This window comes from Corticium candelabrum, chromosome 14 (genome assembly GCF_963422355.1).
Source record: "Corticium candelabrum chromosome 14, ooCorCand1.1, whole genome shotgun sequence".
In the NCBI taxonomy this organism is placed as follows: domain Eukaryota; kingdom Metazoa; phylum Porifera; class Homoscleromorpha; order Homosclerophorida; family Plakinidae; genus Corticium; species Corticium candelabrum.
In genome coordinates, this window is record NC_085098.1 from 3,243,043 (window position 1) to 3,385,634 (window position 142,592).

The 142,592-nt window shown below is 40.8% G+C and overlaps 13 protein-coding genes and 1 long non-coding RNA gene across 19 annotated transcripts in view; 8 read left to right on the forward strand and 6 right to left on the reverse strand.

Moving 5' to 3' along the window:
• Positions 1-25,951, reverse strand: part of LOC134189483 (dynein axonemal heavy chain 6-like) — a 29,029-nt gene extending 3,078 nt beyond the window's left edge. Inside the window, exons 1-39 of one of the 2 annotated variants that reach the window (XM_062657764.1) lie at positions 25,906-25,951; positions 24,367-24,428; positions 23,277-23,381; positions 23,097-23,215; positions 22,969-23,043; positions 22,282-22,372; positions 21,675-22,211; positions 21,468-21,613; positions 21,335-21,403; positions 20,937-21,123; positions 20,803-20,873; positions 19,703-20,554; positions 18,572-18,765; positions 18,433-18,518; positions 18,316-18,378; positions 16,275-17,405; positions 16,078-16,206; positions 15,785-15,861; positions 15,498-15,717; positions 15,275-15,445; positions 15,053-15,220; positions 14,893-14,982; positions 13,110-13,307; positions 12,535-12,696; positions 12,097-12,467; positions 11,929-12,037; positions 11,739-11,864; positions 9,171-9,265; positions 8,947-9,106; positions 7,049-7,180; positions 6,747-6,983; positions 5,007-5,954; positions 3,952-4,909; positions 3,684-3,894; positions 3,533-3,632; positions 1,617-1,835; positions 350-544; positions 82-278; positions 1-23 (exon numbers count right to left, since the gene is read on the reverse strand). The exon at positions 1-23 is cut by the window's left edge and continues 603 nt beyond it. In XM_062657764.1, coding sequence (XP_062513748.1) covers positions 1-23; positions 82-278; positions 350-544; positions 1,617-1,835; positions 3,533-3,632; positions 3,684-3,894; positions 3,952-4,909; positions 5,007-5,954; positions 6,747-6,983; positions 7,049-7,180; positions 8,947-9,106; positions 9,171-9,265; positions 11,739-11,864; positions 11,929-12,037; positions 12,097-12,467; positions 12,535-12,696; positions 13,110-13,307; positions 14,893-14,982; positions 15,053-15,220; positions 15,275-15,445; positions 15,498-15,717; positions 15,785-15,861; positions 16,078-16,206; positions 16,275-17,405; positions 18,316-18,378; positions 18,433-18,518; positions 18,572-18,765; positions 19,703-20,554; positions 20,803-20,873; positions 20,937-21,123; positions 21,335-21,403; positions 21,468-21,613; positions 21,675-22,211; positions 22,282-22,372; positions 22,969-23,043; positions 23,097-23,215; positions 23,277-23,381; positions 24,367-24,428; positions 25,906-25,951 — 9,130 coding nt within the window. Of the gene's footprint in view, positions 24-81; positions 279-349; positions 545-1,616; positions 1,836-3,532; positions 3,633-3,683; positions 3,895-3,951; positions 4,910-5,006; positions 5,955-6,746; positions 6,984-7,048; positions 7,181-8,946; positions 9,107-9,170; positions 9,266-11,738; positions 11,865-11,928; positions 12,038-12,096; positions 12,468-12,534; positions 12,697-13,109; positions 13,308-14,892; positions 14,983-15,052; positions 15,221-15,274; positions 15,446-15,497; positions 15,718-15,784; positions 15,862-16,077; positions 16,207-16,274; positions 17,406-18,315; positions 18,379-18,432; positions 18,519-18,571; positions 18,766-19,702; positions 20,555-20,802; positions 20,874-20,936; positions 21,124-21,334; positions 21,404-21,467; positions 21,614-21,674; positions 22,212-22,281; positions 22,373-22,968; positions 23,044-23,096; positions 23,216-23,276; positions 23,382-24,366; positions 24,429-25,467; positions 25,514-25,905 lie in introns of those variants that run through there. The other variant, XM_062657765.1, reaches the window with a different exon arrangement.
• Positions 25,952-43,395: 17,444 nt separating this feature from the next.
• Positions 43,396-65,008, forward strand: LOC134190270 (leucine--tRNA ligase, cytoplasmic-like). 2 transcript variants are annotated; one of them, XM_062658723.1, is made up of 36 exons: positions 43,396-43,512; positions 45,187-45,288; positions 45,358-45,377; positions 47,295-47,382; positions 47,448-47,528; positions 48,178-48,273; positions 48,325-48,416; positions 48,472-48,660; positions 49,342-49,405; positions 49,462-49,529; positions 49,667-49,763; positions 49,823-49,951; positions 50,014-50,101; positions 54,130-54,206; positions 54,262-54,315; positions 54,375-54,515; positions 54,970-55,047; positions 55,883-55,968; positions 56,030-56,095; positions 56,805-56,887; positions 56,948-57,083; positions 57,794-57,883; positions 57,939-58,067; positions 58,124-58,175; positions 61,111-61,174; positions 61,234-61,346; positions 61,401-61,471; positions 61,525-61,615; positions 61,677-61,754; positions 61,812-61,880; positions 62,296-62,436; positions 62,499-62,588; positions 63,105-63,317; positions 63,376-63,480; positions 63,540-63,672; positions 64,517-65,008. In XM_062658723.1, exons 1-36 carry the CDS (start codon positions 43,405-43,407, stop codon positions 64,741-64,743), a joined length of 3,609 nt encoding a protein of 1,202 aa, XP_062514707.1. In that variant the 5' UTR covers positions 43,396-43,404; the 3' UTR covers positions 64,744-65,008. The 2 variants fall into 2 exon arrangements, with proteins under 2 accessions (XP_062514707.1, XP_062514708.1); XM_062658724.1 differs by lacking the exons at positions 43,396-43,512; positions 47,295-47,382; positions 47,448-47,528 and adding an exon at positions 44,437-44,482.
• On the forward strand, positions 58,441-60,073 carry LOC134189951 (N-lysine methyltransferase SETD6-like). The gene has a single exon (XM_062658350.1). It carries the CDS (start codon positions 58,747-58,749, stop codon positions 60,040-60,042), a length of 1,296 nt encoding a protein of 431 aa, XP_062514334.1. The 5' UTR covers positions 58,441-58,746; the 3' UTR covers positions 60,043-60,073.
• Positions 65,009-66,596: 1,588 nt separating the features above from the next.
• On the forward strand, positions 66,597-67,610 carry LOC134190058 (ubiquinone/menaquinone biosynthesis C-methyltransferase UbiE-like). Its single transcript, XM_062658475.1, has one exon. The coding sequence runs from the start codon at positions 66,643-66,645 to the stop codon at positions 67,477-67,479; it is 837 nt and encodes a 278-aa protein (XP_062514459.1). The 5' UTR covers positions 66,597-66,642; the 3' UTR covers positions 67,480-67,610.
• A 195-nt stretch (positions 67,611-67,805) lies between these two features.
• Positions 67,806-72,412, reverse strand: LOC134189636 (HHIP-like protein 2). The gene is made up of 8 exons (XM_062657978.1): positions 71,232-72,412; positions 70,778-70,956; positions 70,034-70,177; positions 69,845-69,974; positions 69,366-69,508; positions 68,770-68,851; positions 68,472-68,692; positions 67,806-68,350 (listed from the first exon to the last, which is right to left on the reverse strand). Exons 1-8 carry the CDS (start codon positions 72,308-72,310, stop codon positions 68,067-68,069), a joined length of 2,262 nt encoding a protein of 753 aa, XP_062513962.1. The 5' UTR covers positions 72,311-72,412; the 3' UTR covers positions 67,806-68,066.
• Positions 72,413-74,042: 1,630 nt separating this feature from the next.
• LOC134189637 (NADH dehydrogenase [ubiquinone] 1 alpha subcomplex subunit 5-like) lies at positions 74,043-75,213 on the reverse strand. 2 transcript variants are annotated; one of them, XM_062657980.1, is made up of 5 exons: positions 75,165-75,213; positions 75,067-75,111; positions 74,878-74,994; positions 74,331-74,396; positions 74,043-74,263 (listed from the first exon to the last, which is right to left on the reverse strand). In XM_062657980.1, exons 1-5 carry the CDS (start codon positions 75,207-75,209, stop codon positions 74,252-74,254), a joined length of 285 nt encoding a protein of 94 aa, XP_062513964.1. In that variant the 5' UTR covers positions 75,210-75,213; the 3' UTR covers positions 74,043-74,251. The 2 variants fall into 2 exon arrangements, with proteins under 2 accessions (XP_062513964.1, XP_062513963.1); XM_062657979.1 differs by having other exon boundaries at positions 74,043-74,267.
• A 39-nt stretch (positions 75,214-75,252) lies between these two features.
• On the forward strand, positions 75,253-79,725 carry LOC134189781 (uncharacterized). Its single transcript, XR_009971537.1, has 3 exons — positions 75,253-75,454; positions 78,166-78,845; positions 78,930-79,725. It is a non-coding gene; the product is annotated as an uncharacterized LOC134189781 (long non-coding RNA).
• Positions 79,726-81,923: 2,198 nt separating this feature from the next.
• Positions 81,924-90,265, forward strand: LOC134189787 (neogenin-like). Of its 3 annotated transcripts, XM_062658167.1 has the most exons (4): positions 81,924-82,383; positions 89,741-89,894; positions 89,973-90,079; positions 90,151-90,265. In XM_062658167.1, exons 2-4 carry the CDS (start codon positions 89,741-89,743, stop codon positions 90,250-90,252), a joined length of 363 nt encoding a protein of 120 aa, XP_062514151.1. In that variant the 5' UTR covers positions 81,924-82,383; the 3' UTR covers positions 90,253-90,265. The 3 variants fall into 3 exon arrangements, with proteins under 3 accessions (XP_062514151.1, XP_062514150.1, XP_062514149.1); XM_062658166.1 differs by lacking the exons at positions 89,741-89,894; positions 89,973-90,079; positions 90,151-90,265 and adding exons at positions 82,444-82,611; positions 82,666-83,828; XM_062658165.1 differs by lacking the exons at positions 89,741-89,894; positions 89,973-90,079; positions 90,151-90,265 and adding an exon at positions 82,444-83,783.
• A 3,329-nt stretch (positions 90,266-93,594) lies between these two features.
• On the forward strand, positions 93,595-95,275 carry LOC134189782 (uncharacterized). Its single transcript, XM_062658158.1, has one exon. It carries the CDS (start codon positions 93,630-93,632, stop codon positions 95,031-95,033), a length of 1,404 nt encoding a protein of 467 aa, XP_062514142.1. The 5' UTR covers positions 93,595-93,629; the 3' UTR covers positions 95,034-95,275.
• A 1,446-nt stretch (positions 95,276-96,721) lies between these two features.
• Positions 96,722-99,008, reverse strand: LOC134190286 (uncharacterized). Its single transcript, XM_062658740.1, has 5 exons — positions 98,837-99,008; positions 98,308-98,388; positions 97,543-98,151; positions 97,439-97,491; positions 96,722-97,273 (listed from the first exon to the last, which is right to left on the reverse strand). The coding sequence occupies exons 1-5, from the start codon at positions 99,006-99,008 to the stop codon at positions 96,722-96,724; spliced, it is 1,467 nt and encodes a 488-aa protein (XP_062514724.1).
• Positions 99,009-104,272: 5,264 nt separating this feature from the next.
• On the reverse strand, positions 104,273-105,224 carry LOC134190209 (uncharacterized). Its single transcript, XM_062658647.1, has one exon. The coding sequence runs from the start codon at positions 105,185-105,187 to the stop codon at positions 104,414-104,416; it is 774 nt and encodes a 257-aa protein (XP_062514631.1). The 5' UTR covers positions 105,188-105,224; the 3' UTR covers positions 104,273-104,413.
• A 7,722-nt stretch (positions 105,225-112,946) lies between these two features.
• LOC134189923 (uncharacterized) lies at positions 112,947-114,648 on the forward strand. Its single transcript, XM_062658322.1, has one exon. The coding sequence runs from the start codon at positions 112,969-112,971 to the stop codon at positions 114,340-114,342; it is 1,374 nt and encodes a 457-aa protein (XP_062514306.1). The 5' UTR covers positions 112,947-112,968; the 3' UTR covers positions 114,343-114,648.
• Positions 114,649-124,204: 9,556 nt separating this feature from the next.
• On the forward strand, positions 124,205-125,989 carry LOC134189828 (uncharacterized). The gene has a single exon (XM_062658223.1). It carries the CDS (start codon positions 124,225-124,227, stop codon positions 125,629-125,631), a length of 1,407 nt encoding a protein of 468 aa, XP_062514207.1. The 5' UTR covers positions 124,205-124,224; the 3' UTR covers positions 125,632-125,989.
• Positions 125,990-136,129: 10,140 nt separating this feature from the next.
• LOC134190118 (uncharacterized) lies at positions 136,130-141,392 on the reverse strand. Its single transcript, XM_062658541.1, has 6 exons — positions 141,228-141,392; positions 137,380-137,473; positions 137,116-137,313; positions 136,905-137,060; positions 136,721-136,845; positions 136,130-136,666 (listed from the first exon to the last, which is right to left on the reverse strand). The coding sequence occupies exons 1-4, from the start codon at positions 141,318-141,320 to the stop codon at positions 136,954-136,956; spliced, it is 492 nt and encodes a 163-aa protein (XP_062514525.1). The 5' UTR covers positions 141,321-141,392; the 3' UTR covers positions 136,130-136,666; positions 136,721-136,845; positions 136,905-136,953.
• Positions 141,393-142,592: the final 1,200 nt, after the last annotated feature.

Here is a 142,592-nt window from a genome sequence, read left to right on the forward strand (position 1 = left end):
GCAAGGCGACATCTAATTTAGACCTGTCGGCATAAACAACAGTGACAACAAACACAAACGTATGTGACAATCGCTGCATACTGTGCTGTCATGGAGACGACGTTTGGTTGCATGGAAAGAATGACATCAAACAGACTTCGACTCAGTCTGTCAGCGTATATCGAGTTGGCCAATGGATGCATGCCACACACTTCGGGTCTGTCTAGCAAGGGAAAGGTTTTTCTGGCATGCTCCTCTAGTCTAACCAAACTATCAATGTCACTGATAGTCGGATAGTCCTAAACAGATAGTCACGTGACTATCAACTCAACAACACAAATACCAATTAATGTATGCTAACACGGCCAACCTCACAGTTCATGTAGCAACTGGCACTCAATGTTTCACTTGCGTAAAAGCAATTGAGAAGACAACGTAGTGTTCTTCTATCCCAATCGTCAGTTACTCTTCCACCATACACTACATCTCCTGTGATGTGACGTAGAGCTTTCCATGGTGTTGACTCAGAAGTGCAAACAAGATCAGTCAATACTTGAACAGCAACCTACCAATCATAAGACTCTAACATCATACATATCAATAATATTAAATATTAACACAATTCAACAGTCAAGAAATGTCAACACATGATAGAAAATTAGTAAAACCATTGAATTTTTCATATCACAGGGACACTGTCAAGGATATGCATCAGTGATAATGCTACTTGGTTGATTGTGCTCTTGCACATTCATAATTCAATTGTTGCTACTTCTTATGCAACAAAGGTCATGAAGCATGTTCAATAATGTTGGACATTCTTTATCCTTGAAACTGACAATAGATACAAACTTATAAGTTGAAGGTGTCTTGAGGTAAATTCAAGTACAGTAGTTATAATAAGAGTACAGAGGCAAGCTTTCTATAACTACGTGTAGAAAAGTGTAATATAATCAGTTTTGTTGACAGACTTCAGCACCGTAAACACTATATTGGAAGCCGCTAATGTCAGTATGTATCGCCAACTTTAAGGTGTCTAACGAAACTATAAAATTACCACACATTTTGACATCCAAAAGTGAACCTTCAATCCATTTAATTAATTATCATGTCTCGTTTTCCATAGAAATGACTCTCAGCTACCAGCAAACCCGTTACTTCTATAATGATACTGCAGTAGTATAATAGTCGCAAACATTTGCCATATTTATAGTAGTCAATGAAACTGCTCTCAGAGTTCTAAACTTAGATGCAAACAAAAAGCAGTCCTCTGCAGAAAGGAACCACAATGCAATCAATTACAAAACATCACAACAGTTCCAGTTAAAGTCTTAAATTATACTGCTCGAGACCCATTCCAATATAATCGCATATCATCCTGTATGCACTTTCATACATACATTAAAGTTTCTGTACAGTACCTCTTTACCTCTATGGTTGTCAGTGGGCAACTAGAGAAAGCACTTAGTCATCAATAAATAGGTTTGTTGTATTGAGCTTCATGACAACTGTACGTCACACACACACACACTAAAGGCAGTGACGTCTTGTCAAGCTACCGTAAATAATTACGTCAGAAGGTATTATAATCACCAATAGAAAGTGATCACTATGATACATACGATAGAAAGTCTCACCTCAAGGTCTGCTGTGCTAAACACGTACGGAACATTCCATCCAATGGAGCCATACTTCTTACGATCAGACAGCGCTGCGTGGAAGAAGCACAGACTGAACAAAAGATGAGCAAATGAGGTTTTGGATTGTTCTGGAATCCATCTAACATTGCCTGATTGCAACAGCACCAGACTCTGTTCAATGTTAATCCGTATGCCTTGTGGTTGTTCAACTGTAATCTAGAAAAGGACAACGTTAACCAAATAATAGATCTATGTCACTCAATCTGTCTGTCTGTCTGCCTGCCTGCCTGCCTGTCTGTCTGTCTGTCTGTCTGTCTGTCTGTCATATATTCCATTACAATGAAATTTCCATCAAACTATAAAAGCAAACCTAAAGTCCACTTGATCTATTCACAAACTCTGACAACCTGACGAATACGGATGCCGTTCCTTCAAAACTTTCTCAAAAATTATTTCAGGGCCAAATAGATGACGTAGTTTATGCTTCTTTGAAAAACAACAGCAGCATAAGAGATCTTGCTCATATCAATACCATCTCGTCCACTCACGCTGGAGCCTGGCTCAGGACTGTTCCCAATGGAAAACTTGGGATGGCATTTTCGAAACGTGAGTTCATCACATCAATAAAAATCTGGCTGGGATTACCAATATTTCCACCACATCCAAATGCCCAAAGATGTGTGTGTGGTCATATCATTGATCAGTTTGGGGACCACGCCTTGAGCTGTGGAAGTGGCCCCTTGCGAACAAAACGACATGACAGTTTGAGAGATATTGTCTGGCACGCCCTCCACACCGACAATAGTGGAGTAAAGAAGGAACAGAGAATAGGTGGCCAAGATCTTCATCGGCCAGGTGACATTTATCATCCTGACTTTACCAATGGAAAACCTGCTTTCTCTGACATAACTGTTAGAAATTCCCTCCAACCCAGCTACATCGTTGCCGCTGCAACCAGTGCAGGTGCTGCCGCATTGGCGGGTAAAATGGAAAAGATGCCTACCATGATGATATCGTCGCTGCTGCTGGTGGAGAGTTCTTCCCTCTGGCTTTGGAAACCCTAGGTTATTGGACACCTTCAAGCTTGAAGACTCTAAAGATTATCGCATCAAAGACTACCACCTGTAACACAACACCCCTTTCTCAAGCCTTCCAGAACCTCATTGAACAATTATCTGTGAAACTCTGGTTATTTAATGCTCGTTTAGTGCACGGTTGCATGCAACTGCATTCTTCTAGTGATGCTCTTTGGGACTTGCTCACTTAGTGTATTACCAATTTATTAATTTAAAAAATACATACATACATACACACACACACACACACACACACACACACTAAAGTCCACTACATAATAATTACTACATAATACATTAGCCCCTTATGGAAGGATAAAACTTAAAAGAAGCTACTTAATTAAGTTAATTAATTAACTACAAGTTGTCTGTCTGTCTGTCTGTCAATCCATCATCATTTATCAAAATGCAAAATCTAAATACAGCAGGAGTTCTATCACTAAATTCCACAGTTCAAAATACATGATTTCGATACAGTGAATGCTACTCTGAATTTGTCTGTCATAAATGTCCTCATCAACTTTGGCTCGTATACTATGTGACAACTTGTTCTAATGACTTGGAAATTGCAGTGTTGCCTTTCACACATTTACACATTTATATAAGTTTATTTATGTATGTTTATACATTTTTACCTCAAAACGAGATCATCGAAACGAATGACATCAATGCCATTTCATTAATAAATCTATCTCTCCTAAAGTGAATTACCATTAACAGTATCAACGACCTCAAAGTCATTTATAATCCTAACTGTATAGAGAACTCTTGAAAACATTGTGACCTGTTGCTATTTACATTCACATACATACCCTACCATAATCAGTGTTTCCATACCTTGTTTCCGACCTGAAGTACTGAAGATGGAAATGTTTCTGTTGGCAAAGAACTAAGCCACAACCTGAAGTTTGAGTGTACAGCTCCATCAGATGCCAAGCTACAAAACCTAGTTAGTTTACAAGCAATCTGAAGGCATCAACAACACAACCTGTCAACAATTTGTTCCAAAGATGGCATCCAAGATGGAGCTAAGTGGCAGTTCTGTAAGAACACCCAGCCAGTGCCACTTGCTGCAACATGGTGAATCAGATCTTTTATTGTTTGGCGTTGACCACAACCCAACGAGACTAAATGTAAGTACTTTGAATCCCCAAACTTAGTCTGAGAAAGACTGAGCAGTTGCGATGTAGGATCACAACCTAAACAGCACAAAGTAGCACACACAGATGGGTGACAAACACTATTGACATTCTCACCTGGCGACAATATAAAGATTATTGGCTGGTTGGGGTTTGTGTGTTTTGCTATATCACTGATGTTTGTCACTGATGTAGATATATACTCTTCTCCAAGTTCTTCAAGAATGAAATCTCTTACACTGTCATAGAGTGCATCCTGTCGTAACGTCTTGGTAAGAAGAAGACGCTGAAAACTTGTTAGAGGCTGCAGAGGCCAATCACAGCCAGATTCATCAAAGGCATTGGAAAGAAATTTATAGGGATGCAAGCAGTCAAAAAATTCCATCCACAACTGTTGATTGGCAACAAGGTGATCACATAAACCAATGAAAGCTGATAGTGCAAAGCCAAGTTGTTGAAACGTACACCAATTCGCATCTGATAGCCAAGAAAGATCCTCTGGCTTAGAGAGCATTTCATAAACTGGCTGACTGTCAGAACGTTGTTCAGAAGCTGAATATGAGAGAGGAAACAATGATTTCAGTGGTGAATGTGGAGAAACACGATTTGTGCTAGACGAAGATGTCAGTTGCTGTACTGTGCCTTTAATCCCCACTCCATACATATCACCACTAAGGAACACAGCCCATTCATCAACAGAGATTGATGAAGCTGGTTTGGACTCAGTAGTACTTGTTGCATGCCGCATTATGCTTGTAGCAGTGAGAAAAGCAAATGCAAGACGATGCTCAAAGAACAGAACTTGAGTAGTGTGGTGGTAAACAGCTTGGGTTAAGACATTGATGAGCCTAGTAAGGTAACTGCTTGAAACAGATTCTTCCGAAAACACACTGTTGAATTGTTGGTCAGATGAGAAAGATGCTTCTGAGGGTGAGTTGTTGGATTCTTCGCCAATATTATCTCTGATACAACAAGAGCAGAGATTCTTGAACCAACTAACAGAAAATTGGTACATAACATTGATTTCAGAAAGGTTCCTTATCACAAAATATAGAACAGCTCCTCTTGATGCAACCTAACCAACCAACATTTGAATGATTAGACAGTTTGAAACCACATCATAGTTCACATAAACACACAAATTCTAACAAAACACAAACACTCTAACCAACCGGAAGGTACTGGTTTCTTGCTGCCATTAATTTCAACTGTGTTTCTTCCCTCTCAGTCACTCTTGTAGCCAGCTCTGCAGCTAGTTGTTTTGAGTTCTGTAGCGTGTCTGCTAGCTCCCGTTCATCCAAAATGTTTGTCTCAGCTGTTTGTAAAATTTTAAGTATTTTCGTCTCAAGTTTATACAGATGAATCCTATCCTGTGTCAGACTGGATGTAAGCTGTGATTGTTCTCTCTCAAGTGCTGGCTTCACTATCTGTACAACCTCAGACAGAAGCTGCTCCTCCAGACCTTCAAAGGTAATTACAAAATTGACAACTGCCACCTTGTTGAACAGCTCTGGTGAGAAATGAAAACTGGCATGCTTTGAAAACAAGTACAGACGAAAGTTTGGATTATAATCAATCTCCTTGTCGCCCAGCATAAGAAATATCTGACCTGACCTTCTAACCAAATTACGCAACAAGAATGGTTCAAGAGCCACATCAATGTCATTAGTTACTTGTTCCATAAGCACAGGTTTCCCTGTTTGGACTGAGCTCTCTAGCACTCTCATGTAATTTGGTTCTGCAGTGTTCAGCACAATCAGACCTGACTTTGATTCAATGGCACGTAACCATTTCATTGCCTGCCCTTCAGGGTCAACAATAAGTGGCCATTTGTGGTGCGTAGTAATCAAAATTGCATTTTCTAATGAAGTGGCATCTTGTGGTAAGCCATTCGAACACCAGTTTTGAATGTGTCTGTCACTTGCCATAGCACCAGAGAACGTGTAAAGAGGAGATGTACGCAAGTCGTGGCAAGACTCTTGCCATGACTTAATCATTGACTGTCTGTATGATGCCGTGTATGGACCATAGTAGTTGAGGCATGCAGCTGACAAAATACAATCTCCAACAATTACATCTAACTTGTTGTTTATCTCAATCAAGGCATTAAACCAGCGTTCCTGTGACCAAAAAAGAGCATAAGAAAATTCCACAACACACTAATTAGTAGGGTACTACAACACACCAGTACAGTCTCGTCATTGCTTTATAGCTGTACTGTAAACAGAAAGACAACACATCACTATGTAGCTACACAGTGAACAGACTATACTAATACTGATGAACTACTACAAAGTACACGCTTTGTTGCCTATTACTCAATTCAGACCTCACAGCCGAAACACAGAACACCTACTACACAAGTATTTGAAATGTGAAAGCCATGCACCTCTGTTAAGGTGCAAGAAAATATAATATAATATAATATATATTTACAACTTGTCAATTCTCTAGACATGTGTATGTATCTGTTATTTAGCAATAAAATATTGTACTGTACTTGTAGAATCATGCACATTTTGCAGAAATATGTGTTGCTTCAAATTCGTTTCTATTTTTTTCCAAACATTGAATCTCGTCTTTTAGTAAATCTCAAATAGAAAACATGCTCAACTAGAATGTCAAGTGTGCACCCAGTGTACCATGAAAGATTGTAGTACTTGGCACATGCTGAAACATAATATGCTAAGCTTTATACCAAAGTCATTTCTGCAGAAAGGGATTGTATACCACGGTACACCATGATGTGCACACACAGCACGTTTAATACCGTACTCTCAAATAATCGTATCTACAATAACGACATTACTTTCGTGTTTCATTAATTTATTGTTAGTCACACTCTTCAACCAATGGACCGTCTCTCTGTTTGCAAGGAGTGAAGACAAAATAGTCAACAATAACTTCCTTACCTGTTCCCCAACCAGAGCTTCCATAAGCACTGTTGCTCTCTCTATGTGTCGCTTGTTTTGCATGCATTTCTCTTGTAACTCGTCTCGTTCCAGAATACTCTCTTCAGTCTGCTGTGTCAGCTCAACCAGTTGTGCTTCAACTTTGCACAAGAACTGTTGCTTCTCCTTTAGCTTTGCTTTAACCTCACTAAACTCTTTCTCAGCAGCATCACACTCTGCACGTTTCTCTTTCACCCTCTACCACAAGCAACCATTACAATTGTTATAGATGCAAACAGTCATCTCAACAAAAACTCTATCACCTTCTGAGAGTCTCCATATCGTTCTAAAGCCATAACCCAATTGTAAAGAGGCCTACAGGCTACTGATGCATGTTCGATACTGTGCTCCTCAAAACCCATTATCATAGCTTGTCCACTAAGTGATGACAGTACCTGATAACAGAGCACAAATGAGAGCACACAAGAACCTAACATACAGTGCCAGCAATAAGTAACCTAACATTTTTATCGTATCGTATCGTATTGCGTATGGCATCGTAGCCTATTGCGTATCGTATGGTATGATATCATATTGCGTATGGTATTGCGTGTCGTATCGTATCGTATGCGTATCGCTGTCAGCTTACTTATTGCCAGTACTGTAGCTGTAGATCAATCAAACAACCATTAGCACCATACATTTGTCTGTGTGTGTGTGTGTGTGTGTGTGTGTGTGTGTGTGTGTGTGTGTGTGTGTGTGTGTGTGTGTGTGTGTGTGTGTGTGTGTGTGTGTGTGTGTAGCTGTATATGCATAATTTGTGTACATGTACTGTGTATACTCTAATAGTCTATTATTGTATTACTGAACAGTTCAACATACACTACATTTTACATTCCATCATCACATCATCTAAGTCATATTTAACAGATGGTAGCTAGAGAATTAACAAGCAATTGTCAGCAAACAATATCAATGACTACAGTAAATCATTCAAGTGCTAGTTGTACAGATCAAACAATCACAATACGACCAGATGACCATGGTTACAAACTTTAAGCCCAAAGGCTTAATGAACCAGAGGGTTCAATTAACCACAATAGATCATAATGATGTCATCATATGAGTTTGGTTAAAGGCAACAGCAACACTATATTTACCAATGCATAAAAATTCCCATAACTATTCACCTATACATGTATTGAATCTTACACAATCCTATAGATTTCTAGCAAAATACAGTGCACACAATTATTCCTTAAACAATATTGTCCCATCTGCAATGCACACTCATTATTTAACTGTTTACTCCTTTACACAAAAACTTGTCAAACAAAATTTACAGTTTCACAAAAACCTAGCTCCAGTTAATTGGGATGAAAATGTGTGCTAATTTCTCAATGTTTGATGTGGTGGTAGTAAATATGAATGCTACAAGTCATTGTTTGCTTAACCCAAAGGTCTCATGAAAATAGTGTAACCAATGCAGTGCGTTAGAGCTGCACCACCTTCGTGCATGATGTTAGAGAAAATTTGCAGGCTGTTTGGAATAAAGCTGAAACATCTGGAAAGCTGGCCAGATCAGTTTCTCATCGCTGCTATTGATGGTCTGGACCATTGAGCCTAAGCCTCACTTTGCTAGACTTCTCCACTTCCATTTGTGAAGCGGTTTGTAAACAAAACAGTGCACAAAAAGTTGATTGAACTGAGTTGAACTGAACTGGAGAGGTCAATTAAACCCACCAAACCTGTGAACCTAAAGGCATGAAATTACATCTCAACAATCAAGTTTCGTATGTATAACTCTGACCATTATGAAATTGAAATCTGAGACAATCATTTTATAAAGTGTGTAATACTACAATGATGTCAATAGTGACTGTGATTGATAAGCATAGCACCACAACATGTCATTCTACTCTTTTCACCTACTGCTGTCACATAATGCATGCAAGCAAAATTTTCACAAAGATTGTTAGGTGACTATTGCTTTAGTTGTACCTAAAGATTAACTTTGAGTGCCATCAAATGGAAATTTTTATGTATCAGTGTAAAAGTAGTATCCAATAATCATATTTCAACTCTTAGTAACAGAATACATGCAGCCACACACAAAAGACAATCTAACAAGCAGTTGCAACTTTACATCAAACAGTATGGAACTTAGATATGTTGCAATTCAAAAAGCAATACTAAAAAGTGTATTTAATAAGCACCCCACCTGCTCTGGAAGTTCCTCAAAATCAACCTCTATTAGCTGTTCAAGAAACTTTGAATCACCAAGCAGTCGTCTAGCTGTTGGCCAGTCAGGATTTTCTTGTAGAATGATACACACGCATCTCATAACAGACCTGACCAGGCCTGGAGGAGTACTGTATCCCCTGCAAGAAACAACATTACTGTGCATACATATATCTGCATGAATAACACTGTAAATTTTCTTACTTTAGTTCTGCAAGATCACTCTTATCAATGGTATCTAGGTTAGTTGCAGTCTCCTTCACTCGAGATAAATATTCGTCCAAAGTTTTCTTAGCCTTCTGCTCATTAAAAACAACACAAGCAAATGACAAGTAAGCAACTACATGTAACCTATTATATACATAGTAATCCAACCCCTCCCATCTCACAGTTCATGCACACACAGTAGAAAAAGCACTTAAAAAGACTAGTCCAATGCATCAGTCATTTGATTCTTGCAGGCACAGCCTTGTCCTTGTGACCGTGTTCAACCAACCACATCATACAAGTGGCAAAGTCCCAGATTAAAGTAGATGCAGTAGTGCCGCATGTGAATAACATTGTAAAAAACAAATTTGCCATCCCTTGTTTAGCATGCAAAGCCTGTTAATTCTCCTTAGACTTCTTACGACAACTTTATACTGGAGGAGAGCTAGTTTCGATTTAGCCAAAACATATAATTCCTTGCTGTAATATGTCGGTAAAAAGTAAGCCTTAGCTAGAATTGAACGTGGTGTAATGTAATGATGACAATCTGTAAAGACTAACACACGCTATCTGTAGCCACAACACTAGGCCTTCCTCTGCTTTCAATGGTTCTTCCACACTAGCCTAGCAACATGGTTGTACGTATCACCAATCCTTGTCACCAGGCCTTCCTCCGCTGACAATGACAAGGTCATGTGATACAATCCTGTTGCTAGGCTTGTGTGAAAGGACCAGATCGAGGAAGACCTAACGTTGAGACTATGCTATCTGTGTCACATTCCCAAAGAGTGAGAGCTGATGCAATAAATAAATAATTATTGAAATGACATCGTTTGCCCTACTAGACTCACAGTACAGTATAGTACAACCAGAAATATTTGCTAACCAACCGTCAATATGACGTCATCAAATATAATGACGTCAATTAATGACATCATCAAATGTTTGATGTTGACATATTCGGTAATGACACCACACTATCACTTTATTAGAGTCAGAATGGCAGCATGTATATAGTTACTGCATGATTGGTAGACTATTCAATATAATTGCCACTCAGATGTTGTTGAATAAACGTCACTGAACTTAATAAACATAACACAGACAGACAGACGGGTAATACAGTAGATTGTTACAATGACAAATTGCCTTAATTAATTCAAACTGGAATTGTGAGCTGACCTAAAAGAGTGAGGATGTACAAAACATGAAATTGAAGATAAACAGCAATTAGTAGAGCACCTCAGCTGCAACCACAGTCTCATTAGCACCTCTTGTGTGAAAGGTCAACAGGACTTCACCTCAAACACAGACCATGCACTCCCTAATATTACCAGATGTCTGACATGAGAATATGTGTTGTTCTGTAGCAACTTTGGGATGATCAAGACCGTTAATGTTGTGATGGATCTTGTAGGAAAACTTCCCACACTCTGTTTGCTAAGGCTTTCCAAATTCTGTTCCCAACAGTCAATAAATGCTGTTTTCCCGCTCCAAATGTCCCTTCCCTCTCCCAACCGTCATTTGACGGTACTGACGGTACTGGCGAGAACACAGACCTCAGTACATGAACAATCGAATAATTAAGTTGAAACGACTCTGACTAACAAATTTATTAATTAAGTCCATGTCTAAGACAACAGTATAATATACCCCAGCGGCCAAATCAAAACTCCGCCCAGTATTCTCTCTAGTCATCAGAGAAGTAAACATGCTCATAGTTACCCAACCACAATACATTTGAACCAAAGTTTGATTGCATGCTACACAAGAAACATCCACTTATGCATCCACAACAATCTACTACACAAGTCTTCTAAATAGGCGCGCGCGCGTGTGTGTGTGTGTGTGTGTGTGTGTGTGTGTGTGTGTGTGTGTGTGTGTGTGTGTGTGTGCATGCACGCGCGCATGTGGGTGCATCCATATGCTAGGCATGATGCAATATACAATGGCTTTGCCCAAGCAAAAAAGGAATTGATAAAGTAATGAAGAATGACCTGATATGCATCCTGTAATGTTAGTGCATTGCCATGTATACAGGATGCGGGACTTTTGAAAACATCACCGTGTCTGAAATCATTCATTCAACTACCAAAGCACATACTTTAGAATAAAGTCAGACGGCCATAGTTGCAGTACAGTAGGTACAGATATACTACAACGGTATACCAATGTTTCCTTGAGAACACAGAGTGCTTCCACTTGTCCAAACTATGGAAAATGCTTGCATTATGGCTAGTATTAAACCAACAAAAATTGTTGCCAAAATATAAGCAGTAAAAACGAGATTCTCTAGACAGTGCTAACATAGTACATCAACTACAATTGCAAAGTATCACCAAAAATTTTCATCAATTATTTTACTGCACCAGCACATAATAGTTTGACGGCACAAGTGATAATGGCATAAAACTCTTTTCTCTCTCATTAAAAACAATTGTGTTAGAACAACCGACAATTTCAGACCATAGATATACAATTGCTGCTATTTTGTAATTGGCTATGACAGCGAAGTCCAGTAACAACCCTGGTTATCACACAACTGAGAGATGAGTATCGACTAACCTCAAAAGAAATTTCATGGCCTTGCATTTCTACAGCCAATCGTGCTTCTTCTGTCTTTACATCAGTCCGACCTAAATCTAGACGAGCTTGCTCTTGTTGCAGCTGTGCCAGCAACTGATTAGCAGCCTGCAACAATGAAAAATCTTACAAGACTCGTGCAAACAATTCAGCATATAATTCTATGCAGTACCACAGACTTCTGCTCGATAATTGGTTTCATTGCCTCAAGCTCTTGCTGCATTCTAGCAATCATGGCTGAAGCTTCTGAAAGCTGATCAAGACCAGTATTCATTTGCAACCTAAAGACAAACATATTGCTATCTGATTGTCTTTAATTATCTGTGAACAGCAAACAAACTTCTTCTTCATCAGCTCATTTTGCTTCTCTTTCAGAACTACCACAAACACCTTCAAAAAACTGATAAAATTTGCAGATGTAGCATAACACTGTCGATTTTCGTTCTCTCTAAACAACTGGCTTGTTTCTTTAACGTTGTTGTGAATTTTGACACATGCCGCTGGCACTTTGCTGGAGAGTTTCTGAAAGTGAGGCATTCTGACATCACTAAATGTTGCTTCTGCTACAGCTTGAAGAGCATCCGAAGACCATTCACAAAACCATTCCATTGTACAGTAACGAAGAAGAGCGGGAAAAAGATGAAAGCGATGTGCAAACTGAGGATGTGATGGACTGAGTGACAAGAATACATGTATGTTCTTGGAAGCAGTCTATTATAACAATGAACAACAAATAGAATATAACCTATCTGTTAATGATTGGTTGTAGATCTCTTACAGCAATGAAATAGGAGTACAAACTAGTTCTCTGAACATGAACTCCATGCGCTGCAGCAAGTGGCTGAATTGCTGTTAAGACAGGCTCCAACTCATCTGACTCAAACAAGTCACAAATCTCTCCAGTACTGAGAAGAGCAGATATGTCTTCAAGAACTGCTTTCTAGAAACACCAAACACCAAATATTGCATGCAACATTACATAGATACACATACGATAATGGTAAAGACAGAAGCATGCCACCAGCTAGCAGCACTCCTACTGCCACGTAATGCGGTTACAGGAGGATCAACTTGTGAGGTCAACTGCAGTACGTGTTCTAAAATGATATCCCCACAACCACTATTCATACAAATACAGCCAGTGGCAGTTATCATACCAAGTCAAAACTAACAGGCACACGCAAGTGCATGAACAGGCGTGCACACACACACACACACACACACACACACACACACACACACACACACACGCACGTACACACACACTCACATACACACGTGCACACATACACAATCAGGCATGTATACAAACGTAGCAACATGTTTCAGCATATAAGTTTAAGAACAACATACCTCAATAATATGTGCATCTGTCAACAGCAATACTGTTGGCTTATTCTTAGTTCCTGCTTCTATGTAGAGCCGTTTCATATCTCCTCTAAATTCTGTGTGTGTGTAGTTTCGTGTTTGAGTGACAGCAAAATATTCGAATCCAGAAATAAAGCATGCCAATTGAGCCACAGTCTGCCGTCCAACACCACCAACACCAACCTGACAATATACAAAGTAAACAATTACTTTATAATTATCAACTGTTGTATAGACTCTACATTTCCACGTACGTATAGTTACGTATATGTGTATTCCATGATCACATTTGATTATATCAGTTGAATTTTCATGCAGTTTCAAGAAATTAACTTATCAAGTTGAGCAAGACTGTGCAAATTGCTGCCAAATTGGTTAGGTATCCCTATATCTATAAAAGTGTGATCTGTCTGTCTGTCTGTCTGTAACATCAATCACGCTAAAACTGCTGGGCCAATCGCCACGAAACAGTGCATGAAGACTGCGTTCCACAACACAATGCAAACGCACGCTTCAGTATTTAGACGGTCCCCTGTCGATGAGTCAACCCTCAAGTGAAATCTCGCAACGATGTGACCGTGGTGCAACTTCGAATTATGACACATACGATACCCATGCACATGCCACAACAGACGGTCAATTTCCCATCGATTGAAATGATCTGCGTAAACGGTAAACTGCAAGCTGATAACGTGAATGACTCCAAATTTCTGTATACACGCACTTTGAGGGCTCTCTTACAACATGATATTGCATTCAATTAGCCTAGATGTGATGTCATTTTACACGCTTACGCCAACCTTTCCAAAGTTGTTACTTCCACACTTCATAATGAACAGTTACTGTTCTGCTTCTGCACAAGCTATATAAAGGAGAGCTGTGTGTGTGTGTGTGTGTGTGTGTGTGTGTGTGTGTGTGTGTGTGTGTGTGTGTGTGTGTGTGTGTGTGTGTGTATGTGTGTGTGTGTAATTATATCCGGGTCATTTGCTAATTACATGGTCAGATGCACCGGGAACAAATTATTCAGGAGTGTGTTTTGTCTGCCCAATAACTGAATTGTATAATGGGAATTTCTGTTACTTACTTTTCCCGGGCAAAGAACGAGCTAATGAGCTAGTACTCAATAATACTCACTATGATTGTTCTACGGTTCTACGGTAACTTGCAGAATAGACAACCACTTAAAATTTTGTAACAGACTAATTGTTTAATTTAACTAATCAATTATAATATTTATTAGTTACTCTAAAATTTGGTTTGGAGAGATAAAAGGACAATCTGCAAGTTCCTCTAGAGTAACAAACATAGCCATATTCTTCACAGGTCATGTGACTGTTATTGAAGTCACCCTTGACTAATCATGACTTTCATATTAATTATACAGAATGCCACAAAATCACTTAAATAATTACCAAATAAAATCATAGCCAATTTAAATCACTTACACACAACGCACACTTTGGTACCTATACTGACTACACACACACACACACACACACACACACACACACACACACACACACACACACACACACACACACACCACACACACACACACACACACACACACACCACACACACACCACACACACACACACACACACACACACACACACACACACACACACACACACACACACACACACAAACACACACAGACACACACACACACACACACACACACACACACACACACACACACACACACACACACACACACCAAGCATACACATGCACATGCTCTTGCACATGTTAACAAAACAGTTACCATTATCAAATGTCCTCTTGGCTGCCGCAGAATGCGTTTAGCTCTCACTACATGCTTTACAGTCTCTTCAAAAAACACTACTGTCTTCATCTAATTAACAAACGACCCAAGTTATGTGTACTACATAAACCTCTACAAAAATCTACAATTGATTGATCACCTGGCCAGCAAAAAAACTCATACGAGCTTGACAACTTTCCAAAGCCTTAACAAGCTTTCCTTTGTCTCTAACAAGGCAATAGGTCTGTTCATTTATGGGAACACTCGGATCACCAAAGTCAGTGTAAAGGCAGTCTGAAGATCTCAATTCTTCAACTGCCTTAGTTGTCTACATTTCAGATGAAAAAAGCAAATTCAACAACACAAATGAAGAAAGCCACACCTTTAGATGTATTCTAGTTGCATCAGCAAGACTTTTGAAAAATATAGTTTTGTCAGCAGGACAGGAGAGCCGGTCAGCGAACACACGTTCAGCTTCATAACACAACAATTGTACAAATTCATCTTCTGTACCAACAGTGGCAGAAGTGGCTTGTTGTAGACCTTGTACAACCTAAAAAATATTTTCTAGTATGTCGTGGTACACTTCATTGCTGTGCAAAAACCTTTGACAAATCTGCCATATTAAACAGACAAAATGGCTTAGTTGGAGATGGCTTAAGAGATGTCACAAGGTACTGATAGGTGCATATAAGAGTATTGATGATGAAAAACAGGCCACACTTTACTTCAGTTACGAAGCGTTCTCGTTCCAAAAATGAACCCAAAATGACTTGAAACATTTGCTTCATGGTCATGCTCCCAGGGTGACAAACATTTAGCACACTGTAATAAGAAATTGAAACTCAGACAAATACACAAGATAGAAAAGGAGATAAAGAATAACATAAACCTGAATTGTCGAAGAAACCTTGGACTAATGTTCTGTACTGGACCACAAGTTCCAATAAAGTTCATATTAGAGATGTTCTAAATAAACAGTACATACTGAACAACACTGTAGTGACTTGACAGTAAAAAGTATGTCATCCAGACAAAAACAGCAGAGAACAAAGCAAGTAAATTAGCCAGGAAACAAGCCAACACAAAACAAGCAAAGCTGTAAGCATACTTTTTGTATACGTTGTAATCTGAATTAGACATCGATGACTATAAAGGAAGACTACCATTTCAAATGTAAATTACCTTCCATTTCAACTTATTAACGTCAAACATCTTCCCAGTATCCAGAAGTTGTCGCAAAACTTCAAGAGGCGGCTGTGCATTAAAATTATCCGACTGAACAACATTCAGATCATCAAGGAACACAACAGTCTATTGTATTGTAAAAGCCAAGACTCATTAATATAAACTACAACAATCATACTTGAATATGCTTTTACCTGACAACCTTCTGGACTACCAAACACATTTTTCCCCAGGTTCAACATGCAGCCCTCCAGCTGTTTCTGCAGTTGTCTTGCTGTCATGAAAGGAGACATATGAATACTTTTGCTTTCAACTTTAAACTGTGTTTCATCATGTGACCGAGGCAGTAAACCCGCAACACCTAGCAATCCTCCCATCACGCTGGACACAACAAATGAGCTGCCTTCTTGAAACAGGCGAAGAGCGTGAGCAACAAGAGATGATTTACCAACACCAATGTCCCCAGACAAAATTACAGGCTGCTTACAAAGAATTAAAAGATTGAGAAGAAAAGCAAAGCGCATGGCATCAACTGTAGGAACAAAGGCCTGTGCTCCGCTTGTCTCGCTCATTGGGTTAAACTCAGTTAGCAAATTGTGCTTCACCAATTGCTGTTTCATATTGCTGTCTCCAAAAGACAGACTCTTTTCAATAATAGAGTAAGGCTTGGGCAACAAGTCACGCCATTGAACAAAATTCCCTGTGTCCATATCAACATAGTAAGAAAACACAGAGTGCAATGTGGATGGAAATCTAATGCCAACTGGTATGTCATTTCTAAATATGTCACGTACAAGCACATCAAATGCTGCTCTGGGTCCTCCTCCCAGCAATCCCTGATATGTAAGACCAACTGCAGATTCTGCAGACTTGCCCTCCAAAAAGTTCATCAAGCCGTCGTTGTCCTCTCCATAACCACCATCAGTCAACGTGCCCCCAAAAGACCATGTGAAAGCAAACAAAAACAGTTTACTAAGCAGCATAGGAAAATCCTGTGGACTGATGTAGCTTCTCCGTTGAATGGCACCTCCATCAAACATCTGATTTGCATCTGATTTGAAAAATAAATTGTAGTTAAATGTTGGCATTCTGTCAACATCTGGCTGCTGCTGCTGTTGCTGTTCTTCTGCAAAAGTAGCAGCAAAGCCCTTGTTAGATGCCATATAAGACAAGATTGAGCCAAGTAATTTGCAAAGAGTTGTTATAACTCCAAGACTGCAAGTTGGAAGGACTTGCTCGGATTGATGTTTGTGGAGAAAGTCTAAACCCTTATCAATGCTGTGATCAAATAAACCCCAGAGATGCTCACGAGCACTGGCTGGTAACTGTAATGTACACAAAAAATATACTTGAAGTTCAGGCAAATAAACTTTCTATACCAATAATAATACCAGACATACAAGTTACATACAACATTCCATTGCACTGACCTTATACTTGTATATAATACAGTATATACAATGTTATCTTTCTTTGTGAGTGCGATGGTATTGTGCCAAGTAGTATAGGAAAAAGTCCCAAAATAAAGTGCACAAATCGCATGTGTCAGACGTGCCCAAGTTTGAAATAGTTGGCGCTGCCAAAAACGTACTTGGTGCTGTGCATACTTTGACTCGAGGGACACTCCCATGCATACTGGTAAAGTACAGTATATATGACTGCTATGTAAAGTGTATGTATGACAGCCGCAGTCTGCTTCTCACAACCAAGGTCATCAAGACCTACTTTTGCTTTAGTCTCGCGTAGCCAGACCCTTTCTGCCATGTCATACTTCTAGGGGTATGACACGGCGCAAAGGGTCTGGCTACGCGAGACTACTCTTGCTTGGCCAGTAGAAGTCAATTGTTCTTTGCTGTGACATATTGCCATCACTGCGCATGATAGTTGGTAATGGGCATGCCAAAGCATGACTACAATCTTGGCGCTGCTCTGGTGCTGCAAACTTTTGCTTGATATAGCACAAGATGGGCACCCTAGTGTAGCAATAGAACAGTTTGCCACTGTAGTTTAGATCACTTAATGACTGAATTCCTTGAATACTGCATAACTCTTGTCATTCTTTTTCCTTCATACGGTGCTTCATTTCTTTACTATTGCTATACGTGATGTGTCACAATGTAAATTGTCTACATGTAATTATCTCAAAATGAGCTGCCACTCCCCTCGGGAAATAACAATGACATCCTTGCCTTGCCCCATTATAGCCACCGATTAATTATTTGCTCTATGCCATACCTGATTTGGAAGCGAATTCATCCAACTCTCAACGTAAGGTTTCCAACCAAGATCTGCAGGATCCTATGCAACACAATAAAATCAAACACCACATCCAAACAAGCACTTGCAGCATACCATATAAACCATGCCACAGCGGCTGACTGTAGCTGGAGATGCATTGACTAAACTGTCAACTTCAAAAACAATCCTTAATCCAGGACCTAAAACAGTTATGTCTTATAAATGAGAAAACAAATTCTGCAAAAAACAAGACCAATTGGAATTCTTTCTCCATTGGCAAGACAAAACACATGACTGTCATCCAATGCGGTGTTAAGATTCTCAACCCATGAAGTATCCACGGGGCCATCTAAGACGAGCCAGAACCACCCATATGGAGCAACGTCACGATCAGCGGCTACAAATGAAGCGACCTCTTCAGACAGTAATTCTCCAGACTCAACCAGTCTAGCACAATGCCGACATCATAAACAATCAGACAAAAACACACAAATAGGTGTAAACAGAAAACAAATTGAAATAGAGAAGAAACACGAAAACAGGAACAACCATCTTGACCAATAAACAAACAAAAGCACACACAAGCAAACTGCAGACTGTCATGACCATAACAGACAAACAATTGTTTATTCCTCCTTTACAAAGCCACATCCACGGCTCCTACCTACATAGATTTCTCTATGTTACTAAATACAGCCACAAGACACTGTATATATGATTAACAAATGAAAATGCACAAATCAATCTGTAGTAGTAGTCGTCAAACAGTGGACTGCCTTGCCAGTCAATGCTGTCTCTTTTGCACCTACAGCAATAAGAGCATCCAATAGATACTCATAAGAGATAGTGAAGCAAATTCCTAAACGAAAAACTTTCCACAATAAATATGACTTCAGATACATTACTGAGACTAGCCACCTCCAAAAACATAAAATCCTTCTTAATTAAATGGTGTTCATCTTCATCATCCATCCACTAGATCGGCATTTGGTAAACAGAACAATGGTCTCCTTGTTTTGTTTGGCAGCTATAACAGGTTCTACATTAAAGGAATCTTCAATGTAAAAATCACAGCTTTGTCTGTGGTATTAACGATGTCTCATCATTGTATAATATCACAAATGCCATGTGAAAGATAATAGTCACTACCTGAGATTGACTGCATGGCATATTTCAACTGTCTGGCATGTGGCATCCAAGATATTGATAAATAATCGACAAGCTAATTATGTCTCCACAAAACTCTGCCACAATTTGAGGTATCATCACAGTTACTCAATACATGCAGTAGAGGTGGTTTGCCTTAGACAGTATGGTTACAAAAGCAAAAACCCTGTCATTACAAATGGACACACATAAACAGACAACAGTGTAATCAACACACCCTGAAATGCTAGGTAGATACTGATAAGCAAATGTGATTGGTTTAGACTCCACAAATTCTTTCCATTCAGTCATTGCGGTCTTCAATAAATTGCTGCCCTCATCTTCACTCTTCTGGGCACTGTCTCTGCTGAGACTAGTTGTTGCTGACAGTTGCCTTGCAACTCCACTTCCCATAAACCTAGAGTTCCAAGTTTGAGGTGAGGAAGAAACAATAGCAATACGCCTGGCGAAAGAACGAGCAGTATGTGACAGCAATCCATCAGTCCACTCTAGTGTGTTTGAATCCAAATGTCCATACAGTTCAGACAGACTGACACATTTTGGGTTAACAGTAACAACATTCACAGAAGCCTTTGTTACCGCTAGCTCACACTTAGGTCGCTCAGATATCGATTGTTTAGAAGATGTTCTCAAACTAGAAAAGCTTTGTGATGACGATGGCGATTGCTGCTTTGATGTTGCTGGATGTCCCAAACTGTCATTTAGCAGAATGTTTAATGACTGGGCAAGGACATGTCTAGCAGTAGTTTTTCCACCTCCAGTCAAACCAACAAGCATGACACCATGACAAACACGCAAAGTACCATATAACTGATCACATTTCTGTATGAGACTTTCAGAATTTTGTAAAGACAAATGTACCAAAATCAAGTCAATGGCTGCCTTGAGAACATTCGATGGCTGAACTGGATAATGCTGTATGTTTGGAAACACATCACTGATCAGTTGTTCAAAAAGAATAGCGTCATCTGCTAGAAGTTTGGGGGCATTGGCATTGCGTAAAGCTTTGATTAAAAACATCATTTCTTGTTCTTCTTCTGACTTGTCATGACACGATCTTTCAGACATGCTGGCACAAGCAAATTCAGTAATATTGTTTAACATATGCAAGTTTGTGAGTAATGCAACCTCTGTAGGCACGAGTTGCATATATTGAGTTGTGTGTGTGTGTGTGTGTGTGTGTGTGTGTGTGTGTGTGTGTGTGTGTGTGTGTGTGTGTGTGTGTGTGTGTGTGTGTGTGTGTGTGTGTGTGCGCGTGCATCTGCACGCACACATGTACATATACACATGTACATGCTGTCCATTTCTCTATATTACCTCAATCTCTTGTAGCTACCAGCAATCACCAAAACCAATTTTATTGCTCGCATGCCAAAATCATAGTGATGCTACAACATAATCAACTTACAAACATGTTGAAATTTGACACTAATGCGTTTATGAGAACAAACCTGATGAGATAGTTGTCTTTCAGCCAAATGATAAAGATAAACAATTTTTCTTGATAAAACAGCAGCTGAAGTAAAACCTTGTGAGTAAAGAATTATCTCTGATATCATGTCAGAGTCGGGAACTGTCATTGACACTGGACGAAACAGCGATTTAACATTGTCTGGTAGTTCAACCCGACCTGCATACCTTAGAGGGTCAAGACATGATATATTAACAATAGATAGTAGTGGTTCTTTCCAACTAGCTACACTACTGTATCAGTATTTATCAACACATTTCCCAATCTGTCAGTGTATTCGTCTGTTGTCTTTGCATCTCCCTGTCTCTGTGTCTATACTTCTTGCCATAGCAAGCCCACTTGCTTGTATGCAAGACATGCTTGATTTGTGAAACTTACCCTAGATTCATAGTAACAAATGCACCACAGCTGTCATCTAAAATAATCTCCTTGCCTTCAAATAAAAACCTTAACAACCGACAAAACTGTATGCACACAAATCTGTAATTTAATTGCTGAAATTGCTCTTTACGTGGTTACTTGCTGATCTTTGGCTGACTTTATTGACTGAAGTTGCTGTGCAACAACAGACAAGACCTCGACGTCAATCCTGTTAAACTCATCAAGACAGCACCAAGACCCTGACTGAGACATGCCACAGAAGAACTTTCCTAGCATCTGCACAGCATAAAACACAGTCAGTCCACCTCAGCTCTCACCACTTACAAAAAAACCCAACCTGGTATGTCAAACCATCAGAGCAGTTAAAAACCATACAGTGTTTTCCAACTGATTTTGCCAAGTCCTTCACTGTCTCTGTTTTGCCTGTGCCAGCGGGGCCAACTGCTGAGCCACCAAGATGAAGCTGCAAAGCCCCAGTCAAAGTCAAGTAGCAGCGATCGGTAAGAGGAGTCATCACCAATCGAGGAGCACAACCGAGATATTCATAGCCATACTGCAACGTCGCACTGGCTTGGCATACATCACAACCATTGGCATCGCTTACCCATGTGTACCGCAACTGTCTGACCCAGTCAAAGTCTCCAATCTCATGCACTCCACTCTCAAGTAAAAGTTTGATAACATCTCGTGCATGTACATCAATAGTTACCAAGGCAATAACAGCTTCACGTCTCCACGGCTCTAAGGGTGTGTGTACAAGCTGAGCAAGATCAGTAACATAAGAAACCCACAACACATGTAGAGATGACAGCAAACGGTGGACATCGTCTGAACTAAGACACTTCACTACCTCGTCTGTCCAAAATACTTGAGACTGCAAATACAACATTCAGTCATTACAACTGCATTGCAACTGTCAACATTAGAAATTAATTAAAGATTACTGCAACTTGAGTCACTTGTCCTAAATGAGCCAACACCCATTGTTGTCGTGACTTAGATTTTTTATAATCAGATAATGCTACACCCAGAGATCTATAAAGGCAAACAGTTTAAGTGTGGTAGCAATGGTTTGTGAAATCAACAGTGAAAATGTAAAGACACAGCACTATACACAGACACAACCAATGCTTTTGCAAATGCACCTAAAACACTACACACCATACGGTTCCAGACAAACCTATTATTCGCCATTAAAATATTTTGAAACATAATCTAATCATGACAATATGCACCTCCTAGAAACAAATATTAGTGTGCAAAATGGGCACTATTATCTTCTCCTTTATGCTGGCCTACATAAGCTCTCAGCAATACCACAATAGGAACATAACAAATTTCCTAGTTTCTAACATGTACATCATTTGCTTTGCAAAGAATATCAATAAGGCCGGTAGTTCGACAAAAGCAACAAGCTAACTCCAATGTACATGACTGCATTACACTCATAGACTGTTGAGTTTGTTACTCATCTCCAATTAAGAAAAATGAATAAAGACCATAACTCTACAGCCAGCTACCACAACATGGTAGACACTGTATGACTTAACTGGAACTGACAAAATCGTTAGACAAACATCGTGCGTTCCAAGCCATCATCAGACTACTACATTGCTGTTAAAAATGCTTACCTTTTAATAGTTGCAAACATAGCTCCCTCTACTTGCTTCAACCAAGTCTCAACACTTCCCCTTGCTCTCAAATGTCTAAACAAAAACCAATCAAATATCTTGTATAAACAATACAAAGAATTGCTAACTTTGGCAATGGCACTTTCTCCCCCTCTGCAGATACCAAGCTTGTCACAGCAGGAGAAACCTTAAATTCATCTGAAAACTCCAACTGGTGTACATTGCTAAAGCACTTGATTATGTGACCCTATAGCCAATACCATAACCACATATAGGTCCCACGAAGCAGCACTAACCATATAATGTACTTGTATTCTCTTAAAATTCTTTGCATTGGCCAAAATATCAAGAATTTCCTCATTGCTTAGAAAGTACAACCTTGCAAACTCGTTTCGTTTCATTTCTAAGTAATCCTGAAAAACAATGGCAGAAAATCAAATAAATATGCTCATGTACGTGTATGTGTAATAAACATTACAGCACATATAAGTATAGAACTTGGAAAAAACAGTAACAAGAAAATTAGCAAGCATATGCATAAGCACCACTAAAAATGCAATGATGTAGAAAGACAAACAAGTAGACAGACAAAACAAACAAACTGACAAATACAGAGTAATGAACACACAAACAGACGAATAGACATGCTAAGCCATACAATTACTCTAGCTTGCACTGTAGCACACTACTGTAGTAATCATAACAGAAACAAACAGACTAACACACAGACACACACAGGCGCACACGTCCATGCATATGCACACACACACACACACACACACACACACACACACACACACACACACACACACACACACACACACACACACACACACACACACACATGTGCATACACACACGATAATAACAACAACAAATACAACTAAAGCTCTAAAAGTAAAAATATACAAATAATTGGAAAATAAAAACTCAGGAGCAAATGTAAACTAAATAAACACGAATGAAGTGTACATACATGTCCATCCTGAGCGTGTTGATTATAAGATTAATTCAATCATTACACAAATACAGCATTATATCTCAAACTGCCCAATATAACTATTATTTCCTAATGAAAATACATGTATAACCAACCGTGTTTACCAATCTCACCTGCTCTCAATAATTTTGTAATTGCATAACTCTTGCATAAGACCTTTGCAGATTCGAAGCAAAAGTGTTTTCCACTAAAATCTGCTACAGCTACGCTAATGAGTAGATGGACAACCAAAAAAAAAGACAAAAAAATGAGCTAAAAGTGTAACCTTACTTGTATCTCTCAACATGCAATGCATGTTACATTATACGTATAATCAACTCCATTGACTAACATATATATCACAAGACTGTTAACGTATAACACCAAACACCATTTTATGTACATAGAATAATATCAACCTCCAAAGATTTCTGGATTCGATCCAAGTGACTGTTGTTTGATTGAAGAATCTCCAGGATGCCTAACACAACACCAATGCTGTCAATCACCTTGTACCATGTCTGTCAGGTGCAACTACAAACACTAAATCTACCATCAAGTACTATGCTGTCTCTCCCCTTCATGCCCTCTTTGAAAACCACAATAGCAGCAACATAGCTTTGTCTGAACACAATTACGGCTAACAATTAACATAAAAGTTAACTATCAATGACACCTAGTCGTCTGTGTGCTGGAGTGACCACAACTACCAACAACTAACTACTGGCCAACTTTGAAAAATATGCCATCAGTAAGATGCCACTTAGCCAAACATCATATCTCCTAATGTGAGTTGTCATAAACATTATATGACAATGGATAATGCTTTACCCATGTTCAAAGTCTGGCAAATACTAATTTAGCAGATAACATAAATCTAGCTGAAGAGTATCGCACTTCGTTGGCCTAGCTTGCACCCATATTGTACGATCGAATGCATATATGTGCTACTGTATGTTGTCTCTGTGCCCAACACACACAACAACAAACAATTACTTCCAATTATTCAAGCATCCAATTGTTGTAATCTACAATCATTTGAGCAATAGGAGTTTCACCTTCTCATCACATATTGTCTATAGTGAGACTTAAGGTTGGTTCACATTATGCGACGGAGAGCTGTCTGTCACAATCCATCAAACCACGTCAAAGGCTCAAGACAGACGACGGACAACAGACGGATTGCTTGACAAAGCGTTGTCGAACGGATAGAATCGATTCTATTTTGTCTGCTCCGTCGGAAGTTGAGTAATGCAACTGGAAATGATTAGGTACTGTTGCTCAATCAACAAAGAGCAAAACGAGGATGACGTAATCATGCAGCACAGGAATGGTAATTATTGGAACGGAATGTACATGTATTGTAAACACAACGAAGAACTGTCCATCACGATCCGTCACATCTCCGTCACATATTGTGAACCAGCCTTTACTGTGGCATGTAGGACCTGTGACAAACTAGGTATTTATAACTAGGTATTTTCTATTTAGTTCTCAGTCTTTAAACATGACAACAATACCTTTTGAACGTCAAATGAATTAATTGATTTAGTTCACCTCACTCCTAAGAAAATAAAGTTGTTTGGTAGATAAATGATAGCTCAGAAATGCTACAAAATCATTATGTAGCTACTGTATGCTAAGACAAAATGATAAAAGTCAACAAAGACAACAATACTTTGACCATTAATTAACACAGAAGTTGAATCAAAGGAATTCCTTTGTTGTTTTCAGATATCGACGTAACAAAAACAAAAACGCTCATAATTTAAAAAAATTCGCAGTCAGATGACACTTAAATATAGTTTAACCAGTTTTCCACATTTTCTTGTGTATGAGTAAACTATCCAATAACGTTTGATGATTCCCCCTATTTCAAAACTTGTTTTCATCATCCATTGTGACAACAGCACATGCCAGCAAATAAAATCTTTACAACTGAAATGCTTGATACCAACCTGGGACACAAGCAGCCTTTATCGCATTAGGTCTGTCAGATGTCATCTTCATAATCTCTTTCCAGGACTTGTCAACAAGCTTGAACATCTGATATTCAGTTTCTAATTCTCTGTTCCAACATATACATCATTAATAATGAGCACTTCCATTAACCACTGAATAGAAACCAACAACCTCTGAATGTCAGAAGATGCAAAGATGCTCTCCAAGTAAATCCACTTTCTCTGACATATCAGCCACTGATCAAGGGCATGAGAAAACAGATTCAAACGTCGATTCCAGTCCTCAACGTCATTCTACAATTAGATTTATAAATGTCAGCCTACAGTCACACCAACATCAATACTAGTATTATGATACATGTGTACTTATTAAAACAAATTAGTTAATATAATTAAGTATTTATAATACAAGTAGATTATAACCAACACATAATTTCTGATATACCGACCCCTCTTCGCTCCTCGCGCGTGTGTTAAGAGGTGCTGTGCAAGAGACTAGAACGCTAACTACAATAAAACTGTTTTGTAGAATTAAAATTTAGATGCCATTTTGCTTCTAAGCACGCTACTTGTAAAGTCAATCTAAATTCATACAAAGAGACTGCCGTTTCAGGTGACCACAATATTCACAACACTGCTAAAATAATCTGTATCATCAAAGATAAGTTATCACATACAGGACATACATGTTGCTCCTGGTTATGAATGTAAAGTTCTCGTTAAAATGTCATGGATCTTTAAAACAATTGATTTTGCATTAGAGATGCAGACAGGTACTGTAGCCTAGTTTCTATTTCTGACAGACCTGGTAATCGCAAACACGAATTAGGCTGTTTCGGTAAAAAACTCTTTCATGAATGTTGGTAGTTGTGATTGGTGGATCATCAGATGTCTGTAGTTGCCATGTATGACGAAACACAAATACTGGTCCATGATAGGACTGCACTAAGAGTGCAGAATATTTCTAAAACATGATAGGACATAGTCACCCACACATCCGTGTATACAGTCAAACAGACCGGAAGTAAGTCAAGGCTTTTGCATGAGTACTATATGCTACTCGCTAAGTGACATGACTTTTCCAAGTCTCATTTGCTACGTCTCATAGCTGAAACAACTGGAAATCTGGTTCAAGAATGACTCTCTAAAAGAATGAAAATGAAGAGTTTTCTAGGAATCAAAAAGAATCATAAGTACCGTATTACCCGGCATTTTGCTGCATGCCAGTATATGCGAGTTTTACCAAAACTTACGTGAGGCAGTTCTGGTAACTAAACCGGCATGCCAGTATAGGGTTGGATGTGGGCGGCGAGGGGTACTGCTGGTGAAGGCGATGCGATAGATATTAACATCGCGCACGTGTTCCATGATGGCAGAGCCGGATGATGGCACTCTCGAGAGGCAGGAGGAAGACACGACTGCCGTGGAAGAGCATCAAACAAGCGTTAAAGACAACAGTAGTCTAGGACGTGGAAGAAAATCTTATAGCATTGCCACAAAACGTCATGTACTTTCAAAGAACAACGAACTATGCAGAAAGAAGTCAAAGACAGCCAAAGAATGCGAAGTCTCCAGGCAATGTGTCCAGGATTGGGTAAGGGACTGAGAATCACCGCAAGGGACCAAACGGGAGCGGCAAATAGCAGTCCGGAAGAGGAGACACGTGCCAAGTACGGATGATTTGCAAAAAACGGGGGAAGTTTCCCCGTTTGGAAGAAAGAGTGGTTAGTTGGATGACAGATCTTAGACAGAAGGGTGTCACGATCAGCGAAGGCAGTATCAAAAGATATGTCAAACAGGTGTATGGTGAACTCTTTCCAGAAGATGCAAAGGTTGAATTAAAGCTTCTAACTGTTGGCTGAACAGGTTTCTATCACGTCACAACCTTTGTTGTAGAAGCGTCGCAAGCCAGGGACAGAAAATACCCAGCAATGCCAAAGATCTCGCTGAGAACTTTCTTCAATATGTACACAAGAAGGTTTTGACAAGAAAGTTTGAAATGAAGTATGTTGGCAACATGGATAAGACACCTCTATGGTTTGATATGCCAAGTTCACGATCATATGACTTTCGAGAGGTCAAATCTCTACCAGCAAAGACCACAGAGAGGAGAAACTGAGGTACACAGTTGTGCTGTCAGCTATGGCTGATGGCTCAAAGCTTGCTCCAATGGTAATTTTCAAGGGCCTGAAGCATGTTCCCAAGGAGAAGTATCCAAACGATGCGATTGTACAAGTCAATGAAAAGGGATACATGACTTCAGAACTTATGAATGTCTGGAAACAGAGTGTGTGAAAAAAAGACCAGGAGGATTTTGGCACCCACCATCCCTGATTGTCATGGACAGCACAATGAGAAACCTTAAGAAAACTGTCATTTCCTCTTTCAAACAACACTACAACACTGAAGTAGCAATAATACCAGGACGAATGACTCCAGTATTGCAGCCCGCAGATGTCCACTGGAACAAGCCATTTAAGACAACAATGAGAGAGAAGTGGATCCAGTGGCTCAGTGATGGAGAAGTGGAGTACACTTGTTCTGGCAAACGAAAATCAGCATCCTACGAAATGGTGGTGCATTAGGTGTCTGAATGCTGGAAAGCCTTGTCTAATGACTTAATCCACCAGTCATTCTTGAGCTGTGGAATCACTGGAGAAGCATCTGTTAGACTTCACCAAAGACTGCAACTGATATTGCAAGATGAGGCAGTTAACGACGAAGATGAAGAAGCTAGTGGTCTTACAGACACAGAAGAAAATGAAGAACAGGATGAAGAAGCAGAGGATATGCAAGAAGTTGATAACTGAACATTACTATTTAGTGTTGTAAGTTGTGTACCATTAGATAAAGAAGCAGAGGACATGTAGGAAGAACTTGAAGACTGAAATTTACGTTTTAGAGTTGTAGTTTTGTTCTTTCATCTTCTAGTTAGTCTCTTTGTGAATGACCCATGCACACCTGGAGAAGCAGTCGTTTGACCCCGCAGCTTGCTGCATGCCAGTAAACCCCGGAGTATACCGGCACCCTGGTCAACTTCGGCATATACCGGCTTGCAGCAAAATGTAGGGTAATACGGTATTATGACATATCAAGCAGTCTGTACTTCTGGCACAAATTCACTTGTACAGTACAAGTGTCTGACTTCTGTCCACGTGCGGCAATTTTTAAATACAGCAAAAGTGCTTCATAAGAGACAGCATGACTATTAGTTGGATAGACAACCACAGAAAGTCATACTTATTACTACACTAACAGTATGCCATATCATGCATAAGCCTGTTGCAAAAAGAATTATCTTAGAACTTCAAGGTATATAGAAAAATTCAAGTAAGCTTGCAATAGCACAATGAAGCAACAATGTGCTTCTTGTAATCAATTCCACGTTAGGAAATGAGCACCACATGCAGCAAATACAAACTCTCAGACCTGAAGAGTTTACTGTTTCAGCTGGACAAGTAATTGCATATTAATCTTCGCATTAGCTCCACTGTACTGCTATTGTTCGTGCAACCACGTAATAAACTCTGTGCTGGTATCAAACTTCAAGACTGTTTATACTTTTAGACTACATACTTGGAAATAGGGTGCAATGGCACCCAGTTCACCCTCCCGTCTCCACCACCACTACAACTCTAGTTGTTGTTCCCCGAGGAAGTGGCAGTTAACTGCAAGATAATTACTGAGGCAAACTTGAGGTCACTATTGAGACAATTAGCTGCCACTTGCCCAGACAGAACAACAATGATACTTACAACCTTCATTGACAGCAGTATGGTACACGTAGTACAAACTGTTGGTACATGTACCTACTTTATCAACCAATCAACAGCACTACAAACCACATGACATGATACAATCTGGCTTGACTGCATGATAGCAGTCATTGCCCACGAAAAATTCCTACATTTAATTAATGTAAATCAAATGTATTAGCTCATTAAATCACTTAATCAACTTATTATAATAAAATTCAAATCAAACCTGTATATGTGTGACAAAGGGTGAGCCTCTAATAGTTATCATAGTGACAAGTGATTCATCCATCATACTCTGTAAATCATCAGTCCCACCGATGATAAAGACATTCTTCTTGTCTTTGTAGGGCAACAGAATAAAGTCAACAGACGTCCAAGTATCCTCAATCTAGCAACACACACAACAAAAATTTTGAAATCATAGATACAAAGTCTTGTCTTGACTCTTCGCAATACTCTTGAACACTGATAGAAGTTGTTAAACACGAACAAACAAAATCATGTACCTGTAAACACTTTAAATTGAATCACAAATACTGTATAGTTAGACCAATCCTATACATAGAAACTGTAAAATACAAAATTTAAGTTCGTACACATTAATATGGTACTTCCTCAAGTAACACCTCATCTTTGACCAAGCCCCCATCCCCAACTTTGGCCCAACTGCTACAATTCAGTTACTTATTTACTCACAAACATGTCATAGCTTGACAACTTAAGATTCACAAACACTATAAAAAGAACAATTTTTGCATAAAGCAGTGAAAGAAATATACATTGCAGTTAGTATGTATACTATTATACTAAGCATAAATTCCAGTATATCAAATGTCATGATCCCACACTTTTGAACAAACTCAGAAAATACAAAGTATGCAAAAATTGTTTAGCAGCTATTATGCATAACTGCAAAACACTCTTACTTCTGACTTCATATGTAAACAATTCCACCTATTAAGAACAGTGGAAACAATGCAATTTCACAAAGTATATACAAAGTAAGTAAAAACTGCATGATGCCTGATCAATGATAATGACTATTATTACACAGAAAGAGCACACCAACTACAGTACATGCAGACTGACCCAATTACATGCCTAGGCTAATCATATACCAAGTACATGCATGCGTACATGACATTTTCCCTTCCCTTTTTTGTAAGTTCTCACACCCTGAAAGTCATGTCTTGTAGTCTACATGAAAATCAGAGTTTGCAGCAGGCCTGGAGGTAGGGTGCTTGCTTCATTGAACTTGAGGTCTTGCTTATTGAGGGACTGGTCTAGATTCAGGAGGAATGTGACTTGAATGACCAGGTGGTTCAGACTGATGAGATGAAGTAACTGCTGAAGCTTCAATTAGAAGGTTGGTGTTCCAAAGAGAACCATCTGATAACCAGAATAAGGTTGAGGAGACTTGCTTCTTGATGGCGATTGGGTTAGAGTATGCTGGTGCCATCTTATGTCATCTGACTGAATTCTTGATTCTCACAAGCTGACCCGGTTTAAAACTTTGGAATTTGCACTGGGTGCTTGTGATCAAAGTATGCCTTCATCATTGCTTGTTGGCTTTTGATGTCCTGGGATAACTGATCAGTGCTGGGCACATCTGAGGTGACGACTTGGAATGGCAGAGCATGAAATAACGGCCGGCCATAAGCCAATAGCTTACCAAACGACGCCTTGGCCGACCAAATGAGAAGATTGCACAGCCATTTGACATAACAAATTGACAAAAATGGCAGCTGTGGCTCTGAATGGCCAATCAATTTGAAATCCCTATTTCAGGATCTGAAATGAAGGTTGTAAGATGCTAAGAGGTAGTTGAAACTGCCATCGAATCATAAGCTGAGAAGCAGCAAAACCCGTTGTACAATGACGCGAGGTTTGATAATTCAGAAAGGTTTCTTGAAGAACGTGATGAAAGGTTACCCTGCTTCGATGTTTGGTTAAATCGCTCAACTCCTCCATTAGATTGTGGGTGATATAATGCTGTTGTGGAATGCTTGATCCCTTTGTTGGCCAGAAAAGATGTAAATTCATTTGATCAAACTTGAGGACCACTGTCTGAAATTGTAACCTCTGGTAGACCCCACCTTGTGAAAGATCACATAGAAACGAGATGACCCTCTGAGAGCTGACATAACTGCATGGATGTATTTCAGGCCACTTAGAATGCAGATCATGAACAACAATGATGCACTTGTGAGTGGAAGGAGCACCATAAATCTCATCAACTATATCAATCTGTAGCTTCTGCCATGGTTGTTTTGGCCACTTCATTGGGTTGAGAGGTGATTTTGTGGGTTTACTGGACTTCCCACTCTGAATGCAAGCTTCACAGCTTCAAACATGGTCTTTGATCTGCTTATCAATGCCTGGTCACCATACTGAGGTATGACGTGACCATGCCTAAATGGCCTTCGCTAACCATAAAGACCTTCTGCTGCAGAGATGCAGGTATAACCGCACGTTCTCATCTGGCTAAGGAGCTGTCATTCCAGACTGAGAGCTCGTCTCATATCTGGTAGAATGGCCATAGTAGACTATCCTCGATCTGACTTGGTCAACCGTTGACAGTAAAATTTTAAACTTGATGCAGGAGACTATCACTGCCTGAGCACGATGGATTCATCCAAGGTGATGATGTTATCAAAGGTGCTATCATCAGCTGCACTTGCTCGTGTGTTGTGGAGGCAGTGCCAGACAATATTTTGGGTGTTCTGGACAAACAATCAGCTACCTGGTTCTGACTCTAGGTCTATAAGAGGTAATGAAAGTGTACAGGTAACATTGATCAGACCATCTGTGCAAACGAAGTGGACGTCGCCCAGTTCCTGATGAAGATAGAAGAGTAGTGAGAGCCTGGTGGTCAGTTCTCAGTGTAAACTGACGACCATACAAGTAAACATGCCAATGTTCACATGCCCAAATGCAAGCGAGTAAGGAAGGTCGATGCTGAAGACAAAAAATGAGACAACACAGGAGACGTAGTGAGTGATACCTTCACTTGTTCGAATGATGCTTGGCACTGTTGTCCAGTTCCAGGTATTATCTTTCTTTAACAGGTTTCTCAATGGTGTCATTATAGTTGCATAATGGGGTATAAAATTGAGATAATAGTTTGTCATCCCAAGAAACAACATTAGTTCTTTTGACTGCTGTTGCTGTTGGAATGGTAGAAAATTGCAGTTGACTGAATTGGCTGAATGCCATTGCCAGAAACACGAAACCCCCAAAACTGAATTTCTTCGCTTCCAAACAAACACTTTTTGTCACTGAGAATCACAAAGTGTTTTTTCAGGCGATCCAAGACAGCAAACAATCATCTATCATGTTCTTCTTGGGTAGACCATGAACAACGATGCCATCCAAGTAGATACAGACAGTGACACCTTTGAAGCCAGCAAACGTTGACACCATGAGATGCACTTGGGAGCAGAGGACAGTCCAAAAAAGGCATTCGTTTGAACCAAACAATGCCATCATGACTGATGAATGCAGCAATATTTCTTCCTTTCTCTGTCAGTGGTATTTGCAAATAACCTTGAGATAAGTCCAATTTGCTGAAGACCTTGCTGCTGTGAAACTGGCTAGCTAGCTCATCAACTGTAGACAATGAATACTTATCAGAAATGACTACCTTGTTGACCCCTCTGAGATCCACACAAAGTCAGACACCTCCAGTCTTCTTCCGGACAACAACCAGATTAGAGATACACAGAGATGAGTCAATGGCTTCACTGATTCATTGTGTTTGAAGACGTTTCAGCTCACCTGACACTTCATCTCATAGTGCCAGTGGCAAGCAATGGCGACGTTGAGTAACTAGAGGAATCATCGGGTCCATCCTAGGCGTGTGAGCATAGTTCACAGTCAAGAACAGAGACGGCCAACGTCAGGTGATTTCAGCTACACTCAAGGCTAACACTGCATGGAGTTTGGCATTCTGTAGCAATTGAGAATACCAAGTGATACAAAGATTGACGCACAACAAATTGAATCTCTTCGTGGTCGCAAAAAATGAAATTGACTGGCAGGCTGATCTTCATGTTGTACAGACAATAAAACCATACCCAATGCCTTGATTGGTTTCCCACTGTATCTGGTAAGCTGAGTTGAGGTGGTTTGCAACTTGTAGTTGTGAAACAATCGACGCCAGGTTTCTTGACAGACACTTTGGCTCCAAGGTCAACAACAGCTGAGGCTATGACCACCCACAACAAGAGAGCACAGTTTGAAACCTGTTTTGTTGACAAGTGGATATCTTATTGATAATGGAGTGGACTTTGGATGATCCAGAAGAATTCTTGGAAGATCGACAGCATCAGTCAAAATGGTTCAACTTGTGGCATCAAAAGCATTCCTTTCCCTTGGCAGGACAAGATGAACTCTCAGATTTATGGCCTGACATACCGTAATTTCTGTAATACAGAGACAATTAGGCCAGTTGTGTTGAAGATTGTGATGCAGATCAACCATATCACGGCAATCAAGGCGTCAGTTTGGGCTGCTTTGGTTTTCGTGCTACTCTCTGTGTGTCACTTGTTGTGGGTTATGCAAATGCAGATGAGGTCCCGCCCATCTGCAAGGCTTGCTGCTTTGTGGACTCCACTTGACAGCCAATTTCCAATGCTTTCGTCCATGACAGATTGTCCTTTTTGAAAAGAAGTCGTTCCCTAATTGCCGAAGACGTATTTTCGATAAGTTTCGCAAATCACTTGATCATGAAGAATGCCAAATTGACACCTTACTGTGCAGCTGGTGGAGGGCAGAGACGTATTGTTTAATGGTTTCCCCTGCAGCCTGTGAACACTGACGAAATCGATGTTGCTCTGTGATCACAGTTGCCTATGTGCCAAAGTGTGATGTGAGTTCACTCACAATGCACTGATACTCTTGTGCTTCATTAGGCTGTTGTTTGTCGTTTGCTGGTTGCTGTTGTGGTATGTCCAGGGTGGCTAGCATGCGTTGACCCTCTGTACCCAAGCAGTTCTCCAAAAGAGCCTTCTTTCAACGATCAGGCAGAGCGTTGAGGCCTGCAGCAAGTAACTATGTTTCAAACGCATGATACCATCGAGACCACTCGACTCGAGAATTGCTAGGAAACTGCAGGAACAGTGATGGCAGCTGCAGCTGATGGGTGGATCTCGCAGTGACTGTTGCTGCTCTGGTTGCTGCTGGTCTGCTTCTGCCATGTCGGGTTGCAGCATATCCTCATCGCCAAATGTGGTGTTGGGGAATACCCGAAAATGCATGCCAATTACAGTACAAAGACTGACTATATTATACAGTATGCTGAGGCTAATCATATACCAAGTACACGCATGCATACATGACACTTCCTTGTAGCTGTCTTTAGCCTAAAACCACATAACTGATTTTCAACAGATAGCCTACCTTGTCCAGCATGCGCTTTAATGTAGCTTCATTGCTTGCCTGTTGAGAGATCTCTAGTAGCTGATCTTGATGATAAAACACCTACCAATATGATACAACACAAATCACTGTCACCTATATGATAAACTGCTATCTGATAATCTCTACCCCTATTTCTGTAAGCTTTTCAAGTGTCATTCCTTTGCCATTCGCAAGCCTTTCACCACATATGTCTGATATCCTCTGCCAGTGCCTTTCTTGCAAGGAAGGATTGCACAATGCAACCATGACCGGAACTTTCTCTTTAAATTCATACACCTTACTGCTGAGAGAAGGAAGCAGACTGTTTCTTGGAAGACCTTTCTCTAACACATACAATGCCTGAGCTATCTCCCGAATTTCTTCCTGCAATGATTCTACTGTGTCTGAGTCAAGAAGTTTAGATATCCATTCTTTAGAAAGTTTTGACCAAGCTTGTCTGCTTTTCCACAGATGAGATAGTAAATTCAAATCTCTGTTGACATCCAATAGTTCACTATTAAGAGATCGAATTTGCTCCTCTGTCTCACCATCCACTTCTCGGCTTCTGCTATTTTTCATTGCCACTTTAACAAACTTGTCGTGGTACGTAGCATATAAATGGGCTTGGTACGAAAGAGATTTCAACTGCTCATTCAAAATGGCCAACTTTTTCTCAGCAACAGCCAAAGAGGTATTTACGTTCAGTAGAATGGAATCCTGCATATCATTCTTTAATCGAACAAGGTCATGATGCAATTCTTCAACATCACCACCTAGACGAGCTGAAAATATGATAATCTGGTCCGATCTGGACATCTCAGCAAATTTAAATGCTGTTTCATATTTTGCATAAGCAGGTTTAAGACTTTGATACAGTGCATTCTCTTCTGGTGATATATGGACTTGGTACTTTTGAGCAATGTCATACAGTTTGCAAACAAATTCATACTGTTTGTCTAAGTGACTCTGATCCATGTCCAATTGAGACAAGAAAGCAAGACTATGAACAAAGTCAGCTACTGTGACCGGCTTGGCAACCAAGTTCTTAAGTGCATCCTTGACCTTGACAAAAACTGAATCATTTCTTTCAGCAGCAATTTGTGGTAGCAACTGATGAACAGTGTTTAGAACACCCTAAACACGAACCAACATGTAAACAAGTATCAAAACATGTAATAGGTCTCTTTTAGATACATTAATAAATAGGTCATATGTGTTTAAATAACATGTAAATAAACAATAATCCACTGCCCACTCTTGTTTGGTGCACATCCAGCCCTTACACAGCCTGGTCTCAATTTTGCTCCTATGATTAGAGAGGCTGGTTGATGTAAATTTCCTGGCCAACACTGCAAAAAAATGTGAGTGCAGTCATGGCAAAAGGTAGTCATTGACAGTCCAAGCACAACCATATGTAGATTTGCAGCAACCAGCTTCTGAGCCTTCATCTGTACTAAACAGCAATATTAAAAACAACCCAACCCAATTTCTAGTACATACCTATACTTAGAAAAATCTATTGTGTCATTTGATAATCAACAAACAAAAACGTCATAACCAAGATGTCCACCCAATCCCCAAGTTACTGTATCAAAAAATCATGTCCAAACACCTTCATAAGCTTATTTCAAGTACGTACTGCATGCTCCTCCTATATGTGAGGCTAAAACATAGAAAAAGTGTTCTTACAAATAATACTTTATAAGAAGACTGAAGTGTTCAAACTATCCCAGTCTGTCATTACTCTCAATTAACATACAGTTAAGAACAGTGATAACCCAACCAACCTCTAGGTGAGGGAGGCATGCTGACTGGAACCCTGTGGCGTCAAGAAGAACCCAGCTAACATGTCGCGATGTCTCCATTGCCTTGACTTGTTTCAATTCCATTGACAGCGTAAACAGAATGTGTTCAAAATCTTCAGGAACAATATTTTCCCGATTTAGCGATTGCGTAACATCAAATTTAAGATGAGAATCCACAATAGCAGTGTACTGATGGAAGTTTTGGCAGTAGACAGATACACTGTCGACAGCACTCTCCACACACTTAAAAATCATCTTAGTAATCTGATGATAATATGAATCTGCTGTTAAAACATCAATCATGTTGCTCCCTAACTCACTGCTCAAAGACACCGTCTGCTCTGGAGATGACAGCTTGACCTTTCCAAATAAACGATCAACAAAAACTGCAAGTTCAGGGTCTGATACAAGTGATTGAAATGAGCTAGTTGTTAAGACAATGTCCTTTATAGCATCTTCAATCCTCGAGATCAGTTCCCGAGCACTTGGTTCGAGAATAAATTCAGAACTAAGTCCACTATCACTCATCAATTCAGAAGCATAACTGTCACACAACTCAAGTGATTCTAGCTCAACATGTATCAGTAGAAATGGAGTGCCGAGCCTTGGCATGTCACATAATAGTCTGTCAACGCTATGAGTAGACTCAGAAAGCCAAAGACGTTTCACTTCTTGAATAACATTACCTGGAATGTCATTCTGTGACAAGCGCAGCTGATCGTAGTCAATTGCACTGACACTTGTAGCAGTTCCTTGGATTATGTGGAATAAAAGTGACTCAAGAGCTTTATAAACCAAACGTCGAAGAAACTCAACAATTTGGTACTCAATAGACTTGATGAATTTGAACATATGGTCTAAAACCCTTCGACAATGAATCTTCTCGATGTAGCTCAGCTTTTTCTGAGGACCTGCAGAAAGATGTCAAGTGAACAATGCACATGACGATTCGTCAAACAAAAATAAAAAGGCAATCAAGCTGGTAACAAGTGAGCTGCATACAGTTTAGCACAATCAAAAACTTGAGTTTCAAAAAGCAAACGCACTGACAAGAAGGTTAAATAGCAACTAGATACCTACAAACATGCAAGATGGCATGACAACAGCAACACATAATCATGCAAACAAAAGCAGCCACACCTAATGCAGTGAGGTGCATTCAAGCAAGTAATAAGAAAACATACAGCAGATGCACTGAGTCATAGGCAAGCCTTAGAAGTACAAATAAAAGCAGCTACGCAAAAGGGTGCAATAAAAATAGATAATTCTTTCATTGATTCAAAACGATAAGATGAGAATAGGTAGCTGTACTGTGCCTCCACATAGGCAGGCAAGCACTTAGCAAGCAAAACAGACAAACCTACAAATACACAAACAGAACAGACAAACAGTGATAAGTTCCTCAGTACATATTCGCATCAATACATCAGTTAATTAAATTTTCAAAACTAATCATACTTGTTAGGCTCTGCTGACATGAACATTCTTTGCAAAACTTCTGCAGACCTTTACTAAAACCTTTTGTACCTACTGAAGTCAAATGCATTGATAATAAAATAATCCCCATTAAAACAAATTTGTTACTGCTAGATCGTTTTGCGATAATAGCGGCACTCTTGATGACAACACAACTGTAATCAGACTAGCTCTTTTCCTATACCTCCGCTATTTTGCTAGCAAGTATACTACATGCATTCTTCTATTTAAAGAGGAACACTCACGTTTGCACATGCACACTTGAGCCAATCTCAAGTGATATAGCTCTTGCATCGTAGCTGTGGCAAGAAACATATGTTCAAGTGCTCTGTCAAGAAAATTAACATAAAAATTTGGAGTAAGACCTTCCTAGTGATGTTCATAGGTTGCACATGCACAAAGGTCCATGGATGAAACTATTACAAGGCTGTCTATACCGGCATCAATTGACGGCAATGGCAGGAGTGTAAGCTTTAAACAATGCAAATGTTCAGTGCTCACTGTGAACTGAGTGCACTTGCTTACTCAGAGGGAGACGTGACTAGAGTATGTGCATGCTACGTACGGGTATAAGACATGTGCTTTCTGGGCCATGTGCATAGAACAAGAAACCTCTATCTGGCTCAAAGTGCCAAAGTGCTTGTTGAATTTTACCAAACTGCAGTGTAAAAACAAACTTAATTTCGCATAATTGAGATTTTAGACAGAAAAGTTATGATAACTATAGTACCCTGCTGGTCTCACATGCCAGATTGGTGGGTGTCCAGATGGGGGTAAAGACCGCACTTGCCCATCATGAAGCGCATATCGACACTTTCTACAAAGGCCTATCTACTAAACACAGTCTAATGCAATCTCTTACTGCAACATATTGATTCTTCCAATTGAGGCTCTGCAAAGACTTCAGTCAGTTTTGCCTTCAGTGCAAATAAAAGTGCTTAAGACTTGCCTGTAACTGAGTGTTTGAATTAGTACACCTAATTCAAATGTGATAAAACGTGCATGCGCTAGTGTGAGCATGCCCTTTTCAAATGTGAACATCACATCACATGTATGTTATATTAGACAAAAAATCTTACAAAAAATATATGTGCATATACTGTGGTAATGAAAAAACAAATAGACTCTTGGTACGTGGCAGCGATGCAAAACATTATGTTCTCTTTCCATACCTGCCATCTTTAATGTTGCTTTCTTGCCAGTGACCTTCTCGTCACTCATTGCAACATTCAAGTCCTTGCCAACATCCTGAGTAGAAGGGTGAACAACACGAGTCACATTTTCTCTCTCAGCTACCTCCTAAAATTACACAACAAACTCAAACCATGTGACAATCTTCACATCAATTGTCAATCCACAAACATTTAAGCATACAGTCAAACTGGTTTAATTAACTAGCCATGTCTATTTTTAACAATCTTGACCATCAAAGGTGAGTGCATTGCTCCCCTTACCAGAACACACTTTCTCAGCCTATCTAAATATGACAATGCTTACATTAATTTTTTTAAGTTGTTATCAACTAATCTACTCAGGAAACAAGCAAACAAAATGTGCCAAAATTTCTTCTACTTTTTCAAAGGCTCTTCTCTTCCTACCAACTAATCCTGAAAACCTACCAATTAGACATTTTTAATTCATTAATTTTGATATCTGAAACAGAAAAGCTGCAATGAAAGCAAAATAGATGCTCACATGGCATGCCTTTGACAGTATAGAAACAATCTGCAGTCGAAGCTCTGCCAGCTGAGATGTAGCCTGGTCCAGCTGATGACGTTGAGCTGTATCAAATTCTTCCATTGTGTATGTAAATCCATATTTACCATAGAACAACTCCAGTGCATCTTTAGTACAGTTTTTAACCTGAGCATGAAAACCAGCATCACTGCAGCTAGAAGAACATTGCTCTAGCAATGCTTGAATGGCTAGGGTTGCTCGCTGCATAATCTGGTCAGTTGTGACAAGCTGTCTGTCCATGCATACTTGCAGCGACTGTGACTTCTGCATATTGATAGCCATTTGCCAACCACAGAATGACTTCCTCAATCTAACAAGTACACACAGCATAATAATTCTAATTACTTTCCCTTTACGTTAGAAAACAACCTAAACTGATAGAACAGTTTCATTGATCTCAGCTTGAGAAATACTTCTCGCTCCCACAACCATCTTAGAGACGGTGTCATCCACGATTCTCCGCTCTGTAAATTCTAATATTCAAAACAATGTGTTACAGCTCAGTCAAAATAGCAGTTGCTACAACATACACAATGGTGCAAATCTAAATCTCCAATTATTGCAACGTTAAACAAGTCACACAAACCACAAATTGTGAAGGCATGTACGCTCTGATAAGTATGTTTGTTTACTTCTCTAGTGCATATCTGGTTATTCTCCCTTTCTCCACTGTAAGCATGTGTTCAGCTGTTACTATGGTTTTTACGGAACTCACAAAAAATTTAGGCTGTCACAGTAGCCTTATCTGTCGCATATTGTGAACCAGCCACACCATTCCAACCTATTTACATTTCAGTTCATCCAGCCATCACCACTGCAGAAATACTAAAAATATTTTTATCCCAACTGAAACACTGAGTCAACCAGATCCATCTCCTATCCACTAGTCAAGATTATACTTATACTCTTCATCCAATTTGAGATCATCGAAAACACAATAGGCAAGACGATGCTTACGTCTAGATGTCCTGTTGGCCAGCATTAACTATTTGCATAAACAAAGTCGTTGTTGACTTAATGTAAGCAATGTATAAATCTTTTCTTGTCACTTGATTAAGATTGATTCATATTCATGGCATTATATGTGTCCTCATACTATAGTGCACCACCACGAGAGAGGAACTGCAAACATTACAGACGACAAATTGCATGTGCTCTCTCAAACAAATGTTGCCAGATAGAAAATCTTTTCTTTAGCTCCAAATTCATAATCACATGCACCTCACACACCAACCGCACTTTTACGCATGCACACACATGATGTTATCTGTATTTAATATCGACTACAACTACAAAGGTTCCAGTACATTCCGATATTACTGGCTATATCAGCCGATATCCAGTAGCCAATTCAGCTATTGGCTAAAATTCAGTGTATCTTTGCTAACCATCTAGACTTTACTAAGACTTTTTAGCAAATATTTCTTTCATACATCAGTGTACACAAACACAAACCAACAAACAAACAGCAAACGCACATACAGGCAAGTGGTAGACACAAGCATAGTTGAGCAGAAAAACACATTTTCCAAATAGGCAGACTAAAAATTCATTCCTCTACAGTAGCGGTTGCAAGCAACTAAGACTGGAAAGCTTATGGATAGCCTTTAAATTTATCTCTATGTATGATCTATGCATAGAAATCGTTCATGGTCTGCACATAGAAGTGCATGGAAAGGCAGCATGTTCGACACACTGAAGATTTCCGTCAATTGTCTAATAACCAAGCAATCCTCCAACCCTGCTAATATTGTGAAGCAGTAGAGACAATAATAACGAATCTCTCCTAGTTAATTACCGCTTTACTTTAAAGTTCATGGATTAACATATATTGTCCTTGCAAAATACATCATTATGGATTGTCATATTGACAACCCAACAAGCAGACAAACAAAACAAACCGCACAGAAAACTCCACCTGAGTAACAGCTGACGCGCTAATGGTGTAGGAAATCTCCGTCTCTCTTGCCTCAGCTGATGAGACAACCTTCAAGTCATACGGATTGTACACACTGTCATGCCTGGCATCCCATCTAAGAACGCAATGCACAAATTCACCACCATCAGTCGCTCGAGACTGACCCAAACGCTTCATGAGCTCCGCAAATTTATCATCTTTCTTCTCCAATATATTCCCGTGCGGAATCTTTCCAGGGACAGCCACGTTTTCGTCTCCACGTTGGTTGGGAACCGTCGGCCAACCAAGCCGAGACCTCAAACGGTACAACTCGTCGACAGCCGACTTGCATTTGCTCTCCTCCTCTCTGTGTACTTCGCCTATGGCCGGAAGAGGCGGCAGGTCGCTTTTCATAAATGTGGGTGCGGCTTGACTGCCGGGCAACTGAGCATCCGCAATGATCGACGCTTGCTGTCTGGCGTTGCGTCTGTCGCTTTTAGCTCGCTGCGTCTTGTAAGCTAAACTCAAATGCGGCTTTCTGACGAGCTGAATAACTCCGGATTGTTCTGGTCCGCTGTAGAGTCGTCCTCGCAGCTGGCTCGCCAATCCTGGTTTCGACTTTACTAATTTCTCAACGTCGATATCTGGGAAGCATGGCTTCACTGCTAGTATAACCTCTCCTGTCGTCGACTGCGGCCTCGTGCCGCTCCAAATCTCACTCGAATTTGGTGTGAGAGAAGCCGGAGAGTTGCTGTGCATCGAACCGTCTTCGTCCGTCGAGTACGGCAAGTCAGCCATGATTCAAAGCCTAGAGACTGACACTGCAAGAAGAAGATGATAACTACTACGGAGAAGACGATAACTACTAGGGAGAAGACGGCAGCCGAGGTGACAACATCTAGCCCGCGTCAGTCAGTACGTTAATCCGGGTGCTTGTCTGTCATGGCAACGAGTAAATGCTCTTGCTGCTCTGAGCGTCGGCGCGGCTGCGTCGCTTCGCAAATCGTCGAATGAACAGGAGCGATCGCCGTACTAAAGCCATGTAGTTGTTCATTATCGAGATTTGCGTACGTATGCGTAATGTTTGTCTATTACCGGAAATTAAATTATTTTGAACCAACCATAGACTCGCTGCTCCACCCGGTACCCGCCATCACACTTCCTTCCCGCCGGATGTATGATGGAGTATCTAAGGGTATTTCGATCTGGCTACGCGAGACTCTAGAGCCGTCCTTACTTTACATCTTGACCTTTTGCAATAATTTTACCTATAGCTATCCGAGAAAATTAAACCGCGTTACAGTTGGTAACGCTTTTTCGTAGTTTACCGAATACAGTCTCGCTCCGCCTTCGTCATTCCCGGATTGCTATCTTCTTGTATGGTCTAACGCACGTTATAGAGTAGCACGCTACTTCTAAGTGCATGCTCTGTAACAGATTTGGGAGAACAAGCAGTGTCGGACTCACTTTATTACGATACCAGCAGCGATATCAACAGCGGCAGCGACTGTTTCCTATTATTACAATGGCGGTAAGCGTAATAAAGAGTCAACATGCTGAATTAGCGATTTTCGTGTACGTATCCTAGCACTACGAGTCAGAAGCGCGTCTTTGTGAATCTGAAGGATTGTAGTGAAAAGTCAGTAGTGTTGCTCAATTACATCTGCCGTCAGTTGCTTGCAAGACAATCTGCCAGATAGCTAGTCGTTTACCCAGCCAGACCGTGCTCAATATCCTAGTCTGGATTGCAACTTGTCAAACACAAAGACGGATAAAATACCGGTTGCGTTTAGTATAGCATATCATATGGTAGGGAGGCCTAACAAGACAATATTAATTCAATTCCCTACGCATATTGTTCAAAATCATTTTTTCTTAGTGTGGAAGCAAAAGCCGGAAAGTTTCTCATTTAGCTGCTTGATGCTGTACCTAACATATGATAGGTTATTTGCTGCAAGGTTACTGAGTCGTCATTGTGTGTGTTAGAATTTGAGGATGTGGGTGGAGTTTGAGTGTATTGAAACAAGTGTGTATGGTCCTAGCATGTTCACGTCACATGGTTTCATTACGTAACAAGTGGGTGCTAGTGTTTGTTGCCAGCTGTTTTCTTGCACTGTAAACTATCTACAGTGTGTTCGTATAATTAGATCTAATCCAGGTGATATAACTTTACAGTCATTTGGACTTGGTGGGTATGGATTATATAGATGGCTTTGTACTCCTACATGGGTGGGCCATGAGCTCAAATCATGTACCACTCATGCATTGGTGAGCCATGCACTCATGTCATGCAGTCATGGGTAGGTCATGTGCTCGTGGGTGGCCTACTCAACATTAGAAATAGCACTTTCAGCAATTTTATCAAGTGTCTTCTTGTTTAGTTTTTATGGTAAGTGGTTCTAACAAATTTGATTAGTAGAGGTACTAAGAGTAGAGTGGGAGGGTCAAGGATTTTTACAAACATTGCTTCAAGAAGGACCATGGAGGCAATAGCTGATATGGTATGAGTAGATATAGGGACACTGTGATCTTTTATTTTGATGTAATGCAACACACGACCTTTCAGCCATATGCTGATCTTCCAAGGGGTCTCAAGAGAAGCAGTTGTGAGTGAGTTTATTGCCCAAAGGATTCACACCTGTGCTCACTAAAACTTAGGGTCTTCACCATTTCTACTCAAATTCAACTCTTTTACGACTGATATTACACATACCTACAGATTCCTCACTGCATTGCTTACTTGGGTGTCACTTTGGTGAAAAGAAGTATGCAAAAGTGGAATTTTGGGGGAAACATACAAATGTCCTTGTGAGACAACACTTAAAGTCTTGGGGGAGTGGTAGAGGTGACGTCAATAATGTGAGGGTAGCATTTATTTTCACCTAACTGGATAGCAGTTTATTTGAGTGTCTTGCTGCTAAGGTTAACAATACACGGTTTTACCTTGTGTTAATACAGATAGCAGACATTTTTTGGTACATTATTCCATCACACAGTGTAAGCCATCTAATCTATCGTTGGCAGGGGAGACATGCTTATAAGGAAGTTGTATGATTTATTTAAGATTTATTCAGAGTGAAGGCAGTACATTTTTTAAAGATTTCTGTGTCAAGTTTGCATATTCTTAACAATGCTATATTTGCATATTATTGGTTTTTTTTTATATAGCAGTAATGTGTGTTACTGTAGTATTGCTAATGTGCAGGCTCTTCAGTCAACTACAAAGCGAGATGAACTGCGGCATATTGAGAGGGAAGTGCAACAGCAGTGGGAAAAGGATAAAGTCTTTGAAGTGGATGCACCTGAAGTAAGCTGAAATTGCTAGATTATGTATGGTGTACGTCTCTTGTAACTAACTGTCTTCTCTTTATGTAAGCATGTATCAGGAGATGCAAAGTAAGTCATGTGTCTCTTTTATATCATTGCAATTGTATGATAGGTAACTAACATGAACACTGCAAAATTGTGGTGAAGTGGCAATTGTATTTTTTGTATAACTTTAACTACAGTAATTTGACATTTTGACAAAAATAATCAAATTTTAAGAAGCAGAATATTAATTATGTTGTAATCATAGTTGTAATCTAACTAGTTGTTTACAGCAACATATTTTCAGCAAGTCTAAATACTAAATTGTGCAACAAAACATTGTCTGTCATTGTTTTTAATTAAAGCACGTGTAACATCAATCTACGTCATTACTCTATCATAATTGCTGTAGACATGTTGTTTGACAGATTTGTGAGTTACTGCAAGATATCATGATATTTGACAGACTAGCAGGACTTTAGTACTACCTACAATGTAAGTTTATGAGTAGTTGTAATTTAGTGGGCATTTCTCCCTTCTTGCAGTGTCGTGCTTTCTGTCATAAATATACTGCATTGCATTGAAACTTCACACCTACGATTACTACTTTCTGCACATTTTGTCCACCTGGCCTAATTATGGTTTTTGTCTTGCTATTTGGGTTTATTTAACTTTGGAATACACCATTGCTGATTTCAAGTCTGGTGCGTAACTGCAAGTATAGGAGAAACTGCTATTATAAAAGAACATTTTAGATACTGCGGTTACATTGACAGTTTTCTAATCTATAGAAGTTGGTATGTTGTGAGAAGATGAATAGTAATTGTGGTGGCATTGGTGATTACACACACAGGCGCATGCGTGCTTAGTCTCACGTAGCCAGACCCTTTTCTGCCGCGTCATACTTCTGGGCAAAAATAGGTCTGGTGAACAGCCTTTGATGTCGCTGTGTGCCACGTGGCCAGAAATCGGCTATCTAAAGACCATATTTGGTTTCTTAAAAACTTTACTAACGACCAGACTGGTATGCACGCAGTGCAATCCATATCTTGTGTTTTGTAGAGAACAACTCAAAGACTACAGTTAGCTTGTTGCTGTTTGTGACATCTGCATGTCTACAGCAGCAATTAAACACGGCTGCGGGAATGTTGACGTCGACAAGCTTCCATCTCCTAGACAATCTGTCATGATCGACGTCATTATGTGCTTGTCTCACAACAGAGACTGAATGCGAAAGTACTTAATGTAAAGCAATGCACAAGACACATGAGATGATTACCCAAATACAGAACTCATCTTGTTTCGATGTCGTCAGCTCCAAGCCCTTCAATTCCAAGACCAGATATTGCTCACTCTGAACTGTCCACGGTTGCTTTAGACATCGAACAGCAAACGGCATCGAGTACGTTTGCATCCATCCAGTGTGTTTGCATCCATCCAGTGTGTTTGTTGTGACACGAGTTCACAACCTAGACGTACGACCTCGAGCCTGTTGAAGTCAATGTTCCCACGGCCGTGTTTAGTTGCTGCTGTAGACATGCAGATTTTGAAAACAGCAACGACTCTAGCTGTAGTCTTCGAGTTGTTCTCTACGAAACAAGAGAAGCTAATTGAGATAGGATTGCACTGTGTGCCACCAATCTGGTCTTTAGATAGCTGATTTCTGGCCATGCGGCACATGGTGACTTCAAAGGCTGTTCACTAAACCCATTTTCGTCCATAAGTATGATGCGGCAGAAAAGGGTCTGACTATACGAGACTACCACAGGTTTGCTTGCCAATGCACAAGCACTAGAGACATACGAACATAATGAAATGCAGAGTTACTATTGTGTACAGGTTACAAATCTGTGTAAATTGATTATGACTCAGACTATCTGTGTAATAGATTAACTAGGCTGAGAAAACTATATTTGTGTTTTATTTAGGATATAGTAAATTGATTCATGGCAAAGTTATGTCTTAGTTGCATTAGTTTATCAGCTTGCTATCATACTATTGCAGGAAAGAGAAATTTTTTGTCACATTTCCTTATCCTTACATGAATGGAGCACTGCATCTTGGTCATACGTTTTCTCTTTCCAAAGCTGAGGTTAATTATGAATAGCCTTATCTCTCATTATAACTGTGTTGGAGACAAAGCTACCATCTGTTTAGTTTGCAGTTGGCTACCAGCGAATGAAGGGCAAACGCTGTCTTTTTCCATTTGCATTTCACTGCACAGGAATGCCAATCAAGGTTAACTTAATTAAACAATTAGCTGTGTTTGTCTGTGGTGTGTATATTGTTATTGGTGTTGTGTTTTGTTATTCGTGCTCTACTAAAAATGTATTGGTGACATTGTACTGTTTTCTTGGACTTTTTGTCAAACACAAGTGATATGATTTTGTTAGCTATAGATAAGCACTAAATCACTTTGTAACTAGTCATATCACTGGTCTCATTGGAATGCAAATGCTAAGGAAGTAGTAAATTGTGTAATACACATGATTTAAATGTGTTCAAGATGTCATCGACGTCTTTCTTGCTGCCAGTAAAGCTGACAATTTTAGAAAGCTGAAAAATTTTGAAGACTAGATTTTACAACAGTCACTGAAGACCAGAGTGGTCACGTGACATCTTGGCCAAGGAAGAAAAATCAATCTGTGTCAAACTTGGGATGGGTCTAATTGCCTAACAGTAGAACATTACACTACATACAAAGTTTCTTATACGTAAATAGGTGAAATTATTATGGCACATAGTAGTTGGTTTGGGCCAACTTTTTGAAACAAATTGAGTGCCGTCCTTATTTCACATTTTTATTATTAATGTATTTTGTATTTTAGTAGTATGTGTAATTGACCTATTTATGAAGATATGGCATATTGTAATACTTGTATGGCAGGCATGTGCTGATAAGCTTACTCGTGAGATGGCTGAGTTTGGAACTCCACCAGTTTTTCCACAGCTGGACGCTGCAGATACAGGACAAGGACAAAAGGTTTCATGTTTTGTAACACAAGTATTGTATCTCCAACAATAAATTCAACAGGTAAAATCCAAAGTTGCAATGAAGACAGGAAACTTGAAGTATCAGTGGCAGATTATGGAAGCTTTAGGGCTCTCCAAGGACAAGATACCAGCGTTAGTTTGAGTAAGGAAGTTGTGATCTTCTATTTGGTCAGCACTGCATTGGTAGGTTTGCGGATGCTGCTCATTGGTTGGAACATTTTCCTGTGGTTACGGAAGCAGATTTACGAAGTATGGGCTTGAAGGTTGACTGGAGACGGTCATTCATTACGACAGATGCTAATCCATATTACGACTCATTTGTGCGATGGCACTTTCTAACACTAAAGGATAGAGATAGAGTGAAGTTTGGGAAAAGGTGTGCAATGTATTTGATTTTAAATGTTATTGTAGCATTATGAATGCAGCTAGTGACTTGAGCTAACTGGCATTTGGAGATTGATAAATTAACCAATTTATTGTGTTTGGATATGTTTTGTGGTTGTGGTGACATTTTACAGTATTTCAAGGTTGTGCTAAATGACTTATTTACATGGCAAGACTCTTAGGCTGAGAATCAATCTACTAGCCATTTTTTTATTAAATGTGGACATAGGCGTGAAGTTATTCGGTGCAATTGGAAAGAGACTAACACTGTAGCTCTTTTTTATTATCTATTTCTAGATTATTGATAACATATATTACAAATTTATCAGTTTTCTTGGCAGAATTTTCTGGAGCAAAAAGAGGACAAGTGCTGGAAATTGAATGTAGAAATTTGTTTTAGCAGTTTTGGAGTTCCAGTTAGGTACCCGTAAAAGTATGGCTTGTTGGCAGCTGTGTTTCTGATTTCCATGTAAGTAAGAGATGTGCAATGACGAGTTAGTTTACAGTTGAACCTCCAATATGAGAAAGGTAAGCATCACAAAGAAAATTATAGAAATATTGTAAGGAAAAGTGTGGACTAAGACAGCTAGACGTAACCTATGCATGTGGTCAAGGCATTGAGTAAATTTGAATAAATTAATATAATTGTCTAGTTATTTTGTTATTTATTTAGATATACTATTTACTCAGTAAAGGATGGACAACCAACTATGGACCACGATCGCTCAGAAGGAGAAGTGAGACAATGTTGACATGTTGCTGCCTGTTTTGTAATATTATCATGAATGTCTAGGGTGTTGGACCTCAAGAGTACACTCTGATCAAGATGAAACTGTTAGAGCCATTGCCTGAGAAACTCAAGTAAGAGTGTTATAGTAATGCCATCTTGCATTGTCACTGTTTTGTCTGTGTTGTACTGAAAGGTTGCTGTTTATAATTGTAGTTGCTTTACATGATGCTTTCAATCAACAAATAACAACAGCTTGATTGCTTTTTAGGTTTTTGTCCAGCTCGCCAACATTTTTAGTAGCAGCTACTCTTCGACCAGAAACAATGTATGGTCAAACCAACTGCTACATTGGACCTACTTTGGAGGTATCATTCATTTTTTGTTTTTGTTGAATACACGTAAGTAATATAGCTTTGTGTGACAGTACATTGCTTTCAAAGCAAAGAATGGTGAAGTATTTATCAGCACTAAACGAGCTGCTACCAACATGGCATACCAGGGAATGACAGCAGAAGAGGAAAAAGTTGATGTCTTGACAACATTGTCTGGCATGGTATTTATTTTATTTTATGCAACGTTTTAACAAAGTGAGTAGCAACAAGGTACCTCTGACAGGACTTGATGGGTGTTGCACTCAAAGCGCCTCTGACATCATATGACAAGATTTATACTTTGCCAATGCTGACTGTAAAAGCAGACAAAGGTAATCAATTATTAATTAGAGTAAGGCCATTTATGTAGATTCTTATTGTTTTGTCTCAAGTTGATTTTGTCATTGTAGTGTTGGTCTGTCTGTCTGTCTGTCTGTCTGTCTGTCTAGATAAAAACTGACTTGTTTTCATAGGTATCATAGATGTCATAGAAGCAATGTTAACATTAGAAATAGTATATGTAGTGATTAGATAGTATCTGGTGGTTTATTGTTAGTTTTTGCACCACATCTGTATGTGACGGCAGGGGCCACAGACGCGCCCATGCATTTATGGAAGACTAAAACACTGTCAGTCCGTTTGTCTGTCTGTCTGTCATTACATGTATTTTCAAAGAACAACACTATTACATTCTAGTCTGGCCCAAACGGCTGACGCCATAATTTAACTACGTGCGAATGAACTGTCAACTGTAAAGATCTTAGAATGTCCCAGCCTTGCTAACTTTCTGCTAATGACGCTAGCATTACATCTTTGCAAAGCTACCGACATGCATCTACGCCAGAATGTCTTAAAATCATGACTGTTCTTTCTTCCGTCTTCGTCTATAAACTGAAGTGACAGGTGGTGCAGAAATTGAGCTGCGTCTGAGCTCCAACGTCCAAAGTGTTTGAACACTAATGGGATGCAGTTGGAGGGGAGGCCCCAGACATCCTTTTCTCTAGCATATTTCTCTGATTTCTTGACCTCACGGGTAGCTGCGGCCACGTCGTCTGTTTGTCTGTCTCTCTGTCTGTCTCTCTGTCATATACATATATTTCAAATCCAAAGAAATTTCCATCAAGAGCTTAAAAGCTAGTCTTTAAGTAAAGTTCCTCTAAATCAACAACAAACACTTAAGGGTACAACAGATCTGTCTGTCTGTCTGTCCTTATGTCTGTCTGTTCTGTCTGTCTGTCTCTGTCTGTCTGTTCTCTCTGACTGTCTGTTTTCTCTGTTTGCCTTCTCTCTCTGTTTGTGTATTCTCTCTGACTGTCTGCTTTCTCTGTTTGTCTGTTCTCTTTGTCTGTCTGTTCTCTCTGTTTGTTTGTTGTCTCTCTGTCTGTTCTCTCTGTCTGTCGGTTCTCTCTGTCTGTCTGTTCTCTCTGCTTGTCTGTTTCATCGATTTTTCTATTTGTGTCTGTCTGTCTGTCTGTCTGTCTGTCTGTCTAGGCATAATGTTTGACTGCAATGTTGTAGGCCAAGTCCATTAATGTGTTATAATTTGCTTAGTTATGAAGGACTGGTAGATATTTGAAAGTTTCCTGTACATACGTAGAGTTTTGATGATAATAAATGAATCTGTCTGTCTGTCTTGAGAGAGAAACGCAAAATGACAAAATATGGTCAACAGCAGTCTATAGCAGGATTTGATACAACACGTATCCCACTGGTCTTTGAACACTTTGGTTTTGGGACCCTATGGCTGAAGACTATATCGATAAGATCTCCGAAATTTCAAAAGATGCAAATGGAAAAGCATTGAAACAGACTTTAGAGATAGATGGAGAAAGCAACTGTCTGTAGTTGTACAGTCTTTCAACTCTCGTGCGATTTTTAAAAAGTTGTCAAAGTTGTCTATGTGCAATTTTGATGACTTTCTATATGATAAAGACGTTCAACATTTTGTTCATTGACTATTATTGTTATGCATATGTAAAGTTAGCGATTGTTATTAGTAGAGTAAGAGTTCAAATATAATAATCTGTCTGTCTGTCTGTCTGTCTGACTTTTATTTTTAACATCAATACTACCATACAGTGAATATCAGCAAAAGGCACCACAGCTAAATAGTGAGTTCTCGACCCATAGGTCAAGTTACACAAGTCACTTTATTGGAAACAAAGTTATAGTGAATAAGCACTTTTAATACAGTCAATATTCTTCACTTGATGGCTAATCTTCTTTGACAAAACTTTAGCATTACATGATTGCAGAGCGACTGATAAACATCACCTCCAATAATTCTTGAACTGGCCTGTTTGTCTTACCAGATTTGTCAACTGATTTTTCAGACAGTTGATGGAGATACTTGTGAGCTTCCCAACCCCAATGCCAGAGTGTTCCAGTACTAAGGGAATGGTTCTAGTATCTTGTTCTTATACTTTTTCTCTATTAATTCTTCTCTGTCTATCTGTCTGTCTGTCTTTCTGTCTGTTTGTCCCCTGTCTGTTGTTTTATCTGTCTGCTTGTTTGCCTGTCTGTCAACAGACAGCTAATTTAGGCTGAACATTTGTAGCTAGAAGAGGGCCACATACACTAGACAACAAACTACATTGTAGCACCCTAGCTTCGTCTGCGCCAATCAGTATCCAGTATTCGCTTAGCATTAGTGACATATCCCACTTCCACTACATATTGATCGGTCAATAAATTGGGCTGTATAACTGCCTGAGGCTACTGGTTTATCAAGATGTGAACTAGAGTGTGAACATAACAAATAGGCTACTACAGGATTTCTGAAACATATCTGTCAGCCAGAACAAACAATACGTAGGTCTGCTGTTACAGCTTGGACTTGTTCTTGTGTGTGCCGACATTTTGCTTGGCGAGTTCGTTTAGGCATGCATCAAGTGCAGACCTGAGCAAACTAAACTGAGAGTCGTCCTTTTGGGAAAAATTAATTGTGGTTAGGCAGTTCAGCAACAGAATGATACTCGTGCACAGAACGCTGTAAACCAGCTACAGTCTGCTGCATGGTAGAAGGTGGATACGGCTTTCAATCTTCCCGCTGAACTTAATGCACAAACCGTTCACGCAAGCCAGTAGTTCATTTCTCTATTGCTCATAACATACAGATCATGCTCGTACTGCCCAGGCGCTCCCTCTTCAGTTGGCTGCTTGTTTCTCCATTCCTTCCGTGCGTTGAACCCTTTAACCGCCCGTGCAGTAGCTTTCTTGTGGTGTTAGGGTGAACACGAGAGTCAAGAAACTTCTGAAAATTATTGAATGAAATGGGAGCTTGGAAACGAGATGCTGATCAGAAACAACATCAAGGTCTAGCAGTTTACTAGCTTCCAAGAAATCTATAACTGGCAATTCTGCTGTTTCCGATGCCCAAGTCGATTTCAGCCTGGGTAAGGCTGAGGCAAGCACCTTCATCACTGAACATTTTGCTGATTTGAATTTTGTGCCTAACGGATATATCCTCAGCTGAGTGCTACAAGCCGGTTACAGACCTTCTGGCAAGTGTCTAAACAAAATGCACCCTGCTGTGCACAGATTGTTAGCACTCAGGATTTGCCCTTGTCCCAACTTGTGGGCGGAGCGGGGTGTATTTGTTTATACACTCGCCAGCGGTCTATAACCTATACCAGTGGAAGAAAACTCCTCAAAAGGACTAGCAGAGTCTACAGTTGACTGTACTAAAGGCCCTTAGGGTATCTGTGTCATCCTTGATAATTTTTCTAATTATGCTAGTGGTGCTTTTCTACAACGCAATGCAATATCTCAATAAGCGCCTGTCTGTAATGTTGCATGGCATGGTAAGTAAATTGAACACAAAGCAATTTGACAAACAGAATATCAGATATAAGTGCCCATGCTGAAATAATTGCTTTTGGTCTGCACAGTTTTTACTGTTTTAAAGTAACTTGTAATGCGAGATCTGACTGAGTCTGCTTATTTTGATGTATTATTATGTGATAAAGCACCCCTGGCGCTTATTCAAACATTTACAGTATTTCTATTTTCATGCCCATCTTCATCAACAGGCTGTAGTGAGAGCTAATTAAGAAACTGATTGGCTTGCTTTCCACATTGATCAAGATGTTCAAGTACCAAGGGATACAGTTTGAGGAATTCTCTCACATGCCTGTCTGTTAGTATCAGTATGTAAGAGCTAAACCCCAGTTTGTGACCATCCCACAATTGAATTTACATTACTGGTGTACTGACATTATTGTCACTTACAATTTTAAGTGAAATTTTTTAAGAACCACCAAAACTAAACAACAGTTTTGTTTTTGAAGCATTGTATGCAAATTAGATTATAGCAATATTTAATTAAGCATCCATGACCAATAGTTTACTTTTGTTATAGGAACTGGAGTTGTAACATCTGTACCATCTGATGCCCCTGATGATTTTGCAGCTTTGCAAGATTTAAAGAATAAAGATGTACTGAATTATGTGAACATGGCAGTCAGTCACTTTGTGACATTGTTTTATGTAGACTTTCCGACAAAAGTATGGCATTCGTGATGACATGGTTCTGCCATTTGAACCAGTACACTTTGTATTATCTGTATCTTTTTATTATTTCTTGACATTGTCATTGTACTGCAGATTGCCATCATTCGTACTGGGGAGTTTGGTGATTTGTCAGCACCCAAGTGTTGTGAGTTGATGAAGATCAAGAGCCAGAATGATCACAAACAGCTTGCAGAAGCAAAGGAGAAAGTGTACAAAGCTGGATTCTATGATGGTGTAAGTGTATGGTGAACAGGAAATTTAAGGAACGATCAGAAATGTGCACATTGATTCACATTTGGTTAAGAGAGAGCCATTTTGAAGGTCTAAGAATGGTGAATTAAATTAGGTATTTGCAAGATAAGATACACAATGTTGTATTGTGTATTCATGTCTATCTCTTTTATTTGAGTACTTACTCCTATCAACAGCCGTGCTTCATACTATAGTAGGTACTGTACAAGTTTGCAAAATGCAGTGTACTTGTACTTGTATAGCTATTATACTCTACACTGCAGTTACTGAGTAGATGCTCAAGTAGCTACTATTCTTGTCGTCAACTGGCTGTATATAAGGATAAAATTTAACAAGAATGCCAGGCTGGAAGTTCACTAAGTATAAGACTTACTAGTTGGCGAAATTTGTTTATGGATACTTAATTTGTACTGAAATTTCTCTATACTTGTTTTAGGTTATGACCATTGGTCATTGCAAAGGGCAGAAGGTTCAAGTTGTGAAAAAAGTAATTCAGAAACTGATGATTGACAATGTAAGTAATCAGTGTGAGTGTCTGAGCTTATGCAGCAGTAGACAGCATTATGGTGTTTGACATTTAATGTTATTTCTGTGAACTGTACATAGATATGTTTGCAGTTAGCAAAGTTGCATATGTGGCTACATGCATTCAGGAAGGCATACAACAACCCTCCAATTTGTTGTGCTTTGCAAGCCTTCGAGTACTAATCTCACATACTAGAGCTACTGTATGTTTCTGTAATAACTGATAAACATGCAGTTGATGTTTGATGACAGAATTTGTGGTTTGTGAAATCACTATTTTCAAAGTCTGTGCAACTTGCTATTCAAACTTCCTGTTGTTGTCATGCCTTTCTGAAGTTAACATTGTTGAACATATAGCTGAAATGTTAATAGCTGACTTTCTTGTTTGCAAAGCAAATGCCATGTGGTGAGGTGAGTTTCAACACAAGTCTTCGTGACCTCATACTCATGACATGGTGATGGTTATGCTACTATTGCTAATATTTAGGTTATCTTAGAACAGGCTGATGAATTACCAATCTCCACTGTCAAGAGCAATGGCATGGTTTCAATGTCAATGTCAATGAGCTGTGCATTGACGGCGTTGACAGAGTCCTCACTTTCTAGCTTAGTACTAATTCTAGAGCAACAACAGTTGGGCTGGAGTTTTTATTAAATTTCATATTAGGACATCAACTCTTACTAGTGATGACACTTAGATTTTAGTACTCTTAATTAACATTTGCTGTTACAAGAACTAGTGTTTCAAACATTGTATGCTGCCACTTGGTACTGGCTTGATATATACCAAGGTGATATGCTACATTGGTATGATTTGGTTATAGGATGAAGCTGTTCTTTACCATGAGCCTGAAGGCAGAGTTGTTTCTCGGTCAGGGGATGAGTGCATTGTTGCCCTTTGCGATCAGTGGTAGCTTTAGTGTGTTTGCAGTGTGGTAATATCAAGTCTATTGTTTGGTGCTGATGTCTAGGTATCTTGACTATGGGAATGAGGAGTGGAAAGAGCAGACCAGAAAACTCTTAGACAATGTCAATACGTATGTTGATAATGATACTATAATATGATGCTATAAAGTAAAACCGACCCCAAGTTTCTGTCTTCATAATCTTGGGGTCAGTTGTCATGTAGGAAAATGCATCAACGCTCATGAAATGCCCCATGGTCCATCCTAGCGCGTGCGTAAGGGTGTGGTCCAAAGATAATGCACTAGAAGAGCAGCATACAATATTACCTAATGTATTGCACAAGGGGTTCTTGAAACTCTTGTTTACCAACAATTGTAATACTCATATACGTGGCTACACAATATGACCTGCCTTAGCTAGATAGCAATTAATATATTAGGTCAAGATGCTCTAGTTTACTTTTGTTTTAACTATAAATAGATTAGTTATTTAATCACTTACAGTTTGGGCCATTAATCGTCGACTGTCCCAAGTACAGTTTTTGAAAGATGGTTTGGCCTAAAACAGACCCACAGTACCGGTTTCTACAGCCCTGAAATACATCACTGGTGAAAGTTTACTCTAGGAAAAGTGGCCGGACCAGCTCCTACGACTCTGCTATACAGCTGTGTATCAAACAGAAGAATCTAAAGCCTTGTATGAGCATTAAAATGTGATAAACATTTCAACAAACGTAGTGATATATTTATGCATATTAAGACATTTGAATTGTTTAATTAATTTTTTGAATGTAGCCGTATTGGGAATTATGCTTTAAGGTATTTGTTTGTGATGTTGTAGCTATTCGGATGAGGTGAGGCGTAATTTCTTGGCTACACTCGATTGGTTGGAATCTCACGCTTGCTCGAGGTCTTATGGTCTTGGTGAGCAAAATTGATTTAATTTTCTGTGTGATCCTTTATTGGAGTCCCTGATTGTATTAGGAACTAAGTTGCCATGGGATACTCAGTACTTGATTGAGGCATTGTCTGACTCAACAATTTACATGGCATATTACACAGTTTCTCATCTTTTGCAAGGAGCTGTCAATGGCTCCAAACCAGGTCCACTTGGAATAAAGTGAGTTTTACTATTAGATTTCTAAAGTTTCAGCAAACATGCATCAGTTATGGGTTACACGATAGTACACAGTAAAGTGCAACTTTTGATGTTTCCAACTGCTTTCATTAAAGTAGATATTTTGGAAAACTGCGAAGAAAATGGAGTTGTGTGACCTGAATTGATAATTGTATTCTTACACTGTTTATCTAGTACGCTGTAGACCCTGAAAACATTGAAGGTGGTTTCTTAGTTATGGACATGAGTTGTATCTGTGCAGCATATAGAGCTGCAGGTGGTAAAAATTGTACTAAGATAGATTTCAATTAATCCATTATTTCAATAATAGAAAAGAGGTACATGTATATGGTGTAAACATACTAATTATTTGTTTATTTCTTTGTTATTGGTTCAATGAGTACAGAATAGGTTCTATGGTGTGACTTTTGGTTAAATCAGTAATTGATCTTATCTACATGTAAGACGTTCAAGTGTGTGTAAGTCATATAGTCTCTTCTTGATTCTTGTAGCATTTTGGCTTCTTTCGTATACTGAACTGCAGGAAATAATATTTTGCATTACAATCTGACATGGGGTTGTTGTTGCAATGTGTGTGTGTGTGTGTGTGTGTGTGTGTGTGTGTGTGTGTGTGTGTGTGTGTGTGTGTGTGTGTGTGTGTGTGTGTGTGTGTGTGTGTGTGTGTGTGTGTAATTTTACCATCATGCCAATAGGCCTGAACAACTGACAAAAGAAGTGTGGGACTACATCTTTTTTCGAGATGCTCCAAGACCAGTGTCTGACATTACAGACGAAGCCTTTGTGTATTTCATTGCTATTATTCGTAGTTGCAGGTTATCTAACAACGTGTGTGGTTAGCAAACTGCGACAAGAATTTCAGTTTTGGTATCCTTTGGACCTTCGTGTCTCAGGAAAGGATCTTGTTCCCAATCATCTCACTTACCTTTTGTACAATCATCTGGCAGTGTGGGACAAGTATGATGACAGGTTGGTTATCGAAAGCACTGTAGTTGAGAGCATGATGCAATTGATGACATGGGCAGGTGGCCGAAAGCTATTCGAGCAAATGGACATATTTTGCTGAACTCGGAGAAGGTAAGGTAGTAAAGCAGTCACACTGGTTGTGATACTTATTGGAGTAGTAGGACAATGGCGTTAATTAATTTAGCAGTTAGCCATTAATTAATTAATTAATTCCTAGTTGACTTGTTTTGTCAAAAGACCAAAGCAGTACAGGCTTATCTCTTCATTCCCCTCTAGTAACACTGCTAGCTACGCACACAATGAATTCAAAATAATGAAAATGTATAGTTTAATTTGCTAAGGGAGGACTGAAATCAACACATGTACCAGCATTTTTGTCAATGTTATGGATCATTTTAATTAATTTATTTGAGACCAACAGGGTGCCTGGTGTGGTGTCAACATGCTTTCTTCTCTCCTGCTCACCTCTCTCATCACATATGTGCATGCAGTCTGGAATTCCGAGGCTAGGTCGCGCAGTGTCTTGAATTAATCATTCAGCGTTTTTCTTGCGCTAGGTAGACTGTTGACTTGTATAGCTGATCGTACAGAGTAGTCGGTAAGGTCTGGAGTCCGAAGGCTTTTTCGCAGCGGTAAAGGTTTCGGACTCCAAGGTACCAAAGGTTTTGAGGGCATTTTTTTAATGGAAGGGACATCCAAACTGCAGCGTTTCTTGCAATGGTGTAGTGCGTCAGGAATTATTATCAACGATTCTGTCGATATAACCAATAGTGGATCTTGCGCTCAGTATGGCATGGTCGCCCGCAGAACGATACGCAAAGGTGAGAAGCTGGCGACTATACCGAAGACTGCGATCTTGTCTGTGGCCTGTGAAGCGGTGAACCCTGTAGCGCGTTATCTCGTTAGTACTGGCTTGCTTCCCTCGTCTAATCCGAAGAAAGTGACAAAATCTGGAGAATCAGAGGAAGAGAACGTCTGGATTCCTTTATTAGTCACTTTGATGGGTGAATACTGCAAACACGAGTCATATTGGCGCCCTTATTTTGATCTTTGTCCGCAGTTTGATGAAATGGATCCTGTGCTTTTGTGGGAATCATCAGAGACAGCAAGGCTACTCAGAGGTACAGGATTGGTAGAACGTGTTGAACATGAGACTGACCTTATAGAACGAGATTATTTGGATACCGTGGAGCCTCTTATAACTGCAAGGGAGGATCTGTTTGACTGCAGTACTCTTTCACTTACTCTTTACAAGAAAATGGTTTCATTCGTGATGGCATACAGCTTTACCGATCCTGTTTGTCGAAATGTGTATGCAAGCGTAATGATGGTGCCTGTTGCAGACATCTTAAATCACCACTCAAAACACAATGCAAAAATTGTCTATGGCAGAACAGCGCTAGATATTGTTGCATTGAGAGCAATAAAACCTAATGAAGAGGTCTTTAATACATACGGCAGACTAGGCAATGCCGAGCTGTTGTATAAATATGGATTTTCAGAGCATTGTCCTAATTTGAATGACCATGCTACAGTGAGAATTGAAATAGTGAGAGGTGTGGCTAATATAATGTCAAAATTCAAAGGAGGCAGATTTCAAAAGCAATGGGAATTAGTTTGTAATTTTTTGGATATGAATGAGGATGATGATAGATTTTGTGTTGCTTTTGATGGTGAACCTGAAGATAATCTGTTGGCTATTGTCCATACTATTTGTCTGTCAAAGAAGGCATGGAAAATGTCAAATATTGCAGTACTATCATCTGTAGATGAGTTGAGCGATGAAGCTAGACAGTTGCTGAAAGAAGTGTGTTTAAAGTGTTTGGGTCAGTATGATTGTTCACTCCAGGATGACGTCGATCTCATCAACAACAAGGAAGAACAATGTAGTAGACGTGAACGATTTGCTTTGTATGTTCGGCTTGGTCAGAAACAGGCATTGCATAATCTGATAGATGCATGTGAGGCTGTGAAATGAATTCTTGCGTTTTATTGATCTATTATTATCCCGAGGAGGGTTACTGTAATATGTCTTTGAACTGACGACCAGCCAATTTGAAGGTAGCGCATGCACTCGTTCTTATTGCTGGGGTTTATTAACGTCCAGATGTCGACAATCCCACGTTCCAGTCAATGTGTCCAGCTCCCTTCTCATGCTCTTCATGCCAGTACTTGTAGCAGCTGTTTCATAACCTAAGCTAGCAGCCGAGTGTGTAGCGCTTTGGTACTTTATCATTTGTGACATGTATATCTGAAGAAAATGCAGCCATAATTAATCACATTGCTACTGAAAGAGAGTTACGCTATAGTGGTTAATAAGTTTGGCAGCTAGTGCTGGAATAGTACAAGACAATTTGCAATTGGTCATGATAAAGTGATGTGCCAATGGGACTGTTCATCTGACATGAGGGAAATTGGTTGCATGCTATGTCATGTTGCAAATTTCTGAACATGGAAACGCATGACTATCGTCTTAACATTTGAGTGTGATCTAATTAAGTTAGGTGTGTTTGCTATAACAGTCTTGAGATGTAGTGTGATGCTCTGTTGTTACAAACATCTAAATAATGCTATTGCTACAGTCTTTGATACTGCTATCCATGAGATGATCTTTTGTTCGCAACAGTGCCTATACACTGACATGTATTTAGGCAGCATGTTGTCTGTCAATTTGGAATTTGGAATAGTATGAATGTTATTCCTCTTTGTGTATCAAATGAAGAATGAATTCTGTATCACTAAGCTTTGTTATGAATGATTAGTAAGATGTTAGAAAGTGAGAATAATATCTGTAAATACCAACTATAGAAGTAATAGTCAGGTATGTACCAGTGCTAGAGTTACTACACAACAGTCTCAACCTTACAGGGGATCCAAGATAGAGAGAGTTCTGATCAATGTCAGATGTCTAACTGGAGCTTAATTAATTAGGTTAAATTCTGTAGTGTTCTGTTTAAGTCTTTGCATGTGATTGCTCTTGCAGCTTAATAAATTAAGCATATTACTGATATTTGTTTACACTAATAAACCACACAATATTATGTAGATGGCAAAATCAACTGGGAATTTCTTGACTCTACAGCAGGCAGTTGAGAAGTTTGGTGCTGACGGTTAGTAAACCTGTCATTTTAAACTATTGTGGTTGTGATATATTGCTTGATACTGCTAGCAATGCGATTCAACTTGGCTGATGCAGGAGACTCGATCGAGGATGCCAACTTTGTTGAAAAACATGCAAATGCTACTATACTACGACTACATGGCTTGGTTGACTGGACAAAGGTCAGAAATCTGAGTAGTGGTAGTATTTAACTTCAAACATTCTTGGCTGAACAGGAAGCACTGGCATCATTGAAACAACATCGGGAAAATGATGAATTGACATTTTATGATAGAGTTTTTGAAAGGTAGGTCCAGTGTGATGATTTTCACAATTTAAATTAAATAGATCGTTATGCAGTGAAATCAACCAAGCAATTTTACAAACAGTTGAGAACTATGAAAACATGTTGTTTCGAGGAGCTCTGAAAACAGGAGTGTTTGAGCTGCAGGTTTAATTGTGCTCTGTGTTTGGCGATTGACTAATGAAGTATTTACATTTGGTGCTCGTAGAGTGCTCGAGATCATTATCGAGAAAGGGCTGACAGCGGTCGTGGTATGCACAGAGACATTGTACAACGATATATAGAAGTGAGATTTCACATTGATTTCTGTGGTTAATGGAACGATGAATGAATGATTTTGTAGGTGCAAGCTTTGCTACTTTGTCCCATATGCCCACATGTGGCTGAGCACATGTGGAGACTACTAGGAAAGGCAAGATGTTGTGCATGTCTACCTGTCTTTCTGTTTGTCTGTTTTATGGTAGCAAGAATGGTTTGCTATAAAATGTATACTTTTGTCACAATAAACGATTTCTGTCTGTCTCTCTGTCTGTCTCTCTGTCTGTCTCTCTGTCTGTCTGTCTGTTTGTCTGTCTGTAATACATATATTTTCCATTTAAATCAAATGCGTACATCATGAGCAACCTAACACAACAAGACTGTCTGTCTGTCTGTTAGTCTGTGTTTGTGCTGTCTCTTGTCTTCTGTTTATTTTTTTGGATACCAGCCTGTTTATATTTTTGTTTGTCTGTTGTGTGTGTATACATTGCACTATAGTTTTGGCATTATGTCATGTAGTTTAAAGTGACTATTGTAGGTGCTTGCACTGACTTTAACTTGTATTGCAGAGCGGCAGCATTATGAATGCTCTTCTTCCAGTTGCTGGTGAAGTAGATGTTCCTCTTATAGAATCTGCAGCCTTCTTACGCGACTGTGCTCACAACTTGCGTATAAAGATTCGAAATTTGACAGAAAAGAATCCTGGTCAGGTATTTATTATTTAGAGCACATATGTAATAGTAAAATAGTCTACTGACTTTTACTTGAGTAGAAACCACAGTATGCAACCATTTATGTTGCTGAACTCTATCCTCCATGGCAAGCTGCTGTGCTGAAGTGCCTTCAGCATTCATACAATGAGGTGAGAATATACAAAATTTCTTAATTAATTGTTTAGTTGGAATTGTAAGCAATGTCCATACTTGCAATGACATACACACTAACTGGATCGCGATCTGATTGCAATAAATCCCATCCACATCGGCAGGTGGATTTGATCACGATCCGATCGTGATCAGTTGAATCCAACTAGAAATATTGGGCAGTATCTTCACGTACTCTACGTGTGTTGTCGGATAATCTAATCCTCCTCACTCGTCTTCGTTCTCTCTCACCTTACATTGCTGTATCAACGCTTTCCACAAGCAAAGAACCCACTCTTACACATCGGTCATCAGTCACATGATATTGAAAAAGAGGCAGATGTATCATTTTCAAGATTCAGGGTGGATGCTTGCTATCCTGATTGGATTGTGATCATATCGCGATCAGATTGCGATCCATTCTGGTCTATTAGTAGTGTGGACACGGCTTTAGTATAGTAACTAAGTTTATTTCAGCAACATTTGCATTACTGGGAAGTTATTTGTGTTGCTAGGAAACTGGAGAGTTTCAAGATAACAAGACAATTTCTTTAAAACTAAAGGATATTCCAGAAGTGAAGAAGTTTAGCAAGAAGGCAATGCCATTTGCTCAAATGGTTAAAGAAAATGTCAATCATGATGGAGTGGCAGCAATGAATTCAACAACTTCATTTGACCAAGTGGCAGTGCTAAAGCAAAACAAAGCTTTCTTGGAGCAATCTGTAGAGGTATATGTTGCCATTTTATTGTTACATGCTTGATGCATTGAGACTTTAATTTGTGTAGTTGTTCTCGATTCAAGTTGTATTATCTAGTGAAGGAGATCAACGTGCAATAGAAGAGAGCATGCCAGGGAAGCCATACAGTATTCTCCACTTCACTGATCCTCAGGTTCACACCAAGTACTGTTGTTGCGTATTCTAATTTACAAAGATAGTTGGTGGTTGTAGCCTCATGTTATGGTCCAGTTTGCTAACCCTGAAGTGGCATCGGGGCACTTTTCACTAAATGTAGCCATTCACGATGGAGACACAGTCGAAACCGTTATAGAAGCAATTAGGAAAATTGATGGAAAACTAGGAGGTGAGGTTGTAAACATCGTATCGTGTGTGTGTGTGTGTGTGTGTGTGTGTGTGTGTGTGTGTGTGTAGTTTTGTGTACGCTGTTAGTGTAAACACGTATACAATTGTCTGAAGTAATTTTTAAGTGAAGTTTTATGATAAAACAGTCATCTGATACCAGAACAACATTTAAGCCATGGCTCTGTATTATGTGGATTTGGACTATTGTTGATTGGACTCAACTTGTATGGAAACAGCATTGATAAATGATGTTTGTGAAACAGCTTCACATTTATCTTAGCAAAGTATCTTTGCAACTTATCAGTCTAGTTCATTTTTTTGTAACTACCAGGGGTAGTTAGTTGCCTGAAAGGAAACTAGCTTGCTTCAGGTGACTAGTAAGCGTTAGCTTGTTCACTGTGCAATGTTTATGTATGCGTACTTATTTAATTAGAGACCCAACCTTAATACAGGCAGGTTTCTATTATTCTCCTAAATTACTTCTAATTGAATTCAAGTCATTTGTGACATTTTCAACTAGGTTAAATTGTGTAATATAGAATAGAGAGTAGACACATGTACCATAACTGTTGCTCGGAGAGCCACATTGTTATAGCAGGACTAACTTTGCCAGGTGGTTAGAGAACAGTCAAGAGAATATCACTACAAAAGTGGCCAAATGCATTGTTAGGTTGAAGCGTGTGCATTATGCTACAGCTTCTTTGCATGTTAGACACTGTCTTTTCTTTGTCTTAGTGAAGGCAGCTGTTATTTGTTGTTGACAACTTAGTGCCTTGGAGCTAACATTTTTTCTTTGTTTTATCAACTTGTGATTGCTGAGGTGGCTTTCATTGTGTTATATGCAGCATCACAGCCTGTTCACATTTTTCGCTATAATGATCCAGTGGCTGGTCCGAGAAAAATTCCTAAATATCAGTGTCCTGATGACGGGAAAAGCCTTCTTGTATCAGGCAGTGTGTTTCATATCACATCTGATGGTCAACTAGCTGTTCGAGATCCAAACGCTGAAGTACCAGATGACATTTTGGTTGGGAACAATATGTGCTACCACCTGACATATGTCAGTTCATGAGAAAGACATTTCTCTGATTGAAAGTTTAGTAGTTGGACTCTGATACTGTTGCAGTGACTGTAGTGTTGCTTTTTCAATTATCAGGCAGCATTTTGTTTGCTTGTCAATTTGACAGTTTATTGTCTTGCATGATGAGTTTAGGTGGACTGTGTGAATGTCAGAAGTTGGTGCATTTCTTTGAGAGCATACAATCTTTAGTCGAGTCTAGAGTGTTATGTATGTACAAAGTCTGCAAGTGGTCAAATAATAGAACATGTGTGCAGTATACAGTGGGTAGCATCATACTTGTCAGTTGACATCTACAGTTTGCAATATTGGAACACAATGATCAAATCAGCAGTTAGGCAAAGCATTGGAAATAAATAGACATGATAAGCCTAAGGGCACTGTTAGACAATTGTAGTTAATGGATTTCAAATGTGATGTGGTAATTGACAACAGGAGATATCAGAAACTTATTCTCTCTATACCTGCACACTTACAAACTGACGGGCTGTCATGTGTAAGTAGCAAAATGGTTTTTCTGTATATGAATAAATCATTTCAACATGCTGCCTCACTTGTACATTAACACTTGTCTGTGATGCATTGATACCTCTTGTATTGTATATTAATATTGGTAGTCACTAGTAGCTTGCACATAAATTTATAATTTATATAGTTTAGAAATCGGATGATCATGAATTGTGTATTCGAATATGCACATGGTATAGACTGTCTATAGGTATCATAGGTATTTTCAGTCTTCACAATAGACAATACCTTAAATGTTCTAATTTGAGGCGTTCAAATAGTTCTCCCCCTCAAACGGCACCGTCTTTAGAATAGACCCTTTATATCAAAAGTATTGACCTTTAAAGGGGGGCCATAGTTAATTAGAGCCTTTAATATTGATATATAATATGTGACACTGTTTGGTTTCAATACCTTGACATGCTGTCTCAGTGTTCGAAATTTCATGGCGGACGTAGTGGCAACCTTGGCAACTTCACAAATTTTTAGTCGGCAAAGATTCGTTAAGACTTTTTACATATATTTCATTGATATCAAATAAGGACACTGATTGTTTTGGCAAGTAAACAAAATCCCAGGACGTCAGAGGTGTCACTTTCCGTCTGACCTGAGTAATTCACTATTATACTCTACAGCATAAAAATAAATTTATTGGGTCTACCATAATTTGAGTGACTTGTAGTGGTCAGGATGGCAGCCTTGCTAGAATAATTATTTGTCACATAAACACAGCTAGTCGTCAATTGACAACTTGACGACCACTTTTTCGAACACTGTCTAGATCTGTTATCTACCTGAACTTACTCAAACTGTAATACTTATTATACTTCATTATCGTTATCATGTACTGCTATACTACTCCACATTTGGAATGAAAGTCTTCATAGTCAGACAAATTAGAATATATAGTCTGGCTCCATCATCAGACAACTAAAGCCATGCATATGCATGCAGTCTTAAATTTAAATTTTGCATCTATAATATGGCTGCTTTTACGGATTCCAAGGTTCTAAATCGAGTTGTTCTAACTGTTCTTTAATTAATGCTAAATATAAGAACCGCCAAGAAATGCATGTACTTTGTAAATTGGCATCGAAGGAAGCTCTAACTTTTAGAGTCCTTAGAAATAATTTTACCTCTTGGCCATGGAAGCGCCCAGCTGTACATATGTACGTGTAGACCATGTAGAGTGGCTAGAACATTTTACCGTATTCACGGCAGTGGCAGACCACACTTGCACCAAAATTAAAATTGCAGTGCACGCTGCATTCCGTTTCTGGCCCTGATTTTGCTATTCCAGACGGTAATTTGATTGTCACGTGCCCGCGAAGCGTGGGTGCGGACCAGAGATTTGCAGCTCGTTCTTGCTTTACAGAGTGCTTGTTCATGTACCGCTTTCTTCGCCCGCTTCGATGGTTGCAGAATCAACTCCATGGTTTGTCTCTGCCACTGACGTGTCGTCGTCTAGCTGTACAACGTGAGGCTGAGGTGTACGGGTCGACTAGCGAAAACTGGCAGAAGATTCGCGGTCTAGAAATGATGAGTTTGTTAGACTTGAGGAACGGACAGCGCGTGCTGGATCTGGGCTGCGGAACTGGCGAACTGACCGTAGAGTTGGCCAGGAGAGTGGGTCACAGGGGGCGTGTCATCGGTCTTGATCTAAACAAAGGCAGAATTGAAGTGGCGCAGAGAAAATTCGGAGACTGTGGCAACATAGACTTTGTGGCTGGAACTAACGATGCAGTAGAAAAATACCAACTGTTAGATCGCATATTTTGTAGCTTTGTGATCTACTGGATCGAAGATCAGAGAAAGTGTTTTCAGCAGTTGTTCGAAGCACTCCGACCTGGAGGATTGTTTGGAATTATAGGAGTTACGGCGTCGCCACTATTCTTTCACAAATTGACTAAGATTATGGCTGGTGCCAGTGCCGAACTCAATGAACTGATGGGCTGGCACTTTCGGACAGAAGAAGGATGGATTGGTCTTGCTAACGAGACAGGCTTCAGGGTGTTAAGCAGTGACCAGTATGTTGCCTACAACATTCATCCTTCTGTTGAACATCTGCTGCTGTGGTGGGAGGCAACAACATCTGGGAAGTGTTTGGTTGAGAAAGTTGTTGATGAAGAGCTCGACGACTTGCTTGACGAGTTTGAATACAGCAGGAATGGATGTATAGATGTTAGAGAGAATATAATTAGGATTGTCATGCAGAAACCGTAGTATAAATTTTTGAAGTAATCATTGAAACTTATGTTGTAATATTTTGAGTTATTATATAAAGGTACATGTACTTTAAATTGCTAAGGAGTTAGAGTGGGTTCTCATTGTTGTTGTTGTTGTGTTCTTTTTGTTTTTGTCCTTTTCTTGTTGTCTGTGGTGGTGGTGGTGGTGGTGGTGGTAGTGTGTGTGTGTGTGTGTGTGTGTGTGTGTGTGTGTGTGTGTGTGTGTGTGTGTGTGTGTGTGTGTGTACACTTGTACCGACACTTTCAATCTCTACTTTAATTTGGTTATTTTAGAATGGAAGAAACAATGTCAAAATACAAGTGTTGAAGTACTATAAATGTAATGGTGATTAATACTATCTAAATGTAATGGTAAATGAAGACATTATGATCCAACAAAATTAACCGAAAGTGATTTGCTACATGTCCTACATACGTGTATTATTACACATACATATTGTATCTCCAACATCTCACTACATGAATAGAGCAAAATGCACCTATTTACATGCACTCAAGTGAAAACTTCAAATCTCATGTTTGTCATAAAAAGCCATTTTGCTGTATCTGGTGACCGACCATCTCTCACTTGTTTCGAGTTGATTTCCATGCGTCGAAGCTCCACAGAATGACATGCGTGTTTGTATCAATAATAAATTGTGAGTTATTATGTAGATGGCCTAACACCAAGTGTTGACGGTGAACGTTAAAGTGAGGACATCCACACTTCACACTGTCTGCTGATTGAATCAAGTGGATGGTAGTGGGATATTGCAATCGAAGGCCATAGTAACTGTTGATCACTCGAGCTGTGACAACCAGGGAATTGTCTTGTTGCTCGTTGATAGAAAGTATAAGCACTCTCAAACCTCACACAAGAAAATATATGCACACGTACACACACACACACACACACACACACACACACACACACACACACACACACACACACACACACACACACACACACACACACACACTGCAGCTTACTGTAATCGTAGTCAGAAAGTGAGTATTCAAACGGCCGTCTTTCACATTCATTGCATTCGTCCTCTCTTCGTTGCTGCAACTGAGTGACCAGAGTTGGATCTGGGTTGTTTATTTCAACATTTACGTCCCCAATCTTACAATCTCCAACTGCAGCTGCAGGTAAAGGATGAACACCCACGGGACGACTGCGACGAATATTACACAATTCAGGACTCACTCTCCTGTATTAACATCCATTCGCACACACAATAATTAATTAATATTTTATACAACAACCCAATAAAACATCTGTTGTTACTCATATGGATCCACAATTTGGTATAGAGTTCCATCTGGTCGCTTAGGAAGTGCACGTGGCACGGCGAGAAGATATAGCTCACCTAACCATACAAACCACACACTCACTCTATACACAGGTGACACCCTAAATATTTTAATTATTTTATTAATTTTAAGTGCTGTGTCTTTGTGTAGTTAATTGCCTACAATGAAAACCATACTCTGCAAAGTATAACGATATTATTATCTAATAGTACATTATATTATAATTTAAATTATTTAATTATCATTTCTGTATTGTTATTTGTTGTTGTTTCTGCTATTATATTATTATCTAATATTACATTATATTATATTATATTATTTAATTATCATTTCTGTATTGTTATTTGTTGTTGTTTATGTTATTATATTATTACATACTCAACCAGATCAGTTTTAAAATCTCAAATATTGTTTGTTTATTTACTTATTTATCTATTTATTATTTTTTATTTTATATTTATTTAGATATTTATCTATTTATTTACTTATTTACTTACTTTTTAATTTTTTTACATATTTACCTATTTATTTATTTATTTATGTTGTTGTTGTTATTGTGTTGGTATTTACCATCTTCGTCTTCTCCAAATGAAAGTATTGCCTTTGGTATCTTTGATGTTAATCCACCGTGGCAAACTGTTTGATCTGCAATACATAACTCTTCCGTCTTCCATTCGCCATTTGTAGCCGCTTCTGTCATTGTGAATAATCTCCTGCGACACACAAGTAGCATACACACACACACACACGCACGCACGCACGCATGCACGCACACACGCACGCACGCATGCACGCACGCACACATGCACGCACGCATGCACGCACGCACGCACGCACGCATGCACACACACACACACACACACACACACACACACACACACACCACAGACACACACACACACACACACACACACACACACACACACACACACACACACACACACACACACACACACACATACACACACACACACCACAGACAGACAAACAGATGGACAGATAGACAGGAGAGGGAAACTGCAAGCACGTCATCTCTGCCCATGACCTACCCTGTAGAATAATCTCCAAAAATATAATTTCCTCTCAACGATGGAAATGAACAGCCTCGATATACATAACCTCCAGTAACAGACCTGCCAATATTGTGAGAATAAGCAAATATAGGCAGTTTCTCATCGTCTGCAAAACACAATAAAATAATGATATACGTAAATCAAATAAATGGGATGAAGCCTGACCAATGTTAGAGCATTGTGACCGTTTGTAGCAAGTGTTCCCTTCTTTTCCCCTCCAACCGTAGTTTCCACCTTTCTCTATAATGTCAACTTCTTCAAACCGATTTTGACCGACATCACCGCAAAACAGTCGTCCACGACCCGAACCTGACCAACACGTGCATGACTAACAATTAACGTGCAGAATTTATTGTGGACGATGTATATTCTAGAATGTTCATGCACCTGTCTGTCTATCTTGTCTGTCTGTCAATACATACATTTTCCATTTAAATCAAACATATTTACATCATGAGCAACTAAAAGAGAAACGTTCACAGCAACACTAATACAACAGGACTATTACAGTCCTAAAGCATGCATTCAAAATTACACTTAGTAGACTACATTTTGACGATCTAATCTGTCTGTCTGTCTACCTGTCTGTCTGTCTGTCATTATCATATATTTATAGACATTTCGTTTCAGTTGTAGTGTTTCAAGTTTATTGCAGAAATGTGCATTAGTTTGATCTAAGAAATCACTAGTGCAAGAAAGCTAATGTGGGAAGACCTGTCAGTCTGTCTGACATCTCTGTCTGTCTGTCTGTCTGTCTGTCTGTCTGTCTGTCTGTCTGTCTGTCTGTCTGTCTGTCTGTAACTATACTTGTTCACCACAAAGTGACTGTCTACTACTATCAATACCTCTTGCCAGTCTGATTTTGTTTCATTGTCATCTTAGTTGATTCTATTGTATGTGTTTTCTTGCCTGTTATTGCATCTCCTCGATCAAACGAGCATCTCCATGGATTTCTCAGTCCATAACTAAATATCTCCGCTCTTACACTGTTTACACCAACAAACGGATTGCAGCTTGGCACCGAATACGCATGTGAACTGTTGTAGTGATCGACATCAATACGAAGCACAGAACCAAGCAGAGAGCTTCTACAATGTATCAATTACAGTCACATAACTCATTTATATTTTATCTAATTGACAGCAACGTAGAAAGATTTTGAAAGAAGGGAACCACACTACACACATGCTCACAAATGCACACACACACACACACACACACACACACACACACACACACACACACACACACACACGCACGCACGCACGCGCTTCCACCTCATGCACAAGATCCTTCACTGAGAGAGACGTTTGAGGCCCTTATCCCCTTTCCATGCTAGTGTAACACATAAGAAAGACTGCACCTGTTTTGTCCGTTTCCTATCTCACCATGAGGATCACCGGCTGATCCTCCATCTCCTAGAAAAACATAGAGAAATCCATCGTCTCCAAACAGCAGCTGTCCTCCATTGTGATTCCAGCTTGGTTGATCAATTGACATCACAATTCGCTCACTATTCCTGTCTGCAACATTCTGATCAACAGAAGAGACCCGGAACTCTGAAACCCTACTGACAAGAACAGCATCCCCCTTTCTATAAATCCACATCATGTAGTAGACAAAGAAACGTCCATTTGTTTTGTATTTCGGATGAAATGCAATGCCCAACAATCCACGTTCATCACCTCGAACCGACACGTCAACTACACTAGAGGAAATATTAAGAAATGGCTTATCCAGCAGCCTCTTATTCAACAAGATGTGAATCACACCAATCTGCTCAATTATAAAAAGCCTTTTCGATCCATCTCCGGGCGATACAGCAGCCAGTGGGTTTCTCAACTCACTAACAATAGGCTTCAAGCACACACACACATCACTCGTTGGGAATATTGTTTCCGGCTTGCGTCTCTCATATTTGGCCGCGTCTTCTTCAAACGGATAGCAATAGGATGCATCATTTGATCTCTGCACATTGTCACAATAATCACTCACATTTGAAGGGAAATCATCACCCAATAGTTGCAGTAAGAAATCACTTGTAGTCGAGCAATAATTGAAGAATTTATTACAATATAAAGAACACATTCCTGGTAACCGATGTAGAAGAGAGATGTTGCTTATTTTGTGTAGATCTCCACGGTCATAAAGATGTTGTGACCAGGGAGAGCATTGAGAGCACACAAGATCTCGCAAATGGCCATAGCAAGTCTCGATGGGTTGATCTCTAAGAACGGTAATATTCTTCACTCTTAACGTCTCTTCTATGTTCCATCTCAGTGCTGCATCATCACTTGTAGTGCAGCATGCAAGTGACGAATGACGGTAACAAAATGACAAAGGATTTTGAGGAGAAAATGGGGGAAGAAAGTCGAGACACTGAGGATGGGATGAAATAACACCAAACAAAGACCAGATAATAAACAATGACCATCTCTTCATCTTGCATACAAAACAAGACCCTACTAATGCAACTGTTAGACTACAAAGAGAAGAGTGTTACTATGACGTAATGCTATACATATGTAGCATGATACTCACGTGAATAACACTCCATGGTTCATTAACTTACACCAACACAAAGTGCAACCAGTGTACATGCGTAGGAGGACACCTGGTTAATAGTTTGCTATTTAAGAATTGTTGCAATTTCTCTTGTCCGTGGAACTACAGCAACATTGTGCTGCTATTTCACGGCGGAACGACGTTCGATGCTCATAGATGTGTCGTGTGCACGTGGAGTGAAACAGGAAGATTGCTAAACGGATTGATGAGAATGCCACAAAGGCCCCTATGCAGAAGTAGAGCTGTGTGAATATTATGCTAAACAGGCCTGGATGCTAACATGTTGCAGCTATTCCAAGCAATTTATCGGCCTAATCATTCCCTCAATGGTACACTTCACATGCACACAGTACAAAGACTACAAAGACAAACAATTACACAGAGAGAATGACAATGTGTGTGGGAAGAGATGGGTGGGTGGATGGGTGGTGGAGGTGTGTATGAAAGGGAGAAAGCACAAACAGACAAGGACACTGGCAGACAGAAAACAAATGAATATTATAGATAAACAGGCAAACAAACACACAAACAGAGACATACAGACAAACACACAAGCAGACAAGCAAACAGACAGAGACAGGCAAACAGACAGAAAGGCAGACAAGCAAACAGCCACACAAACGAACAGACAGACAGACAGACACACAGACAGACAGACAGACAGACAGACAGACAGATGAAGTCGGAAGACTAAATGCAGCGGAGTTTATCGACTTCTGGAGCAAACGCTTTTCGGTCCAACACCAAAAGTGCAATACAAACGTCATCTCTAAGAAGTCATCTTCATTGACTGGAGTCAACAGAAGTGGCTTTTATGCCACTCAGTTCTTTAGCCACTAGCTGACACTGAGCTAGGGCTTTGCACATACTTTAGCTGCTTTTAGAGTTTCTAGAGTTTTTAGAGTTATTAGTTCCTTCAAGTTTTGTTTTGAATTTAGTTTAGTTCACAAACATTGATAGTAGTTGGACAGCATATATAGTTATTTGCATTGCGGAAATGTATCATAGATAAAATGTTCAAATAAATGTGATTGACAGACAGACAAACACACACACACACACACACACACACACACACACACACACACACACACACACACACACACACACACACACACACACACACACACACACACACACACACACACACACACACACACACAAATACAAGCAAATAAATAAACAATGAACAAGCAGATAGACAAACAGAGTGACCCACCAACAAACAAGGACCTACATTGACAAACAACAGAAAGGCACATGTCAACAAACTGTCAAGTCGTTCTACTATTTCATGTGTAGACCACATCTTATGCCTTCTTCACATGGCAAATGAATTACAATCCACACATCTCCATACTCAATGTGAAGATCACCTCCTGACCAACCCACCATCTCTAGACCTCCTACTAACCGCACAACAATTCAAGCACCTTTGACTGCAGAAAGCATGCATCAAAATTTGCCAGCTCAATGGATGAGACATAACTGAAGACAAATGGCACCTTCCATCGACTTTCTGTTGCAAGACAACTTCAAGCGTATAGAAGGAAGATTGTCCTAACACGAAGCGATCTGGAGAAAATCATCATACACTGCTAAAAAATCAAACTCTCCACAACAAACTTGTTGGTGTGCTCATTTACATTGAATATAATACGAGCTCTAACGTAAAACACGAGCATCAATGTAACATACAGACTATACAGTGACATCATCATGTACACATATTATTCTACGGCCACTCCCATTGGGTTGGAGGAGCTTTTCCTACTAGTGGTTCCCATGGCGCCCACTCTTTCATTTTTGACACTAAACTCAGCTCCACTTCTGCCTGAAATAGCAAGAAATATTTACTCAAGTCACGTGACTGTCACGATCAATGATGACATGTGACCTGCTCGATGATTTGTTCTATCTGTCCAGCATTTATCTTTGCTTCTATTCTCTCTACTGACTCTTCCTACACCGTGGCATAACATTTACACACTCACATATGATTCAAGCCACCATTTGTTCTCATCCCCGCCTGCATGTTGTTTTGGAACTGCTGCCATTTGACCATTATTGTGCATTAAGCGTGCGCAGATTCAGTTTTCCTTCTACAGTATCACGTATGTGGATTCTGAACTAAATTGGAATTGTATCTGCATCAGTAAGCTAGAGCTTCTTTGAAAAATGGGCCTCTAACATCATTAGTGTCTCCTGTCACTTATAGCCTACTGTAGTGCCTCTATTATTAATTAGAGTAGCTCTAATTAATAAATCAAAAGTACCTGTTGTTGAGCTAGGACAGTGTAATTTAGACAAAGTATCATATGCTGCACGTGCTCGCTTCCATTTGTGATGAATAATAGCATAACGGTAATCTCAGCCCGCCCACATGCATTGGAGGAATGCGAAACTAATATGGAACAAATGGTGACCAATAGAGAGTGTCTCACTTGTTCAGCAATCTTTAGTCTTTGCTTTATCGTTTCTTCCGTGTGTCGACGATAAGCTACGTCTGATGGAAGTCGAGTGAGTGCTGCCAGTGTTTTTTGATAAAGACCGATAAGAAGCTGCCACGTTAAACAGAGCAGTTAATCAAAATTAAATGGTGGTGAACAAACTGCCCTCGTGGAGGGCCTCACCTCTCGAGAATTATGAATAACCGCCAATCCAACAATACCAGTCGACTATACAACGAATATCAATCAGACAACTAAACGAAAACTAAGGAAAGTCAAACCTTCTTTAGTGCCATCAGTGACCAGACTCGACCAACGTCACACATTCTAGCACGTGATCAAGAAATGCGCTCATGGAGTTGCCAGGAGCTGAAGCCGTCAATCGGCGTACCGGACAGATGGAAGTGTTTACACCCAAGGTCAACAGGCAAAACAAGCTGGAATTAGATTTTGGATATGCACTCTTGTCTGGATTTCCCGAACAAATTCGTTTGATGAGGAAACTGAAGAGACATATTTTACAAGTGAGTATGGGCGCGAACCGTCGTCAGGAGACGTTGGTCTGCACGAGGTACGTACTGTTGTTTGTGATCTTCCATGTCTGAAAGTTTTGTCTGTATGTGGTAACACTCAATCCTATTGCTGTTTGATGAGCTAATGTCATGTCAACTGCCCAGCATTCTTGTGGTAGTGGAAAATGAGTGACTGTGGTTTGACACACTTTATGTTAACTTACAAGTTTCTTTGTCTGCATGGGAGCTGCAACAATGTGAAACTGCGCAGATTGAGTTTATCACGCAATGACGTACAGTCTTTCAAGTATTTTAACACAGGGGCGAAAGGAGAGTTAATTAATTAACAGTCTGGGATGATTTAGAAGAGCTGGATTTGTCATTCAACAGAAATCTCTACACGTTTGCATGTATTAGCAGGTCTCACCAAGTTGAGAGAGCTGAATTTGAGTGACTAGATGTAACGTACAGCAGCAACAATTACAAATGAGTGACCTCCATAATTTAGAGAGACTGTAATTGTCAGGAAACAAACTAGGAGTATTTCCCACATTTCCACATTTTCAGGAGATGCATTTACAAATATTGGATTTATGTGAGTTTGATTTAGCAGAGATACATATGGTCAGAGTTGATGTTATTTAACGTTTCCAATAAACTGGATCTTTTTAATAACGAGAGACTATGTCTTCCCAACAATAATGGAATGGACTGAACTTGAAGATATTGAATCTAATCTATTGTGGTATATCAAGTGTACCCAATAAAGGGAAAATAGACTAGAAGATACGAGTAATTTAGTCATATACGATATTTCCTTAGATGACACTAATTACATTGTTATTCTTTTTCAAGTGCCAAACAAATGCAAAATGGCAAATGGATAAGGAGCTGCCATTAGACATTTACACCTCAGTCAGATGGCTGGGTTCCTGTGTACTGCTATGGACCGGGTGCTCGTAGGAGCCCCGACTGCTACGCCAACTGTGGTGTGGGCACCTGAAGTCAAGTCGGGGAAGGGGCTTCTCATTTATACACCTGAGTCGAGAGAGGCAATTGTGTGTGAGTTTCTTGCCCAAGGAAATTATGATATAGCTCGCCATCACTGTGACTTGAACTTGCAACCTTGTATTGTCTCGGAGTACTCACTCTATAATATGACTCTCCAGCCAACTGTGCTATAGCACCACACAAGTGCCAAGCACATTGCTTTCTCTATCAATCATGTCCAGTCTGTTTGTTACTAAACAGTATGATATGTGCTTGTATTCAATGTGTGTAAGGCTTAGTAGGTTGTCGATGGGTACTTGTTCTCTCTCTTGTAACGTTTGCATGATGTTTTAACTAGCGATGGGTTTGGTGTAAAATGTCAAGTAATGTGGCCAGCATGTGTGTATTGAAGTGTGTCATTTATTTGAGGAGATGATGATTGAATGAAATGTTATTTGTTACTTGGTATTTGTCTCTAGTGATGAGACAGTTGTTTTGTTGTTCTTGTGAAAATCGATTTAATATCTGGCACATTTTGTAGTGGAACATGATCATCCAGCTATTGGGTTTACCTCCTCCTCCTTCTGTACTGCTTCCGTCTAAACGGACACACTAACCCTTCAGTGACCATTCCATGAAGCAAAGTACCAAAAGGGAATCCTCTTCCACGACTTTGTGGATGTTCTTGTGCAGGAAATTGACCCCGAGAGACTTGCAAAGTTCTCCGTGTGTAACACACACACACACACACACACACACACACACACACACACACACACACACACACACACACACACACACACACACACACACACACACACACACCTTGAAATCGGCCGTCATAACATGACAATACTGTCTTATCATACAGACGAGATAAGAAGCATGTAGGCTACCCTAGGGGAAAATTCTTGACGTTTGAAGTCCCCAGATCTAATAAAACTTGTACATGTTGAACAAACTATAGCATGTTGTCTAGATGTATCATAATAATTGTTTCTTTTCTGTTTTCTTTTCTCATGTTCTTTAGTAATCTGTTGTTTCTTCTTTGACTCAAATTTGCTGTACAACTGTCATATCAAGCCTTTATATCTTGAGCTGCCAATCTGTTTGCATATTGAGTTCCTTTAGGTCTCTGTGTATTCCATCTTTCCAGCATTAACTTCACACCGTGAAAAGGTCTTTTTGCTGGTAATCAATCAAAGAGAATACGTTTGGCATCCTAGACTTAGCTATTCTGCTAGTATGCCCCAAACACTGTAGACGTTCTTCTTCAGACTTCTTCAATAGTTCCTTCCATACCAAATTTGTCCCTCAACTGCGAAGAAGTGATCCTTTCTGCCATTTGTTGACTTCTGGTAACCCCAAGAATTGATCTCAAGCAACGGAACATCTCTATTTTCTGAGATGAGGCACATTCTCACATAGCAAGGTTCTAAGTGCTACAGCTTATAAAGACATTTCTGTGTCTACTGTCAACTTGTTTTGAAAAATTAACTCTTTCAATTTTCCAAAAGATCTACTAGCTGCTACACACACACACACACACACACACACACACACACACACACACACACACACACACACACACACACACACACACACACACACACACACACACACACTTACACATTACATTTGTCTGTTGTAAAATTATCTTTTATCAAGACTGTTTATATTGATGTTATCTGTTTGTGTTTCTCAATCGAATGTTGATCATTATTAACTACACTATATCTGTATTTCTATTTTATAACAGTTGTTGTTGTCTTATTTGTAGCAGTCGAGAAATTGAGGAAATATATTTGACGTTCACTTCTGTCACTTATCTTCCCAAGAAATTTGTCTTTAGTCCTAAACTTGAGGAATTGGATGTATCTGGATGTCCACTAGTGTCTCCATCCAGTAAATTGTATAAGACGCATCAGTTTATAAAAGAATATTTGGATGAGCAGTAAAGGGTGGGTAGAGTACGATGTGGCAGAATAAAGATTCTAGTGATGGGAATTACAATGGCAGGAAAAACGAGCATCTTTGAAGTACTGTAGAGTGGTAACCCATTTCTGGTAGAACTTGATGAGAGAACTATAGGTGTGGAAGAAAAAGTGATGAAGCTGGATGATAGAATAGAATGCAAAGTGCCGGACTGTGCTGGCCATACAGCATACATGCTAGCCAACCAGCTGATATCAGTTCACTGCACACTGTTTTCGTTCCAATACGTGTATATGAAAATTAGACTGACCATGCACTCCTTTGTTTGCAGCTGCACTCGTCACTATTACCTTTTCTTCAGTAGTTATTCGCTGTGATTCAAAAAGATGAAGAAGGCGTTCTGTGTACGTTCTTCTACTACAAAAAGTCTCTTCTCAATTGATCTGAACAGTTTGCATCAAGTAGAAACTGCAGCTGGAAGTTACAGTGGAGAGATGTTAAAACACATGCAAACAATAGAACAAGGTAAACTGCAAATACGATTAAATAAAATTGTTTTGCTGACACACGTAGAGAGAGTGTGTTTATATGTGTTTTGTGTTTATTTAGTGTGTTCTAGTGTAAAGGAAGGTATTCCTCTCTCTCAAGTTGTTTCACCCAAAAGTGGAAGTTCAGTGGATCAAATTGACCTCAACAGATAGCATCAGATAGCATCAGATATAGGAAAGTGGTGGCCTAAACTAACACTTCAACAAGTATTATTGGTACTGACCAGTCCACTGTGTCAGAGCTGTATGAAAAAGATTCTGATTCGAGGTTTTACCCCTGCAGCAGCACCTCCATATATTGCGTGAGTGGCAAGAGTCGAGAAAGAATGAGTTTAGGGTATGTGTGAATTGTATGATGCTCTAATCCACAACAGCATTTGAGTGATATCATGTCACCAGATGCAGCATCTGGGTTAGAAAAATTTAAAGAGACAGCTGCAAGTGGTGAGATAAGTGCAGCTGACTCTGACATAGTCACTTCACTCATCACAGAGAAACTAGCCAAACACATTGGAAACATTGGCACCTCAGTGTGTCAGTTGAAGTGCTGAGGGAATGTGACCAACCACTGTACACATTGAAAGAAAAATTGCATGTAGTTTGTCAGCTTGGACAGATAAGAACAAACAAGCTACAGTTGAGCAGTTGCTCTGTGCTTGTGAGCTGAAGTATGTGGCATAGTGGAATGGTGATACACCACACTAAATGAATTCTATTTCTGTATAAGAGCATGTCTGGTTTCTAAGATGTTTGTCATCATATTGTACCTTGAATAGAAATTTAATTCACAACACCGAATGAATTCAGTTACGCAGGAGAATGTGTATCATTTGTTGTTTACTTAATTAATAAACGTGTTATAATTGATGCCAGGAATATGTTTGGATGATAAATAGAGCGCCGCGCTAGCTTGTTATGAAGTCTGTCACTGCATGCATTCTTGGAAATCAGCAAGTACTGGATCAAGAGAATTGAGCATTTCTCTGCAACTGTGGAGAATGAGCTCTGGTCTAGAAGCATGAGCAAGCACTGGCAAATCTACTGTGGAAGAGAGGTAAGATGAATATATGCGTTGCACTGATGCACTAAGTAAATGCTTGTCTACATCTGTAGCATTGTATATGAGACAATGCCAATGACGCAGTCAAACACTCTATTATTGACACACACACACACACACACACACACACACACACACACACACACACACACACACACACACACACGTGATGTTGATATTTCAAGACACGTTTCATATCTGTGTGTGTATGTAGTAGGTACAGCTTCTATAGCTTGACAGGGAAGGTAGGTTTCAAGGTCTATTGCCCTCACCAATAGATACATCACGCACTCACTCGAACTATCTCATTTAGTGAGACCGTGCTGTGCCACTTTTCTGTCCTTTTTAGTTCCTAACAGTTTGCTTCTGGTATTTCATGCTAATTTGTCTAGTTTTATAGAGACCTGGCTCTAGATTGCTAAATAAGCACAAGTATACCCATTAATTAATTAATTAATTAATTGTTTAGTTCATTAGTTTTCTGTACCAATTCTGTGGCCTTTAATCTGCATGTGGCTGCACTTTGATTGAACTGTGCAATAATGCTCTCAACTTGAGCTTGCTTCATGCTCATGGAGATGTACAGTACTCATGTTATGGCCTCTTCAAATCTGGTTGCTAATGAACTGGCTCTTTCTGCTGCTTCTTCTAGAACATTGGCTCTTCTAAGCCGAGGTGTATATCCATTAAATTCTGCTGATATTGATAACTCAGCGCAGTCAGTAGTTATCTTGCTGCATTCATGCAGTTACTAGAACTCTATGTCTACCTCTTGTGCAGTTCGAATATAATAGAATCCCTCTGCCAATGTGAAGTGCCGGCATCACAATTAATTAACCTTCAAAAGGCATAAAATATGTTGTAATGATTATCATATTAAAGATAGAAATTATTGCTTTCTAATACAATCAATTGGAATTGAAAGAAATGGTCTGGTGACATTGTTGAATTGTTTAGCTTTTTTCAAATCATTGCCTGCACTCACAAAGTTATTGTAGTCTTTCTGCAAGGTAGCTAGGCTTCTGGTTTCTAATATACTGATCAGTTCTTTTGTCATTTGTTCTGTAGAAATGCTGCAGTATAAGCAGAGGTGACATCCTAAATGTGCCATGTATATATAGCATTATTTCAGTTGTCTTTGCTCATAATTTCTTGAGGCTCCCGACAGACGATACAGTTTACACAGGAAATCATAGTTTCCAAACAGATAATTTGACTTGTTGCTGCAGTGAACAATAAGTTATAGAAATTTTATCATCTCAATAGATATAAACTAGGAGTATACTTTTTAGACGTTACCGGTATTGTCCATCTTGAATGCTAATGATATTCTCTCTAGACCTGTCCAGTCCAATATGAAGGTGGATAATATAGGCGCCATGCAGCCTCAAAACAGTAGAAAAAAAGTGTTCTTTATGGAATTCGGAGACTCTACATTTGATATTTGGAACGACATTTTGAATGATTTTCCACCCTTGTCATAAAAAGTTTGGGCACACTTCGTTTAGTGAAATACCTCCATCATGCCAGGTGAGTTGTTGACAGTTGTGCACTAAATATAGATAGTACTAAAACAGATTACACATAGCAAAATATAATGTATCTATTATCTGTCTAAAGCCCTATCCACACTAAACCAGAATGGATCGCAATTGGATCCAGCTGATCGAGATTTGATCGGGATAGCGAGCGTCCACACTGGACTTTGAAAACGATACATTCGCCTCGTTTTCGGTATCAGGTGACTGATGACCGACCTGTACATGTGGGTTCCTTGCTTGTAGAAAGCCTTGATACAGTGACTTAAAGTGAGCGAGAACAAAGACGAGTGAGGAGGGCTACATGTTCCGAACAAGCGTGGAGTACGTGGAGGTACCTACCGCCTACTATTTCTAATTAGATTCAACCAATCACAATTAGTGAATAAGTGCAATATCCGGTGTTCAATGTTGCAATAATGCACGCGCACGCGATGACGCTAGGATAATAGACCTTTTCACAGGGCGTGGCACCAACAACGTCATCACCTACCGCGGCGTCAATTTGGTTCGCTTTTGATGCATTGGCGTTTGCTAACCGCGTGAGTCTAGAGCCAAAGCAACAATTTTTCTTTTCGAACTTTAATCGGTGCGTATAGCGATGCATCGAATTAGGTGAGGCCTCATTAAGACTCGGCTCTTGTGTGTTTTGCGTGTTTTACGGTGATGAACAAACTCTTTCTGATCTCTTTCGTGACTCTACCGCGTCATTTTGAGTGATGATTTAACATTGAGACTTGACAGACGTCAAATGCAGGTACAAACGTGCGTGCGTAATCTATGATGCGTGCTCTGTGTGGTACGCACTTACCAAATGGTTTGGTTTGTACCTCCTGAATACTTCCTAGAAAGTGCATCGTTTAGGGAATGTCTGACGTGAAGAGGAAGTCTTTAGACAAGTCTGGAGGTACTGAGAGGTAAGAAGAGATGCATGATTTCATCATGAGGTAATGTCCTCAGCTGTGGCTGTCATATAGATAAACCAGTCACTCAGTGTTGCTGTACTGTGTTTTATTTTTTGGAGTGTGTAATTGCCGTTCTATCATGGTTATTTGCTGTGTTCCTGGATGTACCAATGTATCTGCCAAGGGGAAATATTTGAAGTTTTTCAGATTTCCTTCAAATGAAGAGGAACGTCAGAAGTGGTTAGAACAATTAGGACTTGATGATGTCTCGACCAATGCCAGGGTATGTGGTAGGCATTTTGCTCGTGGAACCAAATCAACAACAGGAGTAATACCAACGTTGTCCAAGACAAAGCCACCTTTTTCTGTTGCTGCAATAAAGCGATCCAGAGTTAGAGCTTCTTTTACATGGTCACCATCAAAACAAACTCCTCCTTTGAAAAGGCTTGCTGCAAGAGTTATTTCAAGACCAAGAAGGCCTAAATCTTCTACTCCTAAGAAGAACGTTGCAGCATGCAGGCGGTCTCTAAGTCTTATTTCCCCAATACGGGAACATGAAGACAGAGATGTGGATGTTGCAGAAGACTTTGAAGACATGTTTCACAGTCTAAGTATTGATGTTGAGCCTCACTCTGACTGTGCATCGTGTTTTGAGCTGCAGGAGGAATTAAAGGAAAAAGAAAACTGTATCAAATTACTTGAAAAGGTCTATTGGGAAGTGGAATGGCCGAAAGGTGCACGGATTGGATTTCAATAACTTTGCGCGCGTTCTTATATTGTAATTAATTAAGACAATACATCTCTATATGCAACAGCAGAATCACAAGTCACAAATTAATCTGTTTGCCTGTTTGTCTGTCTGTCGGTCTGTCTGTCTATCTGTCTCTCTGTCTGTCTCTCTGTCTGTCTGTCTGTCTGTCTCTCTATCTGTCTGTCTGTCTGTTCCATTCGCAAAGTCCTCTCTTCTTTCTCTTCTTAGCAATTAAGGCTTGAGGTTGAGTCTGTTAGCTGTTCCAAGACATTACACCGAAGCACAACATCGTAAAACTCGAGCCAATGGTGGAATTGCTCCAATTCCATGAAACATAAGGTCTTCCAAAAACACCATGGATTGAAACCGAATCAGTCGTCACGGAAACAAGCAAACGCGGCACTACAAACTGGTCTTCCGGTTGGTTTTCTCCAATAAAACAGTGAGGCAATTTTGCGTATGACTTAATGAACGGGACTTTGAGAATATCTCCGCTATCTTCGAGCTCTGCCTTTTGCAAGTCCATGTTGGCCACTCCTCCATAGCTTTGCTTCGAGTCACAGTCGATCGACTTTTTATTCGTCGTGCCCCAAGTACAGGCCAAGAGCGATGCACCCATTAGCAGATTGCCGTCATAATCCCAGTTGACCACTGTCCAGTGTGATGGTAGACCAACGTATGGTATTGAAGCTGTTTTTGAATATTGACTGGAATTTGCACTCAAGTCTTGGTACTGCATGGCTCCAATGCAAAATACTGTAATTATATCGTTGCTTCCAGACCAATCATAATAGATCGAATCGTGGTATCTTGTAAGAAAAACTCCATTTGCAGATGGCATAGTTGGCACATAACTCTCAAAGTAATTATAAAACGAGTAAGCCATGCATAAAGGCGGTTTCCCGTAGGTAGTCGTAAACGGTATATACAACATTTCATAACCGTTTATGATCTCTATCTTAGCAAGAGATGGTTCCATATTTGCTACAGATCCATACGTACGTGGTAACTTATTATCAATTGTAACAGTACCCGCGATATCCCATCTAGCCAATAGTAGGAAACTGATACCCAGAGCCGCAGAAGAATCCGCAACTGGATCAATGAAGAGCCAAGCAGATGGTAGTGATACTCCCACATTAGTCGATTTGTCTTGCAATAGAAATCCGTGAGCAGGCATGGCAGCAAAACAATGAACGCTAACCCTGATATCGTAGGCGCTATTGGTGACAGTCCACCTTAAACCTCTATCGCTCTCTGTCCGCATTAGCGTCAGAGCAGCCTCAGTTGAAAATCCTCCCACGCCCAACAAGCGTGTCCCTGTAAGAAAGTGTTGAGTTATTCTACAGTACGGTGGTTCTGGAAATGGCGTCTTATATGGAATTGCCAAAAAGTAGCCATCAAAGAAGAAAAATTTGTTGTCGACGTCGAAGTTGGTAACGCCTCCGTAGCTCACATCGCTACTCTTGCAGTTGGCAAATGATTGACTGCTTGATATCCAGGTGCAAGTCATAAAAGTCATTCCCATGGGTTGATTGATCTCTTTGCGTGGATTTGTTACAAGCCAAGATGACTGCAGTGACAGTTCTTCCGCTGGAGCAAGTTGGCTGCAAAGTGCCAGAAGGACGGATCTAAAGAGACACTGTTGAACTCTCATAATGATCCACAGCACCGAGACTTCGCGTGTTACTACGGCCAGTAGCAACAGAAATGATAGGTGATGAGAATGTATTCCAAAAAAGTAATAGAGTGGGAACGCCTTTATATTATTACACGTATCGTCGAACCTTTCTTGCATGGTTAGTTCATGATTCCTGAATCTGGTCCACTTCCTTGGAGTACCAGACCAGCTACTGGGCTTCAAAACTGGCTGCAAGTACATTCCTTGTAGGTGCATCTACTCTTCGACACTGAATTCTGCCGACCGTGCCTTGCATGGATGGGTGACACCTCGGTTACGATCGCGTAAATTAAGTTGTGAGGTGTTTTCACATAAAATCTCGGACTACAGAAACTGTGATCAACAGACACATTTACCACAATTATGGCAATCTAGCACATGGCAGTAAAATGTACGTTGTTACCTCGAAAAACGTGAAAAGATATACTTTTATTAGAAATCGATCTTTTCTACATGTCCCTCTGTCTAGAGAGCTGTCTTCGTCATTGTAAACTCCAGTTTTCTAGCAGCCTTTGGTACATACTGTAGCGCGTTTTTTCGGTCCCGGCTAGTGGACAGCTGTAGCCGTACAACCGAGCCGCGAACTTCCACCTGTCTGTTGCTCGCTACCCAGCATTTTTGCACTACACATCTTTGCGGTTAGTGCATAGAGCGAGTTAGTTAATAATTAAGGATTGGCTTCAAGTTGCATTGAGCTTGCAAAAGAGCGAAATTCGAATGTCTTTAATTAAACACCAATAATACCTATAGACTTGTAAGCATGCATCTCTCTGTCATATATAGGCGAGTACACATCAGAGCGTCTACTTCACTATGTAATTACGGCTACAACTTGTCTTGATTTTTGTGACACGCCCTAAAAATAAGAGGAGGCCTTCGCCTCCTCTGCCTCATCTTGGCTAAGTTCCTATAGGAACGAGTCATACTACTGTGTTAGTAAATGTGTTGCAATACGTTTCAAAATTTTTCTCGTTTCGCGAATATTCGGAGTAGGGTAAGTGTTTCTAATTGTGGACACTTCCCGGTAATTTGAGTTACAGTCGCTGTTTCTCTGGTAACCTGCAACGTAGAGAGAGGGAAACATGTCCGATGTACGCACCAATGTCTAAGCTTTGGAACAATACCTGTACGACTAGAATCGCACAACGTGTGCTAGCGCACTAGCAAAATATACGGGATAACGTCTGTGAACAGCCCAAACGGGGGTATATCCTAATTGTGCACATTTTTTCTCCGCCATAGAAGCGACTGGGTCTGAGTAACAGCTGGACTAGATATCTGAATAGTTGCTTCACAAGCTGGTATTTTTGGGCCGCAATCAAAACCATGTTCTGTGGTGTATCACGACGATTTACCTGCGAAACTGCTAGCACCTACAAAGTTCCTCCCATCACATCCACGAATTCGAGGTATACGAATCGATCATTTATTGGATCATGAAAGTGCCCTGACGTTAGTTAAGCAATTATCGAGTATCTTGGTAAAGTTTTGAGCCTATAGCTACGTTGACTGTAACGTGCTAAAGATGCGCATTATGTGCATGGAGCGAACTTGTAATTCCAGTCCAGTAAAAACGTGAATATCTTCACTCATACTAGATCTAGACATCAGTATTCCACTGACAATCTAGCTGTTTTCACTGCTACTACATCTGGCCACAATAGGGTATGAAATGAGATCGAACAAAGTAGGCGGAATGTCAATATCACCGACATTCGTTATCCAGTCAGAAATTGACTGTCTTCACTACTACTAGATCAGACAACAGTAAGACACAAAATGAAAACCTACGAACTCACCTAGGAGAGATGGAAGGTCAAAACTACCTTGTCTGATATCAATAATCATCTTCACCAGCAACGCAAACAGATGCTAGAACCATAGTTTACAGTTCGTATGTTCATCAAAACATGATTGAGCGTCTCCTGCATTGTATCGTAGACAGACCACTTGGTTTCTGCAAAGTTTGAAAGGCACGACACCATTTTACACAGAGGTGATACACCACAGAACATGGTTTTGATTGCGGCCCAAAATACCAGCTTGTGAGGCAACCATTCAGGTATCTAGTCCAGCTGTTACTCAGGCTCGGTCGCTTTCTGTAACAGAGAAAAAATGTCCACAATTAGGATACACCCTGCGTCCAGGCTGTTTACAGACGTTATCCTGTATATTGTGCTAGTGCGCTAGCTGACGTTGTACGATTCTAGTCGTACAGGTACCGTTATGAAGCTCGTATACATTGGTGCGTATTTATCGGACATGTTTCCATGTCTCTTCGTGCAGGCTACCATAGAAAACAGCGATTGTAACTCAAATTACCGGGGAGTGTCCACAATTAGGTACACCTACCCTAGACTGGGTAATGCTCCGGAAACAGAGCGAAAGTTTTTGGCAATTACCTCGTCTCCAATTTAAATTAAATATTCAACGCAAGCAATCACCGTTGTACGTTGCTTGCACAGCCTATGCCTTACTCTACTGTGCATGCAGATTTCTTTATTCACCTCTATGAGTAGCGGCTAGAATCGGGCAACTTGTAAGCAAAAGTGGGCGGACCTCAACAGACACCCATGCATGCGCAGAGAAAGATACGCCACTTTTTGCAGATCTCTTTGCAGCACAGGACTCGCATCCAACACAAGGGCAGAACACAAGAGACAGACGACTGCTGCCATCTCATGCAGGTGAAATCCTCACTGCAGATGGATTTATAGAAAACTGAACGTTAAAAACGTACAGAAAAAGTCAAAGAAAGGAAAGCTAAAACTCGCTTCCCATCATGGAAGTCCAAGACAACGTGTGCAATGGGAGTGGTTGATTCAAGCGGTGCAGCAGTGACGAGAATGACTCCTTTTGTAGCAGTTACGGTCAATCGTACTACCAAGACTCGAAGAAAGATAAGGAAGGATGGATAGGTAGCGAAAAACCCGGCTGTAGCCATTGGTTCCACTTCGGGTGCGCCATGCTCGATGAGATGCCAGAACCTAGCAAATTCTGGAGCTGTCCAGACTGCATAGATGTTTAGGAGTCGCAAAAAAGCTTGCAAGCGTAGCTTCCAGTTCCGGTCCTGTTTACCGTAAATTATAGATCGTTGGCTTAGTGCGAAAGCGCCGCTGTCCACCACTAGAGATAGTAGCGTTAATATCAAATATCTTTAGTACGTCACATTCTAGTTGAATAATAATAATATCTCAACGAATGGATACAGACTGGAGAGTGAGCCTGCGTGAACACCAAGGGTCAAGGGTAAATTGCGTTTCTAAATGACGTTATCATAAGGCTTCTGAGCAGAGCCATTCTAATTTTAGATATATTGTATACTTCGAAATGTGTCCACGTGTACGCAAGTTTACCCTACAAAGAAAACGGGATTTAGCTAATTATATATATATATATATATATATATATATGTTTGTTTATTAGTTAATATATTTATTTATTATTTATTGTTTTTATTTCTTATTGTCGTGCTCTACCAGATCAATCTGGTTTGTAAAGTCTATTACAAGTACCGGAAGCGAACCCTGCTTCAGAAGTACATATACCATCACGGCTGTCTAGAAAGAAGACATGACTTTACCAAGGATCCGAGTAGATCCCAGAAGCACTGTTTTCTGTAAGTGCTGCAGGTTGTGATGACCTGGATTAATGGCCAGCCACCGTGCAATACCTGCATGCACTGTGCTCAAAGCTCCCAAGACTACCGGAACCACCAGTGTTTGACAATGCCACATGCGGCTTAGCTCCACTCGCAAGTCGCTGTACTTCGCCAACTTCTCAGCATGTTTCTTGCCAATGTTGCCATCAGCAGGACAGTTGATATCAATAAGAAGACAAGTGTTTGTCTTCCTATTTCTGAGACAGATGTCTGGACGATTGGCTTTGATCTTCCTGGCAGTGGGGATGGTGGTATCCCACATCATAGTAATGTCATCCGTCTCCACAAGCCTATCAGGATGATGCCGGTACCATCTGCTCTCCACTGGAACCCCAAAATGGCGACAAACATCCCAGTGAATGATGGAGGCCACCTGATTGTGTCGACCAGTGTAGTCCGTCGGTGCATTTGGTTTATTAACTTTGAATTTGTTTATTACTTATTAATTATTATTTATATTTGTTTATGTTTGTTTGTCTGGTGTCAGTTTGGCTGTTTTAGTTTGTGTGTTTGTTTATTTGTTTGCTTGCTTGTGTAGTTTGTCTGTTTTCTGATTATTTTCTTTTGTTTGTTTCCTAATCTTCTTGTGTGTCTGTTTGTTTGGTTGTTTGTGTGTTGACTGTTTATCATCAAACATGAAGGAAACTTTCATTGAATCTTGTAGTTCATACAGTAATGTTATGTATATATTACAAACACACGTACGTTGCATATGGTAGTTGTGATTTATACATTTAGCAAATTTATGCATTTCATACTTTATTCTGATTTAGTCTAACGTAGGATATGACACTACACGACACTAACATTGTAAACTAAGTCATGGCAAGACTACAAGATTTAAGCACTGTCCACACTTGCAACTGGATCGCAATCCGGTCGAGAGTTTCTAATTGCAATTTGATCTTGATAAATCCAATCAACATCAAGAGTTTTTAGAAACTCTCGATGTTGATTGAGTTTATCATGATCGGATCGCGATCCAGTTGCAAGTGTGGACAGTGCTTAAATCTTGTAGTCTTGCCATGACTTAGTTTACAATGTTAGTGTCGTGTCGTGTCATATCTTATGTTAGACTAAATCAGAATAAAGTATGAAATGCATAAATTTGGTAAATGTATAAATCACAACTACCATATGCAATGTACGTGTGTTTGTAATACATACCTACCATTACTGTGTGAACTACAAGATTCAATGAAAGTTTCCTTCATGTTTGATGATAAACAGCCAAATGGAATGGCTCGATATTACATTGTTAAATACATGCTGGCAGATGGAAGTGGAACTAAAACGGTTAAATCGAGTAAAAGGGCTTAGCCAGGTGATTAGCAACTTGCAAGAATCAACATATTATGATGTCACAATTCAAGCCTACACTGTTGGAGTTGGACCAGCAGCATCAATAAGAGTAGCAGCACATGCAATAAGTAAGTTGTTATCTAATTAGCAGATACACCAAGTTTGCTACTAGACTGTCTATGTACTGCTTGTTTTTGTATATCCAGCACCAACTCCACCTCAGCATGTGAGAAATTCAAGTGTGATGTCAAGTTCAGTTTCTATTCAGTGGGATTCTCCTGTTAACTCAAATGGCATCCTTCACTTTTATACAGTCAGTACATTCACGTTTAATTTATGCATTTGCTGTTTTATTCTTTCAAATTTTTTTATGTGTGTGTATAGGTTTACTATAGCACTGATGCTTTACAATATGACACGTCTCCTGACATTTCTGTTAGTCCAAATACATACATGCTGATGAATGTTAGTCCATACACGACATAGTCCATATACATGTCAGTTACAAACGATACCAACTTTAACTCAGACAGTTTGCCAAGCAACATTATTCAAGTGCAAACTCTTCGGTCTCCTCCACTTAAACCAGATAAACCATTAACTGTTAATACAAGACCATCAGCATCAACTATAACATGGTTGAGTGTTGATCAGAAGTCTTACGATAACGTCATTTAGAAACGCAATTTACCCTTGGCCCTTGGTGTTCACGCAGTCTCACTCTCCAGTCTGTAACTATTCGATGAGATAGTATTATTATTATTCAACTAGAATGTGACGTACTAAAGATATTTGATATTAACGCTACTATCTCTAGTGGTGGACAGCGGCGCTTTCGCACTAAGCCAACGATCTATAATTTACGGTAAACAGGACCGGAACTGGAAGCTACGCTTGCAAGCTTTTTTGCGACTCCTAAACATCTATGCAGTCTGGACAGCTCCAGAATTTGCTAGGTTCTGGCATCTCATCGAGCATGGCGCACCCGAAGTGGAACCAATGGCTACAGCCGGGTTTTTCGCTGCCTATCCATCCTTCCTTATCTTTCTTCGAGTCTTGGTAGTACGATTGACCGTAACTGCTACAAAAGGAGTCATTCTCGTCACTGCTGCACCGCTTGAATCAGCCACTCCCATTGCACACGTTGTCTTGGACTTCCATGATGGGAGGCGAGTTTTAGCTTTCCTTTCTTTGACTTTTTTTGTACGTTTTTAACGTTCAGTTTTCTATAAATCCATCTGCAGTGAGGATTTCACCTGCATGAGATGGCAGCAGTTGTCTGTCTCGTGTTCTGTCCTTGTGTTGGACTGTGCTGCAAAGAGATCTGCAAAAAAAGGGGCGTATCTTTCTCTGCGCATGGGTGTCTGTTGAGGTCCGCCCACTTTTGCTTACAAGTTGCCCGATTCTAGCCGCTACTCATAGAGGAGAAATCTGCACGGGTACAGTAGAGTAAGGCATAGGCTGTGCAAGCAACGTACAACGGTGATTGCTTGCGTTGAATATTTAATTTAAATTGGAGACGAGGTAATTGCCAAAAACTTTCGCTCTGTTTCCGGAGCATTACCCAGTCTAGGATAGGTGTACCTAATTGTGGACACTCCCCGGTAATTTGAGTTGCAGTCGCTATTTTCTCTGGTAGCCTGAACAAAGAGACATGGAAACATGTTCGATATACGCACCAATGTATACGAGCTTCGTAACGGTATCTGTACGACTAGAATCGCACAACGTCAGCTAGCGCACTAGCATAATATACAGGATAACGTCTGTAAACAGCCTCGACGCGGCGTGTATCCTAATTGTGCACATTTTTTCTCCGTTACAGAAAGCGACCGAGCCTGAGTAACAGCTGGACTAGATACCTGAATGGTTGCCTCACAAGCTGGTATTTTGGTCCGCAATCAAAACCATGTTCTGTGGTGTATCACCTCTGTGTAATATGGCGTCGTGCCTTTCAAACTTTGCAGAAACCAAGTGGTCTGTCTACGATACAATGCAGGAGACGATCAATCATGTTTTGATGAACGTACGAACTGTAAACTGTGGTTCTAGTATCTTTTTGCGTTGCTGGTGGAGATGATTATTGATATCAGACAAGGTAGTGTTGACCTTCCACCTATCTTAGGTGAGTTTGTAGATTTTTATTTTGTGTCTTACTGTTGCCTGATCTAGTAGCAGTGAAGACAGTCAAATTCTGACTGGATTACGAATGTCGGCGATATTGACATTCCGCCTACTTTGTTCGTTCTCATTTCGTACCCTATTGTGGCCAGATGTAGTAGCAGTGAAAACAGCTAGATTGTCAGTGGATTACTGATGTCTAGATCTAGTATGAGTGAAGATATTCACGTGTTTACCGGACTGGAATTACACGTTCGCTCCATGCACATAATGCGCATGCATCTTTAGTACGGTACAGTCAACGTAACTATAGGCTCAAAACTTTACCAAGGTACTCGATAGTTGCTTAACTAACGTCAGGGCACTTTCATGATCCAATAAGAAAGATCGATCCGTGTACCTCGAATTTGTGGACGTGATGGGAGGAACTTTGTAGGTGCTAGCAGTTTCTCAGGTGAATCGTGGTGATACACGACAGAACATGGTTTTGATTGCGGCTCAAAATACCAGCTTGTGAGGCAACCATTCAGGTATCTAGTCCAGCTGTTACTCAGACCCAGTCGCTTTTTTGGCGGAGAAAAAATGTGCACAATTAGGATATACCCCCGTTTGGGCTGCTGACAGGCGTTATCCCGTATATTTTGCTAGTGCGCTAGCAGACGTCGTGTGATTCTAGTCGTACAGGTATTGTTCCAAAGCTTAGACATTGGTGCGTACATCGGACATGTTTCCCTCTCTCTACGTTGCAGGTTACCAGAGAAACAGCGTTTGTAACTCAAATTACCGGGGAGTGTCCACAACTAGGAACACTTACCCTACTCCGAGTATTCGCGAAGCGAGAAAAGTTGTAACACGTATTGCAATACATTTGCTAACACAGTAGTATGACACGTTCCTATAGGACCGTAGCCAGGACGAGGCAGAGGAGGCGAAGGCCTCCTCTTGTTTTGAGGGCGTGTCACAAAATCAAGACAAGTTGAAGCCGTAATTACAAAGCGAAGTAGACGTTCTGATGTGTACTTGCCTATATATGACAGAGAGATGCATGCTTACAAGTCTATAGGTATTATCGCTCTATGCACTAACTGCAAAAATGTTTAGTGTAAAAATGTTGGGTAGCGAGCAACAGACAGGTGGAAGTTCGCGGCTCGGGTGTACGGCTCCAGCTGTCCACTAGCCGGGACCGAAAAATCGCCCAACGGTACGTACGAAAGGCTGCTACGAAACTGGAGTTTACAATGACGAAGACAGCTCTCTAGACAGAGGGACATGTAGAAAAGATCGATTTCTAATGAAAGTATATCTTTTCACGTTTTTCGAGGTAACAACGTACATTTTGCTGCCATGTGCTAGATTGCCATAATTGTGGTAAATGTGTCTGTTGATCACAGTTTCTGTAGTCCGAGATCTGATCTGGAGACACCTCACAACTTAATTTACACGATCGTAACCGAGGCGTTACCCATCCATGCAAGGCACGGTCGGCAGAATTCAGAGAGTAGATGCACCTACAAGGGATGTACTTGCAGCCAGTTTTGAAGCCCAGTAGCTGGCCTGGTACTCCAAGGAAGTGGACCAGATTCAGGAATCATGAACTAACCATGCAAGAAAGGCTCGACGATACGTGTAATAATATGAAGGCGTTCCCACTCTATTACTTCTTTGGAATACATTCTCATCACGTATCATTTCTGTTGCTACCGCCCGTAGTAACACACGAAGTCTCGGTGCTGTGGATCATTATGAGAATTCAACAGTTTCTCTTTAGATCCGTCCTTCTGGCACTTTGCAGCCAACTTGCTCCAGCAGAAGAACTGTCACTGAAGTCGTCTTGGCTTGTATCAAATCCACGCAAAGAGATCAATCAACCCATGGGAATGACTTTTATGACTTGCACCTGGATATCAAGCAGTCAATCATTTGCCAACTGCAAGAGTAGCGATGTGAGCTACGGAGGCGTTACCAACTTTGACGTCGACAACAAATTTTTCTTCTTCGATGACTACTTTTTGGCAATTCCGTATAAGACGCCATTTCCAGAACCACCGTACTGTAGAATAACTCAACACTTTCTTACAAGGAATACACGCGTGACGAACATGGGAGGATTTTCAGCTGAGACTAGTCTGGCGCTAATGCGGTCCGAGAATAACCAAGGTGTAAAGTGGAGTGTCACGAATAGCGCCTACAATGTCAGGGTTAGCGTTTATTGTTTTGCTGCCATGCCTGCTCACGGATATCTATTGGAAGACAAATCGACTAATGTGGGAGTATCACTGCCATCTGCTTGGCTCTTCATAGAGCCAGTTGCGGATTCAACTGCGGCTCTGGGTATCAGTTTCGTACAATTGGCTAGATGGGATAATATCGCGGGTACTGTTACAATCGATGATGAGTTACCAAGTACGTATGGATCTGTAGCAAATATGAGACTATTTCTTGCTAAGATAGAGATCATAAACGGTCATGAAATGTTGTATATACCGTTTACGACTACCTACGGGAAACCGCCTTTATGCATGGCTCAGTCGTATGACTATGCGGGTTATATGCCAACTATGCCATCTGCAAACGGAGTTTTTCTTACAAGATACTACGATTCGATCTATTATGATTGGTCTGGAGGCAACGACAGAATTACAGTATTTTGCATTGGAGCCATGCAGTACCAAGACTTGAGTGCAAATTCCAGTCAATATTCAAAAACAGCTTCAATACCATACGTTGGTCTACCATCACACTGGACAGTGGTCAACTGGGATTATGACGGCAATCTGCCAATGGGTGCATCGCTCTTGGCCTGTACTTGGGGCACGACGAATAAAAAGTCGATCGACTGTGACTCGAAGCAAAGCTATGGAGGAGTGGCCAACATGGACTTGCAAAAGGCAGAGCTCGAAGAAAGCGGAGATATTCTCAAAGTCCCGTTCGTTAAGTCATACGCAAAATTGCCTCACTGTTTTATTGGAGAAAACCAACTGGAAGACCAGTTTGTAGTGCCGCATTTGATTGTTTCCATGACAACCGATTCGGTTTCAATCCATGGTGTTTTGGGAAGATCTTATGTTCCATGGAATTGGAGCAATTCCACCATTGGCTCGAGTTTTACAGTGTTGTGCTTCGGTGTAATGTCTTGGAACAGCTAAGAGACTCGGTCTCAAGCCTTGATTGCTAAGAAGAAAAGAAGAGAGGACTTTACGAATGGAACAGACAGACAGAGAGAGAGAGAGAGAGACAGACAGACAGACAGACAGACAGACAGACAGACAGACAGACAGACAGACAGACAGAAAAGACAGACAGACAGACAGACAGACAGACAGACAGACAGACAGACAGACAGACAGACAAACAGACAGACAGACAGACAGACAGACAGACAGACAGACAGACAGACAGACAGATAAACAGACAGACAAACAATGTAATTCGTGACTTGTAATGCTGCTGTTGCGTATAGAGATGTATTGTCCAATTAGTTAAAATATAACAACGCGCGCAATGCTATTAAAACCCAATCCATGCACCTTTCGACCGTTCGACTTCCCAATTCTCCTAGCGTCATGGCGTGTGCGTACATTATTGCAACATTGAACACCGGATATTGCACTTATTCATATCTCGTTTCCACTTACTCATATCTCGTTTCCACTTACTCATATCTCGTTTCCACTTACTCATATCTCGTTTCCACTTACTCATATCTCGTTTCCACTTACTCATATCTTGTTTCCACTTATTCATAGTTACACTTTTCCACTTACTCATATTTCAATGTTTCAAAAATGAACCCGCTGGCCACATATCCATATTTCATTGCGAAAAAATTAAAATCAAAAGACTTTCTAGAAAAACCAAGAAAAATCAACGTACCTTTCGGCCTTTCCACTTTTCAAGGCCACGACGTCGCTTCGTGCGCGGATTTTATTGTAGCATCGAACACCGGATGGCGCATATATTCATATCTCGTTTTCACTTATCCATATTCGCGTCTCAATGCGAATCGATCTGCTGGCCACTCGTCCATTTTTCAATACGACAAAATCAAAAGGCAACAGAGTTTATGGTTTCTTCATAATTCTGCCTCAAACGCCCATGCTCTGTACGGACTCACGCTGATTTCTACCCTCAGCTATCACCGTTCCGCTCCCAGTTCCCGAGCCTTCATACGATGCGGCACGTGCGCATGCACAAATGAATCCGCATGGTGCATGTTAGTGCTACAAATCGTTTCATAACGTGAGACATTAGGCTTTCGCTATCTTCCAGCTCAGAGTGTCTTACTAGAATAGTTCTGTACTTCGCTGTACACCAGACAAGGTAGAAATCTAGCGTGCATTAAAGGCACGCCCACAGGCGAATCTAAGCCGTTGGCGATGCTACCCGCTTTCGCTCTCTCCAAGACGTCGCATCTCTAGCTAGCGATCGCATCCCTTCGCCTGGTGTCCACACCATTGACGATTAGAGTTACACAGAACACCCGCGTAGCGTGGTCTTCAAGTTTGGGGGCTGATTAATCACAGTTTAAAGCAACGCCCACTTTTCCTTTCAACTTCCACAGTATGAATGTCCGCCATTGTGGGGACAGTGTGATAGGCAAAGAATCATCTCACCGTTTACTATTGGTGACACACACACACACACACACACACACACACACACACACACACACACACACACACACACACACACACACACACACACACACACACACACACACACACACACACACACACACACACACCAGGTACTGTTAAACGTCACAGATCTTTAATAATATTATTAGTCAAAATTTGTAATTAGAATTACTACACTGTGTTAATTAAACTTCTTTCTAATCTAAACATGACTTCAGTAAAAGTCTCCGGTTACCTCGTTTGCAAAACTGTACAACCAGGTCGTCAACGTTATTTTTAAGCTTTCCACCTTCTTCTCGTTCAATGGTCAACAAGGCCATGGCAGTCAGCCGCTCTTGCCTCATAGTGCTTCTCGACCACGTTTTCACTCTTCGCAGATGGGAGAATGACCTTTCTGCTTCTGTAGAAGACACGTGAATAACCAAGAACGTTTTAATTAGTTTGAAAACGTCTGGATATGCCTTTCTGTAGCAGCTTTGTGCAAACAGTTTACACAATTTGTCCATTGCATAGCAGCCCGTCAGATCTTTGTAGGAATCGTCATTCTCGCAGTCTTCGACTGTCGCTCTCTTCGCATCAGAGTAGAAGACACTGAGCTGATGATGCAATCTACCAAAGTCGAAATCAGTCGTGTAAAACTCTCGCACAACTTTAAAGCTCTCTTCGTCTGGTTTCGGATGAATAAATGAATTGACAAGTAGACTTTCCATAGCCGATAATACCGCTAAGTCATTCTCACCAAATCTCTCCTGCAATTGCATGATCACAATATCTACAATTTCTTTGTAAGTAATTCCAAAGTCCTGTTTAGCCGTCTCGACTTAGTAGGCATCGGCAGTGTTGCTATCTATACGCGTTGGAGGCTTTCGCTTACGAGGACTTGGCATCTCCAACCCTAATTCACCTGCAAGTACCTCGGCTTCGTTCCAGTATACTTGGAAGTCATCGCGCAGCATTTTGAGAGTATCTATCGTGCAGGAAATCATGGTCTTGACACCCAATAGTTCTATTTGCTCACCTTGAAGATAATCTGAGAGCACTGCAGTTTTACCAAGAATTGCTTCTAATGCAATGATATAGAACAAAAATCTAAAAGTCTCAATAAAATTTAACAAGCGAGTGGCGTCAGGCCCAAGATGTGGATCGGTAGATGCAATGGCATCGAGAGGAACAATAATTGCTTTGACGCGCAACTTTACAGCACAAACAGATTCGTCTCGAGAAGACCATCGCGTTTGACAAACCCGCTTGAGCGTTAACGCAGGCTTTGATGCATCTAGAGTTTCCTGTATGATCTTGAAGTGAGAATGCCGCTTTGCAGATCCCTCTAACAATGTGTATAGGTTGTCCAGCGCTCCTAGAGTGTTCCTTGCATCTTGAATCATCGAGCAAGCTTTTGTCAAGGACAGATTAAGAACGTGAGCGTGACAGTGGATGTAAACTGCTCGTGGTTCTCTTTCTTGAAATCTAGCACTGACCCCATTGTAACAACCGCTCATGTTAGCGACTCCATCAAAACACTGCGTTCTCATTTCCTCTATTTGAACTTTCACGTTTTCAATTACTCCTTTAATGAGATTAAACAATGCCTCTCCATTGATTTTTCTGCTACCCAAAACCCTAGAAACTGTTCGTGGACTGTGAGAGAATCGTCTACGTGTCTAATACAAAGGGACAGCTGCTCTCCTCGAGAAACATCCGTTGGTTTATCGCAAATTAAACCGTACACAGCCGATTGCCTTACTTTCTTAACAATACTAGTCTGAATGGCTTGTCCACATACCAATCATCTTATTCTGTATCTGTGGTGACGTGTGCGTAAACGTTCCTTTCAAGTGATTGTCCAGTTCAGAATCGTATGACGCTAGCAAGTTCAAAAGCTCACGAAAGTTTTCCTTATCAATTAAACTTTCTTCGTCGTCGTGCCCTCCGAACGCAATGTTTTGCCAATCAAGGGAGATTACCGCCTCAATTATTTTCTTAACGTTTCTTCGGTTAAAATCAACTTGTTGCTGGTGAAGCGTATTTATTTCTTGTGCAACAGATGTAGACGATTCAGCCAAGTGTCGTGATTGATTCCATGCTACAGCCGCGAGTGAATGGACACGGCTGGCTTCATGGCGCTTCAAGTCTTCTACACACGTCTTCCAGTTGCGAAAGCCTTTGTCGTGAATGCTGGATCAGATCTTCCTAACTTACTACTACGCTCAGCTAAACGACAAGCAAAACAAAAGGCTGCGTTTGTAGCCTCGCAATACTCCAGCCAATCATGATTGTTGTACCATGCCTCTTGAAAAGATCTCTTTGCTTACCGAAAAACTGCTTAGGAAACGATCCGCTTGCTATGCTCGACGCTTTGGGCTGATGAGGTCCTTTAAGCATATCAGCGTCTGGCAAACAATAAACCGTATGCTTGTCTACCGTATATGTTTTCCCTATAATTGCAAGACATGACTGATCTTGATCAGTAAGTGTCATCTCCATTTCACAATCAAGTGTATGTCCATGAGATGATCCTTGGTAACAGTTTCTAAACATGTAAGTATCGAGTTTAGGTTACAAATAGACTGCGGGACTGATTGCCGTAAGTGTGCGTAATGAAGTGGAAACAGTCCGTGCCATGAGGATTTTCAAGGCTCGCTGCACTCGTCAAAATGGCGATAACAATAGAATATCTATCTATATATATAAATGAGAAGTGTCTGTGTGTCTGTGTGTTTGTGAGTCCGTCTGTAGGAGCGTTTCTCAAAAACCGACAGTCCGATCTCGGCCGAATTTGGCTCGCGCACGCCGAATTCATTCGCGTCGAAAGTCAAACTGTGGTCGTCTTCCCCACTTCTTCCCCGACGACGCCATTTCCCGCCGATCGCACTCGCTTCCGCTAGCGCGCATATATCCCCGGAACGGCGCATCGTATCTCCATCGAATTTAGACTGCCCGTTCCCGACGTCGGACGGTACGCGCTGAGCGAGTCGTTTATGGACGGCGACGCAAGGAAACGGAATATATTTTTGCTGATATCCGGGTCTTGAAAAAATCGCCCACAGTCATTTGCCAGTCTACGGCCGTCGAAGAGCTGCCGTGTTTGATGCACCTGTTCTCCGAAACGCCAGCAACGTCTTCGAAGAGACGACGTTCAACGGGACTGTCGAAATGGCGAGAGTCGGTATTCGTTATATACGGGGAACGAATTATATCGGTAAGTATTGCACGTGACTTGCACGTTACGGGATTCACGTCGAAATTATAGATGCCAGGTTCGATACACCATTTCCTCGCAACGGCAGCAACGTCCAAGTCGAAATGGCTTCAACCAATCGCTAATCCAATCAACGGGATTTTTGGAAACGGCAATTGAACGGGATGTAACTATGAATGAGAATTCTGTCTGGCTGCTAATAAACGGCACTTACACCAAGGCTAATTAGTGACAGTAAACGGTTTTCTATACAAACTGTACGTGACCTGGCTACACACCCTCTTCCTCTCCAACCATCAAACACATTTCTAGATACTTTCTGCTCTAATCTCTACCTTTAAAGGCGACCTGTCTGTCTGTTTGTCTGTCTGTCTGTCCTGTCTGTCTGTCATTAATAGCAAACAGTGTCTGCAAATCAATAATTTGTGTGATTAAACTATTATCCGGGCGAAACCGGGCATTGGAGCTCGTGTATAATTTAAATTACTTCAGTGCAAACCGGTGTTGGCCAATTATAGCATTTCGTAATGATAATCTAGCCAGCAATGGATAATTAGGTCTAGTTGGCTAGAATAACCCGACTCGGTCCCGAGCACAGAGTGGAGAAAGTACGGAGTCGATCCATGCATGCAATTGCAAATCGCTAGACAATCCATTCTGCGGTCAATCGGTTTGTCGAACTTAGACTTACTTGAAAAATTGATGGATAGCTTTCTGCTTTTTTGATGCAATCTTCTTTGCGTTTGACTCTGTTATTTCCGGACGCGCAAAGCGTGTCAAACGTCTTATACGTGATGGGCATGCCCACTTCACGTGTCCACTGACTTCTCGCACACACTGAAATAATGATGTGTATATATGTATTATCAAAGTGACAATGTCTTCTTCCACACGCTACTCTAAGATTAAGGGGACTATTTGGTAACATAATTAATCAAAATTCTGCTTGAAGCGGAGTGACACGCCCAAAATGCTTGGGATATAGCCTCTCCCAGCTTTTCCCCCACCCCGACGCTACGCCGGTGCACAAAACCGTACAACGTTACGTCAACTAGGCAGAACAAATAGCTAATTGCTATCTTTAGAGTATCATGATAGCAAACCATCTAGCCACAAAGTAGTAATAGTAAAAAATGTTGTGTTGATTTTATGGAACCTGTAGTATGTAAGGAATCTCTAGAGTTTGAAGTTGTTAATTAACGTCAGAAATCTAGAGTTTGAGGTTGTTGTCATCATACATTTGTTACATTAATACAATTTACTAAATATTTGAAGAGCATGCAGTGAAGCGCCGGTGTACTTCCCTCCAGATGTCAGACAGGTACGGTCACTAGTTAGACATATGCATGCATGCATGTACGAAGCACAGAAATGGAATCGAGAGGACTGAGTCCCTATTGCTAATTGACTACTAGTAGGGACCGACACTGCACCGTCTCCTAGTCCATTAATCTGCAATAGTTGGATTTGGTAAAAGAAATGCATGTGCAACTGTTTTGAGTACATTTTCTCCTCTCTTGAGACTGAGCGTTGTCTGATTTGTAGCATCATCTTCCTTAATTAATTAATAAGTAGAAACGGGAGAGGCTGGCTGGATAGAAATATAAACGGTCGGGTAAACTAGATTTAAATCCGCTAGAAGAATGTCAGAATGAGTTGGCAGAAATGGCTGAGGGGCAGGATCCACTCGCTGAATATCAAACACTTATTAATTACTATAGGCATCATTTCCGTCTTCTGATTCATCTTTCATCGTCTTGTTAATTACGGCGATTATTATTCTTTTACTTGGGCTGTTCTGTTGTACGTTTTCGTAATTAGTATGAAGCTTTCATCATGACTTCTAGTAGAAGGAGCTGATATGGTAGGCGTGGCGTATCCGGGTCTGCGACACGTACAAAGTTTTCTCTCGGGATACACGCAAACAGTTACAGAACTTCCTAATAAGACACTCTGAGCTTGACGGTAGGGAAAGTCAAACGACTCTCGCGTTATGAAACGATTAATTACTACTAGGGACAACGAGCCTAGTAACACGAGCAAGACACCCTGCCTTTGGTCCCGGTAATCGCGGCTTGATTTGTGCATGCGCACGCGCCGCATTGTATAAAGGTTTGGTAACTGGGAGCGAAGCGGTGATAGCTGCAGGTAAAAAAGAGCGCGAGTCTGTATGGTAATTAGTAAAGACTTATTGATACTGAACACTAACTGTAGAGAAGAGAGTGTGTGAACACAACGTCAGTAATGCTGTCTACAATAGAGTAAGGTGTATACCAAGAGACTGGAACAGATGCAGATGAACGTTTGAGAGATCAGATTGTGTATGGAGTGAAACCGAATGTTCTACGGAAGCAATTATTACAAAAGAAAGGTTTGACACTAAGCCAACGATCTATAATTTACGGTAAACAGGACCTGTTCATCTTTTTACTAGGATTCTTTCGTTCGAATGGGACTGGGAAGAATCTTTCGTCCCAATGGGATTTTCATGTTTTTTGTCTTCGGTTGAGACGTTGAACTTACTGAATGTAATACATACACATTTCGCTCACTTTTACACGGTCTGCAAAGTCTAGTCGTTTTCAGAAACGACGTAGAACGCCTATGAACCCAAGACAAGTTTACATTGGTAAAATTTTGACGTTAGGCGTTATCTACTAAGCCTAAAAATTGTCTGCGCTGTTATGGAAACCACCTACAATGCTTTTGAGAGTCAGGAAAGCAAATCAAAGGTTGACGGCCCTGTCAACCAGACCGTACTCGCGCATCTCGACGGTTAGATTGACGCTTTCATATTCACGTCTTACGTCTGCCGATGCTGAAAATGCAATGGCACTACTTTTCACAATAGAAGCAACCCATTCAGTACTTTGAAACAGCTCTGGATCGGTCGGAAATGTCGAAATCCCGATCAGACGAATTCGTTGGAATGGGATTTTGCTATCTAGCGTGATCTTTTGCGCGCAAAACATGACAAAACGTTAGACGCTAAACGTATCAAATCACGGCATTGCTGTGACGATGGCCATTGAAGCTTGTAGACGTCAAGAAACGCAAGGTAAGATTCGGTTGTCCTTGTTGACCAGACCGCATTCGCGCCTTTTGACGACTCATTTGACGACAATAAATAATACGATAGTCAAGATTACTACATTAAATTTTTACTTTAACATACTAGCCACCAAGTAATTGATGTTATTTGTGATGGAGTTTCTAATTGCATAGGTAATAAATTACATCCACAAGGATTTTCAAAACTATGTTAATGGCATGGTAAGTAACGCAGGCGACAAATGCTATCACTGAACTACGTCTATTTACTGGATATGATAATAGTAGAGACCAAGACGAATCCTAAGCCTTTCTAGCTTTGTTCTCCCTATTTTCCGCAAGCGCGGAATAGCTGGTTTTCAAAGGATAAAAAAGGTAATTTATCACAATACATAGCGAGGCAATGTAGAAACTGTTCATGTGTTGATTTTTTAGCTAAATGTTTTTCGTTATGAGCTTCTTGCCATTCCAGTTTACTTAACCAATCATTGGATAGAAGTTGTAAGCCATGAATATATTTGCTTACTAAGTTTTGTATTTGTATTTCTTCAATGAATTAAGATTATAGATATATTTCATCAAGCCTTTCTTTGTCTTTGACTCGCTTGGAATGAAGCACAAACAAGTTGTTTTCGACTTGAAGTAAAGTGATTTAGTTTTCCTATAGCTACTTACAATTGTGTGCATGATGGAGTATAGAGTCGACGAAGTCACTTAATTTTAACGACGTTTTTTGTATTTAACGGACTGTGGATTACGGATGTGTACCGTTTAGTCAATGGATCGACTCTAGATGTAACCGACTGGTCGTTGATATCCCCAATACCTAAAGTAAAATTGGATGTATTAGTACTATCGTAGTTAAACAATTGCATACCAGAGTAGTGTCACACTTGACTTCAGCGTAAATATAAAAGTCGAGATGCACACAACTGCTGCAAGTGACGAAAGCGTAAAAAGATTGTGACGTAAGAAATGAGCAATGAACAATCTATAAGTTATAGATGACAAAATATATGAAATGACAAAAGACGTGAACATGAAAGCGTCAATCTAACCGTCGAGATGCGCGAGTACGGTCTGGTTGACAGGGCCGTCAACCTTTGATTTGCTTTCCTGACTCTCAAAAGCATTGTAGGTGGTTTCCATAACAGCGCAGACAATTTTTAGGTTTAGTAGATAACGCCTAACGTCAAAATTTTATCAAGGTAAACTTGTCTTGGGTTCGTAGGCGTTCTACGTCGTTTCTGAAAACGACTAGACTTTGCAGACTGTGTAAAAGTAAGCGAAATGTGTATGTATTGCATTCAGAAAGTTCAACGTCTCAACCGAAGACGAAAAACATGAAAATCCCATTGAGACGAAAGATTCTTCCCAGTCCCATTCGAACGAAAGAATCCTAGTAAAAAGATGAACAGGCCCCGAGACGATGTAATGTCTTTGGCACGCGCAAGTGGGGGTGTCAAGAATGAGCTATTATTATAGCGCTGCAGGCTAAATACATCAATCTAGTATCACGTGACCATACACTACATTACATCACTCCCCTCTAAAAAGTGTCTAAAATACCCTTCTCTAATTAACTTAATTAGCGAATAGACTTAATCAGAGTCCATAGTAGAATCAATGTCAGAATCCATTAGGTAATCTCCGTGTCGCTGTGGGCGGCGTCGATTGCGGACGGGACGTTGGATTCGAACTGCATCATCACCATTATGGTCTTCACCCATACTGTCTTCGTTATCATTCTCCAGTTGGTCCATATCGTCATCGCTGCCATTCTCCGGTTGGTCAACGTCTCCTGAACAACATCCCCATTCCTTGGACCCTTTATCTCGTCCAGGAGATTACCAATCGGTTGACATATCACTTCCGATCGTTCATTCGATGTGAGATGTACGGGCCTTGACTTGTATGGTTTCATTCGATCGTGATGAACAGAAATAACTTTCTTTCCGCGACATCTTTGCAACAAATAGACGACATCCGACAAAGGTTGAATTATTGTATAGGAACCTGTCCACCTGGGAGACAGTGATCGAGACTTCTTCACCCGTCGAGACGTTGCTGTTATCCATACCAGATCACCGATCTTATACTTACGAAAATTTTGAACTTTTTTTTGATATTGTTGATGTCTAGCTTCCTTCATCTGCTTGGATCTACTTTCGACATTAGCGTACATTTCTGCAACTTTCTCCTGTTCTTGGTCAGCATACACGGTAGGTAGTTGATGTTCATCTGTTGACTCAGAATATACCAGATCCGCTGCTACGTGTAACATAGTTCTTGGGAAATCTTTGAAAACGATTCTATAAGGTGTATCTCCCATGGTTTCGTGGTATGCTGTATTGTGAGCAAATTGTGCTGCAAAGAGATGGTCATACCAATCTCGTTGATGTGACGCAACCATCTTAGACAAAGATTCACCCAGAGAGCGGTTAAGACGTTCAACAGATCCGTTAGCCTGTGGATGATAAGGTGTGAAAACGAATGTCGAATACCGTATTGTTTGCAAAATTCTTTAAAAACATGACTTACAAAACAAGGACCATTATCTGAATGAAAATGTGTTGGAATACCATACCTTCCAATCCATTCTTGTAGTTTCTCACAAACTTCATCGGCTGTTTGTCTCCGTATGGCACACATTTCTGCATACCGCGAGAAGGCATCTTGTATAACAAAAATGTATTGATATCCGCCGTCGGTTTTCGGTAGAGGACCTTTGATGTCCATTTCAATAACCTCAAATGGTTTTGCTGATGACGGTCTTTCCAACAGGGGAGCTCGAGCTTTAATGTTGACAGGCATTCTTTCAGCACAAACAGTGCAAGATTGCGTGTAGTTTTCTACATCTTTACGAACGGTTGGCCACCAAAAACGACACAAAACCCGAAGCAAAGTTTTCTTAGAACCCCGATGACCTGCCAAATGTTCATCGTGCGTCTTCAGCCCAGGCAACACACTTTTGTGATAACGACCTCACAGCACAGTCGGGAATTATCTTGTCGACTGCACCATATTCTATGTCGTTTTCGCACCAGTACTCATCCTGAGGTTCCAAACGACTCAAAGCGTCCGCCACTTTATGTGTTTCACCATTTATATATTCTACACTAAACGAGTACTCTTCCAGCTCCGCAATCCACCTGGCTCTTCGACCCCAAGGGTCTTTAACAACCGATCTAAATTGGAGGGGACGATGATCCGTTCGTACTATGAACCTCGTTCCAATCAAATGGTGTCGAAAATGTCGTACCGCCATAACTATAGCGAGAAACTCACGGTCATAGGTAGAATACTTTCTTTCTGTTTTGGTCAGAACTCTGCTAAAATAAGCTACAGGTCTCACACCGTCTGGAGTGCTTTGTGCTAATTCGGCTCCAATTCCTACCGTTGAGGCATCCGTTGTAAGTATAAACATCTGAGATGGGTCAGAATGAGCTAGCACCGGAGCAGACATTATCTTGTTTTTAAAGTAACAAACGGACTGTCGCATTCAGGGGACCAATGAAAAGTTTGTCACCTAATAACGACGTAAGTGGTTTAGCAATTGTTGAATATTTCGGAATAAAACGTCGATACCAACCGGTCATATCCAAATATGACTTGACCTCTTTAATTGAACTCGGTCTCTGAATTTTGGCAATCGCCACTGTCTTTTCTGATTTTGGACTAAGGCCATTTGCACTCACTCTATATCCACAAAAAACAACTTCAGTCATACCAATCTCACACTTTTTTCCATTGACTCTCAATCCATGACCCTGTAATGTCTGAAGGACTTGTTCTAGACGTTCTAAATGTGAATGAAACGAGTCAGAGAAAACACACAGATCATCCATATATAGCACTAGCTGTAATGGTGACATATGACCTAAGATTGAATTCATCACACGGCAAAATGTAGCTGGTGCTCCCTTTAGTCCAAATGGCATTCTGTTGAATTCCCATAATCCGGATTGTGTACTAAAAGCAGTCTTTTCTTTATCTTTCTCTGCAATGGGTATTTGGAAATAGCCATGCGCTAAGTCGATTTTACTAAAAAAAAAAACGTGCTCCAGCCATAGATTCAACAGCTTCTAATAGATTTCCCGTGGGAATGGCCGTATCTTTAGTTCTCGCATTTAGAGCTCTATAATCAATGCACAAACGTAAAGTTCCATCTTTTTTACCGGACATACTGGTGCAGCAAACGCAGACGTTGAAGGACGTATAACTCCTCGTTGGTGAAGATTTCTTACCTCTTCTGCAACCTCCGCTCTCCACTTTGTCGGCAATCTACAAAGGCGGCATGTCACAGGAGCATCATCTGTTAACGGAATTGTATGCTCCATTCCATTTGCACTTCCCTCATTTCCTTCATATGAAAATACGGTACGATAACGCTTGAGAAATCTTTCTGAGTCCTTTCCACTTGCGTCAACTTGTCTCCAAAAGTTACCTCCATCCAAGGTTTACCCCCTACATCTGGAGATTTACCACGTTTAATTCCATTCTGATTATTAACAACGGCCGCTTCCGAAAATTCTGCAATGTTTTGTCCCTTATGCACTGCTATAGGAGAAGACGTCAAATTGCAAACTCGGACAGGAACCCTCTTTTGATTACCTCCAACTGCGATCGTATCGCAACCCAACAAACCAGATCTTTCGCACAAATCTTCTGTTACCTCAATAATACCTGTCCATTCCGTTGGTATGGCGGAACAAACTTGACCCCATATAGTCATTTCTTGTCCTGGAGGAATCGTCATGTGGACCGGTGCAAATACTCGCCCAAATTTTACCAGCCGAACAGAGTGTTGAATGGTGTCAACCTTCTCGAAACTTGATACTTCATCTCCGTCAATACACAATTTCTTATTGGCCACATCAATCTGTACCGCTAGAGACGACAACACATCGGTTCCCAATATCCCATAAGGAATTCCTTTAACCACGTAAAAGGAGGCACGAATACCACGAGATCCTAGCTGGATAAATTCATTCACCATACCTTCACATCTAAGTATCGTGCCATCGACCATTACGGGTTGGCGGGCGACCCGCCGTGTCATTGCCAACTTGTTTCCCTCAACGACATCATAGCCTATTAAACTCACATCAGCTCCCGTGTCAACGAGGAAAGGGCATTTCTCTTTACCAATTATAGCTGTCACCATTATGAAACCATGTACATTAGTCGTCAGGTTTGTAACGTGACTTTGCTTACCGCTACCTCGATGTACTGGAGCCTGTGCCGTGCAATTACGGGCTACATGTCCTGGACGTAAACACCGATGACAATCGTGCAAATGGGGACAATTGGGACGAATATGGTTAGGATCGCCACAGATGAAACAAAATCGGCCAGATGTTTTCTGCATTCCAAAGTCTTTCCGTCGTCGACCGCGACCGCGACCCCAAACAGACTTCTGTCGGCTACCGGAAGCCGAATCAACCGCACTGACATGACCAACGTCATCGGCATCCGCCGACCTGTCAAATGTTAATGATCGGCAATTATGACATCGTGTATCTTCGCCGGTTGACAAAAGACCGGAACCAGACGATTGACTGAAATCACGTGAAAGTGCCGGCATCGTCCCGCTTGGTTTTCTCTCACCGACACCTGCTATCTGTAAACGATGTGCTTCTTCACTTAATTCTGCCACTGATTTTAAAGCTGTATCTCCACTCAAACGAAGCTGAACTTGGAACTCATGCGGCAACCCTTCCAAAAACGCGTCTCGAGCCACTGTAGTTACCGAATCCACGTCGAAACTAGGGTAAGATAAACGAGCAAGTCGTTGAACATCATGACCAAACGCACCAACAGATTCTGCAGTAACAGCCCATTTTCGTCGTCGTAGGTCAGTGACTGCCTGCATGCGATCTGCTCCGCCACGTAGAAACTCACGTTTTAGCGAACTGACGATTACGTCAAAACTTGTTTTGTCGTCCACCGACAGGCGTCGATAGTTATCAAATGCAGCCCCTTCCAATCGTGATGCTAGGGCGAGAGCCTTCTTTTCTCCCGAAAAACCCTTCAACTGTGACCAGACAGTAACGCGATCCAGAAATACCAGCAAGTCATCATAACCTCCAAAGGCTGTAGGTACACAATTGTCCATCCTGTCACCAATGTAATGTCTTTGGTACGCGCAAGTGGGGGGTATCATAAATGAGCTATTATTATAGCGCTGCAGGCTAAATACATCACTGAAGTATCACGTGACCATATACTACATTACAACGACACTAGTACATGTAATGAACAGAATTATATACAACACAACAAGATACCGAGTACAAACCAAGTGACTCCCACTGTCCCATTCGACTGTCAGTCTGAGTCATTTTCACACAGCACGGCCAAAAAATTATGTCACGAGAACACGAGGGCATAACTGTGCGTGCGTGTTCAACCTTCTAGCTGAAAGATGAGAGTGTACGGCCCAGCATAATTTGAGTGTCAAATGAACATTTTCAAACTACACTAATTGTAATGCAACAACTAGCAAGAGTCACTGTTATTGAATTGGAGACGAGGTAATTGCCAAAAACTTTGCCTCTGTTTCCGGAGCATTACCCCGTCTAGGGTAGGTGTACCTATCATTGTGGACACTCCCCGGTAATTTGAGTTACAATCGCTGTTTCTCTCGTAGCCTGCACGAAGAGACATAGTCTCGCGTAGCCAGACCCCTTTCCGCCGCGGCCTCCCCGGCGAAATGGGGTCTGGTGTACGTCCTTTGATGTCGCTGTGTGCCGCGTAGCCAGAAATCGGCTATCTAAAGACCGGATTTAGTTTCTTAAACGCTTCACTAAAGACGAGACTGGTATGCACGCAATGCAATCCTATCTCAATAGCTTCTCTTGTTTCGTAGAGAACAACTCGAAGACTACAGCTAGAGTCGTTGCTGTTTGTGAAATCTGCATGTCTACAGCAGCGATTAAACGATTTGGTCTCTTCCTGGTTGCTACTGTACGTGTTTACCAAAACAATGCACAAAACACATGAAATGATTACCCAAACACAGAAAGACGACTCATCTTGTTTCGATGACGTCATGCAACTCCAAGCCCTTCCAGATATCGCTCACTCCGGACTGTATGTGGTCGCTTTAGACGTCAAAAAACAGCAAACAGCGCTGAGTACGTTCGCATTCAGTCTCCGTTGTGACACGAGCGCACAACGCTAGATCGTACGACGTCGATCATGGCTGCATGAAATCGAAGCCTGTCGACGTCAACGTCCCCGCGGCCGCGTTTAATCGCTGCTGTAGACATGCAGATTTCACAAACAGCAACGACTCTAGCTGTAGTCTTCGAGTTGTTCTCTACGAAACAAGAGAAGCTATAGGGATAGGATTGCATTGCGTGCATACCAGTCTCGTCTTTAGTGAAGCGTTTAAAAAACTAAATCCGGTCTTTAGATAGCCGATTTCTGGCTACGCGGCACACAGCGACATCAAAGGCCGTACACCAGACCCCATTTCGCCGGGGAGTCCGCGTCGGAAAGGGGTCTGGCTACGCGAGACTAGAAGAGACAGGAAAACATGTCCGATATACGCACCAATCTAGAAGCTTCGTAACGGTACCTGTACGACTAGAATCGCACAACGTCAGCTAGCGCACTAGCACAATATACGGGATAACGTCTGTAAACAGCCTGGACGCGGGGTGTATCATAATTGTGGACATTTTTCTCCGTTACAGAAAGCGACCAAGCCTGAGAAACAGCTGGACTAGATACCTGAATGGTTGCCTCACAAGCTGGTATTTCGGGCCGCAATCAAAACCATGTTCCGTGCTGTATCACCTCTGTGTAAAATGGCGTCGTGCCTTTCAAATTTTGCAGAAACCAAGTGTTCTGTCTATGATAGAATGCAGGAGACGATCAATCATGTTTAGATGAACGTACGAACTGTAAACTGTTGTTCGAGCATCTATTTGCGTTGCTGGTGGAGATGATTATTGATATCAGACAAGGTAGTTTTGACCTTCCACCTATCCTAGGTGAGTTTGTAGGTTTTCATTTTGTGTCTTATTGTTGCCTGATCTAGTAGCAGTAAAGACAGTCAAATTCTGACTGGATTACGAATGTCGGTGATATTGACATTCCACCTACTTTGTTCGTTCTCATTTCATACCCTATTGTGGCCAGATGTAGTAGCAGTGAAAACAGCTAGATTGTCAGTGGATTACTGATGTCTAGATCTAGTATGGGTGAAGATATTTACATGTTTACTGGACTGGAAATACACGTTCGCTTCATGCACATAATGCGCATCTTTAGCACGTTACAGTCAACGTAACTATAGTCTCAAATCTTTACTAAGATACTCGATAATTGCTTAACTAACGTCAAAGCACTTTCATGATCCAATAAAATATCGATTCGTATACCTCGAATTTGTGGACGTGATGGGAGGAACTTTGTAGGTGATAACTAACAGTTTCGCAGATGAATCGTCGTGATGCACAACAGAACATGGTTTTGATTGCGGCCCAAAGTACTAGCTTGTGAGGCAACCATTCAGGTATCTAATCCAGCTGTTACTCAGACTCGGTCGCTTTCTGTGGCGGAGAAACAAAATTCCACAATTAGGATACATCCCCGTTTGGGCTGTTCACAGACGTTATCCCGCATATTTTGCTAGTGCGCTAGCAAACGTTGTGCGATTCTAGTCGTACAGGTCTTGTTCCAAAGCTTAGACATTGGTGCGTACATCGGACATGTTTCCCTCTCTCTCCGTAGCAGGTTACCAGAGAAACAGCGTTTGTAACTCAAATTACCGGGGAGTGTCCACAATTAGGAACATCTACCCTACTCTGAATATTCGCGAAGCAAGAAAAATTGTAAAACGTATTCTAATACATTTACTAACACAGTAGTATGACACGTTTCTATAGGGCCGTAGCTAGGATGCGGCAAAGGAGGGCTCCTCTGATTGTTAGGGCGTGTCACAAAAATCAAGACAAGTTGAAGCCGTAATTACCTACTGTCTGTTCCCCATAAGTGTGAGCTTTGATAATCATCAATATCTCCGCTGTTTGTTGGACTTCCGCGATGGTCTCGGTATCTTTAGAAACCGCTAGGTCTGGCATTTCTGTTTATCAAATTATAGAAGCCTTACCTATAAACAAAACGGAAGGATAAACTTTTGCATATCAAAGACAAACGGGTGGAGCAATCGTTATTATCCAATTATCTTATAAGACCGACGAATCAGCAACTGCAATCATTTAAGATAATTGGTGTAACATGATCCAACTGGAGCAGCTCCTAGTGCTGTAATGAGCACACCTGGTGTGATCTCTACTTCATTACTCACTTCCGAGTTCACACTTCCGGGGAATAGACAGTAGCGAAGTAGACGCTCTGGTGTGTACTTGCCTCTAGATGACAGAGAGCTGCAAGCTTATAAGTCTATAGGTATTATTGGTTTTTAATCAAGGACATTCGAATGTCGCTCTTTTGCAAGCTCAATGCAACTTGAAGCCAATATTTAATTATTATCTAACTCGCTTTATGCACTAACCGCAAACATTTTAGTGCAAAAATGCTGGGTAGCGAGCAACAGACAGGTAGAAGTTCGCGGCTCGGGCGTACGGCTACAGCTGACCACTAGCCGGGACCGGCCGAAAAGACGCCCTACGGTACGTACCAAAGACTGCTACGAAACTGGAGTTTACAATGGCGTCGAGAGCTCTCTAGACAGAGAGACATGTAGAAAAGATCGATGTCTCATGAAAGTATATCTTTTCACGTTTTTCGAGGTAACAGCGTACATTTGCTGTCATGTTTTAGATTGCCATAATTGTGGGAATGTGTCTGTTGATCACAGTTCCTGTAGTCCGAGATCTGATCTGGAGACACCTCACAACTTAATTTACGCGGATCCTAACGGAGGTGTTACCCATCCATGCAAGGCACGGTCGGCAGAATTCAGTGTCAGAGAGGAGATGCACCTACAAGGGATGTACTTGCAACCAGTTTTGAAAGCCAAGTAGCTGGTCTGGTACTCCAAGGAAGTGGACCAGATTCAGGAATCATGAACTAACCATGCAAGAAAGGCTAGACGATACGTGTAATAATATGAAGGCGTTCCCACTCTATTACTTCTTTGGAATACGTTCTCATCAACTATCATTTTTGCTGCTACTGCCCGTAGTAACACACGAAGTCTCGGTGCTGTGGATCATTATGCGAGTTCAACAGTTTCTCTCAAGATCCGTCCTTCTGGCACTTTGCAGCCAACTTGCTCCAGCGGAAGAACTGTCACTGCAGTCATCTTGGCTTGTCTCAAACCCACGCAAAGAGATCAATCAACCTATGGGAATGACTTTTATGACTTGCACCTGGAAATCAAGCAGTCAATCATTTGCCAACTGCAAGAGTAACGATGTAAGCTACGGAGGCGTTACCAACTTCGACGTCGACAACAGAATTTTATTCTTCGATGGCTACTTTTTGGCAATTCCGTTTAAGACGCCATTTCCAGAACCACCGTACTGTAGAATAACTCAACACTTTCTTACATGGACACGCGTGTCGAGCGTGGGAGGATTTGTAACAAAGTCTTCTCTGACGCTAATACGGACAGGGACATATATAGATGCAACCGAAAGGTGGACTGTCACCGATAGCGACTTCGATGTCAGTGTTAGCGTTTATTGTTTTGCTGCCATGCGTGCTCACGGATTTCTATTGCAAGACAAATCGACTAATGTGGGAGTATCACTGCCATCTGCTTGGCTCTTCATAGATCCAGTTGCGGATTCTTCTGCGGCTCTGGGTATCAGTTTCCTACTATTGGCTACATGGGATAATATCGCGGGTACTGTTACAATTGATGATGAGTTACCAAATACGTATGGATCTGTAGCAAATATGGAACCATCTCTTGCTAATATAGAGATCATAAACGGTCATGAAATGCTGTATATACCGTTTACGACTACCTACGGGAAATCGCCTTTATGTATGGCTATGTCGAGTGACTTTAGGGTTGCTATGGCAACTATGTCATCTGCAAACGGAGTTTTTCTTACAAAATACTTCCTATCGATCTATTTTGATTGGTCCGGAGCCAACGACAGAATTACAGTATTTTGCATTGGAGCCATGCAGTACCAAGACTTGAGTACAAATTGCAGTCAATATTCAAAAACAGCTTCAATACCATACGTTGGTCTACCATCACACTGGACAGTGGTCAACTGGGATTATGACGGCAATCTGCCAATGGGTGCATCGCTCTTGGCCTGTACTTGGGGCACGACGAATAAAAAGTCGATCGACTGTGACTCGAAGCAAAGCTATGGAGGAGTGGCCAACATGGACTTGCAAAAGGCAGAGCTCGAAGATAGCGGATATATTCTCAAAGTCCCGTTCATTAAACCATACGCAAAATTGCCTCACTGTTTTATTGGAGAAAACCAACTGGAAGACAATTTTAAAGTGCCGCATTTGCGTGTTTCCATGACAACCGATTCAGTTTCAATGTTTGGTCCTTGGAGCAATTCCACCATTGGCTTTACAGTGTTGTGCTTCGGTGTGATGTCTTGGAACAGCTAAGAGACTCAGTCTCAAGCCTTAATTGCTAAGAAGAAAATGAAGAGAGGACTTTGCAAATGGAACAAACAGACAGACAGACATACAGACAGTAGTATTTAGTTGCTTTGCTTAGATGATGTATAATAGTTCAATGTTTGAAAACATATGTATGACAGACAGACAGACAGACAGACAGACAGACAGACAGACAGACAGGCAGGCAGGCAAACAGATGTATTCGTGACTTGTAATGCTGCTGTTGCGTATAGAGATGTATTGTCCTAGGTAAATTAATTAAAATATAACAACGCTCGCAAGCTATTAAAATCCTATAACTGCGTGTCGTTTACAATACGCCAATATAACAGATCACATTTGCTAATAAATATATGACATGAATCCGTGCACTTTTCGGCCATTCCACTAGCCAATTATACTAGTGTCATTGCGTGCGCGTGCATTACTGCAATATTGAACACCGGATGTTGCACTTATTCATATCTCGTTTCCACTTACTCATATCTTGTTTCCACTTATTCATAGTTGCACTTTACCACTTATCCATATTTCTATGTTTCAAAAATTAACCCGCTGGCCACATCCATATTTCAATGCTAAAAAATTAAAATCGAAAATACATTCTAGAAAAACCAAGAAAAATTATCGCACCTTCGGCTTTTCCACTTTTCAAGACTACGACGTTGCTTCTTGCGCGGATATTATTGCAACATCGAACACCGGATGTCTCTTAGATGCATATCTCGTTTCCACTTATCCATATTCACGTTTCAATGCGAATCGATCTGCTGGCCACTCGTCCATTTTTCAATACGACAAAATCAAAAAAGGAAAAAGCGTTTCTGGTTTCTTCATAATTCTTCTTCAAACGCCCATGTACGTATACTGTACCAGACTCGCGCTATTTTCTATCTGCAGCTATCACCGTTCAGCTCCCAGACCGTTTCGCTCCCAGACCGTTCTGCTCCCAGTTGCCGAGCCCTCATACGATGCGGCGCATGCGCATGCACAATCAAGCTGCGATCACAGGGGCCCCACGAAGGGTGTTTTGCTCGTGCTAAACTCGTTGTCTCTACTAATCGTTTCATAACGTGAGAGTCGTTTGGCTTTCTCTACCGTTCAGCTCAGAGTGTCTGATTAGGAAAGTTCTGTAACAGTTGCGTGTATCCCGACAGGAAATTTGTACGTGTCGAAGACCAGGATACGTCACGCCTACCATATCATGTGCACGGATTCTTTTACTAGAAGTCATGATGAATGCTGGATAGTAATTACGGGAAACGTACAACAGAAAAAAAAGAATAATAATCGCCGTTAATTAACAAGACGGTGAAAAATGAATCAGAAGACGGAAATGATGCCTAGTACTAGACGAGCTTTGACATTCAGCGAGTGGATCCTGCCCATCTGCCATATCCCATTTCTGCCAACTCATTCAGACATTCTTCTAGCAGATATATACCTAGTTTACCCGACCGTCTAGATTTCTACCCAAACAGCCTCTCCCCTTTTCTACTTATTAATTAATTAATTAGGGAAAATGGCTGCTACAAATCAGACAACGCTCAGTCTCAAGCGAAGAAACAGTGTACTCAAAACAGTTGCACACATGCGCGCACGCATTTCTTTTACCAAATCCAACTAATGCAGTAGGAGACGGTGCAGTGTCGATCCCTAGTCAATTATTAGCAATAGAGATTCAGTCCTCTCAATTCCATTTCTGTGCTTCGTACATGCAGGCATGCATGCATATGTCTAACTAATGACCATACCCGTCTGACATCTGAAGGGAAGTACACCGGCGTTTCACTGCATTCTCTTCAAAAATTTAGCAAATTTTACTAATGTAACAAATAAAAGATAACAACCCTAAACTCTAGATTTCAGACGTTAACAACCTCAAACTCTTACGTACTATACGTTCCATAGACTCAACACAACATTGTATTACTGCTACTCTGGCTAGATGGTTTGCTATCGTACGATACTCTAAAGATAGCAATTAGCTATTTGTTCTACTTAATTGACGCAACGTTGTACGGTTCTCTGTAACTCTAATCGTCAATGGTGTGGACATCAGGCGAATTAAGGGCTACGATCGCTAGCCAGAGGTGCGACGTCTTGGAGACAGCGAAAGTGTGTGGCGTCGCCAACGGCTTTGAGCACGCTGTCGACTCCGTGCAGTTGAAACGTGTTTGCTACTGCTGCAGCCGTTCCGCATTTAGGGCAATTACGTTCAAGCTCTTGTCCGCCGCCGTACCAGTGTGCGACGCAGACTTTGCAGCCAACTATTGATTTGCAGCAGCAGCTGACCATCAAGGGTGGGGTCGGAGGGCTGTCCTTGCAAATGACGCATTCGAAAGCGCAATTGAAAGCAATCTGGAGAGCCAAGGGAAGGTGTTGTCGCTCATTGATGGTCGTCATCTAGATGACGTTATCCAGAACGTTCTGGACTTTCTCCTTCATTTGCTCTCCGACGACTGCGAGGAGTCAAGCCGTCCGCGAAAGCTTGTGACCTCGGTGGCAATCGACTCCATTTTCCTTTCAAACCTTTGCAGGGTGACGACGTCGACGTCGTCAGACAGAGCTGTTACTTTCATCTTTTTGCGTTTGCTGCTCTCTGCTAGGGTGTGCAAAAAGTAGTCTTCGTCTTCCGAGTCGTTGATCTGAATCGACGCACGTGCCGAAAACCATGCATGGTTGACTGGTTCTAGCTGTAGATTTGAAAGTTGCTGGTACGGCGTATATTCTACGACTAAGCACCTTTCAAAAGGTGAGATCTGTGTGGCCGAAAAAGACAGAAGGTTACAGACCCGGATCCAGATGGGGGTTCAGGGGTTGCAACCCCCTATTTTCCAATAGGCATGGTTTAATAATTTTATATAATTTCGTTAGAAAGAGAAAATTAGTAATGCTATAAATAACTGCTACCAGGTCAACCTCCTCTTTCAAAAATTCCTTGTTCCGGCCCTGGGTTACTACCTAGCTCTTGTATATGGCGCGTGATACGTGACAAAATAAGAATAATCGCGCATCAGGGTAGGGGTTTTGTGCATCAGGGGTAGGAGTTTTGAACATCAGGGGTAGGGGTTTTGAGCATCAGGGGTAGAGGTTTTGTGCATCAGGTGTAGGGATTTTGTGCATCAGGGATAGGTGTGTTGTCGAATTGGCTTTGATAGTTTCATGCCAAATTTCCCGCGTAAACGATATACGGGCACCTGTAATACGCAAAATTTGTTTTTCTAGCTGAGGCGCGTTAGCTAGAAGTAGTGCTACAGCAGCTAAAGTACTGTGCTTGTCGATGAATCAGCAGGAGCGTATTAGGACGGCTGCTTCTTTGTTGCAACAGGCAGCAGAGCAACTGCAAGTTGAAACTGGTCAATCAAGCGATCGGTCGCCATCGCCAGAATTGCAAGCGGTCTGCAAGGCTACTAGTAGCTCGGCCCCGCAATCTGCGCGAATACAACCAAAACTTCCGAAACTGTTTGGTTTTCGAGCTAGTTCTAGCAGCGGTGAAAAACGTCGCCAATCTTCATCTTCATTTTCCGCCAAATTGCGCAAGAGGGGTCGACGGACGAATACCGGATGGACGCACTGCTTTGTTTGCTTGGCTGACAAATTTAGGCAGTACGTACCTTCCGGGCTTTGCCGATGGTCGTTGGAAAAAGCGGGCTAGGGAGAACGAAGGTTGACTTTTCCCTCTGAGGAGGACTGCTAGGAAGTGCACGACGAAATAGTTTCCGCTTTTCACACACTTTGAGAGACAGGCTACGAATTGCTGAAAGTGGCGAGTGCTGGGGGCAGAGAACTTGGAGCGATGGATTGTCCTGCCTGTGGATTCACTGTGGCGTACTCAAAGTCCTACCTTGGACACGCCAAATGCTACATCAGACCGGTGTTGAAGAACATTGTTCTGGATCAATCTTCAACTAGAGAGGTTCAGTGGTGCTAAACGTATACCAAATCAGCTATGGATCGAAGGCCTCACCAGTATGGCAGATTGCAGTCATAGAGTGGCAGTGGAAACATTTCAGGAAGATGTTAGTAGACAGTAGACTCGTACCCAGTCCTCCTCCTCGCGCGCGCTCCACGTGTTTTGGCATGTGCTTTTTGTCCCACTCGCCAGGAGAAGGACTGGTAACATATCATGTCATGTGACCATTTATTTCATTAGTTTAATTAGAAAGCGATCCTGTAAATGTAGTCTCACGAGAGTACATACTACGCTAAACGTCGCCAGACAACACAAAAAAAAACACAAAAGCCTTACGCTCTTTCTAGGGACTGTTCAGAAATTACAGTTACAAAGTAGATCGTTTTCGTTGCAACGAGCGAAATCCTCGCTTCATGAACATTGTAGCTTCGGTAACTAGCGGTAGCGAATGTACCTTGTACGCGCTTCTGTCGTCTATTGGCTACCATTCACTTCGTACGGAGCAGCTAGAGACATCTCTGTCAATTCTGGCTTGAGAATTAAGACGTCATTGTCATGATGTCCACAGCAGAAACACTAATAAGCTTGCACCTTGCATGACGACAACAATTGCTAATAACCGTCTAATTGTCACGGTAATTGCTACTCGATTCATTCTAGTAGGATCCTACGCGTGCCTTTGTAACAAAAGTTTTTCGTATCGTGTTGCAGTTTTGACCAATAAATACACCGAAAACCTACCACGTGAAGAACAAGTTTGGAGTCGCTGCGTTCTTTCCTCGATTACTACAAAAAGGATTCCGTTTGCACGAAACTTCGTGCAAATGGGATCCCACATGTTCTCCTCTGCACATCGCTTTGCAACTATTTTTTGCAGACTCCAAAAATAAAAGAAGACCACAGAACAAGTTTGGAGTCGATGCGTTGTTTCCTCGATTTACTACAAAAAGGATCCCGTTGGCACGAAACTTCGTGCAAATGGGATTCCACATATTTTCCTCTGCACATCGCTTTGCAACTATTTTTTGCAGACTCCAAAAAATAAAAAAAAGACCACAGAACAAGTTTGGAGTCGCTGCGTTCTATCCTCGATTTACTACAAAAGCTGTACTGACATGTTTTTCGAATAACGTGTGTTAGATACCCACGTAGCTGAGTTTATATAAATATATATTTATTGTTATATATATATATATATATATATATATATATATATATATATATATATGTATGGGTTTATATAAATATATATATTTATTGTTATATATATATATGTATAAACTCAGCTACGTGGGTATCTAACACACGTTATTCGAAAAACATGTCAGTACAGTCTAAAGCCAGTCTATGCCATATCATTTGGGCGTTATATAGCCAGAGTTTCATCGACAGTTGTTCATGTATGTCTCTGACTGCCTGGCTGACTGTCAAATTTCTTTTGAAAGATAATCGTCGTGCGATGGTCTTCAATACTTCCAAACTGTGTGGTGACCACAAGCCAAGAGATTCGCACATAAGAGGGTGGAAAATACTCCCAGTTGATGTGACATTGGCTTCATGACGTTGGTCTTTTTCCCTTTCTCCAGCTGCAGCTGCATTTCCCGCTCTGTAAGCTGTTTGGGTAACGTATGACGGTTGCATTGTGTTCCTGACTGTTACATCAAAATAGGTGGTACAGCCTTGTTCGAAGTCAGAGTGGAAAATATCATCCGGTCTGGCACAAGTATCAGTGTTGCAGCGTTGTTCCTTATGGCAGTTGCCATTACGCGTGTTCTTATGTTGTTCTGGCCACATCCAAGCAAGTGGTTGCCAAATTTATCTAGGATCTGTCCACAGGAACAGCGCTTGGAACCCAAATCTGCCGAGAAAAGTGGGATGCCCAACCAGATGTGCAACGATATATATATATATATATATATATATATATATATATATATATATATATATATATATATATTGTAGATCTGCATGAATCTTAATTCTTCTCATTCTTTTCGAAGTAACGTCTGATAGCTAACGTATGAAGCAATTAGAGTTTATTTGATGTAAAGATTTGGCAAGGCATTAATTGCTAATAAAGAAAAAATGGCTGCCGAAAACTGCAACCGCACGAAATTTAGCAACAAACGGCTCAAAATCGATGAATTGAGCGACAATGTAAAATTATTACGCTTGTTCTTAAAAACTGTCATTCCAAGAAAATGACGTCACATTAATCAGAAACTTTGTGATACGATTGTATGCATTGTGAAAAGCATTTGATGTAAATTTTGATTTGTCAATTTTTATCAGCAGAAGTCAAAACGTCAGAAATCGATCGTTTGGTCGAATTTTGAAATTTGGAGATGACGTCAGAATAATCAGAAACTTTTGATATGATTCTATGCATTGTGGAAAGCATTCCATGTAAATTTGGATTTCTCAAGTTGAATTGTAGCGATTTGGCGAGACATTACTAGTATGCACAAAATGGCGTCTGTCGTGCTTGACCACGTGTACTTTGCGATGCTGATTCTCATCAACGGTAGCCTGGAAAAACATTGAACGAGTGCAGAAATGTTTAAATTATTGTGTAAAAGTGGGAAGCAGCGGATAGAAACGGTCGGTGTTCTAGAAGAAAAGTTGTAGCGATATTCCTACTATGCAGAAAGCTAGTGTCACGTGCTCACGTGTACTGAGAGTTGTCTAGAAGCTTGATTGCCGGACTGGTGGAATCAACTTCGTGTTCGTTTGTAGGTAGAATAGAGCTGCTTTTAGCATGAATAAATCACTGTCTGACCGGATTTAGCACGTATTCCTAGTTACCAGAAAGATTCCTGTTTTGCAGAAATTACCAGAAGAAAAGATGAACAGGCCCCGAGACGACACTAGTACATGTAATGAACAGAATTATATACAACACAACAAGATACCGAGTACAAACCAAGTGACTCCCACTGTCCCATTCGACTGTCAGTCTGAGTCATTTTCACACAGCACGGCCAAAAAAATTATGTCACGAGAACACGAGGGCATAACTGTGCGTGCGTGTTCATCCTTCTAGCTGAAAGATGAGAGTGTACGGCCCAGCATAACTTGAGTGACAAATGGACATTTTTAAACTACACTAATTGTAATGCAACAACTAGCAAGAGTCACTGTTATTGAATTGGAGACGAGGTAATTGCCAAAAACTTTCGCTCTGTTTCCGGAGCATTACCCAGTCTAAGGTAGGTGTACCTATCATTGTGGACACTTCCCAGTAATTTGAGTTACAATCGCTGTTTCTCTCGTAGCCTGCACGAAGAGACAGGGAAACATGTCCGATATACGCACCAATCTAGAAGCTTCGTAACGGTATCTGTACGACTAGAATCGCACAACGTCAGCTAGTGCGCTAGCACAATATACAGGATAACGTCTGTAAACAGCCTGGACGCGGGATGTATCCTAGTTGTGGACATTTTTTCTCCGTTACAGAAAGCGACCAAGCCTGAGTAAGAGCTGGACTAGATACCTGAATGGTTGCCTCACAAGCTGGTATTTTGGGCCGCAATCAAAACCATGTTCTGTGGTGTATCACCTCTGTGTAAAATGGTGTCGTGCCTTTCAAATTTTGCAGAAACCAAGTGTTCTGTCTATGATAGAATGCAGGAGACGATCAATCATGTTTAGATGAACGTCGGAACTGTAAACTGTGGTTCGAGCATCTATTTGCGTTGCTGGTGGAGATGATTATTGATATCAGACAAGGTAGTTTTGACCTTCCACCTATCCTAGGTGAGTTTGTAGGTTTTCATTTTGTGTCTTATTGTTGCCTGATCTAGTAGCAGTAAAGACAGTCAAATTCTGACTGGATTACGAATGTCGGTGATATTGACATTCCACCTACTTTGTTCGTTCTCATTTCATACCCTATTGTGGCCAGATGTAGTAGCAGTGAAAACAGCTAGAGTGTCAGTGGATTACTGATGTCTAGATCTAGTATGAGTGAAGATATTTACATGTTTACTGGACTGGAAATACACGTTCGCTTCATGCACATAATGCGCATCTTTAGCACGTTACAGTCAACGTAACTATAGGCTCAAATCTTTACCAAGGTACTCGATAATTGCTTAACTAACGTCAGGGCACTTTCATGATCCAATAAAAGATTGATTCGTATACCTCGAATTTGTGGACGTGATGGGAGGAACTTTGTAGGTGATAACTAACAGTTTCGCAGGTGAATCGTGATGATACACAACAGAACATGATTTTAATTGCGGCCCAAAGTACTAGATTGTGAGGCAACCATTCAGGTATCTAATCCAGCTGTTACTCAGACTCAGTCGCTTTCTGTGGCGGAGAAACAAAATTCCACAATTAGGATACACCCCCGTTTGGGCTGTTCACAGACGTTATCCCGCATATTTTGCTAGTGCGCTAGCAAACGTTGTGCGATTCTAGTCGTACAGGTCTTGTTCCAAACCTTAGATATTGGTGCGTACATTGGACATGTTTCCCTCTCTCTCCGTAGCAGGTTACCAGAGAAACAGCGTTTGTAACTCAAATTACCGGGGAGTGTCCACAATTAGGAACATCTACCCTACTCCGAATATTCGCGAAGCGAGAAAAATTGTAAAACGTATTCTAATACATTTACTAACACAGTAGTATGACACGTTTCTATAGGGTCGTAGCCAGCAGGAGGCGAAGGAGGCCGCCTCTGATTGTTAGGGCGTGTCACAAAAATCAAGACAAGTTGCAGCCGTAATTACCTACTGTCTGTTCCCCATAAGTGCTAACTTTGAAAATCATCAATATCTCCGCTGTTTGTTGGACTTCCGCGATGATCTCGGTATCTTTAGAAACTGCTAGGTCTGGCATTTCTGTTTATCAAATTATCTAAACCTTACCTATAAACGAAACGGAAGGATAATACTTTTGCATATCAAAGACAAACGGGTGGAGCAATCGTTATTATCAAATTATCTTGTAAGACCAACGAATCAGCAACTGCAATCATTTAAGATAATTGGTGTAACATGGTTCAACTGGAGCAGCTCCTAGTGCTGTAATGAGCACACCTGGTGTGATCTCTACTTCATTACTCACTTCCGAGTTCACACTCCCGGGGAATAGACAGTAGCGAAGTAGACGCTCAGGTGTGTACTTGCCTCTAGATGACAGAGAGCTGCAAGCTTATAAGTCTATAGGTATTATTGGTTTTTAATCAAGGACATTCGTATTTCGCTCTTTTGCAAGCTCGATGCAACTTGAAGCCAATTCTTAATTATTATCTAACTCGCTTTATGCACTAACTGCAAATATTTTAGTGTAAGAATGCTGGGTAGTGAGCAACAGACAGGTAGAAGTTCGCGGCTCGAGCGTACGGCTCCAGCTGTTCACTAGCCGGGACCGGCCGAAAAGACGCCCTACGGTACGTACCAAAAGCTGCTACGAAACTGGAGTTTACAATGACGACGACAGCTCTCTAGACAGAGGGACATGTAGAAAAGATCGATGTCTAATGAAAGTATATCTTTTCACGTTTCTCGAGGTAACAACGTACATTTTGCTGCCATGTTTTAGATTGCCATAATTGTGGGAATGTGTCTGTTGATCACAGTTCCTGTACTCCGAGATCTGATCTGGAGACACCTCACAACCTAATTTACGCGGATCCTAACGGAGGTGTTACCCATCCATACAAGGCACGGTCGGCAGAATTCAGTGTCAGAGAGGAGATGCACCTACAAGGGATGTACTTGCAACCAGTTTTGAAAGCAAGTAGCTGGTCTGGTACTCCAAGGAAGCGGACCAGATTCAGGAATCATGAACTAACCATGCAAGAAAGGCTAGACGACACCTGTAATAATATGAAGGCGTTCCCACTCTATTACTTCTTTGGAATACATTCTCATCACCTATCATTTCTGTTGCTACTGCCCGTAGTAACACACGAAGTCTCGGTGCTGTGGATCATTATGCGAGTTCAACAGTTTCTCTCAAGATCCGTCCTTCTGGCACTTTGCAGCCAACTTGCTCCAGCGGAAGAACTGTCACTGCAGTCATCTTGGCTTGTCTCAAATCCACGAAGAGAGATCAATCAACCTATGGGAATGACTTTTATGACTTGCACCTGGATATCAAGCAGTCAATCATTTGCCAACTGCAAGAGTAGCGATGTGAGCTACGGAGGCGTTACCAACTTCGACGTCGACAACAAAGAGATATTCTTCGATGGCTACTATATGGCAATTCCGTATAAGACGCCATTTCCACAACAACCGTACTGTAGAATAACTCAACACTTTCTTACAGGGACACACGTGTCGAGCGTGGGAGCATTGACAACTTGGAATTATCTGATGTTAGCACGGACAGGGAGATCTATAAATGCAATGATAAGGTGGACTCTCACCGATAGCGACTTCGATGTCAGGGTTAGCGTTTATTGTTTTGCTGCCATGCCTGCTCACGGATTTCTATTGCAAGACAAATCGACTAATGTGGGAGTATCACTGCCATCTGCTTGGCTCTTCATAGATCCAGTTGCGGATTCTTCTGCGGCTCTGGGTATCAGTTTCCTACGATTGGCTAGATGGGATAATATCGCGGGTACTGTTACAGTTAATGATGAGCTACCAAATACGTATGGATCTGTAGCAAATATGGAACCATCTCTTGCTAAGATAGAGATCATAAACGGTCATGAAATGCTGTATATACCGTTTACGACAACCTACGGGAAATCGCCTTTATGCATGGCTAACTCGTTTGACTTTTCGGTTTCTATGGCAACTATGCCATCTGCAAACGGAGTTTTTCTTACAAGATACTTGCAATCGATCTATTTTGATTGGTCCGGAGCCATCGACATAATTACAGTATTTTGCATTGGAGCCATGCAGTACCAAGACTTGAGTGCAAATTCCAGTCAATATTCAAAAACAGCTTCAATACCATACGTTGGTCTACCATCACACTGGACAGTGGTCAACTGGGATTATGACGGCAATCTGCCAATGGGTGCATCGCTCTTGGCCTGTACTTGGGGCACGACGAATAAAAAGTCGATCGACTGTGACTCGAAGCAAAGCTATGGAGGAGTGGCCAACATGGACTTGCAAAAGGCAGAGCTCGAAGATAGCGGATATATTCTCAAAGTCCCGTTCATTAAGTCATACGCAAAATTGCCTCACTGTTTTATTGGAGAAAACCAACTGGAAGACCAGTTTGTATTGCCGCGGTTGATTGTTTCCGTGACAACCGATTCGGTTTCAATCCATGGTGTTTTGGGAAGATCTTATGTTCCATGGAATTGGAGCAATTCCACCATTGGCTCGAGTTTTACAGTGTTGTGCTTCGGTGTGATGTCTTGGAACAGCTAAGAGACTCGGTCTCAAGCCTTGATTGCTAAGAAGAAAGAAGAGAGGACTTTGCGAAAGGAACAGACAGACAGACAGACAGACAGACAAACAGAGTAATTTGTGACTTGTAAGGCTGCTGTTGCGTATAGAGATGTATTGTCCTAGGTAAATTAATTAAAATATAACAACGCTCGCAAGCTATTAAAATCCTATAACTGCGTGTCGTTTACAATACGCCAATATAACAGATCACATTTGCTAATAAATATATGACATGAATCCGTGCACTTTTCGGCCATTCCACTACCCAATTATACTAGTGTCATTGCGTGCGCGTGCATTACTGCAATATTGAACACCGGATGTTGCACTTATTCATATCTCGTTTCCACTTACTCATATCTTGTTTCCACCTAGTATTCATAGTTGCACTTTACCACTTATCCATATTTCTATGTTTCAAAAATTAACTCGCTGGCCACATCCATATTTCAATGCTAAAAAATTAAAATCGAAAATACATTCTAGAAAAACCAAGAAAAATTATCGCACCTTCGGCTTTTCCACTTTTCAAGACTACGACGTTGCTTCTTGCGCGGATATTATTGCAACATCGAACACCGGATGTCTCTTAGATGCATATCTCGTTTCCACTTATCCATATTCACCTTTCAATGCGAATCGATCTGCTGGCCACTCGTCCATTTTTCAATACGACAAAATCAAAAAAGGAAAAAGCGTTTCTGGTTTCTTCATAATTCTTCTTCAAACGCCCATGTACGTATACTGTACCAGACTCGCGCTATTTTTTATCTGCAGCTATCACCGTTCAGCTCCCAGACCGTTCCGCTCCCAGTTCCCTCATACGATGCGGCGCATGCGCATGCACAAATCAAGCTGCGATCACAGGGGCCCCACGAAGGGTGTTTTGCTCGTGCTAAACTCGTTGTCTCTACTAATCGTTTCATAACGTGAGAGTCGTTTGGCTTTCTCTACCGTTCAGCTCAGAGTGTCTGATTAGGAAAGTTCTGAAGTATCACGACAGGAAATGTGTCGAAGACCCGGATACATCACGCCTACCATATCATGTGCACGAATTCTTCTACTAGAAGTCATGATGAAAGCTGGATAGTAATTACGGGAAACGTACAACAGAAAAAAAAGAATAATAATCGCCGTTAATTAACAAGACGGTGAAAAATGAATCAGAAGACGGAAATGATGCCTAGTACTAGACGAGCTTTGACATTCAGCGAGTGGATTCTGCCCATCTGCCATATCTCATTTCTGCCAACTCATTCAGACATTCTTCTAGCGGATATATACCTAGTTTACCCGACCGTCTAGATTTCTACCCAAACAGCCTCTCCCCTTTTCTACTTATTAATTAATTAATTAGGGATGATGGCTACTACAAATCAGACAAAGCTCAGTCTCAAGCGAAGAAACAGTGTACTCAAAACAGTTGCACACATGCGCGCACGCATTTCTTTTACCAAATCCAACTAATGCAGTAGGAGACGGTGCAGTGTCGATCCCTAGTCAATTATTAGCAATAGAGATTCAGTCCTCTCAATTCCATTTCTGTGCTTCGTACATGCATGCATGCATGCATATGTCTAACTAATGACCATACCCGTCTGACATCTGAAGGGAAGTACACCGGCGTTTCACTGCGTTCTCTTCAAAAATTTAGCAAATTTTACTAATGTAACAAATAGAAAGATAACAACCATAGACTCTAGATTTCAGACGTTAACAACCTCAAACTCTTACGTACCATAGGTTCCATAGACTCGACACAACATTGTATTACTGCTACTCTGGCTAGATGATTTGCTATCGTACGATACTCTAAAGATAGCAATTAGCTATTTGTTCTACTTAATTGACGCAACGTTGTACGGTTCTCTGTAACTCTAATCGTCAATGGTGTGGACATCAGGCGAATTAAGGGCTACGATCGCTAGCCAGAGGTGCGACGTCTTGGAGACAGCGAAAGTGTGTGGCGTCGCCAACGGCTTTGAGCACATTGTCGACTCCGTGCAGTTGAAACGTGTTTGCTACTGCTGCAGCCGTTCCGCATTTAGGGCAATTACGTTCAAGCACTTGTCCGCCGCCGTACCAGTGTGCGACGCAGACTTTGCAGCCAACTATTGATTTGCAGCAGCAGCTGACCATCAAAGGTGGAGTCGGAGGGCTGTCCTTGCAAATGACGCATTCGAAAGCGCCATTGAAAGCAATCTGGAGAGCCAAGGGAAGGTGTTGTCGCTCATTGATGGTCGTCATCTAGATGACGTTATCCAGAACGTTCTGGACTTTCTCCTTCATTTGCTCTCCGACGACTGCGAGGAGTCAAGCCGTCCGCGAAAGCTTGTGACCTCGGTGGCAATCGACTCCATTTTCCTTTCAAACCTTTGCAGGGTGACGACGTCGACGTCGTCAGACAGAGCTGTTACTTTCATCTTTTTGCGTCTGCTGCTCTCTGCTAGGGTGTGTAAAAAGTAGTCTTCGTCTTCCGAGTCGTTGATCTGAATCGACGCACGTGCCGAAAACCATGCATGGTTGACTGGTTCTAGCTGTAGATTTGAAAGTTGCTGGTACGGCGTATATTCTACGACTAATCACCTTTCAAAAGGTGAGATCTGTGTGGCCTAAAAAGACAGAAGGTTACAGACCCGGATCCAGATGGGGGTTCAGGGGTTGCAACCCCCTATTTTCCAATAGGCGTGGTTCAATAATTTTATATAATTTCGTTAGAAAGAGAAAATTAGTAATGCTATAAATAACTGCTACCAGGTCAACCTCCTCTTTCAAAAATTCCTGGTTCCGGCCCTGGGTTACTACCTAGCTCTTGTATATGGCGCGTGATACGTGCCAAAATAAGAATAATCGCGCATCAGGGATAGGGGTTTTGTGCATCAGGGGTAGGGGGTTTTGAGCATCAGGGGTAGAGGTTTTGTGCATCAGGGGTAGAGTTTTAGAGCATCAGGGGTAGGGGTTTTGTGCATCAGGGGTAGGGGTTTAGAGCATCAGGGATAGGGGTTTTGTGCATCAGGGGTAGGGGTTTTGTGCATCAAGGATAGGGATGTTGTCGGATTGGCTTTGATAGTTTCATGCCAAATTTCCCGCGTAAACGATATACGGGCACCTGTAATACGCAAAATTTGTTTTTCTAGCTGAGGCGCGTTAGCTAGAAGTAGTGCTACAGTCAAGTCAATTCTGGCTTGAGAATTAAGACGTCATTGTCATGATGTCCACAGCAGAAACACTAATAAGCTTGCACCTTGCATGACGACAACAATTGCTAATAACCGTCTAATTGTCACGGTAATTGCTACTCGATTCATTCTAGTAGGATCCTACGCGTGCCTTTGTAACAAAAGTTTTTCGTATCGTGTTGCAGTTTTGACCAATAAATACACCGAAAACCTACCACGTGAAGAACAAGTTTGGAGTCGCTGCGTTCTTTCCTCGATTACTACAAAAAGGATTCCGTTTGCACGAAACTTCGTGCAAATGGGATCCCACATGTTCTCCTCTGCACATCGCTTTGCAACTATTTTTTGCAGACTCCAAAAATAAAAGAAGACCACAGAACAAGTTTGGAGTCGATGCGTTCTTTCCTCGATTTACTACAAAAAGGATCCCGTTGGCACGAAACTTCGTGCAAATGGGATCCCACATATTTTCCTCTGCACATCGCTTTGCAACTATTTTTTGCAGACTCCAAAAAATAAAAGAAGACCACAGAACCAAGTTTGGAGTCCCTGCGTTCTTTCCTCGATTTACTACAAAAAGGATCCCGTTTGCACGAAACTTCGTGCAAATGGGATCCCACATGTTCTCCTCTGCACATCGCTTTGCAACTATTTTTTGCAGACTTCAAAAAATAAAAGAAGACCACAGAACAAGTTTGGAGTCGCTGCGTTCTTTCCTCGATTTACTACAAAAAGGATTCCGTTTGCACGAAACTTCGTGCAAATGGGATCCCACATGTTCTCCTCTGCACATCGCTTTGCAACTATTTTTTGCAGACTCCAAAAATAAAAGAAGACCACAGAACAAGTTTGGAGTCGATGCGTTCTTTCCTCGATTTACTACAAAAAGGATCCCGTTGGCACGAAACTTCGTGCAAATGGGATCCCACATATTTTCCTCTGCACATCGCTTTGCAACTATTTTTTGCAGACTCCAAAAAATAAAAGAAGACCACAGAACCAAGTTTGGAGTCCCTGCGTTCTTTCCTCGATTTACTACAAAAAGGATCCCGTTTGCACGAAACTTCGTGCAAATGGGATCCCACATGTTCTCCTCTGCACATCGCTTTGCAACTATTTTTTGCAGACTTCAAAAAATAAAAGAAGACCACAGAACAAGTTTGGAGTCGCTGCGTTCTTTCCTCGATTTACTACAAAAAGGATTCCGTTTGCACGAAACTTCGTGCAAATGGGATCCCACATGTTCTCCTCTGCACATCGCTTTGCAACTATTTTTTGCAGACTCCAAAAATAAAAGAAGACCACAGAACAAGTTTGGAGTCGATGCGTTGTTTCCTCGATTTACTACAAAAAGGATCCCGTTGGCACGAAACTTCGTGCAAATGGGATTCCACATATTTTCCTCTGCACATCGCTTTGCAACTATTTTTTGCAGACTCCAAAAAATAAAAGAAGACCACAGAACAAGTTTGGAGTCGCTGCGTTCTATCCTCGATTTACTACAAAAGCTGTACTGACATGTTTTTCGAATAACGTGTGTTAGATACCCACGTAGCTGAGTTTATATAAATATATATTTATTGTTATATATATATATTATATATATATATATATATATATATATATATATATATATATATATATATATATGTATGGGTTTATATAAATATATATATTTATTGTTATATATATATATATGTATAAACTCAGCTACGTGGGTATCTAACACACGTTATTCGAAAAACATGTCAGTACAGTCTAAAGCCAGTCTATGCCATATCATTTGGGCGTTATATAGCCAGAGTTTCATCGACAGTTGTTCATGTATGTCTCTGACTGCCTGGCTGACTGTCAAATTTCTTTTGAAAGATAATCGTCGTGCGATGGTCTTCAATACTTCCAAACTGTGTGGTGACCACAAGCCAAGAGATTCGCACATAAGAGGGTGGAAAATACTCCCAGTTGATGTGACATTGGCTTCATGACGTTGGTCTTTTTCCCTTTCTCCAGCTGCAGCTGCATTTCCCGCTCTGTAAGCTGTTTGGGTAACGTATGACGGTTGCATTGTGTTCCTGACTGTTACATCAAAATAGGTGGTACAGCCTTGTTCGAAGTCAGAGTGGAAAATATCATCCGGTCTGGCACAAGTATCAGTGTTGCAGCGTTGTTCCTTATGGCAGTTGCCATTACGCGTGTTCTTATGTTGTTCTGGCCACATCCAAGCAAGTGGTTGCCAAATTTATCTAGGATCTGTCCACAGGAACAGCGCTTGGAACCCAAATCTGCCGAGAAAAGTGGGATGCCCAACCAGATGTGCAACGATATATATATATATATATATATATATATATATATATATATATATATATATATATATTGTAGATCTGCATGAATCTTAATTCTTCTCATTCTTTTCGAAGTAACGTCTGATAGCTAACGTATGAAGCAATTAGAGTTTATTTGATGTAAAGATTTGGCAAGGCATTAATTGCTAATAAAGAAAAAATGGCTGCCGAAAACTGCAACCGCACGAAATTTAGCAACAAACGGCTCAAAATCGATGAATTGAGCGACAATGTAAAATTATTACGCTTGTTCTTAAAAACTGTCATTCCAAGAAAATGACGTCACATTAATCAGAAACTTTGTGATACGATTGTATGCATTGTGAAAAGCATTTGATGTAAATTTTGATTTGTCAATTTTTATCAGCAGAAGTCAAAACGTCAGAAATCGATCGTTTGGTCGAATTTTGAAATTTGGAGATGACGTCAGAATAATCAGAAACTTTTGATATGATTCTATGCATTGTGGAAAGCATTCCATGTAAATTTGGATTTCTCAAGTTGAATTGTAGCGATTTGGCGAGACATTACTAGTATGCACAAAATGGCGTCTGTCGTGCTTGACCACGTGTACTTTGCGATGCTGATTCTCATCAACGGTAGCCTGGAAAAACATTGAACGAGTGCAGAAATGTTTAAATTATTGTGTAAAAGTGGGAAGCAGCGGATAGAAACGGTCGGTGTTCTAGAAGAAAAGTTGTAGCGATATTCCTACTATGCAGAAAGCTAGTGTCACGTGCTCACGTGTACTGAGAGTTGTCTAGAAGCTTGATTGCCGGACTGGTGGAATCAACTTCGTGTTCGTTTGTAGGTAGAATAGAGCTGCTTTTAGCATGAATAAATCACTGTCTGACCGGATTTAGCACGTATTCCTAGTTACCAGAAAGATTCCTGTTTTGCAGAAATTACCAGAAGAAAAGATGAACAGGCCCCGAGACGACACTAGTACATGTAATGAACAGAATTATATACAACACAACAAGATACCGAGTACAAACCAAGTGACTCCCACTGTCCCATTCGACTGTCAGTCTGAGTCATTTTCACACAGCACGGCCAAAAAAATTATGTCACGAGAACGTCTATTTTCCAATAGACGTGGTTCAATAATTTTATATAATTTCGTTAAAAAGAGAAAATTAGTAATGCTATAAATAACTGCTACCAGGTCAACCTCCTCTTTCAAAAATTCCTGGTTCCGGCCCTGGGTTACTACCTAGCTCTTGTATATGGCGCGTGATACGTGCCAAAATAAGAATACTCGCGCATCAGGGATAGGGGTTTTGTGCATCAGGGGTAGGGGGTTTTGAGCATCAGGGGTAGAGGTTTTGTGCATCAGGGGTAGAGTTTTAGAGCATCAGGGGTAGGGGTTTTGTGCATCAGGGGTAAGGGCTTTGTGCATCAGGGGTAGGGGTTTAGAGCATCAGGGGTAGGGGTTTTGTGCATCAGGGGTAGGGGTTTTGTGCATCAAGGATAGGGATGTTGTCGGATTGGCTTTGATAGTTTCATGCCAAATTTCCCGCGTAAACGATATACGGGCACCTGTAATACGCAAAATTTGTTTTTCTAGCTGAGGCGCGTTAGCTAGAAGTAGTGCTACAGCAGCTACAGTACTGTGCTTGTCGATGAATCAGCAGGAGCGTATTAGGACGGCTGCTTCTTTGTTGCAACAGGCAGCAGAGCAACTGCAAGTTGAAACTGGTCAATCGAGCGATCGGTCGCGATCGCCAGAATTGCAAGTGGTCTGCAAGGCTATTAGTAGCTCGGCTCCGCAATCTGCGCGAATACAACAAAAACTTTAGAGACTGTTTGGTTTTCGAGCTAGTTCTAGCAGCGGTGAAAAACGTCGCCAATCTTCATCTTCATTTCCCGCCAAATTGCGCAAGAGGGGTCGACGGACGAATACCGGATGGACGCACTGCTTTGTTTGCTTGGCTGACAAATTTAGGCAGTACGTACCTTCCGGGCTTTGCCGATGGTCGTTGGAAAAAGCGAGCTAGGGAGAACGAAGGTTGACTTTTGCCTCTGAGGAGGACTGCTAGGAAGTGCACGACGAAATAGTTTCCGCTTTTCACACACTTTGAGAGACAGGCTACGAATTGCTGAAAGTGGCGAGTGCTGGGGGCAGAGAACTTGGAGCGATGGATTGTCCTGCCTGTGGATTCACTGTGGCGTACTCAAAGGCCTACCTTGGACACGCCAAATGCTACATCAGACCGGTGTTGAAGAACATTGTTCTGGATCAATCTTCAACTAGAGAGGTTCAGTGGTGCTAAACGTATACCAAATCAGCTATGGATTGAAGGCCTCACCAGTATGGCAGATTGCAGTCATAGAGTGGCAATGGAAACATTTCAGGAAGATGTTAGTAGACAGTAGACTCGTACCCAGTCCTCCTCCTCGCGCGCGCTCCACGTGTTTTGGCATGTGCTTTTTGTTCCACTCGCCAGGAGAAGGACTGGTAACATATTATGTCATGTGACCATTTATTTCATTAGTTTAATTAGAAACCGATCCTGTAAATGTAGTCTCACGAGAGTACATACTACGCTAAACGTCGCCAGCCAACACAAAAAAAAACACAAAAGCCTTACGCTCTTTCTAGGGACTGTTCAGAAATTAGAGTTACAAAGTAGATCGTTTTCGTTGCAACGAGCGAAATCCTCGCTTCATGAACATTGTAGCTTCGGTAACTAGCGGTAGCGAATGTACCTTGTACGCGCTTGTGTCGTCTATTGGCTACCATTCACTTCGTACGGAGCACCTAGAGACATCTCTGTCAATTCTGGCTTGAGAATTAAGACGTCATTGTCATGATGTCCACAGCAGAAACACTAATAAGCTTGCACCTTGCATGACGACAACAATTGCTAATAACCGTCTAATTGTCACGGTAATTGCTACTCGATTCATTCTAGTAGGATCCTACGCGTGCCTTTGTAACAAAATTTTTTCGTCTCGCGTTGCAGTTTTGACCAATAAATACACCGAAAACCTACCACGTGAAGAACAAATTTGGAGTCACTGCGTTCTTTCCTCGATTTACTACAAAAAGGATTCCACATGTTTTCCTCTGCACATCGCTTTGCAACTATTTTTTTGCAGACTCCAAAAAATAAAAGAAGACCACAGAACAAGTTTGGAGTCGCTGCGTTGTTTCCTCGATTTACTCATTAGTTTTACAGCCTAGAGAGAGCTGCACTTTCCCTATTTCTTTCTCTTTCTCTAACCTTTTAGAACTGAAGACAAAAAAATTTGGATTGTTTTGTTAGTCATGTCAATTTACCACCTTGGGTGCACTCGTGGTCCAAGATCACGCCTACCAAACGATGCTATTGTTTACCTTCATACTTAGCGGGCATCAGTAGTAGGATCAAGGAGGATTGAAATGAACCAATCGGCATCAAGCTTGGAAATCGCACCTGAACGCCCGATGCGAAGTTACCAGAAGAATCTCGACGGAACCTCGCCGGTATCGGGCCGTGCAGCCGATATCACGTTGTGATACCGTTGTTTTTCCGCTGTGCACTTGAACGTCTCATTACCGAGCACGTATCTTACCACGCCGTGCACGGATTTACCCCGCCGTGTTACAGCCGTAAGCGTGCTTAGCCCGTGCAACGCGCTGCGCATGTCTACGTGAATTACACGTTTCGTAATCCTAGAAGAACTTTACACATATTCTTGCGCCTAGAGTCAACAAGAACGTGTGAACGATTTTGGGTTGCTTATACAACTCTAATACAACGGATTTGATAGATATATGTATGATTGTATGTATGTACGTATATAAATATGTGTGTGTGTGTGTGTGTGTGTGTGTGTGTGTGTGTGTGTGTGTGTGCGTGCGTGTGTGTGTGTGTGTGTGTGTGTGTGTGTGTGTGTGTGTGTGTGTGTGTGTGTGTGTGTGTGTGTGTGTGTGTGTGTGTGTGTGTGTGGTTTAGACATCTATGTATAGTTGTACTTGAAGAAATAATATATGATTCTCTCCTCTCTCCCTCTCCCTCTCCCTCTCTACGAATATATATATATATATATATATATATATATATATATATATATATATATATATATACTGGCTGCATTGTGTATGCAGTACAATTTTTGTTATCACCTAGTCAATCAATCAGGTTTGCAACATATGCTGGATATTGACTGACTTGTGTGCAGTTTATAATGACAATAATTATACTTCCTTTCATTCAGTGTGAAGAAGAGTGTGGCCATTAATTGTGTACAGACGAGCAAGACATAGGGAATATACAGGCAACCAGAATTTCTAGTAGGTGGCATAAAGTTAATTAAGTCAGTTGACAAAATTACCCACCTAGATCAGATGATTTAGATAGAAGCATGTATGCAGTGCAATGGCAGATGTCAAAATTCTATGCATCTTAATTTTCTATCCTTGGGTCAGCGAAAGGGATTGAGTCAAATCCGAGTGTTTGGATGAAGATAATACACACACACACACACACACACACACACACACACACACACACACACACACACACACACACACACACACACACACACACACACACACACACACACACACACACACACACACACACACACACACACACACACACACACACACACACACACACACACACACACACACACACACACACACACACACACACACACACACGCACACACGTAATCTGTCATGTAGTGTGTACGCCTTTGGCCGGGTACTGTACCACCTCGGTATGAGACAAAATACATATTATAATAATGTGTGTGTGTGTGTGTGTGTGTGTGTGTGTGTGTGTGTGTGTGTGTGTGTGTGTGTGTGTGTGTGTGTGTGTGGTGGTGTGTGTGTGTGTGTGTGTGTGTGTGTGTGTGTGTGTGTGTGTGTGTGTGTGTGTGTGTGTGTGTGTGTGTGTGTGTGGTGTTTCAGTTTGTGTAAAGTAGGCAAAAACATTACACTGCTTAACAACCCTTTTTTGTAATTTTAATCACATTCAATAAAATTGTTAATAAAACATACATAGGACATGCAGCTACCAAAATCTAGGTAAACTACCTTACTCACAATTTCAGATTGCTCTATAACAACAAAATCTTCTGTTTCAGTCACTATTAGAATTTGATCAGGTTGAAAATTTTTGTACTTGTCTAAAGTGCCATTTTCATAATAAAACACTGGATTGTGTTGAACCATCACCATTTTTGAAGTACAACAGTACATGTCCATTCACCAGATAAATGTCCACAATGTGTCCCAACAATTTAGTGTTACATTGATGTGTCTGATATGCAATTGTATATCCATTTTGTTGTTTAATCCTTGAATCCCCTTTCTTTACGTACACTTGACCTTTGATCTTATAACGTTGCATTCGATCAATCCAATCTGAGTCAGATATAAGGTCTCGTTGAAGTCGATATAAACATTCATTAATCTGATCATGATATCGCAATGGAACGATTGTCTTATGGCAATGACCGCATTCAGTCATAGATTGATTTGGCAATTCAAACCTTGTACAATAAAAAATTAATTCAACACATCACAAAATACCCACAAAACATTACATTTCATGGTGAACAATTCTTGCTAACTTCACAGCAAATTCCCTAACCCACAGCGGTGTATTAATAATGAAAAGACTTGGCAATAACTTTGGCATACTTTGAAACATCGTGACAGCAAATGCTACCTATAGCAACTATATGTAAGACACAGTAGTTGCACAAATTTAAATTAGCATAATCTGACCTGGCTGTTAATGTATCGAGTTCATGAATGAAGTTCTTTAGCTGACCATTTAGACTTTCAAACCAAGAGCAAGAGAAGCCCCACGGAGGTCCCCATCGCTTTGCAACCGCTGGCAAATGCCGTACAAGTGCAAGTTTATAGTACAAATAGCAGATCCTAATTGCAAATAGTATTGAATGCAATTGCAATCATTATAAGTTTACATTCTAACCATAGAGAAATTCAGCTTTGTTGCAAAAGTCTTCTAAGTATTGAGAAGCAGCTGTATAGTCTTCTTCTCCAATACTTTCTCTAGTCAGTAAGTGAATAGATGCTGACAACAGAAGGAAGTAAACATAATACAAATCTGCCAAGACTCCTTGCAGTATTGGCAAAGAATAATATAGAAGCCACGATCTCAGTTCATTTGCTACAAAATTTCCAACAACTGCATGTTACAAAATTGATGCTGCATCACATGCAAACAAATCAAAACCTTTCCAAGACTTGTGTTCTGCAAGAGACCTTGGCTTCCTACTGAAAAAGTCTGGAATGATAATTTTCAACAGACGACTATCAAGCTGTTGTACCTGTAGGATGCAAGATTGAATATATTAGCACTTACAATCACGCAGCATTAAGTTAAAACTGTGTTGCTCAAACACGGCAGCACAACTCATACTTTGTAACCAAGTTCAAACAAATGCTAATATCCTATCATCTGGCTGTATATCTACCTCTCCCTCCTTTCACCACCCAGCTTTCCATTCAATTAGTTCATACATCCAACCACTCAGACACCTGATCAATACATGCAACAAGCCATGTTTAATAGTATGCTGCTACAACTATAAGTCAGTGTTGCTTCATGACTGAATTATGTAGTTGTCTGAGCCAGTAATCAATCCTTTGCATAAACACAAAAGTATGTGAGATGCACATACATACAGTGAAACCTGTAAATTACAGCCACCAAATAGACTGTCCTCAACTGCCCATAATTCTCAGGTAGTCTCAATTGTCAGACTAGCATTCGTACATGTATTTTGCAAGAGACTGTCACCAACTACCCACACTTCCCAAGTGTTCACATTTTTCTGATTGTAAAGACAAGTTCCTTAGTATACATTAATTAGATCTTTCAAGAATCAATAATGTCTGTAACTGAGTCCTATGACTCATTAGCTAAAAACACAAACATGTACGTATGTACCAGTAGATAAGTATGCATGTAAGTATGTACGCACGAATTTGTGTGTATGTATGTATGTATATACAGTATGTGTGTGTGTGTGTGTGTGTGTGTGTGTGTGTGTGTGTGTGCGTGTGTGTGTGTGTGTGTGTGTGTGTGTGTGTGTGTGTGTGTGTGTGTGTGTGTGTGTGTGTCGCTATGCCCCTCCATACAATTCGATATAGATTGCAGGCATTACGGTGACCGCGAACTCGTGGACAGCACGCCTAGTGGATATCAACGACCACCAGGAAAGCACTGAACGTCGTCGTCTACGGACCGTTCGCCAGACCACAGAAACTCCCCAACGACTGAAACGAGTCATAGTCTCATGGATAAAGCTAGAGAAACATGAGAAAGAAAGACAGACAAGTTTCATAATTTACTATCATCACTGGGGTTTGAACCGCCAAAGCATGGAGTGGTAGCCATTGTCGCTAACCACTAAGCCATGGTGGTGACTTTATATATATATTTATATTTTTTTTATTTTTTATTTTTTTAGACATGTATATGTTTATACTTCTTACGGATCCCAACTGGGATCAACTCTACCATCTAAAGCTATTTTACATAACACCATCTTAGCATTGTATAACCATAGCTTTACAGATATATATATATATATATATATATATATATATATATATATATATATATATATATATATATATATACAGACTTGGACAAAATTATAGGGACACCCCGCTGTGGGTATGCAGTAACACAATAATTAGGTCACAATTTACCAACTATCAATATTGTTAAGAACTTAATAGTTACCGTGTTGATTGTTAGGTTTCTTGAGAATACTGTAGACCCTAAATTGCTTTCTTTACGTTTCGCATTGCGGAAAACGAGACCTAAAAGTGTATGACGTCATGACTGCGTAAGCGTCGTAAGTTAGACTCTCTCTGATTTTGTTTAGTGGCTTTTAAAAAAGCCGGTTTTAATAACGCGAAGGAAAATTGAAGCCCTTCACCAGTTCCTCAGTACCGAGTGTTCCCTCATCTCGCCCTCCTGATTACGTCCAAACGTCGCGGAACACTTTCTGCCAAGTTCCGGACACGCGCGGCTGGAATCTGCTGCCACGCCTCTTGTAGAGCATTCCAGAGCTCAGCTGCAGTTGTCGGTTCGCGACGGTTGGCAGAAGTTTTGAGTTCATGCCACAAGTTCTCGATTGGATTCGCATCAGGCGAGTTTGGCGGCCAGTCCAACAGTGTGACGTCATGCTGGCGTAGCCATTGTCTTGTTGACCGAGACGTGTGGATTGGCGCGTTGTCCTGCTGGAAGACAAAGTCGTCTCCTATCAGTGCCGCTGCGTCTGTAAGCATGTGCTCCTCCAGAACCTGTTAGTACGCCGTGCTGTCCAAACGACCTTCCAGTTTCACCAGAGACCCTACACCATGCCAACACATCGATCCCCACACCATCACACTAGCCGCGTGCTGGACCGTACGGTCACGACATTCAGGGAAAAATTCCTCACCTTTGCGACGCCAAACGTACAGAGCACCATCGTTTCCTATGCCGACTTTTGACTCATCTGTAAAAAGAACAGATTTCCAGTCATCCAAAGTCCATTGTGTATGAGTGGTTGCCCATCCCAGTCGCAAACGCCGATTGTTTTCTGTTAGCAGTGGGGTTTTTCTAGGTCTCCGAGCGTTTACTCTTGTCTCACTGAGACGACGACGGACTGCTCTACTTGATACCTGCTTGCCGGTTTCATCAGCCAGCTGATACGAGAGCAGTCGTGATGGTGCTCTGCTGTTCTGCAGTGCCATTCTCTTCAGTCGATGATCTTCCCGGATTGTCGTTGCCTTCCCACGTCCAGGTGGTTTTTCATAATCGCTGCTGCCATGGGAAAGCCGTTGCAGGCACTGATGAACCAAATTCCTGGAGCGGCGGACAAAAGCTGCGATCTGACGCACAGAATGGCCAACTGAGTGAAGGGCTTCAATTTTCCCTCGCGTTTTTGGACTCAACTGTTTGCCTCGAGGCATCGCTGCAACTCGTGAAATATCGCACGGAACAATACTCTGCAACTGCGTGCAGCTAAACGTTCAGGCTAACTTATTGCCTAAGTTTGGCGGTCTCAAGGGCAGCGGTTTTAGTGCAGCTGACATTTTTGCGGTAGCAGTTTGAGATTTTGCTACGTAAAACGTGGACCGGAAGTGGCATGTCAATGTTCTTTTGTTGCTATAACTTTTTTAGTTTTTGTCTTAGCAGGATTTTTCTGTAATTAATTAGTGTCGCATGATTTTTGAATACGTTGAAGTTTGTTTATTGATTAAAATGGCAAAACAATTCAAATTGTGATGACATGCGCGAAATCAATGCGCAAAAACAGATGATTCGCCTTGTTGATGAAAGGACTCACAAAATTGCTTTCACTCTCTACTACAGAGCATTCTTAGATTGTATGCTAAGAATGAGCATCCAAGAGCGATGAACGTGTACAAAGACAAGAAAAGTAGGAATGGCCGTCTTCCTTCTTCAAAGCAAACTAGATGCGCAGTAGGTAGTAAGTACAGCTGCAGTCTTGAACTCAAGCTATGTTACATACTAACAATGGCGCAATCCATGAAAAAAGAAATTCGAAAAACATTTGGTTTTGCTAGAGGAAAATTCAGTGCCAAAGTTAGACTAGACACAAAAATGCCAGGTGTCCCTATAATTTTGTCTAAGTCATATATATATATATATATATATATATATATATATATATATATATATATATATATATATATATAACATATCAATTGATCTTTAGGTGTGTTCATTGGTCCAATAAAGGTGTTATATTAGGGATACAACACCTAAGGTCAACGCTAAAGTACCTGAGGTCAACGATATAACAGCACTTCCCACGATAACAATAACCATTTATTCAATTAAGGCTGCACTACAAGGTCATGTGATATGTTATAAACCAATCATAACATGGTTGGTCGGGATGTTGGCATAATAAGACACTTCAGCAGTGAGCGCTTAGTACCTTGTTAATTAGACCTTGCCTGTGGTCTATCATTTCGGTGGTAAGCCCTCATGGCTTCGGGTCTTTTAACATGCCAACATCCCGACAACCCATGTTATAACTATTAAATGTATACCTTGTCACCAATATAAAATGGATTTCCTCGATTAGATGATAGCATCCAGTAGCCAAGCATTTGCTTAGTAACACCAAGAAGAACACAATGCATCCAGTCGACTACAACACCATTGACAACATCAAACTAATTGACTCTAAGCAACACCGATACACCTTTCACACCACAAACCTAAACAAACAAAGTGTGCAAGATATACATAAACTTAATAGTGCAATCCACATACTGCCTCGTCTCTCTCCAGAGCTGCTCCTGCATGACCTACAACTGACTGATGAGTTCGAAGTCTCCTCAATTCATATGGCCATAGTATCTGTGCATGGGATTTTCAACAAAACTTGTTCCTTCCTGCTCACGGAAGAGACAAAAACACTTGCCATTGTGATGCTTCAGATTTAAGAGCATGGCTCTTGCTGGGAGATCAGTGCTGACTACAACAAGACGTGCTCGACACCTCCGACGACCAAATGGTGTTGTCACAAGAATACCTTAACAAGAACATGTAGTTACTTATATACTCTTCAAAGCCATTTGTATGCAAAGCCTATTAACCAATTAGAGTAAAGGCAACTCCTTGCTTTATAGATAGTTACTTAATTAAGTGTTGTAATAAATCATCGACTGCACAAAAATTATACAATGCACAGCTCACAGATTTTACCCCTGCAGTTCATCAAGCCTAAAGGTGTTAGATAATTTTAAAGTAAAGAGTCGATTGAGAATGATCAAGATGTTTGAGGAGATGTGTAACCCAACAAAACTTGACCATGCTGTATTTCAAAACTCTGAAAACACTACATGCAGATGTAAGCTGCTTTTTTCCATACCTGACCATTCTTAGTACAATCACAAATTAAAATTAACCTTCTGAGTAGACTGGCATTGAAATATATTTACGGTTACGAATTAAAGTACATACTTAATTTAATTCAGAGAGCAGTATACCTTCACTTGAGAGAGAATCTGATTTCTGAGTCAAGTGTTGAAGAAAAATCTTGATATCGGGCTTTTCCTTTTCTGACCACAATCCATATAGAATCATGTCCCTTTTGAAAACCTAGCAATTGACAGATAATATTAATACAACACTGCTTGCATGGTTAAATTAGTTTACTCTACCTCAATTTTGCATGAAGCTCATTTACAACCAAGTACACTGGCCACAAGCTACCCTTACAACTAGAATGAAACACTGCAACTCCATCAGTATTCAAACAAAGAGAAACATTCCACTTGTTGCTAAGAAAGCCTCCAGGTTGAATCAGTTTCTGGAATTCTGTACCTGACCAGATCTCACCACGTTTTGCTACCTGCTGATTGAACCTATCTTCCAAATGACTGCAGAAGGTTGACTCTATTAATCAA

Excerpts from the sequence above, each read along its gene's own strand:
- LOC134189782 (XM_062658158.1), top strand. The coding sequence starts at position 93,630 with ATGAGAATTCAACAGTTTCTCTTTAGATCCGTCCTTCTGGCACTTTGC.
- LOC134190270 (XM_062658723.1), top strand. The coding sequence starts at position 43,405 with ATGCTCTGTAACAGATTTGGGAGAACAAGCAGTGTCGGACTCACTTTA. Across the intron at positions 48,661-49,341 it reads AGAGTGAAGTTTGGGAAAAG|ATATACTATTTACTCAGTAA; the intron begins GTGTGCAATGTA and ends TTATTTATTTAG. Across the intron at positions 55,048-55,882 it reads AGAAACTGATGATTGACAAT|GATGAAGCTGTTCTTTACCA; the intron begins GTAAGTAATCAG and ends ATTTGGTTATAG.
- LOC134189951 (XM_062658350.1), top strand. The coding sequence starts at position 58,747 with ATGGAAGGGACATCCAAACTGCAGCGTTTCTTGCAATGGTGTAGTGCG.
- LOC134189636 (XM_062657978.1), bottom strand. The coding sequence starts at position 72,310 with ATGAAGAGATGGTCATTGTTTATTATCTGGTCTTTGTTTGGTGTTATT. Across the intron at positions 69,509-69,844 it reads TTTGGAGATTATTCTACAGG|GAGATTATTCACAATGACAG; the intron begins GTAGGTCATGGG and ends TGTGTGTCGCAG. Across the intron at positions 68,852-69,365 it reads ATTTGGAGAAGACGAAGATG|GTGAGCTATATCTTCTCGCC; the intron begins GTAAATACCAAC and ends TTGTATGGTTAG.
- LOC134190209 (XM_062658647.1), bottom strand. The coding sequence starts at position 105,187 with ATGGTTGCGTCACATCAACGAGATTGGTATGACCATCTCTTTGCAGCA.
- LOC134189637 (XM_062657979.1), bottom strand. The coding sequence starts at position 75,209 with ATGTGTGACGTTGGTCGAGTCTGGTCACTGATGGCACTAAAGAAG. Across the intron at positions 75,112-75,164 it reads CACTGATGGCACTAAAGAAG|TCGACTGGTATTGTTGGATT; the intron begins GTTTGACTTTCC and ends TTCGTTGTATAG. Across the intron at positions 74,268-74,330 it reads TAGAACAAATCATCGAGCAG|GCAGAAGTGGAGCTGAGTTT; the intron begins GTCACATGTCAT and ends TTGCTATTTCAG.
- LOC134189923 (XM_062658322.1), top strand. The coding sequence starts at position 112,969 with ATGCGAGTTCAACAGTTTCTCTCAAGATCCGTCCTTCTGGCACTTTGC.
- LOC134190118 (XM_062658541.1), bottom strand. The coding sequence starts at position 141,320 with ATGCATTGTGTTCTTCTTGGTGTTACTAAGCAAATGCTTGGCTACTGG. Across the intron at positions 137,314-137,379 it reads AGAACACAAGTCTTGGAAAG|CAAATGAACTGAGATCGTGG; the intron begins GTTTTGATTTGT and ends GAAATTTTGTAG. Across the intron at positions 137,061-137,115 it reads CAAAGCTGAATTTCTCTATG|GATCTGCTATTTGTACTATA; the intron begins GTTAGAATGTAA and ends ATTTGCAATTAG.
- LOC134190286 (XM_062658740.1), bottom strand. The coding sequence starts at position 99,008 with ATGGAGATGACACTTACTGATCAAGATCAGTCATGTCTTGCAATTATA. Across the intron at positions 98,389-98,836 it reads GTTTCCTAAGCAGTTTTTCG|CGTCATACGATTCTGAACTG; the intron begins GTAAGCAAAGAG and ends TGAACTTGCTAG. Across the intron at positions 97,492-97,542 it reads GCTCTCAGATTATCTTCAAG|ATACTCTCAAAATGCTGCGC; the intron begins GTGAGCAAATAG and ends CCTGCACGATAG.
- LOC134189828 (XM_062658223.1), top strand. The coding sequence starts at position 124,225 with ATGCGAGTTCAACAGTTTCTCTCAAGATCCGTCCTTCTGGCACTTTGC.
- LOC134189787 (XM_062658165.1), top strand. The coding sequence starts at position 82,511 with ATGGTTATTTGCTGTGTTCCTGGATGTACCAATGTATCTGCCAAGGGG.
- LOC134190058 (XM_062658475.1), top strand. The coding sequence starts at position 66,643 with ATGTACCGCTTTCTTCGCCCGCTTCGATGGTTGCAGAATCAACTCCAT.